The sequence below is a fragment of the Brachyhypopomus gauderio genome, chromosome 18 (assembly GCF_052324685.1).
Source record: "Brachyhypopomus gauderio isolate BG-103 chromosome 18, BGAUD_0.2, whole genome shotgun sequence".
NCBI classification, from domain to species: domain Eukaryota; kingdom Metazoa; phylum Chordata; class Actinopteri; order Gymnotiformes; family Hypopomidae; genus Brachyhypopomus; species Brachyhypopomus gauderio.
This window is the reverse complement of record NC_135228.1, coordinates 11491472-11634116: the sequence shown is the minus strand read 5'-3', so window position 1 is coordinate 11634116 and position 142645 is coordinate 11491472. Positions and strand designations below refer to the sequence as shown.

The following is a 142645-nucleotide window of genomic DNA, read 5'->3' as shown; positions in this document are numbered from 1 at the left end:
AGATGAATCAGGTGAGGTGAATTATTGATGGAACTAAACTTTTGCATTGTGGCATGTTTCCAGAAACCATTGATGACCACTGTTCTACCCTTGAGAAAGAAAACCCAACAGAAAATTGATTCTTTGAAACCTGAAGTACATTATATGTGTTATTGACCACTTGGTTTTACAATACTTCAGTAGATTTCTGAAAATAATTTCTGTATTTTTAAGGTTAAAGTATCTTCACAACAGCTTACAGATTCCCGTTTCAGTCATAGATTGTGGTGGGAGGAGTGCATCAGGAGGCCAGGGGGGTAGTGGCACTTCTTTAATATCCATAATGCCAAACCAAAATAAACAACGAAACAAAAAAGTGGCCTGGCGCTGGTGTGTCTGGGTGTGGGCGTCTCCTCCAAGGACTGAGCCCGGCCCAACATAAATCTCATTTTACTGATTGTTTTCTGAGTTTTCACTTATTTCTGAGCATTCACTCCTTTATGTATGGCCCTGAATGTGCAGGGAATACTTTTGCAGGTAACTGAAGATTTTGCTTAAACCTTTAACGCAATTGCCCCCTCTTTTCAGGTATGAAATGCTTTAGTATTTGCACAGGTTTTTGCTTTGCTAATTTAAAATTGAAAAAAAAAAAAACCTAGCACATATATATTCACATTTCCCGGAACAAGAAAGCACTGACTTCACCCCAGACAAAACACTCACAGCCATGATGTAACTCAAATCAAATGATTTGCTTAATGAATAACAGAGATGCAAATCAACAGTGTTTTGGTAGTCAGAAGACACTCTGCCTCCTCACATCCAAGAGTGAGTGCCTACAGTCATCAGCGCATGAAGGAGCGAAAATCACTGCACCCAAAGGCTTCATGTCTCCCTTTGTCATTGTCAGAGGTAATTCCAGTATCAGGAAGACTGTAATATAATTTCCATTTATCATCAAATACATTATCTGATGTTCTTTGCACCCTTAAGTTCCATAATTAGCATTGAAACTATGTGATGTGAATGCAATTGTTATGTCCCAGTGAAAATGCAGTTTGGTCATTTAATGTTTAGTTTACATTTAACAAAAATATAATGGTTTTGATCCAGTGTAGATAATCAAGAATTCCAGAAACCACAATGCAAACATGTGACTGTTAGCCATATATATACAAAAAAATAGAAACAATACAGATCATACACACTGAAGTGCACTAAGGGACATACTGTATGATAAAGTATCAATGACTCATTAATACATTATTATTTTAGTGCCTTTTAGAGCACCTTATTCAAGTCAGTTCTTCACTGAAGCAGTTTGCACAGAAGTAATTACTTCACACAAAGTCACGATGGGTTATTGAAGTGTTGAAGTTGGGGACTGAGGGCTTTGGCAGTCTGACAAGATTATTACCAAGTTACAGTCATAGTCATTGCTAAGTGTTCTCCAGTGCCGCCCATAATGTCGAGCATTTAATGAATACAAGGGAAGGCAGAGAGGTGAGTCTGTCATCTGAGGAGGGGGAGAATGTCTAATAACATGTTATGGATAAGATAAATAGTGTAGGAGTTAGGAATTGCACTGGACAACAGAGAACTAACGTGGTACTCACTTCACGGCGGTCATAAACCCTTTTGGGCGTCTGTCTTCCCGCAGGTTTCCAGGACAGCTGGAAGTTGGTGCCACATGCTGGTGCCAGAAAGTGACTTTTCATGGAAACTTTCCCATGGAAACATTTATGCCCCAATATTGTAATTTTTTCCAAATAATGCAAAAAAAAAAACTAGAAATGTAATGACATAGTGTACTTAACTTGGTCAAAAATGTAATAATAGAGCAACTTGCCTAAGAAGCTAAGATTTCGGCCGTTACTGTGAAACTATTTCATGAATATTGTAATGCCGTATTACATTATTGGAGGTTTATTACATTTTCAGGTTGCAGTACAATAACATTAATGGGAATGTGCTGTTTTCATCAGTAATTATATTCATGTTTATTTATTCATGTATTTTATTAACTCTATTTTTAGTAGATAATGTAGATGATTAACACACTCTCAACAGACTGATCTGTTCAGACAGATCTGTAATATTGTCACAAGTTAATCAGAAGAGCATTTGCATGTAGTCACACTGAAATATAGTCAATACAAGAAATCAGTGATGGGAAATATGGAAACTGTCAAAAACACCAGGAACACAAGGGATATGTGATTAGGAAAGCAAGGCTTTAACGCGTGAACACAAGCAAATCAGCTACACCGTTAAGCACAGCCTTAATGACTTCCAGGTGAGCTGAACAGGTGATGGCCATAATTAGTGAGGACAAATCAGAACCAGGGGCTGCCTTGATATGTTGCTATGTTACATGAAGTAGACTTTAAGGGACACATAATGTAAATTTTCAGCATTCGTAATTTTGGAGAGGGGATTGTATTAGAATAGACTGATATGTTCCTCTGTCACTGCTCCTCCTCCTCAGTCTGCTCTTATTGGTCAGCTCACCCACTGATGATTCTGATTGATCAACCACCAGGGAGGGTTCATGTTACGCCCCTCCCTTGCAGACCTGTCTCCTGAGCAGTTGTAAACACCAGCATGTTTTTTATCGTTATAGTGTCCACTGGTTTCCATACTGTTCATAGTCCCTCAGATGGACATGCAGTTTTCTGCAATGTGGCAGAATTTAGCATAATACATGTGTACAAATACCAAGGACACAAGAGACTTAGCTAACAGGTTAGTAAGGAGATTGGCACCATGTAGCTAAAGTGGCTGCACTCAATTAAAGCTTGTAATAATAAATCCACTTCCACATTTTCCATTTAGTAATAATAATAAAAAAATGCTGCTAAATTTCCGCACAATTTGGAGTAAAAATTCGCCTGCAGCTGGTTAGCAAAACCATTATAACACAATAAGGTGCACAATTAGTTGGCAAGTTAGCTTCATTAGCAAAGATGCCTACAGCTGAACACTGGATGTGTGGTTTAGCTTCAACCAACAACTCCAAACTTGTAATACCTTCGTTATTTGTATCACAAATGCACAAATAATAAGGTACACTGGCTCACATAACTTGAATCTGCCCCGTACTTCGGGAGTCAGAAATGTCAAAATCCAGGATGGGACTGCATGCAGGTGGTTGGGAGGTTAGCTGACTTCTTCCATGAAGTGCCATGCACATAGTAAAATAATTGGAACAGTGGAAGAGATAGTGCTAAAAATGAATTTCAGCCACTGACATCTTTGTGGTTTTGCCCTAAACCCTAACTCTGTTCTTGTGTTTTGGATCATTGTCACGTTGCATGACCCAACCACTTCATGAGTTTTTTTTTTTCAGACAAACATGGACATCCAGATGTAGAATTTTAACAAAACTCGTAGTCCATAACAAGCTAGCCCAAGCCCTGAGGCAGCAAAGCAGACCCACATTATACCCCCCTCCCCCCCACCACCACCACCACCACCACCATGCTTCACAGCAGGATGCAATGAGGTTTTGTGTTGGCATGCAGCATTTTGTTGTCTACAAACATAATGCAAGTCTCTTTACCCCACCCCAACCCCACTCTAGTATATTTTATCTCCACTTTTCACTGAGCATCGTTCCAGTATAGTGGTGAACCATCCATGGCATGCAACAAATTTGAGGCAGGCATGAAAGCCATCTTTTTTTTCCTTCCTTTTTTTAGCGAGACAGCAGTGGTTTTTCCTCGGCGGGAACCTCCCGCGAGCACCGCTCCTTGGTGTGAACCTCCCATGAAGTTTTTTTCTGTTATTGTAAACTCATCAATGCAAACTTAATTGCAAGCGTTGCCAGCGTCCCGCGGATCTTTGTCGCTCCTTTGGTGGTTCTGCGGCATGTCCTTGAACTGGTCTCCGTGACAACTCCCACTCCCGGATGAAGAAGCACTGATGATGCTCATCCACATCAGCCTTCCTGCCTTTGCACTGGCCAATCAGATCTTTCGAAACTTGCATGCGACTTTCTCCGACCTTACGAACTGAAAATTATAAGGTCATCTGAACTTTTCTTTTTTTTTTCCTTTCAATATTTCACTAGTATGCGCTACACTTGTTCTCACGCCTAACCGCGGAGCTGCTTGTCCTCTGTATGATCTAATTGCTATTATGCCGTCGTGAGCTTAATAGCACACCATCCCGTGTCACTCAGAGAAGGTTCGGATCTTGCTTTGAACCTGCCGTGTATTGGGGTTTCTTTGACCTGCTTCCTCATGGGGGGTTTCCGTGCCACTGTTGCCTTTGGCTTGCTCATTAGGAGTCTAGACTTGGATTCTTGTGAAACTGCTGAGTGACAGCGTCTGTTGTTAAAGGCACTATGCAAATAACATCTGATTGAAATGAACTTGTCAGTTTTTACAACAGAATCCAGCTGTAATGAGCAGATCATCAAAAATGTGAGGTTTATGTGTATTAGTTTGTAATGTTGTGAAGTCATACAGAAACTCCCAGATCTGAAATGATTGGAATGCCTCTCTACACTTTATTCTACTCTTTTTTACCAGCAATGACCTCCACTGCTTAACCTACTCATGTAATAAAGATACTGTATGTCAATGCAAAATATCATGTGTTAGCAGTTAAATAATATATTGTTTATTCTCAACATTTACTAATATGAATTAACTGAAGATTTAAGAGACATTTATAAAAAAATCTTTAAATTATGTAATTAACTTCCAATTAGAACTTAGTGAAGTAAGTGAACTTCACTAGATTGAGTTGATCTCTGGCCAAAGGCAGGTTGTGTTATTATGGATATAGTGATGATATAGGTTATACACTGACACTTAAAGTCTGGGGTTTAAATGCTCATCTGTCAAGATTGGGAAAGTCATGGTGGTGTGTGTGGGGGGGGGGGGGGGGGGGGTGTATTGTGGTGCTTGACTGTAACCCAGCCCGACTGCAGTCTCCGGTTGGACTGGGAGATTACCGTGTACTGCCTTTCTTTGGCTAATGAAGTGGTCCTACCAGTGCCAGCACCAACGCTTCCCCTGCTGTACCACCGAATAACAGTCATATGTAGTGGAGAAGATTCAGGGCATGCACGAGTGTGTGTGTGTGTGTGTGTGTGTGTGTGTGTGTGTGTGTGTGTGTGTGTGTGTGTGTGTGTGTGTGTGTGTGTGTGTGTGTTGGGGGGGGGGGGGGTGTTCCCTGTTGTCTGTATTAATTAGCGTCTCGTTTAACGAATGGCAGAATCAAATGCTCCACCGAGGAGGTGGGCGAAGATCCGAGGAGCTGCTGTGACAAACAAACAAGACGAGAGAGGGGTGGGGGGGGAGGGGGGTGGTGTAGGGGTGGGGTGGGTGAATGGTGTGGGCTGGTGTAGTTGGGGAGGGGGAGAAAAAAGGGACCGAGTGTAGGAGACACAAAGACATCAGGATGCGTGTGAGTCCAAAAATAGACCTCTCCTTTTTGTTTCGCGTGGAGGGAGAGGTGTAGCTAATTAGAGCGGAGACGCTAGCTGGGACGACAGGCACAGGTACGGAGCGGCGGTTTTCTCCGGTGCGCCTGCCAGCGCATGCTAAGAGTGGCGCGCAAAGCGGGGGTAATGGCTGTCAGCTGCTGACAGCTGTAAAATGGCCTTTTAGTTCGCCGTGCCGAAGCTGTCACCGAGACACGCGTTAGCATGGTGTATGTGGATAGTCGCCGCGGCAAGGCACATCATTATTAACAAACGCTATAGCGCTTACCTTCACAGCCCGCGTGGCGATGTGGGTAGCAGATCTCACCCACCACTCCCAACCCAACCACACACACACAGACACACATGCAGTTGTCAGAGGTAACAAGCCTTGGCCTGCCAGAGCAGTAGGTTCAAGGTGCCAATCATCACGGGGGAACACTGCGTTGGTGCCAATCCCCTGCAAGCGCGGTGTGAACATGAAAGAACTGCTGGCTAGGTTAATTTACCACTCTCTTGTTCTGCGTCTGTGATACTGCCACCAGTGCGCTTGGCTTCGCCCTCTGCCCCATGTGTGTGTTGGTACGTTGCTATGATGTGCGTGTTGCTACTGTTTGTTGTTGTTTTGTAGCGTATTTTCATGATAGCTCGAGGCGAAAGAATGGCGAATGTACGCCGGCGCGTTAAAAAACATACACACACTGCACGTGGATAGGAACTGGTAACCTTCAAAATAAAATAAACAGTGTAGGCCTAGGCCTCAGAACAGCTATAGACATCAGGCTACAGGTACAGGACAGAAAAACATGATAGGTAATCAACAGCTGGAAAGTGGACCAAACCATCTCAGTTGCCCTCACTGGTAGTCAGCGGTACATGCAAATGAAACCCCAGCAAGCACAAACACTCCAGGTGTTCCTGTTTTGCATTACAATGGCACGGCTGTTTCTGTAGCTGCCGCCTAGAGTTGGCTTTTTGCTTCCTCCTTCCGGCCCCCGGGGGGAGAGCTCGGTGCGTTTGTGGAGCAGTCAGCCTGCACTATTGCGAAGACGCCAAGCAAGCGGACATCGGAGAACAAAGGGCCTTAATTCCAGCGAGAAAACCTCGGGTTTCGACGCGCCGACGGTTCACAGACTGGTCACGCGAATAGCGCCGTCGTTGCCTCTGTTTTTGTTTTCTGACTCAGTGCATGTTTGATTAGCTTTGTAATAGTGCTAGATCCGGTACAGACTGTGCGCTCGGGGTCAGCTTTGGGTTAAGTTGCCTCTGGGGTCGTAGCATTCCGGTCCGGTCAGCCATGAGAATCAATTGCTTGCCTCTAATTGGTCATAAGTGCAGCACAATTAACAGCACTTGGTGTTTTGCGTTACTTCAAATTACGCAGACTGCAGCGGCCCTGCTCCCTCCCCTCAATATGGTAACCTTTTGAAACTCCGTGGGGATCCAAATGCGGCCATTGGGATGGTACCACTTAGGTGTCTGTGCACAGATCTGACACCTGTCCATAATTCCCTGATTGGAGAATGAGCTCAGCTCTGGGACGTTCGGCTGCTCCAGTAATGTTCGGAATTCACTGAGCCACATATTTGGGCTCCCTAATATTCCAGGTGGAGCTGAACTATGTGCATCTGATGGTTAGAAGCGAGGCTCAGAGATATGGCACTTCCCCTGTGTTCTTTCAACGGATGTCTGCTTTGACAGCATGTATTTTATTTCAGCAAAGTTCAGGCCCCGGTAACTGAGACTATGTTTAGACATCTGCTCAAGCCCAAATAAAGACTTGTTTTTTAGCTCTAAATTATCAAATTCGCTTGCTATGCCTGATGGCATTAACCTCGGAGGACTTGCTCATCATGATAGGACCGCCAGGATCTCACGTTAGGTCCAGATTAGGTCTCAATACTTGATCAAGCTAATCGGGTTATTCAGGAACAACTAAATACAAGAATAACGTGTTAGGTCAGGGTTGGGACTAATACTTGAGCAAGAGTAGATGTTTGGGATCCTATTATCCGTACAATGTACAATGGGCTTTTTTTAGAGCAATCAGGAACACAAATAATTCAACCAATGAAATCTTTTTTGGTTAATGATTATTATATCTTGAGGGTTACTCTCTGGTAGAGAACATCAGACTTCACTTTGTATCAAGATCAAGCTTCACTCAGAGCCTTCATCATAGCATATTCCACTTTCCACCATCTGACCATTTCATAGATGACCATTCAATCCACTCTGGAAAGTCCAGAAGTGTGATTTCCCATTTGCTACGTATTTCTTTTTTAATCTACTCCTGAAGGCCATTTTCAACACATAGCCCTGATACACTCATCAGCCACTTATTCACTAGGATTCCCTCTCCTGAAGACTTCATTGTTCCTCTGCTAATGATGCTTAGAATTTTTCATACATTTATGCTCCTTCAGTGGAAGCTGTTAGACTCGGCCCTCGTTTAAGTACTGGGGCACACTTAAACTTGACATACACAGCAACCAAACTTGCCGCCTGCCTGTTACTGGCAAAAATGGAGGCATTGATCCTGGAGGTCCAGTCGAGGCAGTGAGCTCTCTGCTTTCACAGGAAGTGTTTGGCGGGACGTTATAAAACCGTGGTCCTCTGGCCTGTCACCACACCATAACTCAGGCATTCCCCTATGACAAAAACGGACTGTTGCCGGGGCCACCGTGCCGTCCAAACTTGCTCCCGGCTAAAATTACCTTGCTAGCTCATTATCGCCCAAGACAGAGTGTGTGTGTGTCTGTGTGTGTGTGTGTGTGTGAGAGAGAGAGAAAGGGGGGGGGGGGGGGGGGGGCATGTGTGGATGGAGGATTGTTAGTTCAGCAGAATAATATTTCTGGCAACTCTATGTACATTACTTATATCCCTTTATAAGAGTCTTGAAAAGTGCAGTGAAACTAATAAGCTCACAGTGAATCTGAGGCTCATCACATGATGAAACTCTGCTAGCTGGGCAACGTATAGTTCTCAGCACAGGTTTGTGGGGCTTCTTTAAAAAGTGACTCCAATTTGGTGAGGTGAAAAATTCTTGTTAAAATGGTCAACATGTTTGACTCATACAATTTTGTGGCACTAAATTGTATATGATTAATCTTAAGTGTAGTTGATTATTGTAAATTATGTAAATATGTAATACCAGCACCCAGTTTATTCATTTCGTTTAAACAGTTTATTCGTAAATTAATTGGTTTCTTGCAGGTGTAACTTACTCTCCTATACTCAAAATATGTATAATTGGCACAGGTCTGTTAAAACAGTATGCATTAAAGTAATGTATGCATAAAATTTCTTACCTTGACACCTGGAATAAATAATAAAAGATGTATTTATACACATTTGTTTGTTTTATAAAATCTGCCAGGTGAAAGCTGCTTTTAGATAAAGAGTTATGACCAGCACGATCTATTCAGGCTAAAAGAAGATAGCTCATCAGCTTGTCACATTATAATTAGTTGTCAAAGGTTTGCTTTACTACAAGGTTGGTATGTTCCAGATCAGAGTCTCCACATACCCCTGACGATCTTGTGGATTAGCGGTGCTGCACCGTGCTTCAGAGTGTGGAGCTGTCTGCCACAGCCTTGTCTCCCAACAGCTGCTTCTAATAAGCCATGGCCACTGTGTGTGTGTGTGTGTGTGTGTGTGTGTGTGTGTGTGTGTGTGTGTGTGTGTGTGTGTGTTTGAAATGTGTGACTCAGACTGGGTTGACAGACTTATTGGTAGCCACGGGTGTCCGTCATCACATGCTCAGAGATCGTCAATAAGCAAGTGGGCACATGTGCCATGACTATGCGCCCCCACCCCTCCCACATCCCATCCTGATGTGGGCATTCACCCAAGGGGCCGGAGGCGTGGACGTGACAGGTGCCGATGACGGGCGGACACCGTTAAATACACAGCTGACAGGTGAGCGGGACGCCATGACGGAGTGGAATCCGGCAAAGCTCAGCATCTGCCCCAGCAGCTGGGTGTAGAAGGAGAGATCTCCATTAGGCCTGATAGAGCCGTCTAACCTGCCAACGTCACGCCTCGAGCCGGGCACAGGGTCGCTGCTGGCAGATCAGGTGAGGGGGGCGGGGGGGAGATGGGGGGGGAGCCAATGAAGAGACATGGGGTTCACAGCAGATGGGAGGAAGAGCTGAATCCTGCTTGTACGTCATGGCTGCAAACATGATAGATGCTCGGTCATTGATGCAGTGTCATAGCCGAAAGAAAAACGAGGTTCGCAAAAGGTGCTAACTGACATCGACTCAAAGTGGTTCCCTCCTGTAGGCTCTGGTGAGAGGCAGACGTAACAAAACGTTGAAGACTGTGTGTTATACATAGGCTTTAGCTTAATATCTGACCTTAATCTGTAAACGTCTGCACAATCTTAGATCAGGCTCACATTATTACAACCTCCACAGACACATACGATGTGCTAAAAACAGCACGTCATCACCATATTAGTACACACTGTTAGTGCATGAGCAAATATGATAGGCACATTTTGGACACTCTGCCTTGAGAGTCCAAGTAACCCAAGTTGGCAGAAAGTTGGTGGCAATCGTACTATTTTGACATACTATTTAGTACAGTAGTGTGCAGTTTCGGGACACAGTCTGTGCTTTATGCAAAAGGGAATGGTGCAATGTGCAGCTTTATTGCAAAATACTTGGGCCAAGAAGACAAGAAGAAGCTTTTATTTGAGGAACTAGATTTTTAAAATCTTAATTTCATTAATATTTAATGTTCAGTCTTGCCTCACTGGTTCTATAACATGTAATACATGCATATACACACACATATATTTAGAGTGTATATATATATATATATATATATATATATATATATATATATATATATATATATATATATATATATATATATATATATATATATATATATATAGAGAGAGAGAGAGAGAGAGAGAGAGAGAGAGAGAGATTCAAAATTGAAAAACTACACAATGCTCCCATTTTTTTTTTACAAAAGAATCATCTTTCGATTATATATATGAAAAAATGAAAATATATAAATGAAAAATTTGATCGTGGAGAGAGAGAGCAGCCATTGCCGTGCACTGAAAGCCCATGGGGCCAATTAACTATGGTATCACCTGGAAATGAAATATGTCTTTAACAGGTTCAGAGAGGCACTTCATCATCACAACAGAGTCAAAGCGTGAATTTCAACCCCCCACCACCCCACCAGATGTCTGAGATGGTGAAAGTATAGCACTCGGAGGTCATGCACATTATGTCATTACTGCTATACTGTATTCTTTTTTTAAATTATGAATACGGCATTATATAAGATCCACATTGTATAATCCTCATCTAAGCTAAGCTCATTTTCCAGTAAGGGGCCTTGAGGACTACACCACAAAAAAAAGATGGCTCTGAGCATCGGTGGTTGGTAGAATGTACTTTTGGAAAGAAACCCAGAAGATCAAGGCTTTAATCCTCACTACACACATATAGCGACATGTCATTTAGGCTAAAGTAATGCTTACTTTGTACGTTCCTTTGGTTCAAACAGTTGTTAAAGTTTTTTGCTGGCGTCAGGGGCAGTGGAAATGAATTTGTAATCTGTGCTTTAAGTGTGAGACAGCAGGAGATGAGGCTTAAGGGCTCCCCTTGCTTGTGAGGAACACACAGACAGCGTGTGCTCAATAAACGCTGTTCTGGGCATAATGATTAACAGGTTGGCTATAATCAGCAAGGGCTACCCTTAATAGATGCGATCTGTATCTGGGTTTCCATGTCAGGTCCTGGGGCAGAGCGCTTATCTGAGATCACTTTATAATAATGAGCCTTGTAATAAGAGAGCATTTTCAATCAGCCCGTTTTTTTCCCCTGCTGCTAAACTTACCAAATTACCCCATTGCTGCGTATTTACATGCTGGAGGGTGAAATGAGTGTTTTGTCTGAGTGTGTGTGTGTGCGTGTATACATGTGTGCTTGTGTGTGTGCACGTGCATGTATATTATCAGTTGCTTCCAAGCTCCCCATGTTGAATCGCAAGCTATTTTCACCCGCTCCCCCAGCTGAGCGTGCTCTCTCCAACGAGCGCAGCTAATTTCGGCCTAACGATCCCTCGCTACCTATCAAAATACCCCACAGTGCCGCTGCACAGCTCCAGGGAACAGCAGGCATGCGCCGACATTGTCCGGGGGCAACAATAAAGAGATCTCGCCCCGCAACCCCGCACCCCGCCGCCTCCCCAGGCCGGCAGCCGCGACCTTGTTCCGCCGTGTCGTTCAGTATGTGCGAACATGTGGCACGGTACCAGCCAGCCACAACCGCCGCTAATTATTTCCAACAACCGGCCCCTTATGTGCCTGAGAACTTGCTCCTCGAGCCCAATTGGGAACAATTTGGTAACCCATACCCCTGCATATTAGTAATGGGAGCTGACCAAGTGGGACTGGGCCTGCATTAACCTTCAGGGTGCTTCTCCGCACTGGGAGGGGGTGATGTGGAGGGGTGTCTTGAAGGCTGCAGGCCAGGCAGCCCACCCAAGACCTGGTCCTTGATGGAGGGGTTAGTGAGTGAGGACGGCCAGCAGCTGTTCTTGGGCCGGAAAGTGGACCAGGGAGGGTGCTCATTTTGAAGAGTGATGCTTGGGTGGGTCGGCGAGGGGGTTGTGTTTCGGTTTCCGTCAGTTGACGTCCCGAACTTGTTTCAAGTGCCGATCAAGGACAGCGAGTTGGGGGGGAGGGGGGGGGGGGGGAGCAGGAATGAGACAGTGGCTGGAAGTCGTCGAGTACAGCGAATGAAAATCTTGTTCGACGCATGTACAAAGTGTTGCAGTTCGTTACGCGGACTCCCTAATGCCTCTGCCGAGGTTTTCCTTGTCCGACAGCTTGCAATTAGCAGTTGCTTGTCGTTGCATCAGGACTTAACCTTCTCTGATCTGACATCGGCTGACGATGTGCCTAAATAATGCATTTGGGCCAAGAACATGGGAACTCATCATTTTAGGCGGACCCTTTCGTCTCTCGTCACCGATGCACCAGCAGTTGGTGCAGTTACACCACATGATGTCCCGTGGCCTCATTAGGGTCTGTGCATTCTTCACACAGGGCGTGGAGGGTCAACAGGTCAAACAGGTCACACGTTCCGTGGCTTGATCGATGATGACTGATATATATATATCTTGGTGTATACGTTTGGCTGAGACTCTGAGAAGTTCCTGTGTGAAACGTTGTCGTCTCATCACTATCGGTCACAAGGAGCGTGCGACGGACATTTAATTACATCACCGAGCCTTTGTAGTCCCGCGGTGCGATGCCAAGCATGAAATAGTAGTGGTTGACACTTTTATTAGCTTCAGCGCACAAATAATCATGCAAAGGCACTTATCATTTGTAAGGACTTGAAGGAGGTTGGAAAGTGACAAAACTAACTTTCTCCCTGAGACAGAGGAATGGAGTGAGACAAAAAAGAGATAAGAAGTAACACACCCCACCAACTGGAAGATAGAGTGGCAAACAAAGCAGCTTTTTGCCCCTCCCCCCTCCCGTTAGTATCCGTGGTAATTACTGCTGTGGCGACAACCTCGCCTTTCATCTCTTCCGTCACGTCACATGGTGAGCGGCAGTCGGCGTCGTGGAGACGCCGCTGTGCCACATCTGCCACACCGTCGCCGTGGTGCCGGAGCCGTGCTGACGCGCGTGCGCCCCCCGGCGCTCACGCGGGCGAAACAGGACCCGACGATGCCGTGAGAGTCACACGTGCCTGGCCCAACAAGCTTCGGAACACTGACGAGACTTAGCAGTGTTTTGTTTGACACTTCAACGAAGCGCCGTGAGCACGTGACCCGCGTATGACAGACATTCAACAGCATATAGGCCTTCCTATAAGAGACGTACCCGCATGACACACTGTCGCAAGCACCACTCTATTAGAAATAACTTGTAGGTATACAGTTGGAGTCTACTGTCTCTATATCTGTTGTTGGGCTGAGATTATGTTAGTTGTCCCCTAGCCATTGGTCAGGGTGGCCATATCCCGGTTACCTTAGTGTTTTCAGGTGGTCAGGTCACATGACTCCAACAACACTTGTGATCACCCCCTATCATGCCACTACCGTGGTACCATCACAGCTGTGCTGAGGTCTGCCAGTCGTGATGATGCCCGGCCAGCACTTTAACTGTGGTGAGGAACTGACCAGTGATTAACAGGGCTGAGGGTGAACAAAACAACAGAATGAGGTACTCTGGGTAACTGTACACTATTAAACATATTAAAGTGGATGTGTATGTACAAGTTAGGTATTCCTCATTAAGTTGTTGGTGAGGATAAATGAAATGAGCTGAATTTACACATGTTGTGCTCTAAACGTGATCTATGTATATTATTAGCTTTAAATAGCAGAGCGCTAATATTTATTATTTGATGGTTGACAGACTCAAAATACACAGGAAAGAAACACGTGTAACTCTGATGGAACACACAGATCGTCATGGTGATTTTTCAGCTATCACCTGACATGTCCTCCAGTAAACATTTCTTTCTGATGCTTGTATAGGCCACAAGCAAGCAAAACAAACATCCTTTTTGTTTTATTAAACCCAGCCTCAACCATAAACACTAATACATGTTTGGGTGGAATAGCATTAACATCAGTCCAGCCCCTTGGGAGACAAACTGCATTCTTTGAAGATAAAAAAAGAAAAGCTTTATGGAAAATTGCCATCATTTTATGCACGAATATGCAGTAAATAGTCACTAAAAGAACAGTCTTATGTCCTGCTTTACCACTAAATTAGGACCACATCCTATTAATATAATTTCTGGACAAGGCTAATATGTATTTTGCTCAGCAACATTTACAGAAATAGTAATTGTGTTATGGCATTAGTTGTAATATGCTTATAATGTAAATTATAATCCCTCCCCCCACCCCCCAGAAAGTAAAGCGATGTAAACACTGATTAGTTGTAGGTCACTGATAAAACTGAGCACAGGGAATGAACCTTGTGCTGCTAAACAGATCAGACTTCAGAATGCTGTTGACAGAACTATACTGCCCTCTTTTGGTCTAAAGCAATCACACCCACAAGAGGTCAAAAGTCACAGCTAAAGAAAACCAAGTAGCCTACCCCCCATAGGTCCTCGAGGGAGACCATCACCAATTTAGCAGAAGGACACTAGAGACTGTGAATTTTGGTGTAACAGTCTCATAAAGAAGCAAAACATGTAACAAAATAGGAATGTAGGCCCAGTTACAATAGCGAACTGCGATCGCCGAACTCGCTAGTAGGCAGAACGCAACGTAACCTTTTTGAGTGACGGAAACGCTTCTCCAAGTCCATCAGTCTGTTGCCATTCTCCTTTAAGCCCGCCTGGATCATTAGCATTCAGCACCAGCTAGCCAGGCAGTGATACAAATGGTAATCTGTTAAGCTTTGCTTCTAGTGGGGCAATCTTTTGACCCCTGCGATGCTCCGGCTATGGAGGCCGGCAGACTGGGGGTGGCGGGTGTGTATATGGAGGGGGCGATGGTGCTCGGGCACCATATCCCCACCTGTACCCAGATGTCCCGAACAGCTGCTGCACATTACAGAGCCGAACCAATGCCGGCGAGTCGCGACGGTCACCCAGGAGGCCGGCCCGAGCGGCTAGCGGCTAATCCTGCTTTGCACTTGTATACTGGTGGCAGTATTTAGCGAGGGCCAAACGTCTGCTAATAAGGGAAGACAAAGGGAGAATTAGCCGCAGACACAAAGAATACCAACCGTTCGGCCCGACAATTATTCTTCCAAGTGCCACCGAGCGCAAGGAGGCGGTCGGTGAGTTCATTTGTAAAACGCGATCGCGCAGGTGTCTCGCGTCAGCGCGAACGCAAGCGCGGCCTAACGGAGGTCGCTGCGGCGGCGGACCCGAGGAGCCTCCCACGTGGCGCCTCCCACGTGGACGTGCTAAAGCGTGACTTTGTCCGTGCACATGTGACATTGCCTTTCAGAGAGACTGAGCCAGTAGACAGCGAGGCCCTGCCCCTGAGCATATGGGTTCGGCGGATTAATTATGGAAATGAACAGCGGCCAAGCTGGAGCCTGTCTATGAGAGCAGCGGTAGCAGTAGTGTCTCCATGTCCTACAGCAGTGAACTCACCCCAAGCGTGCATGGAAACACTATAACTTTGGGCCAAGTTTGGGCCAAATTCCATGACTTGAGTCATATTGCGGTTTTGGTCGTCCACACATGACCTTATTACTTTATTCCTATTTGCGATGCTGTTGATATAGCAGGTTTGAGATATTTTTTTGTACAAGCTTTAAAATTCTCACAAGGGCTTCGACCATAGTCGTGAGTACAGTGCTCAGTGCAACACAGCTGCTGCCATGCACATCAACCTGAAGGCCCCTTGCACCATCTGGTTCCAATTGAAGGTCATTGTACACAGAGTTTTGTAACCGGTGTTGAATTTGTACGTGACTGGTGACAAATTGAAAGTTTTCTGCAGGAAGTCTGGCCACTCTAGAAAAAGGGAAGTGAAACAGATCAGATACAGTAAGGCGGGTAACCTCCTTTGGCAGACATTAATAATAAAAGTTGAGGTCTGGGGCTCCAGACCCTGTTTTAGAATTGAGGGTTGCCTAATATTGATTTACTCATTTCAGCCCAAAGCAGGTTTCGTTGAATTAACTGTAGCTCCCCAGCCCACCCTCCCCCCATATATATATATGGAGCTGCAGCCCCAGACCTCAATGTGTGTGTCTATATATATATATATATATATATATATATATATATATATATACATATATATAAAACACAGCTGCACATATATATATATATATATATATATATATATATATATATATATATATGAAATATGAAAAGTAAACGTTTGAAAACTATACACATGGTCGACATTGCACATAAAGTCTCTGAAACAAATCCAGCCTTGTGCACACGTGAACTGAACGCCACGTGAATATGCCTCTGCTCCCCAAAGAAATTAAAATGAGAAGCGTCAGACTATTGCCGTCATTAAGCCCTCATTTCAGTGGTCAGTCAAGCAGAGATGCCAATCACCGCTTCTTTCAAACACTCCGTGTTAGCAAACTCCCTAAAGAATGCTAACTTGATTGAGTTTCTCATGGAGGGGCGGGGCGGTTGCGTAAGGGGGGGGGGAAGTATAGGTGGGGTTTTTGGGGCGGAGGACCATAATGGCAATCCTGTGGAGGTGGGACGTGGCGGTTGGTGTAATTGTTCGTGACACCTGCCCTTCTAATTATGAAAGGTAATCTCCAAAGATTATGGCAGATGTCGGGGGGTAAGGCTGTGACTCTCTGCTTTGTCTTTTCCTCTTGTTCCCTAATGAAGCTTTTTTCCTCTCCCTTTGGGAAAGATGAAGGAAGTCTCTCCTGCTTTCCTCCTGGAAGGGGAATGGCAGCTCCACTGAATTCCTCATTCCATTTCAACACTGCTGTCCCTCAAAGACAGACAGGCTGAATTAGCCCTGGTTGCTCTCCTCTGCCTTAACCCCTAGTCCGGATTGCGGATGCTCGGGAACTGATGTAGCTCTACGTCGGCAAGCGTCGCCGGGCTTCTTCTGCGCAGGCGCCGGGTGTGTGTTTGAGGGGCTGATGAGAGAGGTTTTCGGTTCGCTGATCCTCAGAGGACGTGTTATTCAGAGAAGCACCGTCGGTGGTCCCGCCGGGCACGAACCGTGCCAGTCAGGAGTGGTGACGAACACGGGGGGCAGGTCGGCAGGCAGGTGCCCTCAGGAGGAGAAAGAAAGAGGGAGAATGTGCAGAAACAAATTAATTTTCCGGCTCATCGTGTCAGAAGCCAGGAACAAGCGTTTCCCGCCGAGATTTACCACAGGGTCTGTGGGTCTCTTAGCCCGCTTGTATTATCCACCCCACATGTGTGAAATGTAAGCACTTATCAAAATGTAATTACTGCTATCATTTTCCAGGCCGTTTTCAACTCAGCCTGGAACAGATGGACGAAAATCATGGTCCCCCAAAACGAACGGTCTTTGAGAGACCTCGACTCTCTCTTCATTTGCTGGTGCTATGATTAAGAAATGCTGCACTTGGCTGTGTTCCTCAGAGGTACAACTGCATTGTCTTCAACGTTTTGATGCCTCAACACCAGCTTCTAGCAAATGATCTCTCATCATTTGTTCTCTTTGTCTGCTAATGTTTAAATTGAGGGGTGAGAGCCTGAAGAACAGTTTAAAAAAAAATCTAAGTGAGCGCTGTGGAGTCTGTTGGCTCGTATTCAGTCATCCCATTTATTACTGCTCATATTGGGGTGTTTTGCCATTTATGAAGTACATTTCAGACTGTATTAACCTTAGACCTTTGACTTAAAGCATTCATCCTTGCAAATATCCATCCATCAAATGCAAGTAGTCCCAGTAATCGTGGCCTTTAGACCGCGTCTAGTTTTTGCTCCTGAAAACAAGTGCGGGGCATCCAGATTCTCAAGCTAATGAGGTATTGACTTCAACCCAAGCTCAGTACATTGTTTGGTCTGTTTATTTATTTATGATTATTTGATGTATGGCGTTTCACTCATGATTAATTCCTTAACGGCGACCTTGATCAATATGCAAGATTAATGGCGGATTTACTTTAATGTTATTTTTATTGGAAACACAGATGCGGTGCGTTCCGCCCTCTTTCTCCGACGCTCGCCGAGCTCGATTGAAGTTGGCACCGGCATCAACCCCAGCTTTTCTTTTAATTCCCGCATAATAATTCTCCTCTTTTTTCTCTTCCTCTCGTTCTCTCTTCTTCTTCTCCCGGGTTCTGTCAGTCTCGGGGATTCGGGCTTTGTGGCTCGTTCAGAATGTCTTGTTAAAAATTAAAGTGATTGTATTCCCCTTTCTAATGCAAATGGCGTCCCGCGCGGCCCTCCCGAATGCTTATGAGGGCCAGAGACGGCGAGGGAGCGCTCGCGACTCGGCGCGCAGACACGCGCGCAGACACGCGCGCAGGTTCTGCATAGTGATGAGGCCTCTGTTGTCATACCCGCGCAACGACCTGCAGTTTACCTACCTGCCTCGCTGTCAATCAAACGCAGCCGGGAGAGATCAGCTTCGGGGTGACGTCTGTATGTTCGCTAGATCTCAAGTTTTGTCAGTCGATATGTCGGACCTTATGTCGGAATCTTTAAGTGCCTGCGTGCACGCGCTTAAAGACACATATTCTGTCGGAGTTATCCAAATACTTTACGGCATAATTCACAACGATCAGTAGAACAAACGAATACGGATGGTTGATGTACATGAAGAAATGCATATGGTTGATTCAAAGCAGCGCTGAGGCTTATGGTGCCGTAAATCGTCATGTTTTCCTTGCATTTGTCAGCCTAGCCGGGAAAACCGTTGTACACCATTTCTTGGCATTCACCAGTCCCTAAGTCCAAAGATCTTCTGGAAACCAGTATTTGTGGCTAATAGAGTGGTACTCGGCATCTTAAAGTCCCAAGTATGCAAACGCATCTGAGCTTAGCTGCTTTCTGGCCGACGGCCAGATTGGGTTGCTTCATTATTTGACAGCAGTAAACTAACCAATCAGATGTAACACAGACAGTATATGGCACAGTTGTGACTTGAACCTCTGCGATCTGAACCTTGTGCAGGTGCAGATTTCAGGGGACCGCGGATCAGGCTGAGGACTATACATTTCGTATCCCACAACTCTTCCTGATATAGTTTGAAGGTCCAACTTAAGCAACACCATGCAAAGAGCCAGCGCAATAAAAGTAGAGTGACAGGTTTTTTCTTCCTTAACCCAGAAACTGACATTGAATTTAATGAAGGGAGAGTCTCCTCTGTGATAAAAGCAATTAAGAAGAGTCCAATTATGAGGAGGGCTTAATTCATTTGAGCTTCCTTTGACCTGCTGGAGTGGCAGGTGTTCATCTCTCTCTCTCTCTCTCTCTCTCTCTCTCTCTCTCTCTCTCTCTCTCTCTCTCTCTCTCTCTCTCTCTCTCTCTCTCTCTCACTCCCTTTTCATTCTCTTTTTAGGTGGTCCACTCAGTTCACTTGCTCATGAATTATTTCATCTTTAAAACTTTTCCACAGGGGAAACCGGCCTTCTCTGTCCTCTCTGCAGGTGCTCTCGATTAAACTGCTTCTTCACTTACCTTTCACCCATCTCTCTCTCTCTCTCTCTCCTCTCTTTATCTCTCCCTCTCTCTTTATCTTTCTCTCTCTCCTCTATCTCTCTCTCCTTCTCTTTTTCTCTCTTCAATGACTGGCAGTGGAGTTTACATATTATTACAGATAATGCTTCTGTGTTGATTTTGTGGCAACACAGGCAGATTCACTCAGCTTTTTAAGATAAGTAATTATAGTGTTTACTATCCATATTTATACACTGGATTTTCCCTATAAAAAGAAGAAAAAATGATTAATTGTGTTTTAGGACAAGCCAAATCGCCTGTTTGTTATAGTAAAAACCAGATGCTGGAGAAAATGTCAAACTGCAATGTGCTATTTGTAAAGGACTGGTGAGAGGGATTATGGAGGAGTGCTTCTCAGTTTTAATAATAGTGAAATAATCATTGCCAACAGCAAACGCAATGCATGATAACGTTCTCACTTGTCCATGCAACTGATTGTTTCTAATAAATGAAATGTAAAACTCAAACTCTCCTCTCTCTTACACACACACATCGTACTCTCTCACACTTGAAACACAGTTTTAAAAATATTTTCATACTTTCTGTTTGTTACATCCACACCGCACTAACATACAGTACATTTGAATGGGGCATAGCCAGTGCATTGTCATTCAGTGTTTCCTAGCCAAACACCCCTGAGAGAGCCTCTTTCATGCTATGTGCATATGTCTCTCATCCACACCTGAACAAAGACTAAAAAGATTCTCGCCTTTCTCTCTGTTTTCCAACCTTGCTTGGCCATTGCTCACAAAATCTCTCTTTATCGAACCACAAAACCCTTTTACTGCTTTGCAGTGTTATGGATAGAATTGTATAACAAGTTTACTGGCATACATTATAATGCCTGGTTCCCGAGAGAGTTGAATTTGGGGACATGCCAGACTTTTAATGCTAAGATAGATGATAAAACCCTAATAGTGACAGATCAGAAGCAGAAATCACATTCACTTTCAAGACATCTGTGTAAACAAAGTAAAAAGGGAATCTCTGACAGAATGTGTCAAAACTTGTTAATATTTTCTCTCTCCTTGGTCTTTCTCTTTCCTTCTTACAATTCGGTAATTCTAATCCATTAATGCTATAACTTGAGCGAAGGTGGATTCAGCCCAAAAGTGACTTTTTGCCTTATCTAGAGATTCGCTTTTAGATGGACAAAAAAAATCCTGTTTCTGCTCTGTCTCACATTCATTCTTCAATCAAACGGCACGATTTATCCTTTGCGCGTCTACTTTCCTAAATGCTATGTTTAAGCGTTTAGCCGTGGACACATTTTAATTGCAAAACCCAACCGTCAGCCATCAACCCAAAATGTTATGCAAGCGAAGAAAGGGTTTTTTTTTAAAGGATACGACACTGACTCTGAGTCTGCGATGAACACTCTCTGTATGTCAGAGTTGGATCATGACGACTTGGTATCAGCACATGCGGCTGCCAAAGCAAAGCCTTAGTTCCGCCGTTTTGAACCACGTACGCACGTGGAGATGCAGCGTGTTTAGATGGACGATAAGCAGCGAGGTGGCGGGGATTTTGGAGAGAAGCCCAACGTCCACTGCACAACTCGACCAATGATGTTTTACATCTGCGAATCCAGAGACCGTGGACCACGTGCACGGATTAAGCAGTTACCTGCCAGCGTTGGTGATGTTTTTGGTTGAAGGGCGCCATCTAGTCTATAAAAACAGCTTTTTCCCTCTTGGAGGTACTTGCTCTTTGCAGGTGTTATTAGTAACCAGTTATTTAATCTGAAGATTAACGGAGTCTAAGACAAAATGCGTTTAAAGATCCGCTTCTAAATGATTTTTCTTCTTTTGTTAGATCGTTGCATTAGGCTATTAAGTGTAAAACATGAAAAATGTGCAGTCTTATTTTTTATAGCCTATTTATTTCACATGTATCTCATTTAAAATATGGGATCACATTAACAAGCCATGTGAGGAAAACAGCAGGATTTAGAATACAATAAATTCCAAAGGAAGAGAATGTACTATTTTAATAATCTACAAAGCTGTTTCCTGTCCGCGACCGGTCCCAAACCCAGCCTCTCATCATACCCTTACATGACGGCAACATCTGCACAGACATTTCCTGCCTGACCTTGGGACTGGGCCTTGCACTTCACACACACACACACACACACACACACACACACACACACACACACACACACACACACAGTCCAAGGACACCACAGATGAAATCAATCTGATGTCAAAGATGCATTGGCTAACACAGTATGGCTTTTCCCGCCTTTTTTGTGGCAATATAACAATCGGCAAGGAAACCTTTGTGGGCAGTTGTTTCTGGCTAGAGTGCTGTTTGCACAGCTGAACAATACTTCTCTGTATAGATTGTTCTTCTGTTTTTATTGCTCAATATAGATTTTACTAATTTCTTCTAGGCACAGTGAGATTTTTATAGCCTCTACTGTAGATTTATATATACATATTTATGTGTTTGTATGCATGCGTGCGTGTGATTGTGTGCGTGGGTGACTGTGGTGTGTATGTGTGTGACTGTATGCATGTGTGTGACTGTATGCGTGTGTGTGTGACCGTGGGCGTGCATGTGACTGTATGCACGTGTCCCTATTAGTCAAAAACATTTACTGGTTTGAGTTTTTGTATCCCTGCAACTACTGATTTGACTCAACTGAGGTCGCTCAACAACCTAGACAAGCAAATGAGTGAACTGACTTCAAACTAAGCATGAGTTGACTGGTAGAATTTATTTATCACAGCAAATATCATTACAAAACATGTAACAGTTTCTGTTGCAAAATGTACTACCAGTCTCAAAAGAAAATAGTTTCACCACAATAAACAATAAGTGTTCTTTTGGGGAATCTGTCAAAGATATCCCTAGCACATTAAGAATTGAAAACATGTGAATTAGCATCAAATAAACCTGTCAAATAAGACACACAGTCTATTTTGTGGTAAATATAAAAACACATAAAAAATATCAACCACAGTGTTTATGTTCAACAGACTAATGTCATGAAATATTCCGGACAAAGAAGTTTCCAGTTTGGTTTTGATTATAGAAAATAGAGAAAAAACACAATGCATATATGTTTATGATTTCTATCATAATTAAAGTCTTGAGAATATACATGTATATATTCTGCATGTACTTTAGTTAATTTAGAAGAGTGCTAGTAGAATTCCACAAGAACACTTCATGCGAAATTGAATATTGGTTGAGATGCTTTTAATAGAAGAAGAAAGTGAAGATATTTACTGTAATAGATCTCCTAACTGTGCCGGACATTAAGGGATCAATCTGTTTATCTCATTCAAATTCATTCAACCAACACACAAAAACAAAATCCCCACAGTGATTTCATGTAAACTTGCAGATTTCCAAATAAGGAGTAAACCTAGGAAAAGTTTTCATTTACCAAGTGGGTTATTGTAAAAGCTTTATCTACCAGGCATCACCCACCCTGTGGTTGAGTTACGACCAAGTAGCTGTGCACTGGGGAACGATTTACCAAACGACATCAATTCCTGATCGAGTTCCCATCCTTTCTGTTTAGTTTTTTCATATTCATCTCTATGGCTGTGGACATGCTTGCAAATTAGAGGCCATTATCTGTAGTGTGTAGTGTAGTATTAATATATACTGCATTCCTTTATTAGACCATTGATAGCTGGTGAATGTTACATCTGTTGAAGCGTATGGCCAAAAATTATACTTGCACATGCATATACACACAAGCATACACACGCACACATACACACACACCTACCTAATCTCCTCCTCTGCCACACCCAGCCAATGGCTGATGGTATTCCCATGGGTTGTAGTCATATTTTCCAGTCTTTAAGTGTTGCTGTAATGCGGTGAGGTCAGAGTGCTGGAGCAGGAAGTATCTTTTTTCTCGACACTCCCGTGGGAGAATACAGGGACAGGATGTGTTATGTTAAATGTTACTGGTTGAGAATTTGGGGAGATCTGAGAATATCGTCTCATTTCCATTTAGATCAATAGTAATAAGAAACAGAATGCGCTGTAATTAGACCTGAAATTAGATCTTCTTTTCAGTATGGGGTATATTGTGCAATTCAAGTGAGGAAATTGCCAATCAAGTAAATTGGTTTGATTGGCTTATCGGTGCAATTAGTACAGCTGTACAGAGCACACGAAGCTAAGGCCATGCACACACATGCAATCAGATGCATGCATGCTTCACCTGCAACTTTCACGCCATCTACTCCATATTAGCCCCAGTTTTCCTTTTTCTCTCTTAGGGCAGCTAACTGGGTGCGTGGGACAGACAGCATGCACTATAATGCATGTTCTCTGTATGAACAGATGCACATCTTCACACTGTCCTGCTTCATCTGTCAAAGGGAGAGAGAGAGACAGAGGAAGGGAGGAGGTAGCTACTGTCACAGAGTAACATAGGGCGGATGCCCACTGACCCACTGGAGTCACGGGGCCCTTATAGCTGGTACGCATTCCCCAGGTGGCCCCATGGATCCCAAGTGCTCCCGGAGATGACAGCTGGTCTCCCCCCCCCGGGCAAGAGTGAGAAAGCTCTATGTGAATGCCCTTTCAGCTTCTCCAGTACACTCATGAACTGACAGGGCGATCAGACCAAAAGGCAAAGAGCTGGAAGCCTTTGACCATAAGACAAAGAGAGGGAAGAAGAGAAAGTGGAATAGGGACCGTAGGTGGGTACAGGACCTGCAGAGACATTTATTTTCTCACATCCCACCAGCTCAAACACCAGCCCATCCTGTTAGATGAGAAAAGGCTTTCCATGCTCTTGTCTTTTGGCAGAACACAGTGTTCTCTTCAATACACCACACCGTGTTCTCTGTTTGTCCCACATGTGAAATGCATGCTAGGCTAAAGCGCAAACAGACATTCCATTTCTGGTGGACAAGCTAATCAGGACAAGCAAATTATCTATTTGTCTTACTTCCATATTCAGTATGCTATTGCTGATGTATTATCTATTGACCCAGTCAATTTAAAACATGCCCGATTACAAAAAGAGAGAGGCAGACAATGATGCATATTCGCCCCTGAACCTTGAACCCCAGCGATCCATTAGCAATTCCGCCCCAGTGTGAATGTAAAAATGATGGGCCTCTCCAATCGCTATCTGGAGACTACCTTATGACATGCCATCAAATTTGTCCTTTGGCAGAGCAAAGTGCCTCCTTGGCACCTTGGGGTTAGCGAGAGGCTCTGAGATGCCAAAACCACGGCACTCCCTCAGTATCACGATGCTGTTAACTCCTAACCCAGGGCTTTTTTGGTACCAAGTGATTTGAATAATGCATAGGAAAATCATTGCTTTGAGTTATTAATAAGGCTTCCATATTCCAGGCCCATTGACTGATAGGCTTTGTTGGCTATGAGACAAATGGGAACATTTAGGCCCATGGATAATGCGGTGGAGTCTAAATGGACTGCCATACTGAAGTGTGGAGGATTTGGACAAACTGAACGATTGGATCCATCCAATGGTTTGCCAAGACTCTGTGATGTACAGTTGATTTGATTTCACTGCAAGATGCCTGCTAGAGAAATCGGCTTTCATAAGTGTTCCCTTTGGACATTTCCACCTACATTTAATGTTCTTTGTCAACAACAAAATCTTTCTTAGAGACAAGTTTGGAGGTGAGGTGGATTGGTCACCACATCACAGAATCCAGTTTTATAGTTTTTTTAATGGAATTTGTTTCACCTGTCAGTGCAGTTGAAACTTGTCCTTTAATCTTATTTTGCTATTTCAGATGTTACTGAAGTAACTATGGTGGTTCACTTTCAATTCTTCTTGCCTTACACGGAGCTTCAGAAAGATTTATTAATCAGTGTCATATCAGGAAGTTATTGACTACATATATACTCTGTCAAGACTGCAATACTTTTATTTGAATTACCTGAGTATGTCTTACCTCAAATTCTGGGTCATTGTCATCTTATTAAACCAACATGCCATATATGTCTTTACACAGAGGAATATCACATAAACAGTGCAACTTCTATTTCATCCTTTCAGAGGCCACTTTTTTTGTTTTAAGTGCACTGCTCCCATCATTGTCAAGGTCTCATCACAAATATGGACTGCGTTAGAAAACCTGAGAGCTTCGGGATTTCACAGCCGTCACAGACGCGACGCCATTGTCAATATCAGACTCCGCTGATGCCGGTGAGCTATTCAGGACTTCACAGCCCGTCCTCACAGAAACACATCAGTGGAGACGATTGCATCACAGGAGTCTGGAAGATAAGAAACAGGGGAGGAGCACCAGCTGCCTGTCTTTGTCAGTTGACAGCGCTAATCTGCCGAGGAGAACTCTCTCAGGACTCCGTAGAGCTAGGAGGAGAAAGAGCACGGAGCCATCTGTGCAGATACAACTTTCCCCCAGCATTAGCGGTAATAGTTTTCCTTCTCGCAATTGCTGATAATTACTGTTGATGGAGCATGGAGCTGGTTCCTCCCCCGCAAGAGAAAGCCATGCTTGTCGCCATGGCAAAGAGTGGGCGGCGGATAACGAACGAGGTGCTTGATTGGTTGAGACAGACCCATGCAAATGTGAAATGAAATATTCATGTCGTGCGGTTCGGGGTTGCTGAAGTTTCACTGATCAGATGCACTTCGTAAGTCAGGCCCTGGATTATTTCACCTAAATACACAGTAAACAAAAGCAGAGTAGCAGTTGACGTAGTTACCTTTAAAAGGTAAGCCTAGTCTTAAAAGGAAACATCAGTTTGTTATATTGAAGAGTAGTCGGAATTACCAGGGCTGACACAAAAAGTCAGAATTAACAATCTATTCATCCAACTTCATATCTTTTTTCATTTCTGACCTTCGTTCTAGTATCTGATGTTGATGCAATCCAGCAAGGTTCAAGGGTGGGGCTTACTGCTCGAGCAGAGCTTGGCCAAGTCTGAGTTTATGTCACCCTCACCCTCAGTCTCCAAACCACAGCTGTCATTACACCATGCATAGATGCATGATGGCTGGTGACTTCAAGTTTTTTACATCCATGTTTTTACCCTCAGAGACTCGAGTACTATGTCGTTAGCACTTTAGTGTTTGTTATTATTTGAGAAGATTTATATAAGACCATCTCACAAATTAATTATATACCCTGAAGGTTGCCAAACAACCCAAATGTGGAGAAATGAATGGGCACGGGGATAATGTCAGCCAGATAAGCTTTGAAAGAAACCATATTTGAACTATTTGAGTCTATTATTCTTTTGTGGGGTAATAACACATCTATGTGGGGGGACTACACTTGTGGTTATGTGTAGGTTTGTAAAATCACAATAACTGTCAGATGTGTGCAGACAGAGAGAACACTGTTGTGACTGGTTCTTCGTATGTGAAAACCAGGGGAGCAAATTAGCCCCCTTTTCATCGTGAAGTGTGTTAATGGCTACAAACACTAATTCTTGATGTGTGGATGCTGTTGGCGTTTTGACAGCAGAACGCTTGGATCAGATGGGTGTTGACGGAGGACCGGCTGTCTGCACATATCGTGTTGGAGTTCTACACTTCCTCCGCTGCTACACAACCATGTGTTTGGTATCTTCTCCAGCTCAGGATGACTTCACCTTGGAATATCCATCATGTTTTGTTTGTTTGTTTGTTGTTTATCTCTGCTCCATGGATCTGGTGCTGGATCATGCATTGGTAAGCTGGTGTTAGGCGAGCCCATTCTTATTACACAATGTTCCCTCAGCGTTCACTTTATCTGGGCAGCTTGTAGTGAGGAGCATCCTTTTCAGGAAACACTCCTGATTGTTGCCACATGTTCCAGACGGATCTGGTCGGATCCAGATGTAACAGTTGAGAGGTGCGTCTTGTGAGTTCAATGTGAAACTTTTTTAATAGTTCTTGCATATGCGTGACATAGTCCCACCTTGGTCAACCAGCCACTATGGCAGTCTTGGTGAGAGAGATGATGTGTGCTGGTATGAGGGTTATTTTCTGTTAGCCAATAGAAATAGCTAGAAGTCAAAAGTAGCTAGTTACTGGTTACATAAGGTGAGCAAGCAGTCTGCATGTCTGCCACTCCAACATTAGGTACCTCAGTGCACCATCACAGGTGAAATTATTTTAATAAGCGTGATGCATCACCCACCCACTCACACTAACTCTATTACCCTAACATCAAATCTATTAAATATATCAGCACTTAAGAAAACATTTAGAGCATTGTTTCTTCTGCAATGTATTTTCAGCTAGCTGCCACGCAGACGCTTAAACTCGACATTTATCGACTCTGGCAGGTTAGCAACTCACAGAGTTGGCTGCACTCTCAGGGTTTGAGCCATTTACCCAATTTTCCACTTTACTATTGTCTTTGTCAAAGTACCTCTGCCATCACCAGCACTCTATTCATGCCTGGATTCCCCCTGCCAATCAGTGGGTGTCCTCAGGGGCTTGAGTTCAGGGACTGACCAACTCTGCCCAGAAAACCGAAAGGGTCTGGAGTAGGAATCTCAGATGCCGCAGCCTGGAAGCTGGTGCCATCGAGGCTAAGCAAAACGTCTCACCCTGTCTGCTCACCCGTGTCGCTGTTGTGCGCTCGAAAAGCAGTTCTCTTTCTTTAAATGCAGGTAGGCTCTCTTGTGTTAACAGGTTTTCCCATATTCAGTCACACAGAATGTGAATTTTCTAGTGTGGCTTGGTTTAATAAAGTTTGTTTACTTTCTCTCTCATACGCAAACACAAATACACACACTTTAACGATAAATGGATCTGAAATAAGTGAAAAATATAATCGGTAAGTTGATGGTGAACAAATCACTTTTTATATTAGAGGCTCGCTCTTAATCATCCCAGCAGAGCCGGACAAATTTCAGTAAGCCGTTACTCTCCGTCCTCACTGAGTGAACGGGGGCTGCATTCTTGGTTTAAGTGCTTTCTCACTGTCGGCTTTCACACGATTACTCTATGTCAGCTCCCTGCATTCCGTAAACGATATACAGGCTGGATTTCCTTTCCGCGAGTGCCCTTTGATTTAAGCGCACAGACTAGCGATGACTTTAATTGATCTCAGCAGCTTTTAAACACGACAGCCTGAAAACAATTAACACCTTTTCTCCGACGCCGCGGGCTGTCCCGCTGGCCGGCCGAAGAATAATATTTGTTTTCGCCGGCAGTGTCATGGATCACGTCAGCTCGTTGGGTTTTTACTGTGTTTGCAAATGGAGATTTCAGCACCCACTATGACTGGTGACAGCAGCTTTGACAAGGCGGTGTTGTTTTAAGAATGTATACTCCATGGTCTGGGTTGTTGCTTTGCTTCATTCGATCTAGCTCTCTCTCTCTCTCTCTCTCTCTCTCTCTCTCTCTCTCTCTCTCTCTCTCTCTCTGTTCTCTTTTAGGTCAAGGCTAGTCTCACATATACACACAAACACTGAAACACTGCACTTAACTTCTCTCTCTTGATTCCCAGGGTGTAATGCCCTTGATGTAATTCATGGCCCGGAAAAAAATGACAGGCTCTCTGAACTAACAAGCAAATGACTGACACACACACACACGACATTCAGGAATACTTTTCCTGTGACTTCACCATCGTTTTGAAGCCTGGTTAATGCTCATTGCCTTTGAATTGGTCAGTGTGAAGTAAATGTCCAAGTGTCAATATTTAAGGAGTAATCGATCCATTTTACAACTGGAAAATGTCACGTGTAAGTTTTCGGATTGTCTGAGCTTATACGAGTCCGCTGGTGAAGAGCTTTAGCTGGCGCCCGTTTATTTTGAGCTGGGATACTCTACCAATGGGACTTGGACCACTGCAGTGTATCCAAAGTGTTTTCAGCAGTGTCATATATATAGCCTACTGGTCTCCTGCTTCAGAGCTGAGTTACACTTGAACTGTAACCCAGTGTGAGTACATTCCCACACACAATAAATGACAGAATTTCTGTTTAAAATGTGTCATAAAGTAACACTTGCCAGCAACTATTCACAAGGTAGGCCTATATAAATTAGCAGCTGCAACTGGCTAGTGATAATCATTTTACACACATAGTGTCCACGCTTATATATTACTGATTTAAAAAATCATTATTATGTAAAACATTGCATTTCTAAAAGTGGAAAAGTGTGAGTATCTATCTTTGTGCAGATTTCTATATAAGCTATGGTTGGTTAGGGTTAGCTAGGGTTGGGGTTAGCTAGGGTTAGAATTTCAACTGTCAAATTGCAAAAATGTTGCTGCCTAGACTCCGATTTTCACAGGTTGTTGTGTGCCATTTTAGAAAAATGGTAAATTAGAATGGAACGAGGACTGTGAATCCAAAGTTAGAAAAAGAACAAGTAGAATTTCATTAGGTCCTTCTCGCTTCTAAATTTGATGAAGTGATACTCCAAGTGAGCTTCAAAATATTGCACAACATGTCAATATTTTTCTTTTTCTTTATTTATTATAGTCTCTCCAAAAAGAACCTTCTGAGCAAGTATTCCAAGATAAACATCTTGGGCCAGTTTCTTGGCTGCTAGTAACCGTACTTGGCAACACTTGACTACAGTTGGACTTAAAGAAAATCTTTTGAGAATGATTTCGAGGCCAGACTTGGGCTTAATACGAGAAACATGTTGAGTATCTGAGGCCTGTCTTATACTGTCTTCGTTTCTGTGGTTTGATCGACAGGTCCTTACTTTAAGTTGCTCTGCATGCCTCTGTGTTTGAAAGTCACTTACCTTCCGTTTCATTCTGCACATTAACTGTTAATGACTCCAGATGTTTCTTCCCCCTCCCACTTCTAACTAAATTGTTAATTGAATCAGGCCATAAAAGAGCAGATGCTTACGGACACTGGTGGGTCTTCAGACTGAGGGGCCAGAGAAGGGTAAGGAAGGTCATTCACCAACTCCAGAAACAGTCCACTTTGCTTTTATGTGTGGAGGTTCAAGACGTCGTTCCTTCTCACTTGCATGGGTTAGGGCCTTCTGTTCTCACGTTTGGAGATATTACAGAGGCTGGAAGCGCGTGTTGGGCCTTCCCCTGGTTTCATGAGCCTGTTAGATGACGGATTGAAGTTGTGTGTGGAGAGAAGAGAAGAAAAGAAATCTCTGACTCACCAGGTTTATGCTCACATGTGAAGTCTGTGTTTCATAGACAAAGGGTCTTTTTCCCCCTTTTGCCCTAGCTCCTAACACATAAACACACTCACACAAAGACATATACAGTATATAGATGAACAAACCAACCACACACACGGCTCCTTTTAAATCTGCGATAAGAAGGGAAATACAAAGCAGTAAACGCACAGGAGTTCTCTTCTCCCATGGGCATAGGTCCCAGTGCACCCCAGATTAGTACCGCGACTCTGAAACAGCTCTTGTTATTCATGGCTCGCCAGTTTATTTTGGTAGATCTGGAACGCATTTCCCTCCCCCTTTTGCCTGCGCCCGAAATAAATACGTTTGTTTCTCGGTAAACGCCGCCGCAGTCAACAAAGAACAAGGCACTGCCCTTGTGTGCCTGACTGAATGGTATGGGGGGACATTTTGGGCAGGCACTGCAGCAAGACAGCACTTTAAGTCGGCAGGGGGTCCTGGGTGGTCACGGCGATTCTTGTGGCGCTTCCCTCTGCCTCGGTCGAAGACGGACCGCTCCTCCGGTCCCCTCCCGCCGCCACGTCTTAGCTCATCTTTGTCGCCACATGAAAACCACCAGCTCCACCCACAGATTGAGAGAGACGGAGGAGAACAGCCCAGATCTTCAGAACAGGCCCCTGTCTCACATGTGGTGACCCCAAACTGCAGACAGCACTTTAGACAGAAGTATCCAAGTGTGCCAAAGCAGTTCTGCGCAAACAGTCCATATCTGCCTATTGTTTCCAGCTTCAAGGTACAGTAACGAGGTCCACTGCCCCCACCCCCATAAACCCCTTCAGCAAGGTCTCTGGAGGAACTAGTGGGCAAGGCCCCCAACCAATGCCACAATCTGTATGTTGAAGAAGGGTCCTATAGCTCAACCACTGACCCCAGATCTTCGGTTTTGTCCCATCGTTTGCCAGATCATTCACTATTTGGTGGGGCAAAGCTGATCGAGAAGCAGGTCGGCTCTTTCAGGCTGCCGCCTGTCCCTAGCGAAGATCAGAATGAACTGTACATTGCCGTGCACAAACATGCTGTTGCCATGTTTCCAACTCATGAGAAACTGTGCTGATTCACTGGAAAGAGACGAAGGAATGGGGGGGGGGGGGGGGGGGGGGGGGGGGGGGTTATATGATGATGGTGGTGGTGGTGGTGGGGGTGATATTTACAAACCTGAAGACAGGACAAGATGGTGGTCAAAAGCCATTTGTCAAGTTCCATGAACGCTAATGGACCGGACCTGTTTACTCAGCTGAGTTTCCCATGGCAGATGCGGTCAAAATCGTCGTCCATGGTCATGGACTCTCTCCAGCTCCCCTCCCCCCTCCTCTCCTTTATCAAAACAAAACTGGGTAAAAAACAACTGACATAAATAAAACAATCCACATTTCCCATTATTCTTTGTGTGTGTTTAGTGTGTGTCAGTGTCATATGGATGCAATTAGCCTAAGCACTGTGAAATAGTGCGTGGGGGGAATTTTCTGTTGTTGTTATTTCTGTTATTTTTTTAAGCCCCCCCATTAGGCATACAATACTTTTTGTCTCTGACATAAATTCTGCCCTATTAGACATTCGTGCCCACAGCCTGGTTCTCAGGTTGTAGACTCTGCATCTCATCTCCGTTTCTTTCTATGCCCCGTCATTTGGAAATGTTATTCCTGGACACTTGTCAGACTGTGTGTGGACCTTAAGCCCTTTTCCCAAAACAGTATATGTATCGTAGCAGGAACATGACATGTATGGTGTGCTGCTGGCCGGCATGGTGCCTCACCTGCCATTTGTCTTCCTTTGGTTTATTTGTTTGTACAAAACACGACCAACAACAAAAGAGACCGAAGGAACGACCACCGATAATTACTTCATCCCATGAATTAACAAGGCTGGTGTATTTTAGCAACAACGCTTGGCTGATGTGATTTTTGAGTCAATGATATTGTGCAGCTTATTTGTTAAGGTGTCATTCAAATAAATGTTTTATGTGTATTTCTAATGTATTTTGATATGGTATTTCACTGACAGTTGATATTGACATTGTTTAAAGTGAACACAAATTCCAGTTTTACAAGTAGTTTGTTGCACTCAAATTGATATAATAAGAGTCACAGTGCCCTCTGTTGGAGGAAGCATTTTCTTCTCTCTTCTCTACAACATGAACTGAGAGATGGGTTACACATACCACAAATGAACATGTAAATATATACCACTGCCAATACATAGATATACAGTGGTTAATAATAAATAATTGCCATTGGGTGTAAAGCAAAAAAACAAGACAACTGATATGTCTCATAATATGCATTCTAAAGGTAAATAATTTTCATTTAAATTCAAAGAAATAAAGCAAACAAACTAGTAAATGACAGCAATGCTATGGCATGGCTGCAAATAAGAAACATAAAAGAAATATCAATAAAATATGAAATTACCTAAAATACATCCTTTTAATTATTCCCACTGCACGGTCATTGCAACCTCTCTACATCATTTAATTAAGCCAAATCCAACAAAATAACATTTAGTTTCTTATGTCGTCGACTGCAGTGAAATTTAATAGACTTCATTACTCATGAATCTCTTTGGTAATTAACACTTGAGGGATTTTAAATCCAATTTCAATTAAATTACTGAAGTATCTCAATGGAACCAGAAAATTGATCCCAACAATAATTACCTATGAATACAGTTGTGTGAGTCAGTGGTAGGATTCATGAGTAACGAGCATATTTCACTTCAGTTATATGAGTACTTAAGGTATATGAGTACAATTCATGAGTATTTCAGTTATATGAGTACTATTCATGAGTACTTCAGGTATATAAGTACTATTCATGAGTACTTCAGGTATATGAGTACTATTCATAAGTACTTCAGATATATGAGCACTATTCATGAGTACTTCAGTTATATGAGTACTGTTCATGAGTACTTCGGTTATATGAATACTATTCATGAGTACTTCAGTTATATGAGTACTGTTCATGAATACTTCGGTTATATGACTACTATTCATGAGTACTTCAAACACATGAGTACATGGAAGGTTCAAAAGCAATACAAATACACAGCAGCAAATGTTACACACCGTGAACATTTGCTGTTGTGGAGCACAGCCACAGATAAACATGGGATAATCCTAGTCCCACGCTAACCACCACAGGAAGTATAGTTTACTAATGAATGACAGTTGGCTAATTATCCTGAAATACGTGGTCAGGCCTAGACCTGAAGAGGTGGGTCTTAATAGAAGGGTGACGGAGGTGCTGTGTCAGGCGGTGTGACCATCTCCAGCCTGGATGCACTGGCCTCTAACATGCCTCAGCCGTCCCTCCCGCAGGCCAGTGGTGCTCAGCCTAAGTGCTTCAGAGGGACATCGTTTACCACTTAACCCCTCTCCCAATGGCTGCACCACTCTGGAATACTTTATCAGCAGGTCTTGGAAAGAAAAAAGGAGGGATGGAGGGGAGGGACACTCAGCTGTCAATCGCTGATGGTCCTGGACGTCAGACGGATCGGATGGCTCCTGAGTGGTCTCTTCAATCAGGCTCAGGAATCTGCTGACTCCCGCGGGCACGGCGACACCGTGGACATTAAGCACGGACTCTTGTTGCCTTTTTGTCTTCGCTCAAGGCTCTCCTTGCCTTTCTTTGTCGTTTGCTCCGTCGTTGCCCAGCTCCTGATTTATTCATTATACATGTTTATGCGGGAGGATGCCTGTATCTTCCCCCGGCTGATCCTGTCCGGAAAATCTCAGCGTTTCATTGGGTTCACACGTGGCGGTAACATGACACGGGACTCTTGAGAAATGGGCCTCGAATCGGAGCTGACATCAGGAAGCCATCACCACATCCTGTGCTGATGCGCTCTGTCCGTCACCGAGGCAAGTGTGATGGAATCAAGATGCCAGAGTGCTGTAAGAAATGCACGCTCGCAAAGTGGAGAGAGAGTTCCTCGTCTGCCATTTTGTATTTAGGCTGTCAGGGATCACAGTGGTATTGTGGGGGTTTTTGTGTTGTTGTTGACTGCAGTAGTAAGGTTTTTGTGTTCTTGTTGAAAGGTGAACTGGAAATATGCATTATCTTTTGATGGGAACTTTTTATAGTACAGACACTGACTAGAGGTAAAGGGTCAACATTTATGGAATGATGTTGTTAGCTTTTAAGAAGTTTTGAAAAGTGCTTATTATAACTTTTCAATATGATCATGTAATACAAAGCAGTTAAAATGTTTTTGTTTTTTCTGTCACTTCGTCAACCAGTTGAAGTTAGAGTGTTAATGTGAGTGCATTACTAAACATTCAATAAATAACTTGCAGTCCCTGCAAGTCCTCTCCACTTTTTTCAAAAGCCGGTTTTGGTAAACCCCGCGCCCCAGTTATCAAGACATTTGTGTGTCCCCCCACCTATGAAATCAAAATTTTGTTCATGTTTTGTACAGTGTCCTGCGGGGTTCAACTGCAGTTATACAGCATTACTGATGTCATGGCTTCACTCTGAGTGATGAGGTAGTCTGTTTATCAATAATAGTTCATTTCAGTTAGCAAAAGGGAACCGCGTGGTAGTAATTATCTCAGGGAGGGAGTGCTTGTATGCAGAAGCCTAGATAAATGCTAAGCATCAGAAGAGGTCTACAACACTTCTCTCCCCCTCAAAGATGAATTTATTTATTCTACTTGGCAAATCAAGATGGCATACCATTGCATTCTTTCTATCACTCTCTCTCTCTCTCTCTCTCTCTCTCTCTCTCTCTCTCTCTGAGACGGCTGCTGATGGTGTTAGCATTTGGCCCTGATATGTGGTGTTGAGCAGGAGGAAATTCAGCCTCTTCATATTGAAATTGTAAACCTATAAACACTTAAAATACTTCTCTTGTAGACAAAGTGCTGCTTTAGTTCACATTGTGAATTTGACATGAGCCAGTATGCAACTTTGTTAGCTGACATGAGCTTACAATTCACCATCGGTGTTAGCTAGTTGGTGTCATTAGTTTGATGCAGCTAAATATTAGGTTAAATATTTCTCTGAAGGTGGTTCACGCATAATATTACTTACTGGTCCTCTTAACTGGTTATGTAAAGTTCAAGCTGTTCAAGGCATTATACAGATCATGTTTACATAAACATATTTCAAATTTTCTTAAAATGTTGTGCTAATTCTACATTTACTATGTTTTTGTAATGTTTTTGGCAGCACAGTGGTTTCTATTTATGTATTTTACTTTCCCATGTTTTCTTAGCCAAATAGAGTTGAGGTGTAATAATGGGATGTCTTCAAACAATTCTTTTTACTTTTTTCTTTTAAATTTTACTTTGCATTGTACCTATTTTATTAATTGTTTAATATATTTTATTACGATTTTGCACAGTATTGTTGCAGTCCATTTTAGTCTTGTAATTTATGTACATTGCTGTTGCAACACAAAATTTTAAAGTATAAACAAAGTACTCTGTCGCTCTTCCTGCCTGCTTATATTCACGGTGATTTCATCAGCTTTCGTGTATTCATAATGATTTAATCGACTAATGTATCTTGAAGTCAACCGCTAGCCTTGGAGTGAGAACTACATTTCCCAGGTTGCCAAGGCAAACATGCACCGCACTTCCGCACCCTCGTGACGCACGGTGTGCGTCTCCGAGGCAACTCGCTTAGCCGTGTGTGGGGCTACGCTTAGCACCGTGGAAAGGCAGAAGGGGTCGGGGGGATTCTGTTTTTGTTAACAGATATCCTAGTCCATCTGTGCTTTTCTGACGGATTGGACCGAGCGTCATTGAGGCGAAGAGCCCCCTCTAGAGCGCCAAGATGCTGAATATGTGGAAAGTCAGGGAGTTGGTGGATAAAGCGTGAGTATGCTGGTCCTATTTCAAGGCCCGTTTTACTTCTGCAGACGAGGGAGCCGCTACGCTAGCTCGTGACGTCACGTCCCCAGCTGACAAGCTTGCCATCGTTTCTTTAGTATATATTCAATATAATCAGTGTATAATTTATAGTTCATTGCTTTACATCTCTTTGTTCTGGGATGCTATTTAAAAGTAAGCATTAGCAATTAAATGTGAGAGTGGAACTATGGCGATATTGTAATTAGTGCTAATGCTATCAGCTAGTATAACGTTAGTTGGCTAACCCAACTAGCCAGCTAAGCTAACCTAGCTACACTCGTCGGCGTAGCCGTGCCGCCCAAAAATGCCACATATTTACAGTTTCATTTAAACTTAGCTTTTATTTTGATATCGACACCCTTCCGTCTAAAGACACGTACTAGTAGGTATGAGAGGAATGGTGGAGGTCCAGTGTGTCCTGGCCGGATAAGGCCCGTGTTGTTTTGACCCGTTACATTGACTGGGCTGCCACCCGGCTGTTGTGAACATCATGTGTAGCACTGATTGATCTCATTGTTCAGTTAAACGCAAATGTTTGCAGCAGTTTCTACACAAAGCATACAAATGAAGACACGTTTCATGACAGAAGTCATGTAAAGACCTCTTTACTCATTGTACTTTAAAATGTTTTGGCTTCTCCTGAAAGAACACACAAAGTCAACAATAAACAACACGAAGGGTGCATGGTATTTCAGTATTCTGTTTGACCAGAAGTATTTCACGAATCTAACCTTTCTTCCAGCTTAAAAGAATTAAAAGAAACATATAGAAGAGGAATTTTAACTGACATAAGTTTTTTGGTGTCATCTACAGGGTGAGTGAACACTGGAGCTTATATAAATATAGTAGAATAAAACTTTTGAGACATTCCTGTAGCTAGAGTGGAGGGATTAAAACAATGTTAGGAGTCTATTGGTATAATAGCATAGTATTCAAGTTGTGGATGATGCTGTGCTTTGCACAGTGGTCTGATTAATCTCTACAAACATACTACCCAATACACAGAAGCCTGTCATTTGACAGAATCATTTGTAAGTACGCTATTCAGCTGTGAAGACAACACCCAAAGACAGCTATGAGCACAGACGTTTGGGGCAGTATGTGTGATGACCAGTGATTCGCTGTAGTAAGGAAAGCTGTGGGTGTTGTAGGCTGCTCTTGCCTTTTAAACAAATTTAATTCAAGAAAAAAACGCATTAGTTACGTTTTAAAGTGAGCCATGGAAGAATCGTTCATTCAGTCGTACACTTTAAGGTAAGCCGTAACCTACTGTGAGTCTGGGGTACCAGTTACTGGTGTTCCCAGGTATATTCACTTTCCTCCACTGAAAGGTTCATTCATGCCTTTGTCTGACTTAAAGAACGTTCTTGGAAAACAAAAAGATCATTCTGAATAGAACAATAATGTCCCTTTCCAGAATGGTCCTTTGTTTATTTTTAAGGATAGAGAACCACTTGAATTTAGTTAAGTGTCTGTGTAAGGTGATTGATAAAGTTATCTGTCTGGACTATGAACCTAAAGTGAACCTCTAATTCGCCATCATACTTTTTCTCTCGACTTATTCAGCTACAATGCTGTGTTTGTTGCAAGTTGGGTCGAGCTTCATAGTTGGGCATAAAAAAAAAAAAGTAATGTAATGGTGTAATGAATGATGATATTTAGGGCCATTCACACTAACATAAATGAAAGCCTTTGCTAAGGAAAATGTACAGACTGGCTGAGATTCCCATTCTTACAAATGAATCCATGTCTAGAGGCATAGAGTACACTTTTAGTCAACATAAACGCTTACGGTGCAGTTGCTCGACGTTGCCATTACCCCTGAATTTATACTCATGTTTCCTCTTCATTGGCCATGTTCTGATGGAAGCCTCTTGCACAGAACAAGTCCTACAGTCAGGTTACTGTAATGGATGCCGTGGCTGACGACACCCGTGCTCCTCTTAGATATGCATGAATCCACCTGAATACTGGGCGTTATTGATACGGCTGGCTCGGACTGATCTAGGAGGCTTTAAGGGAAGAGGTCTTTTCTTCCATTCCTTTACACCATTCATAGTCCAGTCACAATCTGATGACACTGGGATGGAAACTCTTTGACTTGTCAGGTTGAGTCAAGAGGCTTTTTATTGTCATTTTGGCTGTATACGAATAATGGAACAGAATAACATTATTCCAGGACCTTTATGCAACGCAAAAGAAGAACATGCGTGTAAACAATACATATGAAATTCAGAAAACATGTAGGGCAACACCAACCAGTGACACGACACCAAGTGGGTGGATCTGCAAGAGGTGCACCATAGTGTGATATTTTAATAGAGGTTTATAGAATATAGAAGTCACTGAGATAACAGCCAGTACTCCAATTTATGAACACAGTATTGTTAAGTGGAATGCAGAGTTTGTTATTTGTTGTCGGTCTCTGGGGGTTGAGGAGTCTGATTGCATTGGTGACAGTGTGGCACTGTCTGGCTGTAAGGTGCCCAGAATACTGTGCTACCTCTTCCCAGACGGTAGGGAAGAGAAGTTGGTGTGACTGCCATTGTCGGGACTCTAAACTCAGGCTCAGGAAGATTTGTCTTTATATATTTCCTGCATACAGCAGGAAGGAATTATGCTAACTGGCACACATAGATGGGAGATATGGTCAGTATTAAGGGTGCATAGGGTTTTGGTTTTCTGTGTTGAGGTGACATTTCTGTGATTGGTTATTTACAGTGTGTTATACTATAGCCTTGCATAAAAGGATGCCTGAAATTACATCACCTGTAGTTAATTACTGCATCCTTGTCTCTCTGCAAGACTAAAGTCTCTTGTATCAATATGAAAGGATTTGTTTTAATTTTAATTTCATTTTCATTTGAAATGTTCTTTGATCTACAAACACAATAGCGTGATTAAAGTATATTTTAGAATGAGGCCCTTGTACATTTTTGAACTTTCTAGCAATCATTGCTGAAACTAAACTAAATGGTTTATTGTTAAGCCATACATTTGTCTTTCTTTTTCTTCTGGCATTTTTGTAGCTCCTTCTTTGGCCTAAACTAACTAGTTACTTTCACTTAAATAAATTGGTGTACCTTATGAACGTACACTGATCATCTGTATCATTCTTGGACCTTGTCGATAAACATGTATTTTGTAGCATTCTATAAAACACCAGATCTAATGGCACAAATATATGTTTGTATTAAAACTAGAGTAATGCAGAGCTCTTTTATCTGAAAATGTAGAAATATAGGGATGTGTTAAAGTAACTTTCATGTTCAATCATTCCTAGGGTCGATTTGGCCCTGCATATAGTTAAATGTCAAATTAATTCGTCATGGCAGTTTCAGGATGCAATATTCCTGAAAATAAATGTTGGTTTATGGAATCACATCTTTGTCTCATGCCTTTGCTGTATCGAGTTCCTGATAAAATTACAGAATGTTGCAGAATGCACAGTCCTTCGTTCATTTTCATCACGCACCAGACTTGGATATACAATCCATTTTCAGATGTATTCAGAAGTGCTCAAACTTTTAAAGGAGACCATCTCCCTTCCCCTTTGGGAGTTATCCACCCCCACCCACCCACCCAAAACGCGTCCGTGCTGTTTGATCTTCGTCTCTCCGTCTGTGTTAGCGAGCGCTCTCTTTCCGTCTCCATCGGACTGATCACCATCTTCACCGGCCACGTCCTCGCCTCGTCTGGAGGCTTCACACGAGCCCATACTTTCCTCAAACACTCCAGGTAGTCTCTGTCTTTTTTTTTTTTTTTTTTTTTTTTTTAACCTTTATTTTTTATATTAATGTTAATATTTCTTTCATTCAGTGGTGGTGGAGCAGAGAGCCTGGCGCCACTCCCGATGCTTTTAAGTGTGCCATATAGAGGCCTCTTTGTAGGCCTCTGGTCTATAGTGAATGCCTGAGCAAGCTTACCCACCTCTGCTGGTGGGGAGGCAAAAAAATAATCCAGAAGACCCATGGAACAAAGAAACAGGAGAGCGTACAGGGTGGCGAGCTGGCCCTACACCTGTCTGTGTCCCTTTGCCAGAAAGAAAGCTCCCTCTCTGCCTTTTGTCTCTCCAGCACATTGAATATTCTAGTGGAACCTGCTGCACAGTACACAGTTATCTCTCTCTCTCTGTCTGTCTGTTTGTGTGAGAGGGAGTATGTGGAACGTGTTTCCACGTGGCTGCTGTTCAGGCCGCCCGTTTTCATAAACCACCATCATTCATTATTCAGTTGCCTGAGATTTCCCTTGTAATCTTGGGCCTGCTTTGCCACACTCCCCTCTCTCGCTCTCACACACTTCTGAGCAGCGTTGTGTGCCACCCCTTCGTGCGCTAGCTTTTTGTTTTTTTGTTTTTTTTTTTTTACTGTAAAACCTCACTGTTATGGTAATCTGCTGCTGGTGGATAGCCTAGCCCCACTGCACCACAAAGGGTTTGTTTGTGTTGAGGCAGAGTCCAGCAGGCTTTTAACCAGCTTGTTTACGTTGTGACTAGCTGAAAAATCTTTGGAATATTTAGCAGACTTGGAATTTAGGACTGAAACTTTTGTACGAACGCTAGAAAATGTTCCGTGTCAGTAAACCATTTGGTAATGGTTGTAAAATTGTTAAAGGCGGGAAAAGCTCCAAAAAAGATGTAAGCAATCGCTGTAGTGATATTGCTGCATTTCTGGAGCAAAATGCTGGGATATTTCCCAGCCAAGCAATCTAGCAGTCGCGTGAAATCACATGAAACTGTGTCAGCAGTGTCACTGTTACAGCGATGTTGAAAGAACAGCAAGGGCCCTTCACATTTCTCTGCGGAGCCTCCAATATGCTACATAGCTTCTCCTTCCGCTTCTTTGCCATCCATAACCTCCATGCTGTCTACAGAAAAAAACCCAGCTGCCCACGGCTTTATTAATGGACACACTGAGCCTTACATCATCTTGAAGTAGGGCTGTATAGGCCTCCGTTCTTTTGTGAACTTGTTGTCTGTCCATGAAGATGCCCTGGTTGAGCTTGTTCTCCTTCTGTGGACTGTTAAAAGCTGAGGTTTCTGAGGTTCACAGACTGAACCTCTGAACCTATGTCCATGAAAGTCTTCCATATTGAAAATTGTGGTGAAACTGCAGGGATTGCTTGGTGTTGGGTTTCATGACACTAGGGGGGGAAAAGAATAAGAATGGCAAAGAAGTTTGCATCTAGTTTATGCAGTAAATAGACTTACTGGAACAGTCTTGTTCAATCTAGCCAGTGTTCTTTGCCAGCTGCCACAGAATTGGATTAAACATTCAGACATGAAGGCTATGTACGCAACTTTGTCTTCCAGCAGATTTGCCCTCCAATTTTGTGGTTTTGCCTTTGAAAACTTGAACATGTTGTATTTGCTCATCCCTTAAGTGAAGAATTTCCTTGGGTGAGTCCCGTCCAAGCCCAGAGTTGCTGGGGGTTGCTTGAATGGTGCATGAACCTCCTTTTCTCACTACTTTGTTCCAAGTCCTCAGCTCCCCTCGCCAGCGTAGTAAACGACGGCTTGTTTTCATTTTTTAATGTTTGGATTCTCCTATATCACCCCTACATGCCAAATCGGACCACCTCGCTCCATTCTCTGACTGGTGATGAGGGGCCAACCAATCAAAACCAAGCTGCACGCTTCCAGCTGAGCCACCTGCTACGGTGGTCATTTTATACCAAACTCTTGCTTTCCATTTGATGGTTGTTGTTCACACACTATCCAACACCACAAGGTCACGTAATGACTTCCAGAAGTTTGATTTCCCGTTCCACCCCTTCTTTTTTTTTTTTACCCATGGGATGGCGAAAGTGGAGGAAGAATTCATGTTTTCGATCTAAATGACATTAGTGATGATTAACGCAAAGTGCTAGCAGCTGCTGAGCAAGCTAGCATTCTTTAACGCTCATCTCAGCTCCAAGGGTGGTGGCAGACAGCTGTGTGCCGTGGTGTCGTTTTAACTTGGACATTTGCCCATTTTTACCATGTGATTTTATTTATATGTGTGTATATATATATATATATATATATATATTGTGAGATGTGATATGTAGCATTTTTGGCCACATCATCCAGCCATATTCTGATCACAGTACTGTCATGTTGATTCCTATTATTAAACATCTTTGCTAAGACTCAACCTCAGAGTGTGTGTGTGTGTGTGTGTGTGTGTGTGTGTGTATACACACTGAGATAATTCTATTCCTGGCCTTGCCTAGCAGAGGTTCTGTTCTGCTGTTCTGGATCTGTCTGACAAAGGTATTTATTGTTGGCTTTTATAGGTTGTGGGCTTCTCTTTTTGTAGATCTATTAAATATGTCTAGACTTTCTGGACAATTCATGTCTTTCTTTAGTGTAAGGCTATAAACTAGAAATATATGTACATGACATGCAAGAATGTTGATCTTGGTGTCTAATGTTTTAATAGTGTTTGAGTACTTTAGGAGTACTTTTATTGTGCTTGAGAATTCAAAAAGAACTGAATTGATGGTTTGGGCCAGTTACTTTGACATAATTCACTTAGCATTCTTATAGGTTTGGCATTATCCCCTTGTCTTTTCAGTCATACTTCTATTTACAATATTTGTTTTCAGTATTCTCCTAACCTGGAAGACTCGTAATCAGGTCTATCACAAACTACTCATAGACTTAAGATTTGTTTTAAGTATTAATTTCATTTTTGCTTTACTTTTATCTAAATGTTCACTAGTTTTACAGTCTGCCACCCACCCCACCCCCTCCCACCACCTCCATTTCTAGGTAACCTCAAGCAAGGGGCATGTAAAGGCTGACTTGAGCTTTTTACTTTGCTCATCTGTTTATGGGGTTTGACGACTTGATTTTATGTGTTTTTGAATCTATAATCTTGGCTTCGCTTCCCAGCTGTTTCCTGCCATTTTGTCTTTGACTGACAGGTTGAGTCTGGGAAGGAGCTCATCCTTCCACAGAAATTGGTTGAATGTCTTATGATTGCTTGGTATGTGCTACACCGAACAAGATCATCAGAGGTTTTCATTTGGGAATTCATCTGAACATGATTAAACCTTGGCAGACCATTGACGCTCCTCAATTCCAAAATCGTGAGGCAAATTGAGAGTGACCTGTTCACGAGAGTCCCAACACCCCCCATAGATCACCATGTGCCAAGTGAAACATTCATGCATCTAATTGTGAGCTTAATTGAAGTGATTTTTTTCATTAGTTTTCGTCTGTGGTTTTGATTGAATTAAGACATGATGCTCGTGTGGTTTTTCTATTCTGCCCCTCCCCCCAGCACCAACGTGGTGATGAACTACTCGGAGATAGAGTCCAAGGTTCGGGAAGCCACCAACGATGACCCTTGGGGCCCCTCTGGTCAGCTCATGGGCGAAATTGCCAAGTAAGCTCTCTGTTCCAGAACACATCCCATAGAGCTGTCAGACATTTGGTGACTTGTCTACGAATTCCATCCCTGATTTTGTGCAAAGGATTTCACCAGAAAGGATGTTGGTTTAAGGTTGCATATCATATCGTTTGTTAATCGTTAGTGCAATATTGGTCCCAGAAGGCTGAAATATTATTACTAAAATTTACAAAAGTCTGAGACATTCCAAAAGAATGTATGGGTGTTTTAGATTATTTCCATGTTCATATCACTGCCATGTTTCAAGAAACATAAATACTCTTGGTAAAAGTAATGCTGATCAGTTTTCTTAACTCCGTCACATCATGACCCCACTAGAGTGTGAGATGTATTATTTATATTTATTGTTTGTTATATATTGTGAGATGTGCTATGTAGAATTCCATCATCCATCCACGTTTTTAAACGTATTTGCGTAGACTCAACTTCTGCCCTAGTCTGATACTTATTGCTTCATGTTTGTTGTAGGATTTTTTTATATGTAGGCTGTTTCACATTTGCATGGCCTCACACAAATTTAGAAAGTAGATAAACTTGTTCAAAGTTTAATAAGGCACCAAAGCTAGGGCAGTTTTTTCAGTTACGCTCTGCTCATTGGAAATCTAGCAGTAAAACTAGTTAATTCATCAGTATTTCCTTCTATCATACAGATCCACATTCATGTATGAGCAGTTCCCTGAGGTAATGAACATGCTCTGGACCAGAATGCTAAAAGACAACAAGAAGAACTGGAGGAGAGTTTATAAGGTAATGCTGCCCAGTGTGATTTGGATTCAGTCTGGATGTAGAGTGGTGCTGTAAATGTATTATGAAATGGAATAATATATTTTTTTACTTGTCTCATAGTTCAAAGGGGGTTAATTCAGATGCAGGTATTTTACTGACCTTTCACAATTCCTGTTTTGCATACTTTGGCCAGGCCTTACTACTTCTAGCATACCTCATAAGAAACGGATCAGAGCGGGTGGTCACGAGTGCCAGAGAACACATCTATGACCTCCGTTCACTGGAAAATTATCATTTCGTAGGTGAGTCTGGTTTTGACATGAGCTACAGGGCTAGGCAAAGTTCAAAATGGCTAGATTTTGCCATAGCAAGAAAGGCAGTCATTCTTAGGAATACCCAAGAGACTGAATTTGTTGGTGAGTCCCAGCTGTTTGAGAGGGGTCCAGCTGGTCAGCTCTGGTCAAACAGGAATATATGTTTTCTACATTTAACACTTTTTATATGTACACATTTTTATATTTTAATATATCCTTCTGAAAATGATCTGCTCTATGCAGCATATATAAATGTAAAAATACTTACAGGAACTATTATTGAAAAAGGAAATGTATACACATTAAATGTGTACCAGCATGAGATATTTTCGGCATGAATTATATTATATATGAAGTTTTATTTTTTCCAAATAAGACTTGAACTTCTCTGTAGATGGGGAGTGCAGTATAACTAGTTGCAGTCATTTTGTTATAGCCTGGAGCGTTGGCCAAATGTTTTCACACTGAAACACATGAAAAATGCATCTGGAAAATGCAAAAATCTCTAAAAATGTGCATTGGAGAGGTTGGAGAAATGTGTAGTAGGATAGTATAACGATCTCCATTTCGTTTCATCCACTCCATTAATTTAAGATACCAAGCCTTATAAGATTGCTTTCATACATCCATGTGCACTGTTCATTAAGGTTGCTAAGGTCATAGCAGTGTCATTTTGGAACTTAGAGGTCTGTCCTTTTTTTCGTTTTAACAGTGTTATTTGATTTCCAATTTGATGTCCATGCAATGCTCTGTCCTCTAACCAGAAAACAAACATGCAGCGCAATGTGATTTAATACCCTTTTCCATCCTAGATGAGAATGGGAAAGACCAGGGCATTAATGTGCGGCAGAAGGTCAAAGAAATGGTGGAGTTTGTCCAGGACGACGACAAGTTACGGGAGGAGCGGAAAAAAGCCAAGAAGAACAAGGACAAATACATTGGCGTGTCATCGGACAGCATGGGAGGCTTTAGACAGAGTAACTGTAAGTGAGGGTGAAGAGCAGATGTCAACTGTCATGTCGGCTTCTGCGTAGACTTTTGAGACTTACCTGGAATCAAGTATTATTGGTTCCTATGCTGCAGGAGTCCCCCAGGGATCAGTATTGCGTCCTCTGAAGGGCTGCCTTCCCACGTATTCCCATCAGACTTCCCCCTGCATGTTTGATCCTTTTTTGTTTTTTGGGAGTTTTTTTTGTTTTTTTTTTTTTTTGTTTTTTTTTAAGAAATGTTTGATTTCAGAGGAATCTTATTTTATCTTGTCTCAACTGGATCTTTTGTCAGGCTTGTAATTATGTTTCTGTAGAAAATAATCATCACTCCACTTTTTTATAGAATTTGTCTTCTCTTAGATCTGTCTAATCAAGTGAGCGTGCTGTCTCGTCATGTCATTAGCATCGGAAGTTGCACTACGAGTTTGTGCTTTTGTTTTCTTGCCCAATTTTCTTCTCTTTCTGTCACCTGTGATTTTCCGCATTGATTTCTCACTTGATTAGTCAAACCAGAGTTGCAATTTGTCAGTTAGTGATGCCACATTCAGAATTGATTTAGGTCTCCTAGGACGTCAACTACTACAGAGTAGATGTTTTGACTAGTTTTTCACCTATAATTTAATGGAATTCATTTCCATGACAATTTTGCTCAAATTTGAAGCGTTATGTACTTTGGGTTATTTTACGATTTTTTTCTCTCCAAAGGTCACTTATTTTGACCTTTAAAAGTGCATAAATGGGGCTCCTAAGTGGCAGGGTCAGCCATGGCTGGGAGTCCCACTGGGGATTGGTTCTCTTGTCCCTGTCAATCAAGCAGTGTTAGCCAATCATGTTTTTCCGTTAGGCCATGTAGGCAGTTCAAGGCAGCTGGTTATCTTCTCCAGATGCATTCAGCTGTCCTTAGCCATGTGAGAAGCTCCACATGTGGTGGCTCCACTTATTGTGGAGAACTTTCATGAGGGAAATTAAATAAAAAATGCACAATGTAATGAACAAAAAGGCCTTTTAACATATTTGCCCTAACAATGTTCATAGAGGACTTTTATTCTGCTTCTGGTTGTTGATATTCCAAAACTAGAACCCTTCATGCTTAGCACTTGGTATTTGCTCTGTTTGTTTCTGAGTAAGCTTTGACCAGTTTTGAGCTGCTGTTTCTTTTGCCCTCTGTGTCGTTAGCGGGAGAGCGCTTTGACTCCGAGTCTAAAAGCAAGTGGGAAGAGGACTGGGAGAAGAGCAAAGGTGGATTCCCTTTCAGCGAGAAGCTCGGCGAGATCAGTGATAAGATCGGTAGCACCATTGACGACACCATTAACAAGTTCCGCAAGAAGGAAAGGGAGGATTCGCCTGACCAGATCAGGTGTGTGTTTTTGGGGGGTTTTTTGTGTAACGTAAAGCTCTGATGGTCTTAATTATTTCATCAAGGTAAGGTTTTTAAATGAGTGGTCAGAAAAACAGTCAGAATAGTACCAACGCATATAAAAAAAAAAAGCAAAAATATCGCCGTTTTGACATTTGTTACATGTCACTTAGAAAGAGTATCTCGACGAAGGTTCTAGACATTTAACGAAAGGAACAGGTGCGTTTTTGTCCCAGAGCGAGCGCAACGTTTTAATGGCCTCCTGTCTGCAGCGACAACGAGGAGGGCGGAGCGTCGCAGAACGGCCGACCGGCCAAATCGGAGTTCAAGGACGAGGACGAGTCGCTGTCGGTCAAGAGCGTGCAGCTCTCTCAGGCCTCCGAGAGCACCGCCACTGGCAGCAGCGCCACCCGCAAGCGGGGCGGGGTTCCCTCCAAAACGGTGGACTTGGGCGCAGCCGCACATTACACGGGCGACAAGGGCAGTCCGGACGAAGACAGCGCAAAGGTAGCCTCAGTCTGTTCGCCACTGCCCACGACTGCGGGGCCAACCAGTTACTAATGCTCGCTACAGACTCCTGAGACCAGTTATGTTGTTTTGTCTCTTTTTATTTATTTATTTCTTTCTTGCACCCACAAGTGTTGCTGTGGAAATCGAGGCCAGCATGTTTTTGTGGCGGTGATGGGTTCTCTTCATAAATATGTGCCAATTGTTGCAAAACAACTCCAATGCATGTGACATGCATGCAACGAGATGAATAATTTTGTATAATGTTACACGGCACAGGACTTATTCAAATGCCAAACGAGGTATAAGACAACAAGAAATGGCTGACCTACTGTCTGTGTAAAATGTAGAACCAATCAGAGAATCCCTACGTGTTTACCATCATACCCAAATGATTCTGTGACTTTGGGTGCAGTTGGTTAACAATGCTGAGGACAGTTTTATAAGCGTACTGTGCTGAACCTTGTTTTTGTGGAAGTGTAACCAGAACACTTACTATCTGTACACATTCAACTCTGCAGTGCAGAAGGGGCTGTTATAAGTGAAAAATAAGACTTGTATTGTCTGCTGGTCTATTGTGCACATGTATCATGACTTTAGCATTAGTGGATACTGAGTTCTCATCAGGTGTATGTGGATGGCTATGGCAAAGTTAGGTCTGTGCTGCCCTCTTGTGGAAGTGAGGGATAAGTTACCTAAACATTACTCTTTCTGACATTTTTTTTTCCGTCTCACTCTCTCTCTCTCCAGACATCAGGCAGTCAGTCATCTAGCACAGGACTTTCGGATCTGTTCATGGTGGATCCTGGAGCGAATCAGCCAGCGCCTGCAGGTAAAGCCATCCGCCTGTCCTTCCGTCCATGGTGTGTTGTGCTCATTTAACTGCTCTGCTGCAAAAGCCTCACCTAAAGGCCTCCATGTGTTGCCCTTGGTCTGTCTGTACAAGCATGAGAACAGAACTGGGTGGTAGTCTGTGATCAAACTTCATTGGAACGGAATTAATTTCATTGTGGTCACAATGAACTCTGAAATTGATATAAGTTGATTTTGTCTCTCACTCATGACTACTGGGTGAATACGACTTTCTGTTCAAGATATACCCCTTGACTTTATTCTCAGAGCTAAACTTTATTCTAAAGGTTGGTGCAGCTCTTGTAGAGCTGGTACAATGATTAAGACCTTTCGGAGAAAGTTATTTAAAGATGTCGACGAAGCGTGGTCCAAGCAGCCCAGATGGGGGGTGACTGGGTGTGTGTGTGTGTGTGTGCTGCACAGATGCTGCTGTCCCTCTCTATCTTGTCAGCAGTCCAACAGCTGTGCCTTGTCCACCAGCATCCCTCAAAAAGACACTGGCTTTTAATAATGTGTGTGTGTGTGTGTGTGTCCGTGTGTCCGTGTGTGTTTTGTGTGCGTCTCTCCTCATGCATCCTCAGACAGACACTTGTTTATTGGATGCCCAGTAGTCCTTAAAAATATCTGCGCCCTATTCTGTGTTCCACTTCTTTGCACTACACCTGGGTGAATGTAACCTACAGTTTGCAGGTGGCAGTCTAACGTTGTCTCTCCGTAGGCGGGAGCTCCGACCTCATCGCTGGCTTCGCCGACTTCTCCTCCCAGGCTGCCTCCGCTAGTCTCCCTTCAGCTGCTGGTGCGTGCGAACCTTCGGCCGCTCTCGCGTAGAATTCCCCTCACCCGTAAGAACACGTGTCTCCGAACGTGCGTGTGGGGCAAGGCTGCGAACGGGGCCCTCCGCTGCGGGCCTCGACTAGATGCGGAGCGGGTCTCTCCGCCCAGACAGACGGCGGCACACAGGTCGGGGTGAAATATTGATGAGGGACGGAGGTTCCAGATGGAGCTGCTACCTGCTGAGCATTATGGGGACAGACAGCTGTCGGCTCCCATCACGCGTGCCTCGTCTCCCACGCCAGAGGGAAGGCGGAGGGGGCAGGTGTCGCCTCGTCACGTGGAGGGAGCCACACAAACAACCACCACTGTAAACATTTTGGTCTTTTAACTGAGCTAAGCAGCTGAACTGGCACGCGGTTTGGTGTCGGTGGCCTGCTCTGACCCCATGCCTAGAGCCCAAAGTTTTCAGGATTTTATTTAAAGTAGTCCTGTCACAGACTCCTTTTTACCACTGTTTGAATGTCTGCCATTCACGAAAGTGGGGGAAGTGTGTGCTTGCATCAAGGCTTTCTTCAGGGGGGGCAGGATGTTCTGGTAGAAAAGAAACTTGTGGTTTCAGAATCTTGGGGTCTTGTGGTTTCAGGATCAGCGTCGACTGGGAACGGAGAGTTCGGGGACTGGAACGCTTTCTCATCGGTCAGCCCGCCCACCTCTGCAACGCCCGTGGCCGTCCCGGACCTCTTCAGTGACTCAGCGGCCGCGCCCGTACCTCCGGCCACCCAGCCCCCATCAGCCGACCTCCTGGACCTGATGGGCCCCAACCACAGCGGCCTCAGTACCTCCCAGAGCATGACGTTCAGCATGGGCCCCCAAAGTGCAGGGATGCCCATGTCTAGATCACAGGTAGCTTTTAGCTTGCTTGGAAAGCAACACCAGAGCTCCATTTTCCCCCCTCTCTCTTTCTCTAGCTATTCACCCAGCTATAAAAGCAGTGCAAAAATATTGTTTTACTTGAAAGTAGAATAATTAATATAAATTTCAACAAACGTCTCTTTCCCCGCCCAGACTCTGGGAGGACCCATGCACAGTTTAGGAGGTCCTTTGTTGCCCCCGCAAATGGGAGCTCCGAAGGCAGGAGGAACGATGCCCTCCACGTGGTCTGAGCCCAGCGTCAACATCAGCCTGGACTTTCTGGCTATGGGCATGAACCCTCCCAAACCGGCTCAGCCTACCCTTAACACCATGATGCAGCAAGGTGAGGCACCCCGGCACCAGTTCGGACCACCATTCGAGCGCACGTGTAAACTAAAGCTCACTTGGTTATCCAGTTCAGTCCCTCCCATCAGGTTCATGTTTCTCATGTCCTGTCACACTCAAGTGACCTCATGAAAGGGCTTGATAATTAGATACAACGCTTCTAATATGGACTTCTAAAGAGTCTGTTCTTTAAAGTGCTATATAACATTTAATTGAACATTTTAAGCTTCTACGAGAATCTTCCATCTACTAACTACGCGTCATTGCTCTTTCAGGCGTCCAACCACCTGTCAATTTGGTCGCCCAGAACTTTGCAGGAATGGCCATCAACGCTCAGCCCGCAGGCGTGCCCTCCAAACCGCCCATGAACCCCATGATGGCAAGCGGGAACATGGGCATGGCAATGCCCCCCGCAATGGCAACAGGCACCATGGGATTGGGCTCCATGGGTATAGGAGGAATGCCTGCCAGTCAGGGACTGATGGGAGTGAACATGGGACCCATTGGATTAGGCCTCCCTGGTGGCATTAGCATGCCGGGTGTGGGCGTGGCCCAGGGCATGGGTCATGCCATGATGCAGCCTAAACAAGATGCCTTTGCAAACTTTGGCAACTTTGGGAAATGAAAACAAGCGAGGACGCAGAATATTTAAAAAAAGAAAAAAAGAAAAAAAAAAGCAACTGGTCCAAATACACCATCTTAAAAGAAGGAAAACCATCTGGTCAAAATGGGCAAATCGGACAAAACAAGCCACTGTCTGGGCCCTTCAATCATTTGTCGTTAATTTAACAGATAAACGGGAATACAATGCAGTTTGTTTTCCTTCACTGCTGATTGCTGTCGGGGAGGGGGGGTGATCGAATTGTAGGTGTTTTAGTAATAATTAAAGGTGCAAGTTCTAGGCGACAAAAGGTGTCTGCCAATGGCTATTTAAACATAAACGTCTGTCCCCACACAACAAGCGTCACAGACGAACGGCTCTTTTTCTTCTCTGCTTCTCACCGTGTTCAAATCAGGAATTACCTCACCATTTATTGTTCATGCTGTGACTAAAACACTGCAAGTGGTTGATTTTGTAAATATGTTTTTTTTTTTTTTTTTTTTGTGAAGAAAAATATAAATTATTGTTTTACTGAGTTCTCAGAAGGTATGAGGGGAACAATAAGCACTGAAAGTCAAAGGAGTACAACAGGCAGGTCCTTTATTTCATTTAATTTATGTTTCCTGTTTGGGTTCTCGCCCAAGCTCATCTGCTGTACACCCGCACTGCCGTATGGCGCTAACCCACCTAAACCACTCCGTTCACTACTGTCTTTGGATTAAGAAGTCTGATACAATGGCCGTAATCCTTTGACTTGCACCTGTTTTAGATGTAGTAGCAGTCTGTTTTGAGCATCTACGCCACCTAACGGCGAAGAGGATGCATTTGCACTTCATCAACCCGAAAGCGAGAAAACGGATTGTGAATATCAACAGGTGTGTCTTCCTCAAATGGCTCTTTCAGACACGGGGGGGTGACATGCGCAACACGTAACGCGCAAACTACCGAGGGGTTGTCCATGGATCGGAGATCGATGGAAGCAGGAACTGCTCAAGTGCTTTGAGGAGAGTAAAGGAAGCTGTTACGTTTGTGACCTCTTTCTCTCACACAGTTATGAATTTCAAGTGAACAAGTCGCACAAGTACAAAGCGGAAGTGATGAAGATGATTAGTCCCTACTTGAATCAGTGTGTTAGTAGCCTCACATTTGTTACCATGCATGAAATGAGCTGAAAGGCCTTTTTCAAATGCATCACCTCAGTGTTACACTTACAGAGTCTGTCATGGGATGCTACGGTCAGTCAAGGAATTGTGAATTCTCAATTATGTTTCTCATATTCTATGTTGTTATTCTTTACCTTTTTGTTCCATATGCTGCTGTACACAAATTCAAACAGACAGCCCTACAGTCTACATCAAGACATTGTGTTCAGAATGACCAAATCTTTATTTTATTACTCTTGAGATTATTCTATAGGGGTTTAGTTTCCTATTTTAATACTTGCATTATACAGAACTTGTGCAGATAATGGTGTAGGCATGGGCCAGTTGTTGAGAAATCTGATGGGCTTGTAATGAGAGAGGAAAGAAATATCAAGCGCCTCTTTCACGAAATAGTTTCTTTTCAAATGTAATTTTTTTGACTTGATTGTATTCAATAAAAATTTTATGTATGACTGAAATCATTTCCCCCCATTCATTTTCAGATAGTCATGTGGTATCTTAATAAGAAAGCCATAGTCAACCGGCAAGTATCAGGAACCAGGTTATACCGTGAAAGCACTGCTCCCTATCCCATATCCCACTATAGAGACCTATGAATAAATAGAATGTACTTTTAATGCGTTTGCTTTTCACGATTTTATGTTCTGGTTTGTTTCGAGGCGCGACATAGTTAACTTATTCTGCCGGTAACCACCAGTCCTTTGGCACACCCTCGTGGATGTGTACAGTAGTGCACTGAAACGGTGAAGTGAAGCTACAAACCCTAAGTAGCTAGTTAACTGTTAGCTGAGTAACTTAACGTTAGCTAGTTTACCCAATCTATGACAAACAGCAATGCAATTTTTTATCTCAAATTAATAAATGATATAAAATGCCAACGAGAAACATTCAATAAACGATTAACCATTACTACTAGTATATCCAAATGTATTTACATTAATTGAACGAAAATTGTTTTACGTTATTTCAGTGTTCCATTGTTTCAGAGACCGTATCCACGTGACGGTTTGAATACAAATTCTCGTGTACATGAAGTTCCGTAACGGTTAACGGTCATCAGGAGCATCACGACGCTCTGGTCGCCACAATGGAGAAGAGCCCCACACGGAGGCCTCGGGTGACCTTCAGGACAGCCGAACGAAGTCAATCTGGGGAATCCCGATCAAACTTTGTAAAGAAAGATATCAAAGGCATACTGAAAAAGTACAAACGTCCTGTGAGGTCGAGATTTGATCAATCGCGAAAGACTGTAAGTCAAGATAATGGGAACATTTCCCTTACTAAACCCTTGCCTGAAAACAGTGCGTGTAAAGGGGAAAAATCACCGTATAACAAGGCAATTTTATCAGCAAATGGCGATGTCGACCCAGTGCCGTTAATCAAAGAAGAGAGTAGTTCCGCGATAAAAATAAGCAATGTCTTCTCACTGGAAGACGTTGAAGACTTTCCACTTCAGGGTCAAGAGGCCTGTGTCCTCTTCAAACCAGGCCGCATGTCTCCTGATCTCAAGTTGCTGTTTAACACAATGGATGGTGAGCCTGTCAAACTCAGTGAAGTACCACTTCCACCGCTCCCTACACAACAAGGAACCCCTGTCTCCGTCCAAGTGAGCACCAAAGGACTTGACCTCACTCAGCCTCCATTAGCTGCAGGTAGTTAGCTAAAGACGTTTGGATTTATACTGTGTATGGCTCGCTGCACATATTTAAAATATGGATGTTTCATCATCAGTGGTGTAACTAAACATGTCTAAGTTGGTGTGAAATGTCTTGATATAAAGGTCTTTTTACTCTTATTCAACTTGCCTCTCAAGGTAATATGAAGACAATGCGGTACATGGACAAGAATGGCTATGTCAAAAGACCTATGAATGCCTTCATGGTGTGGGCAAGGATCCACCGTCCTGCCTTGTGTAGGGCCAACCCCAGAGCCAACAATGCAGATATCAGTGTCCAGCTCGGGCTAGAGTGGAGCAAGCTGACCGATGAACAGAAGATGCCCTACTACGAGGAGGCCCACAGGCTTAAAATAATCCACAGGCAGGAATTTCCTGGTGAGCACTGATGGGGCTTTCGAACTAGGCTAAGAAATAGAAAGACGAGTCTGTGTTGAAGTATTCCTTTAAACCTTCTTTTTCTTACTAATGGAGGTTGGGTCTATCAGCCACGGCCTGGGAAAAAGAAGAGCTCAGACCCAGGAAGGGCAGATGTAGGCGTGAGTGATGAGAGTGTCCAGACCTCATCATCCTCAGCTATGACAGGAGGTCAGAGGTCTGCCCCTCATTACATCTCTCCTCCATCCACCAGGAGCAAGGCCACAGAGCTGCAGACTATGCCAGCATTCCCTGGTATGCAGCACTGTCATCCTATTCCTCCTGCATACAATGCGTCTATTTATTCCTTGCTTCAGCAGATGTTTACCCACATCAATTTACAAAACACAGCAGACAACACAAAGACAGGCCTTGCACTGTAGCCAGATTTAAAAACAAAACCAGAACTTAAACGTTGAGGTTTCACTTTATTTCCCCTGTGTATTCAGGCTGGCACTAATAGCAAGACGTGTCTTCAGACCATTTTTTAAAACTAGACCCATTAGCACGCTAAGATTAACTACATGGGTGGTTCAGCTAAGGACAGTGTTTGAAACGGAGGGCATGGAAACTGAAGGTGAAATCACAATTGCCGAGATACAGGAGTGACACAACACAGTAATACAATGTTTGCATACTAGAGTAGTTGCCAGAGTGATGCAAGGTACAGAGAGATCCTGCAAGAACCCACAATGTAAAACATGAGCATTTTTCTAGATATATAATAATATATTTATAGCAGCATGGAGAGATCAACCACAGTTTGTGTGCTGCATGGTGAGGCTCATGTTAACCTTTTTGTTATTATTTATTCCAAATGGCACGTATATTTGTTCTACTAAAATGAGCTTTTCAAATGAAGTGTTACACATAACATTTATGAAGTTTAGCTGCATTGGCAGCAAAGTAAAAAGCAGCATTTTCCATATACACTTAGCATACATCATTATAAACAGCTTTTTATTGGAAATATCATTTATCCATGCATTTGGAGATGGGACCCCATCTGTAGCTATGCACAGTTATGTTTCATCCTGCAAGTCTTGATCTGTGGTCACTAGTGGCTAGATGTTTTTACATAGCAGACCGTGGCTGTCAACACAGCGGTGACTGACACATGAAAAAACTCCAGCTGTGCCCGACACACGTACCACCACCACACTCACGTTATCACTGAAATGTTATTAGCAGTGTTTTGAGAAGGGTATGCTACCCAAATAACATCTGGTTAGCAGCAGCGTTATGGTCAAAAACTGACTAGCGATGGTGGCTGACAAACTGGAGGCTGAATAGTGATATATGGGTTACAGTCTTTAACCTATAAGAATGTACCTTTTAGGATGTCATACAGTTTTTATTTTAGTATCTATAAAGATGTCAGTAAGCATATGTGCAAGGTAGATGGTTCAAGTAAAGTTTCTCAGTAATCTGAAAAGAATCAATGACTAATTCTTATTTTCTCTCTTAAAGACATAGAATATAGAGATATAGTTTTGACATTTGGGGTTACAAAAATGTCCACAACTTGTCTTGCAGGACAAAATCCGCCCATCTCTAGTGTGACTGGGATAACAGCACCTAACATGTCCCAAGCAGCCAGTTTAGCCCCGGTATTCAAGCAAACCTCTCACTCTGTTGGATCATCCTCTTGCGGTAAGAGCTTGAGCAATATCCAGTGTTAGGCTTAAGATTTAGCTTTGTCTTGTTTTGGCTACCTCAAGGCTATGAAAACAACCGATATTGCCATTTACATTGGACTCTGGCTTAGATTTACTACAATTCGGTAGGATTCAGAAGGTGCACTTTTGAAATTAGTTCACTTCCTGAATACTTTTTTAATTGAATGCATTTTTACATTCGTGCAAATCCAAAACATCTGCTAAGTGATTTTTTTAAATGCAAAATGCAATGACATCTGTATTTATCTGTGCTGAACTTACTGTTACTGTCCAACCATATGCTCAGTTCCTCTATAGACCAGTGCCGTTAGTTACTTGCCTTGATTTAATTACAGTTCTGTGCTCTTTTCCATGAAAACAACAATGGACAAAAGTCAGTTAGGTCTGTTAAGGGCTTGCCTTCTGATTTTTATATGATGTGTGCCACTTTTAGGTGATGTGCTGTCTAGAACTGCATACAAGACACCTGGCCCACAGCCAAACTACAATACAGCCATTGATATGCCAAGACAGGCACCAGAGTCCAGTTCTACGCTCTTCCAGTTGCCTACCATTGCACATTTGTACCCATCAGCTCAACTGTATCCCAGTAACACCCTCTTTGTTCCGCCTAATTTCTCCTTTCCCACATCCTTCTTCGTGCCTGGGCCACAGTTGTACTCAGCGGGGTGAGTTTGGAAGTTTGTCTGGTTTATTTAGTTTGAACCGTTTTTAACAACGTATTACACATTTGCCATTGAAGTGTGTCTCATGACGCGTCTGCCAATATTGTCAATGGGAAAGTCATTGACTGTCTCTTATTTCTAGGTGTAATGGTTAGAGACTGATAAGGATTTCTGTATCATTCCCCTCACAGGACCTACCCTTATCCAAACAGGACCTACCCTTATCCAAACTCCACTGGTCACATAGCTGATTTTATGAACACCTCTGATCTGATCATCTGTACAGAGTCTGGGAGACAAATTAACAGTGAAGGCCCTTCCACCAGCTCAGAGTTCCTGGAATCTGCCCCATCTCAGGACCAGTTCAACAATCCTGCTCCAGAGAATTATGTTCAAGTGCAGAGATGCAGCATTTCAGATATGGAAGAGGGTGGTGAATTTCGATTGCTGAGGTTGCTTTAGTTACTGCTGCCATGTTTACATTTATTTGTACTTCCAGTCAAAGAAGTTTGAATGTCAATTTAAATAAAGATTTTAAAGCTAACGAAGGCCTCATTTGTAATTTAACTTATTGAATTTGCAAGCACTGAGATGATTTTTCTAGTTTCTTTTGTACACTTAAATCTTATTTAGAACTGCAATAAAATAATACAGTTGTAATGTATTTCACATCCTGATTTTTAAAAGAACGGTTTCTGAGAGAACGTCTATTTTTTGAATGACGGGTTATTAGTCCAATCGGTGGTCAAAACGCGTGATCGGGACGCGGACGGAGCCAATGATGTGAGAGAAACTGTCAAAGGGGGCTTGACCACAGGAAGTTAGCCCGCTTTTTACTGTTTGGATTCTTGGAGTAATGGCGGAGCACTTAGATGGCGAAAGCACTGCGTCTAGCGACAACAGGTGAGACTCACGAAATTATTTAACCGACAATTGAACAATTATATTAAGCGCCCGATCGTTACCTTCTAAAATATGCCACGACGTCGTGAACTACATAACGCTACACCGGAAAAAGCAGCCAGCTAGCTAGCTAGCTAGCTAACGAGCTCGCGAGGAATGTCTTGCTGGTCTATGGTCACGCTAACGTTTGCTAGCTACCCTAGCTAGCCTCTCTGGGTGTCTGAGGGGTTTTTTCTGTGATTTTTTTCTAAAAATTGTTTAGTTTGCGAGACAGTACGATGTCTTAAGCTAGCTATCCAGCTTATATGCGTTCTTGTGGCTATAAAAGTGGTAGTGGAGCCGTGTGTGCCGCCTGTGGCAGGCCGAGGCACTCGTAAACCCGTCACGTCTGCTGCGAGCTAGCTGGGCGAGCTAACTAGAGAGATGTGAGACGTGAGAAAAAGCCCGTGTGTTAACATGTAAAGAGTAGAGGGTAACGGATAACCATGAAGGGGTATGTTTCATACTACTGCATGAAGTTGGTTCACTAGCCAAGCCAAAGAGTCCCTGTCGTTTGTAGATTTTAGATCCATTTAAACTCGAGGCCAAACAATATGGAAGTAGCGAACCCAACTAACTCAAGACTCGGTACCTGGTCCACAGAGGTCGGTAGTGTTGTGTGACTGACCTACATGTGCACCTATACAGACACCACATAGCTTCTCTAACTGATGGGTTAACTAGGGGAAATACTGCCTGAGAAGTATTTTCTAAAAGAGAAATCAATTGTCCAGCACAGCAACAATATACACGAAGGTGTGAAGTTTTGGCTAATAACCATGCTAGATAGCGGAAGCTGTTCCTTTAAATGGCCTGTCTGAGCTATGGGGAAATGGATTAGTAGATAGTAGTGTGTAGTTATGGTAGAAGAGGGCCTGGTGAAGCAACACTGTTTTGGTTTCGCATGTGTGTAAAATCTGTGATTAAGGTTATTAGGATTTTGGGGACATTGCCAGGCTGATATTGTGCCTGAGCTTGTGTGATCCGGGTGTAGTACTGACTGGGCTCCTCTCTCTTTCAGAATGGCGATGCAGCAAGCCTTGCGTTTCCGTAGCCCCGCTCCTCCCCCCAGCACAGTGATGCGAGGTCCTCCTCCACTTCTACGACCCCCACCCCCTCCATTTGGCATAATGAGGGGACCTCCGCCACCCCCCAGGCCTCCTTACGGACGGCCACCTTTCGATCCTAACATGCCGCCTCTGCCACCTCCTGGTGCCATGCCTCCACCCATGGCGCCCCCACACCTCCAGGTACGTACGTTTCTCTGGCAGAGCTCCCCAAACTGGCTTTTTGACAGGACTGTTTAACCATAATTCTCATTACCAGTTTAAACAAATATTTTAGTTGGAAGTGCACACACGTACAATGCCAGCTGGCTTTCTCTGTGGTCCAAGAAAACATTTGAGTAATTAGAAATTCTATTAAACAATTGCTCTAGGTTATGTGGTGTACCTTGTGTGCTATATCTGCATGTTAATAATTGCGTTGTCAGAGCTGGTCCAGATGTCTTGATTTTTCTGTTTCTTTCCCCCCCTTTTTTCTTCAGAGGCCACCCTTCATGCCACCCCCCATGAGTAACATGCCCCCTCCTCCTGGGATGATCTTCCCCCCTGGCATGCCCCCAGTCCCTGCAGCGGGAGGTCCTGGAAGTCTGGCCACTGAAGAGATCTGGGTGGAGAACACCACCCCAGAGGGCAAGGTACAGAGCATGGCTTGATGTTGCGCACAGGACGTTCACAGGATACTAGCACTCAAACTGCATTTGAGTTCATTGTGACTTAGTTTTATCCCAAAAGTTTGCCTTTGAATGGTAGATGTTTCACCTGTGCTAATTAGCTATGGTGTCTGCACACAGTGTTAGTTAAACCAGACTAAGTTGCTAGTTAGAGGAGTAGTTTGACCAGATTATTAACTTGCCTACAAAACATAACTGTGGTAAAAGGCAAGGCAGTCATACAGGTTCAGTAGGAGGAGACATTTAATAACACAGAAACAAAATGTTTCTAATTTGCATGTTATATGCATATGATGCACCCCAGTTTACCTCCATGTACACATTGGCCCACATGCTGAACGAGTAAAAGGAAAACATTCAGCCAGCTGCAGTGACCATAGATGGACACAGAAGTGAATTCAGAGGAAAGAAACGATCATTTAAGAGGAAATGGAAGTGCTGTTGATGTCCTTGCTAAATTTGCAACCTTCAGTTTGGCAGCACGCATAATGAAAATATGGAATAAAGTAATGTGAGCTGTCAACACAGCAAAGGCTCTCAAGTGCTTTAAATGAAGGTTTATTACATTTATAATACTGTCAGGATTACAGGTTTTTTTTGATAACCTTTCCAAGTGTTCCTTCCATGATGAAGTTTAACTGCACACTGTTGATGAGTAAGAGCAGTTGAATAACTTGTAACCTCCTATCAAGTGAGAACTGAGAACATGGCGGTCATTATCGACGTTGCCCTAGTCCGTGTTCGGCTGTGTGACCCGCGCCTCTGCGTCCTTCCTAGGTGTACTACTACAATGCCAGAACCCGCGAGTCGGCCTGGACCAAACCCGAAGGGGTGAAGGTGGTCCAGCAGTCGGAGCTCGGCCCGATGATGAGCGTGGTGGGCGGACCCGCGCCGTCCGCCGCCGGCTCCGCCTCCCCCGCAGGAGGCGGTGGGGGGGCGGCGTCCGCCTCCGCGCAGAGCACCTCCCCCACCCGCGCACTCAGCGCCAGCCCTGAACCCTGCACCAGTCCGGCCCCCACGCCCACCCAGCCCATGGCCTGTGAGTGCTGTCTGGTGAATAATACAAGTCGAGTAGCCACTCTTATGTCCTTCCATTGGTCAGAAATGAACTAAAATGCTCACTTCCTTGCTTCTTGTGTCCGTTCCAGCCCCTGTCGTGAGCGAGATGCCGCCAGTGGTATCCGCCCCTGCTGTGAGCGTGGGCGTGGCCCCCGTCGCCATGGTCAGCGTTCCCACGGTGACGGCAGTGCAGACGGTGCCGCTGCTTCCCCAGAGCCTCCCGCCGGGTCTGCCACACGCCGTGGCCCAGCCGCCCACCCCCATTCCTGCCTTCCCCCCCGTGATGGTTCCCCCGTTCAGAGTGCCTCTGCCTGGCATGCATATCCCTCTACCGGGTACGCCAGAGACCTTTTTGAGATGTTGCTGAGAAACTGTGTTTTGTAAATAATTATATCCTTGAGTTTCAGACATGTTTTTAAAACTGGCATGTTACTTGCAGTATTCCTGTTGAACAGTAGGGGGCAGGAATAGCCATGTTATTGGTTTTTGATTATCCAATTCCCCCATGCTAAAATGTACCTCTTGGCAATGAGGGCAGCTTGGATTACTTTGATGCGTGATGTAACATCATGTGGTTTGTAGGTATGTTACCAGGGATGGCACCTCCTTTAGTACCCATGATGCATCACCAGCTGGCCATCGCCACGGCGCCTGCAGGTCTGGCCGGTGCACTCTCCATCCCAGAGTGGTCAGAGTACAAAACTGTGGACGGCAAGATCTATTACTACAACAGCCGCACTCAGGAATCCACCTGGGACAGACCTGTGGAACTAAAGGAGAAAGGTCAGTTACATGAACGTCTTTATTGTGCAGCAACTTGTCTGTTGGTATAACAACTAAATAATACAATAATACAAAACTCATCAGAAAAGTGAAATCTAAAATCTTGAATAATGAGGAATTAGCTTTTTGCCGTGCAGATAAAGATGGAGACAAGACTAAAGATGGCCAATCTTCTGACGAATGTGAAGCTATGGAACTTGGTGATATTGAGCTCAAAGCAGAGGCCTCTATTCTGGCCAAAGAGGTACATGAAAATCTTATTTTAATACTTTATTTCCAACCTGGCAGCCAACACACCTTGCCCAGAATTCTTCATAATATTGTACTGGCAGGGAAGTGGATTTATTTGTGCTTTAGTGTATTTTGTTCATGTTAGGCTTGTGTAAATTAAGTATGTTGTTTGCATTCTTGTTTTGCCATTTTAGGCACCAAAGGAAGAAGAAATGACCGAAGAGGAAAAAGCAGCACAGAAGGCTAAACCAGTGGCCACCAACCCCATTGCTGGAACTCCTTGGTAAGCTCTACAAAGTCCATAAACATCCATATACTTTACTAGCTATTTAGAAATACTTCTAACTAAACACTTGGAATCTGTAGGTGTGTGGTGTGGACAGGTGATGAGCGCGTGTTTTTCTACAATCCTACCACGCGGCTCTCGATGTGGGATCGGCCGGATGAGTTGGTGGGTCGGGCGGATGTGGATAAATTAATCCAGGAACCTCCGCACAAAAGGGGACTGGATGACGTCAAGAAAACGGGTACAAACCTTAGTCCAGCACGATGGTGGTGTATGCAAAAACCTTTAGTTGTATCAAAGCAAATGAAGTTGTTTTTATTAACACATTTCAGTCCTGAGCTTCATCAAAGAGGAGCCGGACACAGCCATGGATGAAGCACAAGATGACGAGCCTTCCAAAGCTAAGAAGAGGAAGTAAGTGCCCTTCCCATTCCTAACACACACGGCAGGGGACCACTTACCCAACCCTGCAGAACTCCTGCTCTCTGCTATTGGCTGAGAAGACTAAGAGCATGAACAAGAAACTTTGGTTACATTTCATAAAAAAAAAAAACGGGAAGAAAACCCCCAATCATACCTATATTTAATAGAGTTCTGAAATGGGGGCGGGGGGGACATTTATTTTATTCTTTTCCTCTTTCCGGATTTCACCCATTGCTGATCTGTCTTAGCTGTGGTAATCTGTAGTCAGGTCTGTGATGAGTGGTGACTCCATATTATCCAGGTTTGCCAAGTCAAATCAGTCACTGTTTCCCATCAGTGCCCTTCAAGCCTGCTTCTCCCTTACCCCAAACAGTGGTCGTGTTGCACTGGGGACTATTTTTCAGGGAACGCTTCTAAGCTCTGGCGATGCCAACATGGCCCTCCAAGGTAACCCACCTTGCTTGACCTCTCTCTAGCCTGCATTAGGAAAACCCCCCCAGTGAAACAATCGAAAAACGCTCCGATTTGAGCCCTCGTTTTCTCCTTGTTTGGTCTGAATATTTAAAAAGTCAGAAGTAAGAATAACGGGAGGAGATTAGGGTTAGTTTGTGTGTTTGGCCATGACCGTGCACCCTTTACCAGTTCTGGATCAATCCATAACAAAGGAGTGTTTTCAAGTGGTGCCAGTTAGAATCAGGGATTAGTGTAGTCATTGCGTACTCTGATCCTTCCCTCCAAAGAAAATGTAATTTGATCTTTTTATTTCCTTTTAATTCATTTGTTTTTTGGATTATTACAAGAAGTCACCACTCCCAACCCCCCCCCCCCCCCCCCCCCCCCAAACCACCTCCTCCCCACACCACCCCCAACTGCTTTTCACATCACCTTTCCCCCCCCTCACAGGAAGGAGGAGACGAAGGAGACCGACGCCGAGAAAGAGGCGGCCGTGGAGGCCGAGCTGAAGGCGGCCCGGGACCGGGCGGTGGTCCCCCTGGAGGCCCGCCTCAATCAGTTCAGAGACATGCTGCTGGAGAGAGGGGTAAAAATCTTCAACGCACTACTCTAACCAGCTCTGTAATGTTACACACATAGATCTGAATGGAAGCCCACCAAGGTACAATCTTCACTTTGTTCTCCTTTCTCTCCTCTCTGTATCTCTCTTGATGATGTTTTCCTCACTGCTGCCGTTGCTCCGTGTTCTGCTGGCTGGCCCTGTCTTACTTTGAGCGAATGTGTGTTAGACCAGCTATTCTGGACAGGCCTTAAGCCTGAATTTGTAGATGAGTCGTCGTCGCTCGTTACCTTAACTATTGGGGGGGGGACGCACTAATGACACTTCTCATCTGATATTTCTGAGTAAGAGCTGCAAATTCTAGTGTCAATACAAGTAATATAGCAATGGTGCTATGACATTGTACATGTGAAATTTAAGATTTAAGTATTACTAATTATGTGAAATGTCTTGAAAAATAATTTACTTGTTTAAAGGCGTCATGCTCAAAGTTTTCATTGTGTACCATTGATTGCAGGATTTTGGTCGTTTTCATTCAAATGATTTTAAAATTCGGATGCGTTCAAGCACAGCAGAACATGCTGTTCACTTGTCTGCTTCTCTACAACAAACATCTTGTATTCATCTTCTGATCTTGTGCAATAATAACTTGTTAACCATTGCAAATGTGTTGTTAAATGTGTGAAGTAGCCTCAGAAGTTTTTGTCCAACAAAGCAGGTTGATTGTAGCTCCAAGTCAATGTGTCATACTTTAAAAAGTCAGCATGAAGTTGGGCCAAAGAATATGAACAATCTTGCTTATTCCCTCTAGCTGGGAAACGTGCTCCCGATGTCCTTTTACATTTAAATCCACAATAAGAGCTGGTTTCCATTTAAAAAAGTTCAGCTTGTGCCCTGTTGGACAAAAAGACGATGGACAGATGCAGACGGCTTTAATATCTGACCGGCTTGAGTGTTTCTGACCCTGACGTTGCTCTTCTGCAGCTGACTTGGTTCGAGAAGCCGGCCGGCGCTAACCCGCGATTGCCCTCTGTCCCCTCAGGTCTCTGCCTTTTCCACGTGGGAAAAAGAGCTGCACAAGATCGTGTTTGACCCCCGATACCTGCTGCTCAACCCCAAAGAGAGGAAGCAGGTAAGAAAGTACTTCCACTTATGCACGAAGGACAAAGTCGAAACAAGGGTAGTCTTAAAGGCAGCCAGATATCCACACCTGGGTCAGGAACGACTGCCTGTGTGTTCACGCAGGTGTTTGACCAGTATGTGAAGACGCGTGCTGAAGAGGAGAGGAAAGAGAAGAAGAACAAGCTCATGCAGGCTAAAGACGACTTCAAGAAGATGATGGAGGACGCCAGGCTTAACGTCCGGTTGGCAGCCATTTTCATCTCGTTCTTTGTGTGCCTCGTGTGTGTGCGCCTTACGCCACTTTTTGGAATTCGAGGAGTTTCAGCTAAATCAAGGAAAATGAGCAGGTTCATCATCTAGTGTCAGCTATGGATAGAATGAATCGCCAATTCTGAAACTATAGTCAAATTCAGACATTCAAGTGATTTTGTTGCTTACCTGAATTTAGCATAACACTTATTAGTCTCTTGCTGCTGTTTTGGTAACAAGGTTTGATCAATAATTGAACACTATATGACATTTGAATTTAATTTGGGATCTATTCTCATAGATACAATTTGGCAGACAGATGTGATTACTAGTTACTTGTTTTTGCAAAAATATTTTTAAAACAAGACCTCCAAGATGGTCATGGTTACACTGGTATGTGTGTGTCTGTGTGTGTCCTCCACACATGCCATATTTTTGGGAATACTGTAATCTTGGCAACAATCTGGTTTAAATGAACACTCTTCTCCTCCAGGACCACATTCAGTGAGTTCGCCTCTAAGCATGCAAGGGACCCTCGCTTCAAGAACATTGAGAAGATGAAGGACAGAGAGGCTTTGTTCACAGAGTTCATGACTGCTTTCAGGAAGAAAGAGAAGGAGGACTCCAAAAACAAAGGAGAAAAGGTGAACGCTAACCCGCCGTTTCAGAACAGGAGCCGAAGCTTGAAGTCGGCATGCTGCGGTCAGACCTTCAGTCTGAAGCTACTGCTTTAGAACCTCGACACCGTACTTTCAACCATGGTGTCGACTTTGATTCCTGACCCTCCACTCTCCCTCTCTGGTCAGGTGAAGCAAGATTTCTTTGACCTGCTGTCTGACCACCACGTAGACGTCCAGCAGCGCTGGAGCAAAGTGAAGGACAAGCTGGAGACGGACCAGCGCTACAAGGCCGTGGAGAGCTCGGCCGCCAGAGAGGAGCTCTACAGGCAGTACGCGGAGAAGCAGGCCAAAGTAAGAGCACGTGGCCCGATCGTTGTTTCAACCCACCACCGTCCCCTCCCCCCCAGCTATGTCATAACCATATCTGTGCAGAGTGTGGACGCGGAGAAGGAGAAGGAGCTGGAGAGGCAGGCCCGTATAGAGGCCAGCCTGCGGGAGAGGGAGCGCGAGGTGCAGAGGGCCCGCTCCGAGCAGACCAAGGAGATCGACCGGGAGAGGGAGCAGCACAAGCGTGAGGAGGCCATCCAGCACTTCAAGGCTCTCATGTCTGATATGGTGAGTGGGGGATCCCGTTGGCACCGCCGGCGTCTTCCGCCTTCCTTCACGTGTTGGTTGTTTAGAAGTTTTAGGGTGTGTAGTTCCCTTTCCTCTGCAGTGTGGAGGGAGGGCGGTTTTGACCGTTTTGAGGACTCCCTCGTACGCTTGCAGGTGAGATCCACCGACGCCTCCTGGGCAGACACGAGACGCAACCTGCGGAAGGACCACCGCTGGGAGTCGTCGTCGTTGCTGGAGCGCCACGAGAAGGAGAAACTGTTCGAGGAGCACGTGGAGGCGCTCACCAAAAGGAAAAAGGAGCAATTCAGACAACTGCTGGACGAGACCACCATGGTGAGGAGAATCGTGCCTCACGTTCCAGCACTTGCGTTATGAGGCTTTTTGGAAGGACGTAATCGAACTGACGTAATTTAACTTTTATCGATCCACGACTTGGTTTATTTCCTCTTCCTTGAGCATTCCTCACTTCAGATACTGTTTGCATGGTTATTTCTCTACCTAAAGTTGTGCTCACGTTCTGCCAGATGAATTGAGAGTGTGGAGATTGGATATTGATCAGTCCTTATTCCCTGACAGATCACACTCACCACTACATGGAAGGAGGTGAAGAAGATCATTAAAGATGACCCTCGCTGCATCAAGTTCTCCAGTAGTGATCGAGTGAGTGCACATCATGTATCTGTAACGGGAGCAGTCTTCCCCTTTACAGAGAAGTCATTCTAACCATTCATTTTTCTTCATAGAAAAGACAGAGGGAATTTGAGGATTATATAAAGGACAAATACATCACAGCCAAAGCTGATTTTAGAACTCTTTTAAAAGAGACAAAGTTCATCACGTACAGGTGAGACAATGAATGTTTAGACTATAAATGGTGCATTTGTACCACTGTCTATTGTATAATGAGCATGTTTTTATTTTGAGGTATTTGGGATGCATCTGTTGAAAAATGCATCAGTTCTTATACATTACACAAGAGTCTTTCTGAAATGAATTAACTATAGTTTAATAGTTCATTAACTATAAATGCAACTCCATAAATAGGACTCCAGTGTATCTTGGTGATGGAAAAAACACACAGCCAATATAAACCTTTTCAATTACTCAATTCTTCTGGATTAGATCCCGAAAGCTGATCCAAGAGTCGGACCAACACTTGAGGGATATTGAGAAGATTCTACAGAATGACAAACGTTACCTGGTTCTTGAATGTGTTCCTGAAGAACGCCGAAAGCTCACCATGTTCTACATAGAGGATCTGGACCGCCGAGGACCCCCACCTCCCCCCACGGCGTCAGAGCCCACGCGGCGCTCCACCAAATGAACCCCACCCCCTCCCATGCCCCCACGGACCGAGTCAGAGTCTGCCCCGGACTCCGCCTTTTGAGCGCAGTATTCGCCACGATTCTCGGCCCCCCCGGAACACCTTCATATTTATTCGAAACCGCGTAAAGCCGAATGCCGAAGCTTCGCGGGCCAGCGCGAGTACGTGTGAACATCGGTCTGTGAACTGTGGCTGCAAGGCCGGGTCAAGCGAGCGCGCCTGTAGACGTGGGCGGAGCGTGGACGCGGTCCTCTCCGCTCGCGACCCAGAATATGTATTTTTAGTAGGCTGCCGTCACGGCAGCTGCGACAGTACTGTGCAGGCCAACGCGCCAATCGTTTTAGGAAGACGTGTACCGACGCGTACATGCTGCAGAGGTTGAATGTTTCATAAAGTGGATTGCTATTGACATGTTTCTGTACACATTGACTGGAAATAAATGCAACCTCAGGTCCTCCACCTGTCCCTTTCTTTTTCTTTTCAGCTTCGTGGATCAGACAGGGTGGTGGTGGGGTTGTTTAAACAGAAGCACTCTTGAAGCCACGACACAGAAAAGAAAAAAATGGTTCCTCGTGATTTTTATTACACTTTTTAGAATTTCCTTAGAAAATTAGAACAAAAGCAGTACAGTGCTACATTGTTTTTCATCCGTCTTAAAACAGTTCCATGGCACACCTTCCAACCCAGAGAGTGGTGTTGAAATGATGCACGCACCTTCATGAACGGAAAATGGGGAATAAATAAAATAAATAAAGTTGAACAGGGTGTAGTTGACATACATAAAAGGCCAAGTCAATCTGTCATCCAGCCTTCCATCTGACATCCTTAGTCCCGCTAACGAGAACTGCTTGGAGAACTTGGGCTGAGACTTCTGTTGCGATTAAAAAAGAATAATCTACTTTGCAATGAAATGCAAAAGAATCTCCACTGTATTGCTGTGCATACCAAATTAAAAACTACAGCAAAGGGGAGATTTGGAAAAGGAGAACTAAAAGGAAAACGAACAGGCAACAGCCACGGTGGCGTTCTTCAGGGTTTTGTAGCAACCTGAAATGTACAGTACGTGGGACTCGTTAGCAGTGGTTACAGTCTGCTGTGTGAGGCTGGAAATGCTCATCCAGCTGTTGCTCCCCTAAAGCAAGAGTGGCAACCCCGTGAGGGCTGCCCTCAACCCGCCAGTTCCCTTTGACGATTGGCGCCAACCTGTGACGACAAAGCACTTCACAGCTACATGCTAGTTGACTTTGTCCTGGAATATGTAGAGGTTGTTGGTGGCGGCCACCGCGATGATGTTCTCGGACGGGTGCCAGGCCGTGTGGAGGATCTTCTTGCTGAAGTCCAGACTGTCCACGCTGATCTCGTCTTTGCGACGCTTGCCACCCACGCACACCTTGCGCGGCTTGAGGATGGCTCGAGGTTTGCTGTTTTCCCGCGACGCCTCCAGTGTTACGTCACGTTTAGTGTTACGATCGAACATGCGGAAGAAGTTGTTGTAGGAGCCCGTCATGAGGACACTATTGGGTGGGGGGTTGGGGGGAAAAACCAAGTTGTATGGTAAAATGTTACAAAAAGATGTGTAAACTAAAGATCCAGCAATTCCTCCAAAGGTTCCGAAATAACTCAATGCATGAATGATTTGTAAAATGAACTGTTTAAGGACGAGATTGACATGCTACACGTTCACTTGTTTAAGAATCAATACATAACAATTGAACATTTAACATTAGAGTAAGCCCAGAGTATCGGTGTATCTATTGTTGTGGCAAGTCTTATTTTTATAGCTTTATGATATCCCCTACCTATTTCACAATATGTAAAAGAAATACCTGTCAGTCCCATTCCAGACACATTCAAACTTGTCAAAGATGCAGTCGTTCTCGTAGAGGGAGCACAGCTTGCTTCTCAGGTAGTCATGGACCTGGGGCAGGTAAACAAGATTATTGCTATTCCTGTATCTGCTCTTACTCATTTCACTGTTGGGATTTTAATGAAACTGACATTACTATTGACAAAAAAATGTGGCCAATCTGACCATCAAATATCCAGATTCTATGGCTATATACTTGATACATGCAACTTTTGATCTGAAAGATCTGAACTTTTGTAAACATAGAAATGTGATTTTTTTTTTTCCAAATCAGATCTTGGTTTTTTTCTAGGGCTCCACCTTTGGTTTTTTTTCCCATGTCTTCCATTTTGTTGTTTCATTGATGGAGCATCTCCCAAGTATTACTGCTGTAAATGTGGACATGCAACTTGCACATGGTTGATGTGTTCACACTGATAACACATATTGGATGCTTATTAATATGAACAGTCATGATCAGAACATAGCGTAGATTTTATAAAAATAACCTACATTAAAAAACAGAGCATACACCTGTTTTATTCAGCGAGCTCACCAGCACCCCACCTGGCAAAGGAACGCATGCTGCCTGGTTCCTCCCAATCAGATGGAGAATGTCTAACACCTGTTAGCAAGTGGGACCGGAATCTTAATAGGGATGTAGTGTGTGAGTGATAGTGATACAAACGTATTCTTTAATGGTCTTGACTGGTTGTGTGCCCCACTATGAGGTCCATGTTGGTGTTTCCTGTTGTGCTTAATTGTCTCAGCTTGACGTTTTGTACTAAGTGGACCACTTTGCAAAGATGGCAGGAGTGGAAACAGCAAAACAAAGAAGACTTTGGGGTGAGAGTTCACAAGCAACGACGGGCTCAAATTTAGTAGCTTACAAGTGGGTTTCTCACCTGGTCTCTAAAGTTCTGCATTGTATCCTAATCTAATTTCCCCTACAGTTATCCAGTGATGACAAGAGAAGAGCAATTTGGACCGAAAACTTCAATGCCATTGCCGATCACAACAGACGCTTCCTATTGGGACTCAGCAACTTCACAATGGCCATGAATAAATTTGGTGCCGCGGTAGTGGCTCGTTCCTGTCTTAACTGCTACTTTGGACCAATGTAGATTGACTTTCTCTAACTTGGGGAGTTGTTTCCTCCCCGTAGATGTTCAACGAATACGTTGGAATCCTGAATGCAAAGGTGAGGTGGACTCCTTTGATGGTACCCCAGCTTGGCTCCTCTCCGGACAGCCTGGACTATAGAGACCTTGGCCTCGTCACTCCTGTGAAGGACCAGGTACAGCTGGCTATGTGCTTTTGTGAAGGCACCTCTTGACCACTGGTTTCAAAGCCTTTGTTCTCCTTGGAGCTTTAAATAGACTTTTTTTTACCTTTTTTCTAAGGGTGCTTGCATCTCAAGTTGGGCTTTTAGTGTTGCTGGAGCCATTGAGGCTCAAGTGGCCAAGACCACTGGTGTACTGGTGCCCCTGAGTGCGCAGAACCTCGTAGACTGCTCTGCTAATGCCACCTATGGTTGTGATGGAGGATGGCTAGGAAGTGCTTATAACTACATCCAGCAACATGGAATAAATTCGGAGGCCAGCTACCCTTATCAGGCGAAGGTGAGCTCATGGACTCAGAGAATCTGATACTTGGGTCTTGGAAACCAACTGCCCTGTAACTTGTGTAAGGTTAACATGGCTGCAATTTTAATTTATTAAAAATGGCTCCTTGCTTATTTTCCAAGGATGACCAGGGCTGCATGCATGACCCAGATGAGAATGTAATAATGATACATGGACATGGCAGACTGCCTCCTGGACATGAAGAAATCTTGAAAAAGGCTTTAGCCTCCTTTGGCCCAGTCACAGTGTCTGTTGATGCTAACAGTTTCAGCTTCATGTTCTACAAAATGGGTAATGCGTTGACTTCTCTGTTACATCAATGTTCTGACTGGACTGGCATCCTGAAATTGTATTTCATGAGCAATTTTATACTCCGTACTCCGGATAGCTGTGAGCTGAAAAGCATGCTTTCAACCTTCCGTTTAAAGCAGTATTCCTCTTGGAGTCACTAAATTCAGTCTGAAGGAATTCAAGAGGCATTACTGAAGCCCTTAGAAGTTGCAAAATGAGCCAATATGTTGTTCAGACAAGAATGCATGTTCATATTCTTGTATTTCTGTAAAACATGTATTCAAAAGTGGCATGGCATGTTGACCATATCAAGCTATATAGCCTAACTACTGTACAACAAATGTTTCCCCCTCTTGATTCAGTAATGCGTCTATACTTTCTACAACTGGACATTTTTGGTAAGGTCCAAGTCCACTAAAACGTACCTAACAAACTAATGTGGTTCTCCCAGAATCCAACCACCTTTTAAAGGGGGGAGAGGTACTAATTGCGTAGTTGGATTGAACACCTGTAGATAATGGCCTTCCGGTAACTAACCTGAGCAAGCTTAAAGATCAAGTAAGATTCATGTTGTAATGCACTAGTACTCTTGTTCACTAGGAATCTATGACGATCCACCGTGTGACGCCTTCAAATTGACCCTTGATGTGCTGCTTGTGGGGTATGGGTCAGAGAACGGTGTGGACTACTGGATCATAAAGAACAGGTATGGTTGTCTTTTAAACGATAACCTAGCAGTGCTGTATAATCATGTGGGTTATGTTTTGATTTTTCCCCTTTTAGCTGGGGTATTGGATGGGGGGAGAAGGGTTACATGAGGCTGCTAAGAAATGGCTCCAACTTCCGTGATATAGCGAGCAATGCCTTGTACCCTTTTCTGTAAAATGCCTTGTGTACCTCTGTAAAGTTTGACCTAATAAACTGTGTGCAAAGTGCCCTTTTTTTAAACTCTTGTGTTTTTTAGTGGACATTTTTGGAAACGATTTTTATATGTAGCTCTTGTGCTAGTCTAGTGACAGCAAGTCGATTCCTCTGCATTTAGGCCCAGTGCCCCGGTATCTGTGTCTCCATCACGGTACCTGGTAGGTTTCCAGAGGCTTGCTCTCCATATTGAGATCCCACACCTTAACGGTGAGGTAGTCACGGGTCATTAGGTAGCGACCACTGTGGCTGAACTTGACATCAGAGATGGAGGAGATGATCTCTGAGAAGAACGATCGATTGTTTGGGTCCTCCGGTTCTTCAAAAACTGCAAGTGTTGGAACAAACCACAGCAGAACGTTAGAACGGACAGCAACCTTTTGGTTCACAGCACGTTCTGCTACTCAAATGCCGTTTACAGTTACTTAAGCTGCCGGGTGCTGGATGAACTTACATTTGGAGTGGTTGTCGCAGAGTGCAGCCGCACGCATGTCACACAGCCGTATGGAGCCCTTGCTACTGCTGTACACGAACGTGTTGCATTGGTTGGGGTGAAATTCTGCTGCTGTGATTACTTCAGTTAGCTCCTCCATATTGGCTGGCTTAATGTCTACAATGTCTGAGATGTTCTGGTAAAGGAACCACCACACATTCTACTTGAAGGTCAAAGTGTGCTGAGAATTAACAATAATTTACCAAATTGTGTATTTGAGAGGATAATTAATACTCCAAGTACAGCATTCAGCTGAGATACTGCACCCCTTTTATAATGAGGCTAAGCACAACATTTTCTTTGTACTGCTGTTCTTGAGTACGTTACACCTGCCATAATTAAAAACCTCTTGGGTTAATTTATCATAATAGGGGCCATACACAATACACATGTCGTTCTGTGGAGGTGCAGACATTACATTCTCACATTACATTACCTCGAATGGCTCTCTATAAAAGGAGCAAGTTTTTGTCCTTTTTTTTTAAATGAACATTTCAGGTACATTTGAAGCAGCATTCTAAAAACGGCTGACGACTAGCCCGCTGCCCTTATATTTCCCTTGAGTCTTGATTAAAAGTCGTACACTGAGCTAAATCCTCAGCGAGGAACTCATTCCATATCAACTATCCCCCTAGAGACGTTGTGGTACACTTCCACTATAGGCTTGAAGAGAAAAGGCCTATCTCCATCTTCAGCACGCACTGGCTTTCCATCATGGTGGGGCATGGGCTCAAAAGATTACTGCTTGCTTTTTGACTGATATTGCAAGCCCAGCCATGGTAAACAGGAGGCTTAGGGTGGTCTCCATGCACCTTGAGCGTTCCACCCCTCATCGCTCTGTAAAGGTCTTTAGACTAGTGATCAATATGGGATCAATGGGTAGACGTGTCTGAGACGTGCCTGTCACGACTGAACCACGCTGACCTCTGTGAAGGGTGCACATTAGTGATGAATGCTTGATAAAGGGCAACGCCTTGATGTGCATCAGTGTGAGGTTCACCACTGGAGATGAGCTTGGGAATTCTAAGGCAATATGGATTTAAACAACAATGTTTGGGGTTTTCTTGAGAGCAAATCTGGCTTTAACATTGTAAATTCCTGGATTCAATGGGATTGACCTCTAATTAAGCACATGCTCACGCTTGTTTAAATCTATAGATTAGTACAAGGATACTGAAACTTCTGTTGGTGATCTCCAGGTTCCACAGATTAATCCTCAAGTCATCTGTGGACATGTATGTCTCGAAGTCGCTGTTGACGGAGATGGAGTTGATGTGGTAGGTGTGCGCGTTGGAGAATACTCGCCGTGGCGTGGCCTCCACCATCAGGTCCATGGGCCTCAACACTGGCACCTTGTGGAGTCAACAGTTACAGTGGATCAAGGATTAAAAAGTGATGGTTCTTAAAAATGCTAATGAAAGATGTCAGCAGGAAAAAATGACTTGAATGTGGGAAGTATATCTTACATAAAATCATTTCTGAGTGTATGAGTCATAATCAACTGGTGTCCAAACATTTTAAGCATCTTGCCAAGTAAAATTGTTATTTACTTCTTGAAATAAGCAAAAGGATATTGAAGATGAAGATAACATTGTTTGATGAGATTATTTAAATGTCTAGAAATATGGGAATAAGCCCAGTTTATAAATAGAGAAATTTTATGTTTATTTGCTACATTCTAGATGTTTTTGCCTGCTAAAATAGCATTTGCATATTAATAGTGAAGGCACAGGTATATAGTGGATCAACTTGTTCTGCCACTGATTAATATTAAGAGAGCTGATTACACAGAGAGATCATAATAGGGGCTTTTCAGGGCACTCTGCCCCAATTACTAGTCAATCCAGCCAGTGAGCAGAGCGCTGCCATAGAAGCCTGGAGTCCTTCAGAGCTGCACAACCTTACTGCTCATCATTGTGTGCTGAGGACCCCCACAGTGAGGGTCTCTAATAGGCATCACGGTTCCTTTGTGAGAAGGCCGGCCCTTTAATGACAACTAATCTAAAGAGTGCGGCTCCTCCGTGCGTCGCACCACAGGGGTGCGCCACTGCGATTGGGGCTGGGCCGCGTGAGGTCCCCTCCCCAAACCACCCGGTTTAGAGGGAGAAGCCCCACTCTAATGATGAGCCCCGGCTCCCTGGCTGTGCCTGGCTTTTTAGATTGATTGGGGAAGAGGAAGGGGGGTTTCTGGTACTGAGGCAGGTCATTATCACTGCACACATGGGGACTTTTATTTGTGGGGGGGGATTTTTGGAGGGGGATTGAGAACCATTTCGGTTTATGCTGGAAAAAATCGCCTATGTTCATCACGCTTTGTGAAATAATGTATGTGAAAGACTAAATACGTAGAAACAACCCTGTGTTTGTATTAGTTCATTTTCATTTTAATGAGGTATTAATGGATTTAAAACGTAAGGTGATCACTCAAGACAGGAGGCGTTTCAGTAAACAAGATATTTTAGACAGCAGTAATATTTTCTTGATGACAGCATATTGTTTAGTATATTAAGAGGGTTGATTGACAAAATCAGTACATGAATCAAGTTGACGACCAGCTTGTGCTGACTGGGGCCATTATCTGTGAATCAAGCTTTAATTAATTTCAATTGCTGTGATATTCAACCACTAATGAGGAGGGGGGGGGGGGGGGGGGGGGGGGGGGGCTGGGGTTAGTTACACGAGCATAGTAGACACCATGCATTTTTTATATCTCTGCTATCTCTGCTAATGTTTAAATATTAGAGCTGTAGGCCTTATAAAACTGCCAAAATGTATTAGTCAATGGTAGTACAACATAGTGGAATTACTCAAATTAAGTTTTGTAATCATATCTAGTGTCTATGAAAAATCTCAGATGATTTAATTGTGTGTGTGTGTGTAGGCATACATTCACATTCATTACCCTGTTTGTTTTTTATTTATTTATTTTTAAACCAAACACACGCCACACTACATTGTGTCTACGAAAACAACAAACCCGCATTGTTCTTGCTCTTCTTCCTAACGGTACCTATAATCCGTTGTTCCGTCGAGAGGATTCTCTCCCCTCCCCCTGCAAAAACATTCTTCGCGGCGAATACCTCTTTTGTTTGGTGAGTTATAACAGGAAGAGAGCTAGTAAATGCCAGCTCGCACCTTGCAGAGGCGCTGTATGGTCGGTCAGCAACAGATGTAGCGTGCGGCCACCCACTCACAATCCCCTGTTATGTGTCCGTGCCCCCCCCCCCTCTCCCCGCCCCTCTCTCGGCTTGTGCTGTGATAAATGCTCTTGGTCCCCTAACGCACACACACTTGCACAGCCGCCTAGTGCTCTGGGATGAGTTACCAGTTCCTCCAGTATAATCTGCCCTGTCTCCAGTGGACTGCGGTGCAGGGGCGTGAAGGGAGGGAGGGAGGGCACTATGTAGGGAGGGAGGGAACTATGTAGGGAGGGAGGTAAGGAGCCTGTGGCTGTGACAGTGCGTGTGTTTGTAAAAAAAAAAAAAAAAGGTGTAAATTCGTGCCTGCTGGAGGGAGAGTATGTCTGACTATTGTCTGATGCTAAAGACCAGCCAGCTGTTCGCACCATGCCACAGTACCGTGATACAAATACCCTCCAGCACACAAGTGTAACACAGTGGAGGCACAGGCCCATACAATCACTTCCACACATTGTCATAGGACAACACAAAGAAATTGTGTAAGGAAATTATTACATTTCCCTCAAATCATATTTCTAGGGCTGGAACTGAGGTTGATTTTCCTGCATTTATATATTTGCCCATCACTAGGGTAACCGTAAGAGTTGGTTATGTCTGAGTTGCTCATAAAGCCACGAGACTCATAAAACGGCACCACTGATCTGATGCATAGATCTGTTTAGTAAATCCCCAGTTGATCCTTTAGGCCATTCATAATCCAGGACTTTGTAATTTCTAGATTAAGACTTAGTCCCACGGTAAATGAGTAGTCTTTGGAGCGCTATTGTCAAATTCTACCCCATCAGACTTTGAAACTGTTCCAAAAAACATCACTAGGTCTATTCACAAAGGTCTTAATCAGGTCCTATGTACCATTAAAAAGACATTAATCTGGACACTAACAAGAAATGAAGAAAAAAACCCTCTACCATCACTACTACACAACAAACGATGCTGATCACCCTGCTCCCAGAGACCCTATTTGTCACGGCCTTTCACTGTGCATGTCTTTGAAAGGGCAGACAACACCTTCATCAGGCTCACAGAGACGAGACTAGACGAGACTAGATGAGACAAGAGGAGACAAGAAGAGGGGCACCAGGCATTGTGTTGTTTGTCCCTGCTTCAACCTGTCTCAGGCACCTCCGAATTCTGACACTGAATTTTCACTCTCAGCATTACTTGGGAGTCCAAGGTATCATAAGAACAAAGCCAAAGCTAGTTGCAAGTTGGTGTTTGCCACATTTGAATAGATTCATTGAACTGTCCCTTTAATTAGTATTAATGCAGCATTACTGAAGATCTGACAATGGCATTAACATATGACATTTATCAGCTTCCCTCAGACCGAACATCAGGTCTCTCCTGGACACATTCCACATTCCCAGTGTGGTTGTGTATGTGGGGGTAGGGGTGGGTATGTAGGTTTTGGCATTTAGAGACGACCCTATTTTGACCCTCCTCCTCTGGGTCCGCTCTGACAGATGGCCTATTTCTGCTCTGGTCTTCAGCAAACCCAAAACATCAGCAAGGGTCTTTCTCCGCTTTCCTCTGAAGACCCTCTGAGACCTCGACAATCTCCTCCCACCCCCACAATCCTCTACCCCCCACCTGTGATTGGCAAGCCATCAAACCGCTCTAGTTCCGTAATCCTCCCCCACTCGCCCCGGGGAGCCCCCAGAAGCTGCCTTGGCTTACTGTGAGTATGAGTCTTAGCTGCCAGGCTAGCAGTGAGGCTTGGACCCCATCTCATGACAAAGATTCAAGCAAAAGATTTTTTGAGCCCGGGTGCCCCGCCCACCCACTCAGCTCCACCCCCAGTCCCAGGTGTCACCACTGCACCAATCGAGCTTACCCTCAGTGCCGTGATGGTGGTGGGGTCCCTCACCCTGCCGTCCTCGTCCTTCAGGTTGTAGCCCTCTGGCCTCTTGTCCCTCTCGCTGATCTTCCACAGCTTGACGGTTTTGTCTGTGGGCGAAAGAGGGAGTGTGAACCACAGCCACAACATGACAAACCTAAGACCCCCCCGAGTGACCCGGAGGGCCGAGAACTACAACAGGCGAACTCGGTAGTGAAGGGCAGACGGAGGAGAGCAAGAACGAAGGAGACGTGAGACAAACAAACAGGAGACACGTCAGCAAAGATCAGCATCTCTCAATTAACCTGATTAAACCCTCCTGTTGCCTGGCCTTCATCACTGCTGTGATGTGGCCAAAGACAGACCTGTGCATTCATGCTGGCCTCTTGGCACCCTTCCCGGTCTAATTAACCTGCAGAGCAAGCCAATGCCGATCACAACTCAGCAGGTCAGTGGACTGATGAACGTAAATGTCGCTGACTCAAAGGCACCAATTTCATTTCGTTTTTGAGTTCCGCTTTGTCTTGCAAAACTCAAGTGTTTTTCAGAGGGTCTGTGGCAGTTGTTCCAAATGTGCTACATGTTGAACACAGGGAGGTTGTGGCTGTAAAGGTGTGCCAGTTGGGTCTCCGAGGGGCACAGGAGTATAGCAATCAACAATTCAAATGAGTCACGGGCCAGGGGACACGACAGGCTGCAAAATTATGTAAATTATGCAAACATTTGCTGCTCCATTGCAAATGACCCAAATTATGAAGGTTATAAAGATTGATTGGTTGTACACAATTTTCCATTTACCCCAAAAGTTGCAGATTGGCCAATACATGTTTGGTGTTTACCATGCATTATAATCCATGTTCATAAATTTAAGTTCAAAGAACATATACAGAAGTTACTATATGACTGTGCTTGGAAATCTAGTAGATTTCCAGACACTTGAAATCCTTTTGTTACCTCTAGATGGCATAGACACAACAATTAGTGTCTGAAGCGTAGGTGGGTATTAAGCACATATATATTCATATAAATGTGTGATGGACTTTTTGTGAGAGGAGTGGGTACTGGGTAAGTTCACTGTCACTGTTTATCTTTTCATTATGCTGTAAAAATACAAAAATAATATTAGAGTTTAAGTTCAAAGTGATCCACATGGTGCAATTTAATCTTTGTGATTTGATTGTCCAAGCTTCCAAATCATTGTAATGGTCAGCTATACATATATAGTTTTGTTATTCTTTTTGTAGATGTCATTAGGTTATACTGTGTCTTAAACAAAACATAATGTATTTATGAAAATGTGGGAATTAATAAAATAAACACCACCAAACGTCTTTGTAGAGTGACTACATTTTTGACACCTGTTTTAGGTTTTGGCAGGACCTTTAGCACTTGGATGATGAGCTGAATCAGACATGTTGGAATGGACCAATTTGAAAATTGTCTAATAGGAATGTCTCCCATTTCTTCTACTATGAGACTGTCTTGACTTATCTAGCTATGAAAAAATGAAAAAATCCTGCTTTGTAAAATATTCCCCTAAGACACTGAATTACTCTGCTCTGTTCTATTGTCCTTGCCAGGGAGACACCTTGAGGAATTATTTTTTACCCTTTATAAATGATGGGTATTTTTCTGGATTTTCATAAAAGACAAGTGTGGGTGTAGGCTTTATCCAGCATTGGCGGACAGTAAAAGTATCTGTCTTGCAATTAGCGGAGAATAAAAGTATCTGTTTTGCCATTGGTGGAGAATAAAAGTATCTGTCTTGCCATTGGTGGAGAGGAGGAAGTAGGCTGCATTCTGTTGAGGCAGCCAGCGGATCTTGTTGATCTTCTCCTCGATTTCCAGGCTTTTCAGGTAGTCAAACTCAGGCTCGTGGCTCTGAAAGGTGCTGTAAACATTGTACTCCCCCCTCCGGTGGGGCTGGTTCTTACTCTGAACAAAAGAAGAATCAAGAGTTAATGAATCACGTCTATGGTCTATGGTAAAGGTAAACAAAAAGATGAGAATAAATAAGAATGGAGTTTGTATAGCATAAAATAATATGAGATTATGCTCTGCATATGAGAAGTATGTCTGGATTATGGAGAATTGAAACAAATAGCTTTCTCATATCAGGTCATTTCTTATACACTTTCTCATAAAACTCAAATGTGCCAGTCGTCAGAATTTCCCACCACTACGGCGGTGGCATATCGTTACTTTTGAGTGCATGGATAAACACCCTGCCCGCTTGTTTCTGGAGACAGGGTATGATCCTAAGACATGAAGGTTATCCACGGGCCAAAAGTATCTCAATACGGATCAAACCACGGAAACCCTGAGGGTCCGATCTCTCGTCAGGAAGCATCTGAGTCAATAGGATGAGATCAGATGAGCTGGACACCTTAATGTGAACAGATTTAACCTCGGTTGGGAGGTGGGGGTGGAGGGGGATGTGCGCCCAGCATGTGGGTTGGGGGGGGGGGGGGGGGTGCTGTCTGCAGCAAGAGATTAGCAGATACGCTGAAAACAGATTTAAAGAAGATGACAGTTGGGGGGAAAACGGGTGGGGTAGAGGGGGGTGTTGCCCCTTTCAGACTTTGACTGAGCCAGAAAGAACCCTGAGGTATTGTTCATGTGCTTTCCAATCAATCAAGAAAGTTGCAAAAATGTGTGTGATTAAATTAGCTCCCAAGATTATGCAAGGTTTGAGGTCTGTCCTGAGGTAATTTACCTTTATTATGTAGTGAAAATCACAATCTGATACAGTGTATGGTCGAAGAAATTGAACTTGTTCAATGGTGGTAAAGCCAGCAAAAAATACCATGAGTGGTGAGCAAAACTGAAATAGGCACATAATAATGAGTTCAGCAGGGAGTCCCACCTCCCCTGTCCATTTAATGGCGCCCCAGCTACTGTTACCATATGGGCTGTATACTTACCTCCTGTTCTCTCTGAAACACCACAACACGACCCCCTTTGTCCCCCGTGGCCAGGAGCTCTCCGGTGGAGTTGAACTCGACCGTGGATATGATGTCAGCTGGTGGTGGAGGGGGAGAAAGAGTGTAAAATTCAATACATGAGCAGCAGGAATGTCGAGTTTCGGCACAGCCTCTGGTAAAAAAAAAATTGAAAGAAAATGAAAACGACAGGGTGGGGGGGGGGGGGGGGGGGTGTCTGCCTGTCAAGCTTGTATCCCAGTATAGACTCAGCTGCCTGCATTTCAAATGATCCTGAGCAGACTGCAGTGACAGCATGGCTGAAAAGTAACTCATACCACCTGATTAACCCCCTCCGTCTAGGAGTTCACCAGGGTCGCCATGGCACCCGTCTTGTGTCATACGCGATGAAAGGCGACGCTGTGACATGGCCCCCTCCACCACCACCACCACCCCTCCCCGTTCAGAACCACGTCACTGTTTGCCCCCACACCGTTGATATGCAAATCCCTTCTCCAAATATCACCTACTTCCATAATTCCAGACAAAACAGAGCCAAGACGAACTCCTTTATAGGTGCCGGACTGACACCATCTAGCACTGAACCAAACCGAGATCACACACGCCTCAGTAGGTCTTTTTTTCCTAAGATGAGATGAGTCTACAGTCAATGAAATGGAAGTTGTTCCTGTCTTCATGATGGCAGCTTCACTTGCTTGTCAGATTAGCCCGTGTGTATACGTCCACACGTGGTGAACCACGGCCGGACCTCAGCAGTAAACACACATGCAAGCACTTTGGAGGGATCGCTCCTTCCTGTCTGAGACAGAATGGACTGTGTGAATATGGAAGACGGCGACGATTCTGTCGTCATTAGAAACAGCTGTATTTGATAGGAATAGGAAATGTTCTCGAATTAACATCTGACAGTGACGCCAGTGAAATGCCCACACGCTGTAAACAGCAGCATTCTTTCAAAGGTTTAGAAATACAATAAAAGGTTGCAAGGTTTCCTCATGACACAAACAGATATAATTAACACCTGATGCTAGCTGTGTTTTAGGAGACTTAGATATAGTTCGGTATAATGACCCTAAAGCAACACTGTCTGTTTTCCTAAAGAGAGACGATGATACCGGTCACTACAGACGCTTTGTCTGCAGGGCTGCAAGCATCTTCCCAGATGGCTCTCCTCGTTTTTTGGCTTTCTCACCCGCATTTGGAGAGCAGCTCCCTCTGAGTAGCTCACACGCACTTCACCGCGAATGACCCACATCCCACAAAAGACTCTGGGCTGCTTCCGAGAGCCCTCATACTGGACGTGTTCCATAGAAGGAAGTGTCTAATGGCTCTCCCACAATCGACGGGTAAGGGGAAAGGAAAGGGGGGGTATTAGGTTGAGACCCAGAGGAATAGCGACTCGGGGATAACCAGCAGCAAGCTCCCACACCCTGAATGCTTGGTTATGTAAATAAGAGCCTGTTTAGATCCCTTGAGCTCCTTTGCTGGTTGGAACTGACGTGGGCAGAAGAGGAGCTTTCAGACGTGAGCTCTTCGACAGGAATCGATCACCCAAAGAACAAATTGTATCGAGAAGGTCTGGAGCTGGAAGGAAAGATGAGTCCTCTCCACCCCCTGTCCTCAGCTAACCCACAGCTCCTCCACCTCGCGCCACTGCTTCAAAATAAGAGTACTGGCCATAGATCGTGTTCTCTCCAGCAGCATCTGACGCCATAGCCGAGACTATGGGCGGGTATCCATGCGAGGGGGCGCATCAGCTGTGGGTCAGATGGGCTTGTGGACCCATGGTTGCCTGCTCGGAAAAGCCCTGATTCCAACCCTACCACGCGCGATCGAGTCCTACCTTTGACACATCTTCCTTGGTCCTCTTCAAGCAGATGCATCTGTTTCTCCGGCTTTGAGATTCACTGTTGCTATGCAATCCTTCCCGAGAAAAGAAAGAACACTATCTTTGCTTGCGCTAACTGCAGTTGTCTCTCTCTCTCTCTCTCTCTCTCTCTCTCCCACTCTATCACAGGCAACTATATTCACAACCTGTGCTGTATCGGCTCGATTCTGAGCGGCTGCGTCCTCGTAAACCCCGCGGTGTGCCGAGCACTCGAAACGGCTCCCGACGGCGTGTGCGGTGGCCGCCGATCGCGCGCGCGGACGCGGCCAACGATGGAGCCGAGCACTTCCAAATAAAGCCCTTTGTTCCTTCAGGAGCTCATCACAAACGCAGCGAGCGTGGAGGGAGGGAGCGGAGAGACGGAGAGATGGAGTGAGAGAATCGGACAGCGAAAACGTTAGCTTGTTTTGGTTTTTTTCTGTCTCTCTCTCTCTCTCTCTCGCTCCTTCCCGACACACCTCCATGGGCTTTTATATGTGTGGAGAATTTAAGGGCATGGTTTCCATGACAACCCTTTCCGAGAACCGGGTGGGGGGGGGGGGGGGGGGGGGCGAACATGCTATTCCTGCACTGAAATGACAGTATACGTAGTAAATGTAAATGCGTTTGCACTTCCATAACTCTTTAACAGCTGCCGCGAGTGTAGCTCTCCGCATGTTCGACACAAAGCCGCGCCTAACCTGCGTTTTTTGCCGCAGACCTTTAACCAGACGCTCTCGTTTAATCAATCGCGCTGAATCTGGTGAACGGAGCCAGTAGGGGTTGCTGGCTGCCGAACGCTGGGAACCCGGACAGCTTGTTGGCCCTGAAGGCTCTGCACTGGTCTTCCACTCACGGGGACCCTGCCTGGCAAACACTGGTCCACAGTGACAGATGGGGGTGTCGTGTTCTGGGTTAAAGGCAGTTCTTTCAGACTTGGAATGTTTATGTAAGGGCTCTTGCACTAGCACAGATACTGTTTTCTTACGGACAGGCTGAGACCTCTCTGTTTCTCTCTCTCTTTCTTATACAAGTACTGACGTATCATATCCTGTAACAGTTGAACATATGATGGGGTCTGACCCAGATTTTCCCAAATTTGTGCTCCTTGTGAATCATTCTCCAGGATGCTTTGTACACCCACTTAGAAGGGCTACACACAGTGACACGAATATTCTCACAGCCTTCACTCAGTGTTCAGGTCCAGGGTGTAGTGCATGCGAAAGGCAGAGCCAGGGGCGTAAATAATTATAGGCTATCTAAATCATATTCCAATTCCTCACACAGAAGCAGAATTCCGAATGAGTTCACAAAACATGCTGACCTAATTAGGCCTCAGGAGGATCCAATTTTCTGATTCCTTTTCCTGGTGCTTTTCATCGTAATCTTGAGAGGGTAGCGTGGGGGGTGGAGGGGGCATAACATTCTGTCGGGAATGCAACCCGAACACAATTAAAACATCGAAAGAGACGTGCAAATGCTTCGGGGGCGAGCGGGAGGCTACCTTGTTATCGGCTGAAACAAACTGCCGCGTTTCGTTCCACGATCTGTGGACTCGTTTGGCGAGCACCACTTTGATGACGACGGCGAGCTTGTTGAGGTTCTGCACAACGGCGGGAGGCGCCGGCGCACAGAGGCCGCTGCCCTGAACGACGAAGAGGCTCACAAGCTCAGTAGCCCAAGAGCTATTAGCGAGTCACTTCCCCGGCCATTATTAACACATTAAACACGGGTGGGTCGCGGGGATGAAGCTCATTAATGTGGATGGCGTGGCGAGTGAAGAGGCACTGCACAAGCTCCGTCCTGTGATCATAGCCAGCCTGACACAGACATTATCTCACATGCACACTGTTGAAACAGGCACTCACATCGCAAGGTCCTCTTACTCATTTTTTGTTGGCAAATGCATTCTGGCAAATGCTTAGGGCAGTGTAGTCTTTCAATACCAATAGCAGAATTTCACCACTGATATTTAATCTCCCGTCTTGGTTACTGAAAGTAGGCCTTATAGCTACGTGCTGAACAGGAGTGTCCATATGTTTGAATGGCTGTGTCCATGCAGTCATATGAGAATGCCTTAGCCACCGTCCACCAGTAGCGAACCGTGACCATTATACCTGGGCCTGCTCCCACCCCCCGAAAAAAATTTGTTTCCTCTCCTAATTAACTGCAATTTAAAAAATAAAAATTAGAAACGCAATAAACAATAATATCTGTACTAGATAACTTCTTAAGCAAAATAAGGTTCCAACAAAATAAGGTTCACAGCTCCGTGTTCCTCGGAAGCGGAATATGTAAACAACGCGCACGAGGACATCAAAGGACTGAATCAAAACTAGCTAGCGGTGGTACGCTAACGCCAGTTAGCGTCGCCACAGCGGGCGGAAATTACCATACAGTTAAGCCCGCCCACTAAGAGGGAAGATATGATTGGTCAATTTTACAGTCATTTGAAACTGGTATTACACTGAATTATAACTGCCTGGCCCTCTGTAAACGAACAGCGGGCATCACAGTCCTGATAGGGGGAGACACAGGCACACAGGTGAGACTTAACCCCTCACCTTCCAACACAGATAGAATAGACACGGGTGAATAATTTTTTGCTTATATTTTTGCAATTGTTTAGATGTCCATTGTCAAACTGTAAGTAGATAAAATAAAATTGGATAAATTATATTATATATATATTTATGTTTTAAGAATATTTTAGGCCCTCTGAGAGGGCGTAGAGGGCCCTGGCGGTTCCCCACTGCCGTCCACCACACATATCCGAACCCTGGGCCACTCAGGAAGGTGATGTTCTTTATCCATTCGCTCCCTGTGTCCTCTTCTCCTTCAGTCACGTCCAGCCATGCTGTAGGTTACGAGCCTACACCAGCCCGGACGCTGGAACTCCGCTGCTGCCAGACGATAAATCAGGAAGCCGATGAAGCTGGCGAGGTCAAGGGTCGGCGTGCTGCACGAAGGTGTGTCCCCCGATAACAGAAATCCACCCCGAATAATAACGCTGGCTGGGGAGGGGGGAGGGGTGCGGTTGGGTGGTGGGGCGCATTTATCACAGAGCCCAAGCGCTTCTTGGTCTTATTATTACATGTGCAGATCAAAGATTGCAGATTCAGGGTGCCCTTCCACTTGGTGATTGTGGTGGAGATTGAATCTCTCTGTGGTCTCCACAGTGCGTAGCATCAACAGGAGATGAAAAGCCTAAAATTAGAGCCCAGCGGATACAGTTGCTGCCGAATCGTAGGCTGGCCCGTAATCAAGGTGCAGAGGGCATTGGGGGGGGGGGGGGGGTGATTATTAAACAAGGCAAGATACAGTTTCATCACTGCATGCTTGAAAGGCAGCAGGAATGTGCCAGGAAATTAAAAAACCAACCATAAAAAGACAAAGGATCCAGGAACATAGCTGTTTTCCAACATGGATCCTTCACATGGATCAAAACAAAAAAAGAAATGTATGTATATATGTATATATATATCTCACACGCACACTGTTGAAAGAGAGACACTTCTTTCGTCCTCTTACTCATTTTATACACACACACACACACACACACACACACACACACACACTAGAAGAACTGGGTGACCATGGGAGGCCAGGTGGGGAGGGTAGCCAGCAGTAATCTGATGGTATATTGAAGACACATATGTGCGCTGAGGTTTGAAAAGGATTTTTTCATATGACATATTGAAGAATCCTCAAAATTAAGGTCATAGGATCCTCTTCTACTAAGGCTGCGTAAACGCAAGCAGATTGTACATGGATGAAAGAGACGGTTAAGTTACAGTACTGGGAGAGATACATTAACAATAGCGCAAGAGATGTCATAAATATGGGTATCCAGTGAACAACATTTGCAGTGAACAATACAGCAAAACACTACAGTCGCATAAGACCCAAACTGTACAGTCGCATAAGACCCAAACACTACAGTCGCATAAGACCCAAACAACTAAACGATGCAATTCCGGAAACACCAAGACTGTGGGATGCAGCTGACGCAAGCTTGTCCCATGTCATCAGTTGCTCAACACCTGCATGACCGTAATGTTTAAGCACAGGCATCAGACAGATTGGCTCTGGGAGAATCACGCAGGTCGGGCCCTCTCTGTTCAGTGGACACACAGACGGTCATCTGTTCACGCTTGGCTCAATGGAAATCCCAAATCTCAATGGAAACCATCCCAATGTCTCAATACGCAGGTCTGCACTGGAGCTAAGCCAGTTTGATGGTATCAGATTGGTTCAGTCTTATGCTCGGACCAGTTCGTGCTCAGCCACGAGCCACGAGTTTCATGCCATTTTTTGCTCCACTAAATGGCTTTTTCATTTCTGCTAATCAAACATGTGACCGATAACACTGCCAACCATGTAATTCTCTCCTGGGGTTATAAACAGCTATCCCATGTCACACACCTCCACGGGCATGACTACCAATGGATTAATTTGTTTGGTCTGAAATTGCGTTCGCTTGGCAAGCCCTGATAGAACGTCAGCACAGAAGTGTCGACACACGCTGTAATTCTTCAAAGGTCTTTGTTTCACACGAGCACTCGAAGCTAGACATAGTAAAACTGTTAGTGACATTAAGTCTGTAATGAATAACACCGTCAGGGGAGCGTCATTAAAAAAAGTCGAAGCAACATTACCATTACTATGTTAATGGGTCATTTAGATACCATTTTGTTTTCTCCGGTGAGAAACCAACCGTTGATAAGTACATGCCTCCGGTGAAAGGGAGGATCGCTAGGTTATGGATAAGCATCTCCTAACTCCTGGAGCTGTGCCAGATCGTGCAATCTGATTTTCATTATCATTGTAACCGAGCAACCGGACATTAAAACGTAAGAGGGGTCTCTTAGCATGTCCCTGAAGGACTGGGTACGGCTTGATCCGTACAGGCACGGCCGGCCAAAGCCCAAACCCAGTGTACGCTTACTGACCCTGCACTAAAGTCAATATCCCTAAATTTCACACAGATGGAAGAAATTGCACTGAGGAGCGCAACATTCCACGAAGCATATCGGCAAATCTGAGCCTGAGAATTCGGAATGCCGTTTTGTTCAGGAAGGGGCGCGCTGAACGCTAACGTGCACAATAAAATCTGTGAATACATAAATTAATCTGACTGGGTTTTTGGGTTAAACTCTGCATCCCAACCCTTCCCCCCAGTTCCCCCTCAACTCCTCGCCAAATAACCTGCCCCCCACCCCCCACCCCACTGTGCTGAGAGCATCAAACGGGAGGATTTTCTTTGGGAATAATGAATGTGCCTCCCGGGGTCGCGGATGAAACGCTTCTTATCATGGATAAATGCGGAGTGGCCGGGGGCTGCTTGGGTTGGGAGGGGCGCACCGCCAGACCGCCTCCGTAACATCCCGGGCCTGACTTCCTGTCTAATGGTCTGGAAAGAATCCGGATCTGCTGTGTGATAGCCAAAGTGGTGGAAGCTTTGCTCGGAGTTCGTTGCTCGGCCCTGCTGTCTTTCTGACAGGGAAGCCAATGGCATCCGGCCTGGACCAGGGACGGATGGGTCGCCATGGTTGCTGGATAGCTCTTCCTTGCCACTGTCACCTTGGCTTGCTCATTAGTGACCTGAGCCCAGACTGTCTGTATAAATGATTTTGTGACAACACGTCTTATAAAAAGTGGCAAAAATGTAAACTTGGATTGAATTTTAAAATTCTGAGCTGACAAAAATAGAGATGTCACTTGATGATGTCAGCAGGATCCTGCTGTGTTTTTTGGGACAGAGCCAATATTAGGGAACATTTCTCATATTATAATTTATATATTATATTATAATCTTGGCTCCATGTTTACTCATTTTGTATAGGCTTATGATTTTATAACAATTGACATATATATATAAATATACATGTATAAGCGTTCACTATCATTAACTGGAACAGAAATGCAATTCTCACTTCTGATCAAAGAAATACTACCACAATGTCACATAAAGCTTCATTTATTCAAAGAGAATTCAAACTCTGTTTTAAATGTTTACCCTGAGATACCGGGTGTCATCTCTTCTAAAAGAGACTTCAAAGTGGGTGAAAAAAAAACTGTAATTGCCTTCACTGCCAAGAAGAGACATGTGAGAGCCATTGTAGAGACACTGCTTTCTGCCTCACGAGACACGCGAGCCATCTGAGTGTGTTCCCGTATTCCGTCAGTTCCGTCACACACACACACACACACACACACACGTGTGTGTGGAGATGCATGGTAGCTCTGCCACCTCGCAAAGCAGCCTCGGCTATCGAGCCTCATCTGCGACAGGCCTGCGCAAAATGGCGGCGTGAGAGACAAACTGTAGGGCCGAGAGCACAGATCCAGGATCTGTCCCTGGTGTCCCGTATTACAGTCAGTGACCCACGCCGCCCCAGCTCACTCCACGCCGCCCTTGAGGGCAGTGAATTCTCTGTGATGCTGGACAGCCATTGTTCCCTGCCAAAGACACATCATTCTGGTGTGTGTGTGTGTGTGTGTGTGTGTGTGTATGTGTATGCATGAGTGTGTGTATGGTTGTGTGTGTGTGTGTGTGTGTATGGTTGTGTGTGTGTGTGTGTGTGTGTGTGTGTGTGTGTGCGTGTGTGAGTGTGTATGGTTGAGTGTGTGCGTGTGTGTGCACGCGCGAGCCTGTGTGTGTTAGTGGGCAGATGTATGTGCATATTAAAGCGAGGATGGCTAGATGCTGACTGCAGGGATTGCGGTAAATAGAGAGGTGAGGGGAAGTGATGGGAGTGGGGGGAGAGGGGAGTGGGGAGGTGTGGGGAGTGGGGAGGTGATGGGAGGTGAGGGGAGGTGAGGGGAGGTGATGGGAGGTGAGGGGAGGTGAGGGGAGGTGTGGGGAGGTGAGGGGAGGTGTGGGGAGGTGTGGGGAGTGGGGAGGTGATGGGAGGTGAGGGGAGGTGATGGGAGGTGAGGGGAGGTGAGGGGAGGTGATGGGAGGTGAGGGGAGGTGTGGGGAGTGGGGAGGTGATGGGAGGTGATGGGAGGTGTGGGGAGGTGATGGGAGGTGATGGGAGTGGGGAGGTGTGGGGAGGTGATGGGAGGTGAGGGGAGGTGTGGGGAGGTGATGGGAGTGGGGAGGTGTGGGGAGGTGATGGGAGGTGATGGGAGGTGTGGGGAGGTGATGGGAGGTGTGGGGAGGTGATGGGAGTGGGGAGGTGTGGGGAGGTGATGGGAGGTGATGGGAGGTGATGGGAGTGGGGAGGTGAGGGGAGGTGTGGGGAGGTGATGGGAGGTGTGGGGAGGTGATGGGAGTGGGGAGGTGTGGGGAGGTGATGGGAGTGGGGAGGTGATGGGAGGTGAGGGGAGGTGTGGGGAGGTGATGGGAGGTGAGGGGAGGTGTGGGGAGGTGATGGGAGGTGAGGGGAGGTGTGGGGAGGTTTTGGGAGGTGAGGGGAGGTGTGGGGAGGTGATGGGAGGTGTGGGGAGGTGATGGGAGTGGGGAGGTGATGGGAGGTGAGGGGAGGTGTGGGGAGGTGATGGGAGGTGATGGGAGGTGATGGGAGGTGTGGGGAGGTGATGGGAGGTGATGGGAGGTGATGGGAGGTGATGGGAGGTGAGGGGAGGTGATGGGAGGTGAGGGGAGGTGTGGGGAGGTGATGGGAGGTGAGGGGAGGTGTGGGGAGGTGATGGGAGGTGATGGGAGGTGATGGGAGGTGATGGGAGGTGATGGGAGGTGAGGGGAGGTGATGGGAGGTGAGGGGAGGTGTGGGGAGGTGATGGGAGGTGATGGGAGTGGGGAGGTGATGGGAGTGGGGAGGTGATGGGAGTGGGGAGGTGATGGGAGGTGAGGGGAGGTGATGGGAGGTGATGGGAGTGGGGAGGTGATGGGAGGTGAGGGGAGGTGATGGGAGGTGAGGGGAGGTGTGGGGAGGTGATGGGAGGTGAGGGGAGGTGTGGGGAGGTGTGGGGAGGTGATGGGAGTGGGGAGGTGTGGGGAGAGGGGAGTAGGGAGGTTGCTGAGCTCAGGTGCTGCAGCCACTCTCTGGGTTTCACTGCAGCTGTAAACGCCCGGCACACAGCCACTCACTATCAATAACCCTGCGCACTGGTGGTGGTGGTGGGGGGGGGGCAGATCAATGCCAGCCACCACAGTGCAGCACAAGCCGCCCCACGTATCGCCCTCTTACAGGCCCACGCTACGCAGATGGAGATGGAGGAGAAAGGCTTCAGTTAATTGTGCACTGCAGTGATTCGCAACGGCATTCATTGATTGGCTGTTGTTTGTGAACGCTGGCAAATGTTTCTCTGTAACTGTACTAATAGAAACTGTTCAGTATATATTATACTGATACACATGCATTAAAAAGAGTGTTTTTGTGTATATAAATTGTATTGTATATAAATATATATGTATATAGTACTTATATATATGTGTGTGTGTGTATATATATATATATATATATATATATATATATATATATATATATATATATATATAGTAATGTGCACAATGTTTCCAGAGAAACAGGATGTTTTGGACTGAGGTCCTTCATCAGCTGTGCAAGCAAAGTGCTGGAACCTCCTCCTGATTCAGAAGAGCTTTGCTGACGCAGCAGTTGATGGACCTCTGTCCAAAACGTCCTGTTTCTCTGGAAACGTCACTTCGCTACAATTTTGAATACATCTCTGTATTTTGAACATCTCACTGTAATGCAATTTGAATCTCTCTCTCTCTCTCACACACTCTCTCACTTTCCTTCTCTCTCTTACTTCTGTGTATTCATGGAGTCATATATTAATGTATCCCTTCAAGAATTTAATTTGCAGTTTCTACTAATGGCAAGATATAGGGTAAATCACTACAGCACTGCATTCTAAATGCTACATACTCAACACACTACACCACCTTACACACTACAGCACACTACACACCTACACACTACAGCACACTACACACTCGACACACTACAGCACACTACACACCCTACACACTACAGCATACTACACACTCTACACACTACAGCACCCTACACACTCTGCACAATAAACACTACATACTACAGCACACTACCGCAGCGCTACACCCTACACACTCTACAATACAAACTATAGAGTCCTAACTACTACAGCACACACACTACACATTACAGAGTCCTAACTACTACAGCACACTATACACTACACATTACAGAGTCCTAACTACTACAGCACACTATACACTACACATTACAGAGTCCTAACTACTACAGCACAGTGTGCACTACAGTGCTGGCACTATTCACCTGACTCTTCACTACAGCACCCTGTGTGTTGGCACTAGCCTCCTCCATCACGTCAACATCTGGCCACTCGCATGCGCGGAGGAGAGGTCAGAGGGCACCGAGTATGGCTGGTGCTCAGCAGGCGCACACGCACACCTGCCAAACTCGGAGGCTTCCCCGACGCGACTCCGCCCATTTCCATGCCAGCGCCACGACGCCAGCCAATTACGGACGATGCCAGCCTGGCGCCGGTGGTTGGCCGGGGGTCTGTGCCACGGGACCTGCAGGTTTAAGAGCGCCAGTGTCAGAACTTGATAGGAGACAGAGTGGCTGGGTCAGGCCTCCTCAACTCCAGTCGTCCACATTGACATGTGTAGCTGTCGGATGCTTTATGAGCTTAAGCGTGTGTGTGTGTGTGTGTGTGTGTGTGTGTGTGTGTGTGTGTGTGTGTAAGCGAAAACGACCTATTTCGTCTAGCTTCCTCAGTGTTTTCATTTTGCAGTCCCCAGCATTGGTGGGCTGAAGGTGCTGCATTAGCATCGGAAATGAAATAAGCAAACACAGACGGGCGGGCTGGGAGGCAGCGTGGGTGCCGCTACACTTAACCGTCGATGCGAAACCTCTTTGGACATCGAGCACGCTAACATGCCTGCTTAATTATGAACAGAATGAGGCTTTTGCACGCGCTAAGTATGCAATAGATAATTATATCTGTTAAACTAATAAACAACAATTTGGGACTGTGATATTAACCTCTTCTTCATGTCATATGCAACATTACTTTGATGTTTTTTCTTGTTTTTTTTTTGTTGTAAATGGCCTAGTAAATACTGTTCTGGTTTGGCCTGGACAGTCTATTACGAGTATCAATCAATCAACAGGAGCAGCTGATGGATCAGAGTGAACGCGACTAGCCAGCCGACTCATGTTAGGGGATGTGTGCGGGATAATGGGAGAATACATAAGGACTCTCATTAAAACAAATCTCTTTTACATTAATGGCGCAGAACTGGCTCTTTCAGCGTCCCCTCTCCAACTGAGTCGTAAAGGGCCCTGGTATTAATGAGCTCGTAATAACAACTCGGGCGCATAATAGACACAAAGCGCAAAGCGGCGTTTGAAGACGCCGGCCCGCTGTCGTTCAGACCGGCGTCGGGAGGAAGAGTCCGCAGACGCGGCGGCATCTGGAGCGGTCCACGCTTCGCCGGCGCCGGCTTTATGTCTCCACCCGGGAGTTTCTGCCTGCGTGGGAGTCGGGCCGTATACGGTGGATCTTCGAGGTAAACAGTTAAGCGCTGGGCTGAAGGAGCGTTCGCACACTCACAGGGCATGTGGTGGGCGATCCCCGTGGGTTTGTGTTAGGAGTGGGTGTGCATTCGCATTGTAGCGGTGAGATGTGTGTGTGTGGGGGGGGGATTAGGCAGCCTATATATATCCACAGAAATCGTAGCCTGAATCTACAGCCTTGAGACTTCCCTTTCCAGGGAAACATCTCAGATGGTTCATTGTGCTTGCTGGGATTTCTAGAGGCAGTTCCGGAAAAAGAACAGGTCAGACCTTCATGGAGAAGGCGTATGGGATGGATGACTGCATTAATCATAACCGGCAGCAAAGATCAAAACCGTGCAATTGCAGTAAAGGACTCGCGGAACTCCAGAAACAGGGTTTGGTTTCCGCCTTTAAGGGTGCAGTAGGTATTAAAAACACTGGCTAGCTGTTTTGTGTAGTGTATGTGCGGGGGAAGTGGGTGGGGGGTGGGGTGGGGGTGGTTACAGTGCCTCAGGGTAATGCAGAAGTGAGTCAGGAGGGGGGCAGCCAGAATAACACCAGCAATCCAAATTTAATGAGCCCACACAAGAGGGCCACAAGCATGCAGGGGTGGAAGCTTGCCCTTTGCTGCCCCCCCCCAACCCCCGGGATCTTGCCCTCTGCTGCACCCCTCCCCCTCCACTCCCCTCTCAGGATCTTGCCCTCTCCAGTATCCCCCAGCAGAGCGGCGCTACTGTAACGCTCTGAAGGCGTTGTCATTTCTGTGCACCAATGAGTAGTAAATTGACAGTGCCTCCCCAAGCATGGGAAACGGGTAATTACAAACCCCCCGCATCAAGAGAGGGTGACTGTAGCACCAGGGGCCCACGGAGTGTGGAGAGCTACAGCTGGTGAGTCCATGCACCACTATCAGATCATCACCACTCACCAAGTCCTACTTCAACTGATGACAGCTAACCAAAGGGGGGTCTTGCACACACTGTGCAGACACATGTGTCGTAACGTCTGCTTGTCGTTGTTCATGGTGAGCAAACCAAGTTTGCACGAAATCCCACACGTGCATTTGCCTTTGTGTAGTCACGAAAGGTACTGGGAGATGTGGTATCTCTACATTTTAATGTTCATCTGATATTTTTTATAATTTATTTGATTTATATTGATACAGCCCACTAGATCTTGGCCATCAAACTAAAGCTCCAAACCAGTACCTCCCAACTGATAGCATCTGGAAAGGCAAGGCAAATGTGTTTGTGTAACACTTTTACTACACATCGTCAATTCAATGTGCTTTACAGGGACTTAGATCTCAAGATATAAGCTTGATTATTCTTCTATCACAGCAGGAAGGGTTTTGCCAAAGAAACAAAACATTACAAAAACAGTTTATTACAGTAAAGGTTAGCTATGGTTGATTTAAATAGGAAAAGTTGAAATTAAAATATAAAAATTTAAATAAAATAAAATCTAAATAAAAACAAAAGGAATAGATGAAGAATTCAAATAAATGAGAGTACACAGCAATGCTTCACCCTCAACCACGTAAGGGACCTGCTCAGTCACATGACCCATTTACTTCCTCCTGCTGATTCTCCAGTACAATATTTCTAGTGTCCAAATTTAGCTGTTTTCTGTGTTTGCTTTGTGGGTGGGGTGGGTGGGGAGATTTGGCTGACTGTATTCTTCCATTAACTGTTGTTCTTAGATTGTTAGACTCTGTGTGTTTTGGATCAAAGCACTGACTAAATGGTTTGGTGCTAAATACAATGATGACATCATGTGTGGAAATCTGAGCCCAAAGATACAAATATTTTTAAAATATATATATATATTTTTTTAAAAATTCCTGAGGAAAATGACGCCACAGATGATAAAGTCTCCATTGTTAACCTACAATCATTACATTAACATTAGTACAGAAGTCATATTTTTGACTTCTGAAGAACTAACACCACCCCTGAGGGCTGAAATAAGTAAATCACCCAGTGAGAAGTGACGTGGTGCTGTGTAAGCTCAGGTGTTTCAAACATGCACGTTCTGTGGACGACTAACTGAATTCCCACGATTCAACAGGCAACTCCTGACTAGTTCTGACCAGTTTAGGACGCCACAAATCAGAATATGTATGGAAAATATGTGCAATACAGTATCACCCTCGAGATAATTGCACTCTTATCATAGTCTCATAAAAGCCATTATATGTAATACACCGTGTAATGGTGGACTGATGTATACGGTGGATAATGTCATTAACACAGACGCTTCCCTTTCCCACAGTACTGTGTTGAGTCTTGAAGAACAAATCCTGGCAAAACACCGATATAACAGACTGCTGTAGACGCTCTGAAACAATGGAGGACCTCCGCCTCCCCAGTGTCCTGTCTCTGCCCTCCTGACTGTGCCCTGCGCTGGGTTCGCACACGCTCAGTTTCCTCCTCCTCCGCGTCTTTTAGACAAAGAGAGCCGGAGGAGAGGCGAGCTGCTCGGGAACCTTCCGAAGGGCCCGGACCAACGACCTTTCCGTAGTTTGCCGTTGACCTTCACCCTGCTTTCTAACGCTATTGTTTACATGAAATGCCCATCGTTGCTCCTGCGCGACCGGTTGAGCAACGCTGCCCGGGCGCTTCTCAAAAAGCGGGCGGCTAAAAGAGAAAAACACATGTGGTTTCCGTAAAGGGCCTCACAGAACAACAACGTCTTTCAAGGAAGTATGAGACTTGGCCGCAAGTCAAACTGAAAGCGCGCAGCTGTTCCATAACAATGAACGGGGCTCCAAAATCCTTCGGACTACACTGAGATTGAAGCTAAACAGAACCGATTTCACTTCTGTTTGTACACACCAGCGTAATGGACCTTGCGGGCGTTTTACGTGCTCCTTGCAACGGCAGGGCGGGTGTTTGAATGACCACTGCGGCCGTGCCACATGTAGAATGGAATAGGCGGTTAGCCGACGTGTTGACTGATGTCTTAACGCGCTGAAATTGCTCCATCTGAACGAATGATCACCTCATGTTGCACTATTAATGGTTTGAAAGCCCGACAGTCCTGTCACTGAGATAAAATGATGGCAATTAAAAGACACGCTGCCTTCTCCAAATAGTAATTTGGCTACAAGGCCAACGCGCCTTTCTTAAACTAACGACACGTCGCTAATGCAGTTTCACCATGATGAATTTTATGCCTGGACAGTGACTGGTCGTCACAGCCCTGTTTGAAGTCTTCGCCAGCACTCATGCCCGATTAAATCTCAATACCTCATCGTATTAACTTATTATTGCATCAAGTGTGATTAATATACAAAGCACATGCCTTAGAATTCCTTTGAGATCCTTTAAAAATGACAACGACAAGGACCTGAAGCAAATGCCAGAACGGGCAACAGCTGGAGCCAATGAGCTTACAGACCAATCAGATTTCGAAAAAAAGCTGGCATGTCATTGGACAGTACCTGTCACGTTACCTGTAACTTACAGATAACAATGGTATTTGGCAAAAACTGTAGAACAGAATTAGGATTAGGCTTTATTGTCCAAGTATATTCACACATAAAAAACTGGTTTTAGGTTACACAATCGCTCATGATACACAACAGAATTTGCTCACACCAGGCTCAGATATGCTCACAACTCAACATGCACACTAGTTCATATTAGCGCACTAATTATGCAAACCCCTGCTCACTCTGTATTGTAAACGTATGCACACTCCACAGGGATTTACCCTGCAAGCAGTAGCACAAAGGAGCATCTCCCCACAAACCTGGTATAGAGCTGCAAATAACCATGTACAGTACAAACACATCAATATTCACCCTCACCTCCCAATTATAAAGAACTGGTGCCAATCAAAGTCCAACATTACACACAACAGCATATGTTAGCTTAATCCTGTGCAGTCTGACACATGGCATGTGCGCGCGCACGCACACACACACACACACACACACACACACACACACACACACACACACACACACACACACACACAGAGACTTATTTGAGGTAAGCTGCTTTTGCACCTACTGAAAATGTTCCCTCTTCACAAATGAAGTAAAGATTTTTTATGGAGCATTTCTCTGTGTGACACATTCATACCCAAGCAGAAAAGGGCTGTGTTTTTAGGTCAGCCAGATCCCTGGTTAATAACGGATTTCGGAGAGCTTTATTTATCCTCTTCAGCAGCCCCCGTGTCTGTTTTCAACCATCTTCCTCTTCCCTTTGAACTTCTGCGCTGTCCCAGAAGACTCAGCCTTATTTTAGGCTTCCTCTGCTGAAGAGGTGGGGTGGGGTGGAGGTGTGTGTGTGTGGGGCGGGGGAGGGGGGGGGGGGGTTCTCCTAAGATAGCCCCACCCAAACACTATACTTACTCAACCTCAGCCTTCGACAGTGGACATGCCACTTAGTGTGCTGTCAGCGCAAAAAAATATCTGGTAATTACAGAAAAAGCCTGTTTTGGAACCTAATGCTTGTCTTCCACAAGCCCACATGTGAGATCACTTTCCACATTTGAGTGCATTTGAGTGCATCTGCTTTACTTGTGAAATGTTTGCTGTAACACTACTCTTTGAGCGTCTGTCAACCACTTATTCCTTGATAGAATTTCTTACTGGACCAAAAATACTTTATTTATACCTTCATAAAATCTCTAAAATTGAACAACAATCTGACAAAAACACTAAAGACTAAATTTATTCCCATTTTCAACATTCCCACCTCCTATCCTCCTCTACCTTCTGCACCAATCAGGTCCACTTCGCTTCCCGGAGAACCTCCAGGATTGGTCTGGATGGCGGGAGGGGGGGGGGGGGGGGTTTCTCTGATCGGATTAGGATGAGAGTTCAAGCTCGCATCCCATTCGCTCGCCACTAATCCACTAAAACACTTACTTGGGTCTCATGTGTCATCTGTCTTTTTAACATGGAATCACACGTTTTTGCTGTTGTCTAGACACATCAGAAGGTGATGATACCATATAATGATGTATGAAAACAACAGCAAAGAAGCTTTTCCTGTTTCTCTTTGATGTCAACTGCAATACAAGAACACAGAGCCACTCAAATACTCGTAAAAGGGCAAGACATCTTTTGGTATTCATGCTGTACTTTCCCTCCATTCTATTGTCTGCAAGTGGTGTCTTCAACACCACTACCATTAATGTCTATGTGTCTTTACGTGCTTATGTGATGCACGTGGCTTTCATTTTAAGGTTTATGTTTAGATTGTTGCCGCTACCCCAATATTCTGACTGTGATTCGAGTATCAGTGCAGTGGAAATCACTGACAAACACTGAAGTAGTGTTAAAAATGTATGTCATAATTTATTGATCAGATTGCCCCTATGTAAGAACAGCTATGATCCCTTGCAATTTTTTTCTGGGGAAAAAATGGGGGGGGGGGGGGGGGGGGGGCAACAGAAAAATGAATGCCAAGTGTGCCACAGGGGGGCGGGGTCAAGGCCAGAGCTTCTAAAGATCTGAGCTGTTTTTTTCTCATTGAAGAATTCTGGCTACATTATGACAACCAGGGAGACAACAAACCAACAAATGAGCACATAGCCCCTCCCCCCGGCCCCGCCCCCTTCAGTCCAGTCTCGTTCAAAGCACAGTGGTCGTGTGACAGCTCGTGCTGTGGCATCCAGTGATAATGCCATATTACAAATGGTGTCCTCATTTAACTTGTCGTCTCTCTTTTATTGACCGAGACTAAATTTGGCGCGGCCTGCTTCGGCGGGAGGCGGTTCCAGCGGCGAAAGATGAACGAGTACGGCACCTGCATAATTCAGCAAGTGTGGTCTGAGGGGAGGCGGGGCTTGGAGGAGCACTGACGTTAGGCAAGGGGGCGTGGCTTCTGGATGATTTGAAGACTTCTGGGCGGATCTGGTCTCCAGGTCATTGGGCAAAATTTGGGTGGTGCGCATGACGGGCATGGATAGATGATGTCGTGTAATTCTGAGTCACCCTTAAAGTTGAGTCCTCCAGAAAGCTGGTTATGTGAGATAGAGGGTTTAGCCATGTGCTTATGATCTAGTTTTGAGCAGAAATTCTCAAAAGTCTAATGCAGCGGTACTCAAATCTGGACCTTGAAACTAAATTCGGTCCTGGGTTTCATAATCCCCTGTAGTTGATTAAATGATTAAAGTTGGCCTCTGTTGTCACACCTGACTTCCAGATAACGGACAGGTGTAAACTCTACAGGGCCTGGACGTTGAGGACTGTGTGTGGATGCCTCTGGTCGAATGCATCTTCACGCAGGAGGGAGGAGCTCACATGATCTGGTTGTGAAAGGATGAGCGACTCATTTTAAATGAGTTGATACTAGTATTGATACTACTGTTCGATACCATTGATGTTTTTTAAACACTTGGAGTTGTCTGATGCTAAAACATTGAACTTTAAATTTATGTTGGAGTTTCTGTGTGTTTACCAGACTGCAGCCTTCTTCTTAAAATAAAAAAATCTGCTTTAAAAATCACCACTCTCACAATTCATTTTTTCATCCATCACTCAAATATCTTTCTAATAACACAGCAGTATACTCAAATATCTTTCTAATAACACAGCAGTATACTCAAATATCTGACTAATAACACAGCAGTATTCTGAGGTAGGCCGTCACCACCATTGCACAACATCCATAAATACCTACGAGCAACCTGGCAGAAATATGGTGAAACTGGCTGAACTGGAACATGGCAAATGGACCTTCGTAGATAGCAGACATGAAGCATTAGGTGTTGGAGTGCAAGGGATTTGGCATCTGGAGTCCCATCACATCTGTCTGCCTCCCTCCCTAGCATTAATCCTTCATTTCTCTCTCTCTCTCTCTCTCTCTCTCACTTGTTCCAGTCACATTTACCATTCCTGGAGGCCCTTGTCATAAGAGCAAGACCAGAGAGCTTTGAGACTGACATTTATCAGGGCTTAAAAACAGAGATTGTACAGTATATACAGTAGTGTCTATATAAGTATAAGGTTTGACGTAAAATAGCTAGCCACAGAAGGAAAAAAACAATTGAATTTTGGCACAAATCATAAAGTTATATTTCTTCCTTGTAAACTGACGTATCCCAGCACGTATCCTTCTACATAAGAATCATTTGACAAATATGACAACATCCTGCGTCTTTACAGCAAAGTTAGTTTGAGAAATTGCTCACAGGCGGAGTAAAATCTTTCACTTCCATCCATGACACCTCTACCGTATTGCGTTACATTCATAACGCGCAAACCCAAATTGTCATCCTAACCTCTTCTTCTCCAGTGATAATCATGCGATCCAGGTGACGAACAGGGACTTGAGAACCTAAATCCTCTTATGGTCTTAGGCTGGTTCTATTTTGGGTCAAATATTGCAAAGCAACATTTTGGAGATGATAAATGATCACCGTGGTGGAACCACATTATAAAATGCCCGCTCATTGCGCATTATTTATATATTATAAGCATTGCTACTGTCAAGCATTTTTTTACACTGCAGTAAACGGGCACGTGAGAGAATCACAACGCAGCAAGATGCCAAGCTCGAAATCAGATTCATTCAGAATACCTTCAGTTGCATAGTTGTGGTCGCGAAGGAAGCTGTTGTTGATTTTGCGGGTATCTATTTCCTCATCCATTTAGAAGGCGTTTACGTTGGAAGCATAAAGTGAAGAAACCGGTATCCATGGTCCGCTGTGATCCATTCAGACAAGGGTCCGCACACCTAGCGGGCACGTCGTCATGGTTCGGACAACTCCGCAGCAGGGAACGGACGATGACACCTAACTGAGTGGAGACAAGTGGTTGATAATAATTTCACCGACCGATCCTCGCCAAAGCACACGCCAGCGGTAGTGTCAACGAGATCCAGGAGAACGCAGAGGCCGGTTGGCAGTGTCCAAAGTCTGGGTGTGTCACTAAAGCGCTGTGGTTGAGGTTTAGTGGTCAACGGACGACGCAGGTACGCAGTAACGAGACAGTCAAGGAGCCGCGCCAGTAAGTTCCATGGTTTTGACTGAGCTGTCAAGCAGTTGAATTAGAGCTTGGGGACATCGAGATCATCGTTTCCTCCAAAGAAAATAATGCTCGTTTTCTTATAGTCCTTATGTATTACATGTAACGCACACATCAGTCGCCACGCTGCACCGGCGCTACACGGAGACTGGCGCTGCAGCAGTCCGATTCGCGCAATGCGTTATTAGCTCCTCCCCGACAGCTTGCCTCTGTCTACCTGCGTCAGCATCACTTGTGCATGTGCGGGGGCTCGAGACTGCGCTGTGCATGTGCGGGGGCTCGAGACTGCGCTGTGCCATGCAACTTTTTTTTTTAGATACAACTGCAACTGTAAGCAGCCACAGCACTGCGCTTAATCGCGTGGGTATGTGTATCAGTCTCTCTCTCTCTCTCTCTCTCTCTCTCTCTCTCTCTCTCTCTCTCTCTCTCTCTCTCTCTCTCTCTCTCTCTCTCTGGACAATAACAGTGACTCATTCAGCACTTCTTGTTTGATGATGGTCATCTGCACACAGAACTGAGTTGTGTGTTTATCTGGGCAAGCCCACCTGACTTCCCAGAGTGTGCAAGACTTTGTGTACACACTGTTACACTGTTAAACACACATTCATTCATCTCCATAAATTCTCCTGTCCCTCCTGGAGTCTCGAACACTGTGGGCACAGACCACTCACCCCCTGCCAGTTCTTTATGCTGATCCAGCCATGCAGCATGCAGGTTATTTAACACAACACTAATGAAATGGGTTATAATGCAAGCCATTGAATCACTCCATGAAGAATGAAATACTCTTTAGTTCAGATGCCTTCCATTAGGATGCAAGACTTGATTCCAAACCCCTGGAACGATGTTCATACCAATTTCTTTACAAAATATTCAGTAAACGTTTGGGCAAGACATACTGAGAAAAGGTATTAACTTTACCTCTAGATGATCCATAGTAAGAGCACAATAATGGTGTATTAGACCTGGGCGTGTTAGACCTGGGTGTGTTAGACCTGGATGTCTTAGACCTGGGTGTGTTAGACCTGGGTGTGTTAAGATTAATGTTGCATTTCACAGAAAGGACACTGATCTCAAGATTTCAAGAGTTGAGAATCATAAAAAAATAATAAGAATTTATACAGCACCCTTTTTAAACCTAGGACTACAAAGTGCTTTAGAGAGTAGAAAGCACTGCAGGGTTGAATTAACCAGTGAATAAACTAACACCCTGCCCTACCCCCTTCTACACACACACACACACACACACACACACACACACACACACACACACACACACACACACACACACACACACACACACACACACACACCACACACCACACACTTTCCCTTGCATACCTCTCCCTCCGTCTGTCTCTTTCTCTCTCTCTCTCTCTCCCTCTCTCTCTCTCTCTTTCTCTCTCCCTCACACACACACATGCACACGCACACACTTTCCCTCTCATACCTCTCCCTCCGTCTCTGTCTCTGTCTGTCTGTCTGTCTGTCTCTCTCTCTCTCTCTCTCACACACACACACACACACACACACACACACACTGGTGCCCCAGAGAGCGAGTGTTTTCGGGGTAATGGGAGCAAGCAGAGAGATCGGTGAGGAGGCCTGTGTGGAGATCAATAGCGTGCCTGCTTTAATTAACACCCCTCCACACCGGACGCACGTCCAGGCCAGCAGCAGGCCTGCCAGCTTTGGGGGGCACGTCGGGGGTGTCTGTGCATCTGCGCCTGTGCGTGTGTGTGTGTGTGTGTGTGTGTGTGTGTGTGTGTGTGAGAGAGAGAGAGAGAGAGAGAGAGAGAGAGAGAGAGAGAGAGAGAGAGGTGAGACAGGCAGACAGGCAGACAAGCCAGACAGAAATGCCTCACTATTCACCTCGTATGCACAGCGCAAAGACAATAGTCTGCATGTCACTCCTTTTCTTTGCTTATCTCCTTCAAAATGCAGCTCTGACTAAGGGGGGAAACGGCAAAGAAGCGATTCTTCACACATTCTCTGGTGTCTCAAAGTGGCTGTACTGTGCTCCGAACCCAGGCCACATTGAGCCAAGCCAAACAGAACGATCAGTGGGAACTGCTTGAGATACAACACAGATTAAAGCCCATTAGGAAGACTCTACTGAGAAACCTACCCTCATCTGACTGACACCACGTAATTGCTGAATAGATTTATTTACAAAGTAGCCAATAAGCCTTAGACAGGGAATCACTGTAGAGTTAAGCTGTAAGGATTGATCATGGAGTAGTAACACATATAACATCTAGACATAATGCTTTATAGAGGCCGTATTATATTGATATGTACATACTGTTAATGGACAGGATGACTAAACGATGACTAAATGACGAGCGACCTGTGAGATGGGCACATGATACCCCTGGGTCATAGGTCACAGGGCATCGGCACTGGATCATTGGGCACATCTTAGCCAGAGGGAGGACACCCCCGACCGACCCTCGACACGTGGGAACGATCATAGCTACAGTTACTCTGCTTTTCTCTTACAGACTCTTCAAGCGTTTGTTATATGTGTACTTTTTGAGTTTTGAGCAAGTATGCTCATATGAACCCTAGACATATAATACTCTCGTTTGGTTTTACAGCACAGTGACCACCAGAGGAAGGCTGTTGATACTGTAGTGGTTTCCACACTGCCTACTAGATTCATTTGGAAAATGTTGAACTGTGGATGCACAATTTTTTTTACACCACTCATATCATGTAGCTGCTAAACATCATGCAGCTGTCCTTCCCTATTGATAATCGTCCATATTCACCTACAGTACATTTAGCTATGTAGTGTAACGTTAACTACATATCTTGTGAGCCAATTAGCTTTGAATATCACTTAGCATGCATTTGTCAGTGATTAAGGACTGACATGCTAACATGGCCAAGAACAATGAGGCTTTGCTGGAAAATGACTGTGGCATGTAGCCTGTGTTGTGGGCTGTGTTATGGGCTGTGTTGGGAACGTTACTTTAAAAAAGTAATTAGTTATAGTTACTCATTACTTGTTCAAAAAAGTAGTTAGTAACTGAATTACTCTATAATAAAAGTAACTCATTACCAGGGAAAGTAACTATTTGCATTACAGTAAAAAAAAAGGTTATATGCCAATGAATAAGGATTTTTTGAAAAAGCAGTTTTCACAGTCAGTTGAAATGAGTAGATCAGAGGTGTTTAACTTTTGATATTTATTGCACATCAGCAGACCAGTGCAGGATAAAATCCTTTAAAATCCCAAATCTTTGTAAAAAAAAAAGCAAAAGTAACCGGTACCTAACACTGTTTTAACTGCGTTATTCTCAACACTGGTTATGGGCTGTATTGTGGGCTTTGTTGTGGGCCTGTGTTATGGGCTGTGTTGTGTGCTGTGTTGTGTGCTGTGTTGTGTGTTGTGTGCTGTGTTATGGGCTGTGGTGTGTGCTGTGTTGTGTGTTGTGTGCTGTGTTGTGTGCTGTGTTGTGGGCCTGTGTTGTGGGCCTGTGTTGTGGGCCTGTGTTATGGGCTGTGTTGTGTGCTGTGTTGTGGGCCTGTGTTGTGGGCCTGTGTTATGGGCTGTATTATGGGCTGTGTTGTGTGCTGTGTTGTGTGCTTTGTTATGGGATGTGGTGTGTGCTGTGTGCTGTGTTGTGTGCTGTGTTATGGGCTGTGCTACAGGGTTGTTGTAAATACTACATGGCCAACACAGCAACACTGTCAGGTTAGGTTAGGTCTTGATTAGTCAGTCACGCCTTAGCACCCCCTGACATTTTCCAGGTTAAGTGTTTAGTGGTATCCACCAGTGAACAGCATCAAGTTGCCTAACCTTATAGGGGGCTTGTTTGTTATATAGGTTATATAGTTAATAAGGTAAGTCCCTGCATATTCATTAAGCATTAAATTAAGTTGATTCTATTGTTTCATTTGGACCATAAAGGGGTTCCAGAGATATAAGAACACATTTTAGTCAAACACCTTCTCCAGGTATAAGGGTCGTGTCCTGCCTGTATTCAGATCCTCTTTTGATATGAAGATGTGTTTGTGGAACAACCCCTGGAGGAACGAAGACGTGATCTTTTGTCTTTGTGCATGAAACATGAAGACATGACATAGCGTCTACAGCACTGTACAGTTTATCCAAGCTCCTCGGTCCATTTCTTTGGAAATGATAGATGTTCCCTATGAATATTTGCAAAATTTCAATCTAGGATTAGGACAATATTTGCTAGTTTCCTTCTAGAGTTGATGCATGAAAGTAACATTTTAATTTCACATTTTAATTGTTTTATGCTCCCAGCATCATAAAAAAATCTGATAAAATATATTTTATTATTGATTTTGGCCAAAAGTCAAGGTTGGGCTGAATACCTTGAAAAAGTATTCATGGCTGAATGCATGCTGACCTAAATGTGTTAAGTATTCTGTTAATATACATAAAACAGTAATCTGAAAATGTTTAGAAAACACATTTAGAAAGAGACTTTTCTGAATAATTGTTCAATAGTGTTACTGAAGACACACCATTCCTCTGTTGCTGGTTAGTAGTTAAATGTATGTAATGCTGCTGGGCAGTGAATTGGTTAACCACTTTTTCTAGAATGGCCATTCATCAACACAAATGGCCTGGTGACTGCCAGATTACAGGTCTCTGCTCAACAGAATGAATTGTACTGGATTGCTTCTGATCCTGTCTGATCCAGTCTGATCCTGGACATTTTCTACAGTGAAATGCTGTGATTTGACTTATGTTATCATAGATATTTATAGTCTTTTGTCTTCTGATTAATTTTGGCAGCAGTGACCTTACCTTGCCACCAAAACCAATGGAGTGTAAAGGGGTCCTAACTGATAAAAAGCATCTCGGTTCCAAGCAGGGGCTAGACCAGAAGACTGCTTCTATCAAGCAGTGTGTGTGTGTGTGTGTGTGTGTATGTGTGTGTGTGTGTGTTATGGGCTGTGTTGTGTGCTGTGTTATGGACTGTGTTGTGGGTTGTGTTGTGGGCCTGTGTTATGGGCTGTGTTGTGTGCTGTGTTGTGTGTTGTGTGCTGTGTTGTGTGCTGTGTTATGGGCTGTGGTGTGTGCTGTGTTGTGTGTTGTGTGCTGTGTTATGGGCTGTGCTGTGTGTTGTGTTATGGGCTGTGTTATGGGCTGTGTTGTGTGCTGTGTTATGGGCTGTGCTGTGTGCTGTGTTGTGGGCCTGTGTTATAGGCTGTGTTATGGGCTGTGTTGTGGGCTGTGTTGTGGGTCTGTGTTATAGGCTGTGTTATGGGCTGTGTTGTGTGCTGTGTTGTGTGTTGTGTTATGGGCTGAGCTGTGTGCTGTGTTGTGGGCCTGTGTTATAGGCTGTGTTATGGGCTGTGTTGTGTGCTGTGTTGTGTTATGGGCTGTGCTGTGTGCTGTGTTGTGGGCCTGTGTTATGGGCTGTGTTGTGGGCTGTGTTGTGTGTTGTGTTATGGGCTGTGCTGTGTGCTGTGTTGTGGGCCTGTGTTATGGGCTGTGCTGTGTGCTGTGTTATGGGCTGTGCTGTGTGCTGTGTTGTGGGCCTGTGTTGTGGGCTGTGCTGTGTGCTGTGTTATGGGCTGTGTTGTGGGCTGTGTTATGGGCTGTGTTGTGTGCTGTGTTATGGGCTGTGCTGTGTGCTGTGTTGTGGGCCTGTGTTATGGGCTGTGCTGTGTGCTGTGTTATGGGCTGTGCTGTGTGCTGTGTTGTGGGCCTGTGTTATGGGCTGTGCTGTGTGCTGTGTTATGGGCTGTGTTGTGGGCTGTGTTATGGGCTGTGTTGTGGGCTGTGTTATGGGCTGTGTTGTGGGCTGTGTTATGGGCTGTGTTATGGGCTGTGTTGTGGGCTGTGTTGTGGGCTGTGTTGGGGGCTGTGTTGTGGGCTGTGTTGTGGGCTGTGTTATGGGCTGTGTTGTGTGCTGTGTGAAGATGGATTCCCAAATGTATCATAAAAAGGCGTAAAACATTGTTCTGATCTGTTACGTCCACCTGTCAGTTGTCATGTTCTTCTCAGCTCCTCCTCCATCAGTCTGGTTTGGTGCTCCACGTGCTCCATGTTTAGGTGTTCCCCATATGTTCTCCTGCCACGCCCCTGTCATTTATAACTCCGCCCTCTTGTCATTGTGTCCAGCTAGGGTTAGGGTTAGGGTTGTGTCAAGACTTTTTTTAGTCCTGTATTTTAATCCAGTGTTTGTTCCTCCATTTGTTGGTCATTGTTTGTACATAGTCCCTCCCATTCCAAGTCTCTGTGTTTCTACTGCCTGGTGTGTATCTTTAGCCTGTTAGTTTGTTTAAGCATGCTTTATTCTTGTTTTTCCTCGCATCTGGTTGTCCTAGTTTCTATCGTGTGTTTTGCTTAAGTTCAGAATGTCTCTTTGTGTTGGTTACTTAAGTGGATTGAACTGCCCGTGTGTTGTGACCCCGGACTGTATGAAGGACTCTGATTATGGATTTGCCCCAAATAAATCTTGCTTCTCTCAGGACTTGCATCTGTCTCTGTATTGCTCAGCGCCTAGAGCGTTACACGATCTGAAATGCCGCAATCAAATTATTAAGTGCTGATAAATACATTGAAAGATATCAGTTCCAACGTATGATGGAAACTTCATTGAAAAAACTTTTGAGTCACTTGAAAGGTGTAATGTGCAAACAATAACTCTACTTTTTCATCTGGGGCTTTAATGTTTAGATTTGAATAGGTCAGGTGGCCAACATTGCAGGTATTTATGTACGCACAATGACTCATCAGTGTCATTGTGTGTACATGAACGATCACTCTCCCATGACCTCATCACCAAGAGCTGCAGCGATAAATGCACCTTTCCCTCGGATCAATGGACTCAACCCAAGTGCAGTGAGCATCAAGTCCCAGGCGAACTGTGTAGCATATGCAAGGTGCACTTGCATATCAGATGGCCTCATTTGATATTTAGAGCAAATGGGATTGTGCGGCAGTAGCAGTGACCAGTGTGCTGTGTGCACCTGTAAGTCTACTGAGGTTGAGAGCATGTGAGCTATGTCAATATGTAGGTCTGTGGAGGTGGAGAGCAAGCATGTTTTGTGGACACTGCATGTGAGCTCGTGAACTGTAGGACTTGTAGGACTGCTGAAGCTGAGAACATCATTTTGAGCATAAAGCAGGATGGCTGATGTCTTAGGACAACAAAGGCTTGAAAGTAAGTTGTAAATAATTTAGTGAAAAATGGTAAAACAGAATATTGACTCCTTCTCAAATACAGAGAATAATATTGGATTATGTTAATTAGCACACATTACAATGAAAGACAGAGGACTGTGCTATGAAACATGAATAGATGTTAAATATCTACCAGCTTGAAATAATAGTGAGACCACGAGCCCCCACTACACTTTTAGCAAAGCCATACTACACACACACACATACCACACACAGACACACAAACACACACACTTACACACATCTCAGACACCTCTCCATGCCTCACAAAGTCTTATTAGGACGAGAGCCAACTCATCTATTTCGGAAAAGGGGAGGAAGGAGAGGGGGGGTTAGGATGGGGGTGCACAGCGCCGTCCCGGAGAAGCAGCGGTGACAGACGGGCCAACACGGGACGAGCTGCACAGGCACGGGAGGCAAGACGAGACAGGACAAGTGAGAAAACCGCCAGTACAAAGACTGTGTGGGGGGGGATCAAAACAGCAATCACACAATAGCCTTAGAGGAGAGAAACACCGAGCTGAGGACTGTGTAGTGTCACTGAGTGTGCGGGGGGAGGGGTGTTTGTGAGTGTGTGTGGGGGGGAGGGGTGTTTGTGCGTGTGGGGGAGGGGTGTTTGTGTGTGTGTGTGTGGGGGGGGGGGGGACTAACGAGATAAATGCAGTGCTCTGGGGGAGCGGATTTAAACTGCTCTGGTACAACCTAATAGGTCTTTTAAAGTCATGATGACCACTGCAATTTTATCTCACAAGCCAGAAAAGTGCTGCAAGCCATAAATAGCTCAACTAAACATAAATAGCTATAGTGGGTTCAGATGGGATAGATGGCAATTTGTTGTTAATAGCGACTATATTTCAATAAGCCATCAATTGTGCTATCATGGATGCCAGGTGAATCCAGTTTTATGGGTGATTATCTGGCAGAACACACATTCCACAACTTATATAAAAAATAAAAGCATTTATCTTTAATTTGTCAAATCAAATTAAACTGAATTGTAGCTATTGGTTCCAAATTAATTGTTTGCTTTAACAATGCCCTAAAAAAAGTGTTGGTTCAACAACTCCAAGTTTAAATACTAAGCTATCAAATCAAACACAAATGATTTGGTCTGGTATATCCAATAGTGCCTACTCTCGTTTCAGTCAGTAATCTAACAACTGTGTACTAAACCTAATGACTATCTCTGATAGAACAGTGATTATAATATTGAATAACGGTATAGGGAAAAGGGAGGATGGCATGGTTGATGTGGTCCTCCACAGAAGGGGAAACGGGTGCTCCCTTTTTCAGCACCATGGACAGTGCCACCAAAGCCCAAAGGCGGTTTGTCTGACAAGCCTGGGCTACGATTTTTAATTTTCTATACATAGATGACAGACATCAACGCTGGGCTTGAGGGGACAGCCGTGAAGTCAATCTAACTGAAAAAAAGCCAGCTACTACATCGGAGCCCTTGTTGGCAGACAGACACAAGGTGGGCATGCACTCAGAGCACGCCGGGCCGACAGATGCAATAGCTCTCAGAGTTCCTCCGAGGCGCTTTTCTATATTAATAGAGCCATTTTCTCATGTGTTATGCAATGCAATATGCAATTTATAGCCAGGTATTTTACAGAATTGAAGGACGGGTTTGCTCATATGAGCAAAGGTTACATCTAATGGAGAGCATAAAGTGTGATTAATTATTACGCTGTGATATGACATATCTGTAGCTGGTCTAATAAAACAAGAATTCGAAAGAGTGCCTGTGGCCCTAACCGTGCAAGAGGAGGCAGGCTTGTGCTACACTGACTTGTGTCATTGGAACTGGTTTTATGTGCAGGGCTTACGTAGTCTCGACCTTTCTAGCCATAATGCCTGTAAGAATGATGTCTGAATCAAGTACTGCTTCACTGTGGAATTAAGTGCAGCGAGGTTGATGGATCAGGAAATCAAGAACATGCCAATCACAGCAGCTATTATTCGATTCGCTAGCAGAAGCTGAATGGGTTTGTGTTCGAAACGTGACTCCTCCCACCTTCTGTAAAACAAAAGAGCAGAATCTATTGTAGTGTTGCAGTGGTGGAGACTGTGGACTACTTATGGAATATATGGATTCAATATTCTGGACCCAATCAGAGTTGTGGGAGTAAGTTTGCCGCTGTCCAAGGTGCTGTGACCGCAGGCAGCACGGGTCTTATGAATGAGGCTGGAATGACCCTCCTTGCATCCAGCAGTGTGGGCCTGCTTGCTCTGCCCACAGTACCATATGGCCCCTCTCTCAGTAGACCCATCAGTCTTAAACGGTGACCTGTTGTTGCGCCCGGCAGCGTGGGGAGGGGTAGGAGCCCCCCCACCGCCCCCCCACCGCCCCACAGGGCATGTGAGCAGGGGCTTTATGGGGTTCAGGCAGACGGCTCGTGGTGGGAGCTTCCGTGGTCCTGCCGGTCCTGCTGAGGGCCAGCCACTGTCACCATGGTGACGGTCACACACATCGCGTTCCGTTCCAGCATCAGCCACCGGTGTTTTCGGTGTTGAGCGTCTTTGATGTGCATCGATGTGAACAGAGAACACAATGTTGGGGTCACTCCGTTAGTCCCGTGTGTGTGTATTAGTTAGAACAACTCCGGCTTAGTGATTATTGAACTGTTTACAGGTCATCGATTCAATCAATGTTGAAGCATTGTCACAAACTCCTTACAGACTAATACTATTGAAGTGACCCTAACAACCGCATCTCATTGTAGGAATAGCGGCTGTCATTTGGTGTGTCGGCAGTCATTTGGTGTGACCGTGCAAGAGAAAGGAGAAGTGAGGAGCAAAGGTTCTATGTTTAGTCATGTGTGAAGATGTTACCAAATAAGCCAAGTAACTAATGAAATGTGAAAGTTGAGTTCATGATCCTACAAATTAAACCCGTAAGGGTTCTGGGGGATGTCTTCTCTAAACTTGTTGTGATTTTTATATTTTTCTGCAAAAGGTAATGTGTATTCCTAAATTTCTTGCTCTAAATTCAATATTATTTGAGTTCAATAGTATTTATGTATCCTTATCAAGTGTTAATTCAATATGGTTTTGGTATTATTCTGATTTCAATGTTGATGTATAATGCGTGATCTGTTCCTAACTATAATGATTTCAATAATGGTTTGATTTTACATAATTCTACAGTATTTAGTATTATTTTCCATCGTTTAATGTTTATTAAAGTAATAATGTTTGTTCTGGGAAGTACAGAAGGGGAGAATTGAGGTGGAAAATGTCATGTCAGCGTATTTCCCATACAGACGTTATTTTTGAACATTGTGTGCGATCAAATAAGGAAGTCGTAGGTCACCCTGAGGTCAAGGGACCAGATGAGAGGGGGAAGAAAACCGCAATGAAGACACGTTTCAGACAGAAGTAAAAGTTTCCCTGTCTGGAACTTCTATGCTGTGATTAGGACTAGCATTAGCAATATGAACATATGCCTTATTTGTGTTATTGTGTGGCCAGTCCATGACCAGAACATGTATAATGACTGACAAAATGTGAAGTAAACTAGAGTACTTCAGTGAAGTAACCAATTTGCGTGCGTGCAGCTCAGTGTCTCTCTCTGCCTTCAACAGTGTGTGTGTGTGTGTCTCTTTCTGCCTTCATCATCAGTGTGTGTCTCTCTCCGCCTTCATCAGTGTGTGTCTCTCTCTGCCTTCATCAGTGTGTGCGTGTCTCTCTCTGCCTTCACCAGTGAGTGTGTGTCTCTTTCCTCCTTCATCAGTGTATGTGTGTCTCTCTCTGCCTTCATCAATGTGTGTCTCTCTCTGCCTTCATCATCAGTGTGTGCCTCTATCTTCATCAGTGTGTGTGTCTCTGCCTTCATCATCATTGTGTGGGGGTCTCTCTGCCTTCATCATCAGTGTGTGGGGGTCTCTCTGCCTTTATTACCAGTGTGTGGGGGTCTCTCTGCCTTTATCATCAGTGTGTGGGGGTCTCTCTGCCTTCATCATCAGTGTGTGGGGGTCTCTCTGCCTTTATTATCAGTGTGTGGGGGTCTCTGCCTTTATCATCAGTGTGTGGGGGTCTCTCTGCCTTCATCATCAGTGTGTGGGGGTCTCTCTGCCTTTATTATCAGTGTGTGGGGGTCTCTCTGCCTTCATCATCAGTGTGTGGGGGTCTCTCTGCCTTTATTATCAGTGTGTGGGGGTCTCTCTGCCTTTATTATCGGTGTTCGGGGGTCTCTCTGCCTTCATCATCAGTGTGTGGGGGTCTCTCTGCCTTTATTATCAGTGTGTGTGGGTCTCTCTGCCTTTATTATCAGTGTGTGGGGGTCTCTCTGCCTTCATCATCAGTGTGTGGGGGTCTCTCTGCCTTCATCATCAGTGTGTGGGGGTCTCTCTGCCTTCATCATCAGTGTGTGGGGGTCTCTCTGCCTTTATTATCAGTGTGTGTGGGTCTCTCTGCCTTTATTATCAGTGTGTGGGGGTCTCTCTGCCTTCATCATCAGTATGTGGTGGTCTCTCTGCCTTCATCATCAGTGTGTGTGGGTCTCTCTGCCTTTATTATCAGTGTGTGGGGGTCTCTCTGCCTTCATCATCAGTGTGTGGGGGTCTCTCTGCCTTCATCATCAGTGTGTGGGGGTCTCTCTGCCTTTATTATCAGTGTGTGGGGGTCTCTCTGCCTTCATCATCAGTGTGTGAGGGTCTCTGCCTTCATCATCAGTGTGTGTGTCTCTATCTTCATCAGTGTGTGTGTCTCTATCTTCATCAGTGTGTGTGTCTCTTTCTGCCTTTATCATTGGCAGGCAGCTTTGGGATGAACAACAGCCATGCCACTCACATTGTGAGACACGGGAAAGAGGAACACTTCACATGCAGGCAACCAATTATACACAGACACACACACACACACACACACACACACGCACACACGCACACACACAGATATCTGGCATGTCCTAAAGCTGCACTCACACCCGCGGCAAGGCGAAGCCGGGGCATTGAGGCAGAAATAAGACCACCTGGCTTTACCCACAGCTGTCTGTCACTTCAGTGCAATGCTGGCCTCAAGCCTCTCTAAATCTGGAAAATACAACTATTACCACACAGTGCCACCTCCTGGCCATCTCCAGACATTACACCATTGTCCTGCACCACAGATTATGCATATTACACAACTAAGAAGGCAATAGCACTACTGAAATGCAAAAAGATTATTTTGTAAAGCTTACTTTAACTATAAGCTTAACTATGCACTAAACTAATGGCTATACTTACTTTTAGAGATTGAACAGAGTTCAAGTTTCAAATAACCACCTAGTGATGTATTCAGGCTGAGGTTTAATGTCCTCACTAAATCTAAGACTCATTTTGTTTTCATGGGCCATGGCGACATGATGCAGTGATTCACCTTTGGGCAAACAGCAGAAAATAACCACACCAATAAAACTGGATTTTTTTTTGTCTGCAAATACATCTTTTCTCACTTTGCCTTTCAGTCTCTTTGCCTGATGGAAGTCACACTTTCTGTGCTAAAACGGCAGTACAACTGATCCAAAATCACGACACGACACTTTGTTTTCCCCTAACATTAATGAGCTGCTACTTCATCTTCTGGCACCAGTGTCCATAAAAGCCATTTTGCACTTAATGTGCCTCATGCACTATTACCATAATCTCACACTGTCAGTCTTCACGCTGGGCCTTAGATGAGTATCTAACATGTGCCTGCAGGGCTACCTACTGTTGTGCTGAGCTGCATTATTAAAATATATTGCCTGACCTAGAAGCAGCTTTACTGTGTAACTATGAGTTGGTCCAAAGGGACTGCCGGTAGGGGAAAACTGAACTGGGATCAGTAGATGAAAGGCTGTCGTGCCACAGTGAGCGGTGCCGTTGGGCACTAAACAGCGATAAGCATTGGTGCTCATGCCCTTTCCAGGAAACAGAGATGGAAATGAGTCGTGAGACTCTACAGCTGTGCCCCAGTGCCGCTATAATAAGAAACACCGGCCACTTCTCGCTGCTCTCTGCTATGTGATGCTGAAGATAGAAGAGGCAGAATATATGGTCACGCCATCAAAGGAAGAACTCTGTCGCCAATCGAACCCAAAGCTGCGACACGACAGACTTGGTTGCTGTCAGACGGCCAACTACAGAAGTCTGTTCTTCTAATCATGTGTCATATGGTTTCTGAACGGCTCAAAGGGCTTGACCATTACCCGGGGACCGTGCTGTGGATTACAGCAACCTTGATTTCTGCAGTTCGGTCCAACATTGAAGGCAAATGTATGCACTGGCACAGCTGAAGTCAATGCCAGGGAGACGTTTAATTAGGCTGCGTGTCATCAGCCGGGGATACTGATCTAACACTCCAGATGAGCGACACTTTCAAGAGGCTCTAAGCAGCTCGCAGAACCCAGTGCAAGGCGCCCGGAAAAGCTGGCAGGGCTGGGTCAAAAGCTGGGTCACAAACGGACCAATTGGATTGCTTTAACCAAACATACACCCCTCCCACCAACCGCCAATCAGGCTCTGGACGTGCATCTATATACACTCAAAATCCCAGCATCCCCCTCCCTCTCCTCTCGAACCACTTTTGCAATCACATGGCATAGAGATGCCCCGCCCACTTTTGGGGGGTTAAGTGCACACGATGCAGCTGAGCATTGTGGGCAATATGGGTGTAATGGCACACGCCTTGTAATGTAAATGTAAATGTAAATGTAAATTGTGTAAAATGTAAAATTTAAATGTAAATGTAAATTGTGGGCAATATGGGTGTAATGGCACACGCCTTTCCAAGATTTCTTCATTCTTATCTTGAGATCAGCGCACTACTAACACACGACTTGATTCTAGAAATCGAATTAGGCACCACATTGGTTCTGTTCAAAATAAATATTTTATTGATTCCAAGGAACCAGCCCTTGTATAAAAAAATTCAAACAATGTAAGTGAGGTGTAAACAATACCTATGTTTTTTTGTTTTAGGATGAAACTTTCCATTACACCACTAGCTGGCAATGGACAGCAGAACTTAACTTGGAAGTGTTCAGCCACTAACACAGAATAATGTCAAAACCTTGACTGATAAATCTACCCATAACAATTAAGGTTGAGAAGGCTTTGATGTGGAGGTAGGGGCCCAGTGACTTTGTCTCTACGTAGCTCAGAGAATAAGTGATCACAGAGCATAAGTGATCACAGGGACACTGACCTAAAGAAACATACTCAAAAGTCTGATGGAGGTCCTTTCTTCCATCTCTCAAAGAAAAAAGAGAATCACACATTGAAATGCTACCCATGTAGAAATACATTTTAACTACCAAAAAGAACATTTCTGAATGTTAGTGGTGAAATGTAAAATGTAACGTTGCCTAAAGAGGAGTTTTACCTAGGATGGCTAAAATACTTGCTCCTAGTTTCTTAGCGAGCTAGCTAACAGCTCATTACCACGGTAGCCTGTGTGAGTGAGTACGCAGACAGCCACACGGCGTCTGCTGCAGGAGACACCATCAAAGCAGGCTCCACTTGGACAGCACTGTGCCTTTTTTCCAAATGTTTCGTGACGTAATAGCTGCCGAAAATACAAGTCCTCAAGTATAGCACGGAAACTGTGAAAAAACCCAACAAAAACTGATAAGTAGTGGGAGTGGGAATCGATATTTCTGCTCATAGATCTCTCCCTGATCTCTTTGTGGGGGAATGACAAGACGTGTGATGGAACGTGGAGTGGGCAGATGTCGTGTTGAATTGCATTGAACGCTGGAGAGGTTCTACTGTCCTGCCTCCCATTGTCGCAGCCAGCGCTTGCCAGAATAGCTTGGGCAGCGGCTAGTGAGAAACACAGAGGGAGCCCCTTCCAGGCACTGCGGCTCCAGATTGACCCCATTCAACTCCCCCCCCCACCGCCTGAGTGCGGGCAGGGGGAATACAGGCTCGGGTCTGGGGGGGGGGAACGGGGAGGAGGGCCCCTGTCTCCAGTTAGTCAGACGGTGGATGGGGGACGTCTCAATCTGGGGTGGGGACGTCTCAGTCTGGGGCGGGGGACGTCTCAATCTGGGGTGGGGACGTCTCAGTCTGGGGTGGGGACGTCTCAGTCTGGGGTGGGGACGTCTCAGTCTGGGGCGGGGGACGTCTTAGTCTGTGGCTTCAGTTGACTACAGATGCACCAGTAAAGCCGACTGACGAGCTCATGACTTGAAGATCAGCATCTCATCATCTGAACTAGAACCAGAATGTGGTTAATGGACGTGTGTTGTGAATGAAGGTGTCGTACAGGTGGCTCTAACTGCTGTAAGTCACATACTGATGGGTTCCTGGCCTGGTTTTTGTTCATCTCCTACTCTGCACCCCCTCAATCCTGAACTCACTTCTCATCCTTAATCCCAAGACAGAAGTGCACACAAGAACATTGGAGAAAATCGAGGTTATGACAGCAGGGGATATTGTATGAGGTGGAAATGTTTGGGAACAACCATATAGACACAGTATAGACACAGCTGGGTTAGACACAGTACAGTTAGACACAGTAGGGTTAGACATAGCTGGGTTAGACACAGTACAGTTAGACACAAGGTTGGACAGAGTAAGTTTAGACAGAGTAGGAAGAAGCTTTTCTTAAGGACAATAAAAATGCAATTTCCTTCCCTAATGTGACAGATTTCTGAGTGAAAGAGTGACAGGTTATTCTGGCAGTGGCAGGATTTGCAGTTAATTATTTGGGATTTGATTGGATTGTGAATACATGGCGCAGTATTATTGGTTAGTATAATTTCCCCCTGCTGCTTGAAGATATAGCCAAAAATAGACCTGATATGGTTTTTATTTATTGGGTCTGGGTGTGCATGCAGTGAATGCATATGAGTGTGTGTGTGTGTGTGTGTGTGTGTGTGTGTGTGTGTGTGTGTGTGTGTGTGTGTGTGTGTGTGTGTGTGTGTGTGTGTGTGTGTGTGTGTGCAGAAATAACCTCAGCATTTCCCTTCATACTCTTGACTATGACTCACTCTTCAATTGGCTTGTAAAACAAGAAGGAGAAAGGGACAGGAATGGGACAGAGAATAGCAGACATGTCTGAAGTGGACACTCACACACACACACACACACACACACACACACACACACACACACACACCAGAAATGCCTCACACATACATACACAGACCCAAAGATGCAAGTAGATAAGATTATACTGGGAAGCGATTTGAGCAATTTTCACAGTGAAAAGCTTTACACAATTAGATGTGAAAATGCTTGTGCACATAGCAGGTTTGAAACACACCTGAGCACGGCTCAGCAGACAGAGCTGGAAGAGAGTCTGCCCCAAGAATCTGGTCGGCCATGGCAACAAGCACCACCTCATTATTAGGGACTTTCCACACCACAAAAACCTGAAATGTACAGCGTGTGCAATGTCAGGGGTCTGTGGGTCAAAGTCAGAAACATTACTTACCATTACTACAATTACTACAAACATTACACTACTAAATATATGAAAACTCTTCTCATGGTAAACGTTTTCTAAACATTGTTCTTTCTATTTTAAAGAACAAACTCTATGTGTCTTTCAGCTTCTGCTGAATCATACCTCAGCGCTAAGATCAGCCGGAAGGCACATCTACATTAGCATGATTAGCGCTAGGGAGCGTAGGCTTAAGACACATGACAGGAGCACCCACGCACTCTTTGGGCCCCCTCCCTCCCCTTCCCACACACGTAAACACGTCCCCCACAGCTGGTTTGGGGGGTGGGGGGCCACTCAGCTCGCTGGACCACCTGGTAGACTGGCTCACGGTAGACGGGTCGTTTGCGCAGCTAAACAGGACGCTTTGGCTGCCGGCCCTTTATGGCACAGGCCAACACAGCTGGCCGGCTGGAGACTGCTAAACTGAGTGTGAGCAGCGGTGATTTTAAGTACATACGTATAGGCCATGAGCCAAGACCCACAGGTGAGGTTGAGATGTCCGCTCTCTTTCAGCAGTAAGTCAGGCCATGGAGGTCAGGATGTGGATGGGCTTAATGAGCAGAAGAACATCAGCTCTGCTGCTTCTGAGCAACCTAAAACAACCAAGGAACTACCTGCCCGTTTTGTATTGAATTATATTCTCAGGAAACTGGCACATTTCTGGTCTCCTACTTCAGGAGGTAAGTCGGTAGGTCCCAGAAGCCAAACACTAATGGGGGGGGGCTGGTGTTTGTAGTGACGCTTTCTCTATCTTAAATGTGTCATGTGCTTGCATATGATGGGCTCAGCTAAGATGTTCTCTGAAACATCTGTTGTGTGCGGCATCTCCCACCAGGAAAAAAATGAGACTTCCTTCTAATCCTTAGGATGCCTGATATCTCTAGCAGCCAAAACACTGGTATAACTGACTCATAATCCAGCAAATTCAGTATTTCTGTCTCTGCTCACCCCCCAACCTCCCATTTCTGAGCCAATCCCATGTTTTGGCATCAGAAGAGAGAACAAAAATAAACACACATATCTTTCACACTTGAATCACCTTTTAAAAATCTCTGCCCCAAACCACCCATGGCCTCTCATATCAGATTTCCGGTAGAGCACAAAAGCACACAGTGACTTCACCACTGTTTTTCATTCCATCCAAACCACCACTGAAACGGTTTCGAAAAATAACAAAATATCAAAGGGGAGGCACGTCCCATGCGTAGCGGGATCCTAAATGTTCCTGCGCCATCACCTGAGGGGAACGTCGTTCTTTATTAAACGATTCAACCGACCCATTTCCTGCTGGGACCTTGAGCTGAGCTCACCATACACATCCACTAATTGCCGGACCATCCGCAGACCGTGTAATTACAGCTCACGCTGATCTCCTCTGGTTTCTCGCTGGGCATTATCGAGTATGGACCAAATGGATGCTGAACGACATTAAGAAAAAACAAAGCCCCGGGTTTAGTCTTTTGGCGATATAACACGTATGACACAAATGTCGTTATCGTGTTGCAGACTTAATGTCATCAGATTTTTTAATGGAATAAAAGTCTAGCTAACACCCACTATGAGTTCATAAAAGAGGAGCCAATGGAAATATTTCACAGTCAAAACCATTTTATAATGTAATATAATAATTAATATAATTAATCTTACAATCTTATATTGGAGATATTGGTTCATATTGATGTAAATCACAGGCACTTACAGAACATGGTCTTTAAAGATGCACAGTCATTTTTCTCCTGTGATCATGCCGCCTTGTCTTTAATCATGGAAACATCATGTGCTCATTCTCGTGTTCTGTAATTATAATGCCCTGATTTGAGCAAGGTCTTTTCTACAGGGAGTCTAAACTAAACTCAATCTGTCTGGCTGACAGCCCTTACAAAGGAAAAGCCCCTCTTTATTCAGCAACTGAATTTTCATGAGTCTAACTCAGACACTAAGAAGCCCACTGAATCAATAGGGATTTCATCTGAGAGCACCTTCTGTTCTTGCTCTAGATGAGTAATGGCACTACCCCAGTACATTTACATAACTCCATATATGGCTGGAGGCACTGACATATGCTCCAAGTGTCATCGTGTAACAGCCAGTTAGGATTAGGACATGTTGGGCTCAGCCGAAGGGGCGGAGCTTATAGAATGGACAGCCAATCACGATTGGACAGCCAGAACTCCCAGCAAGTTACTATAGTGAAGGTGACTCTGCTCTGTCCATTTCTTAGAATTGCACCTTTGGGACCTTACATACTTACAAACTGTTCCATGGTCCAAAGCAAACAAAATAATCTTATTCTCAGAGACTAGTGACTAGTTTACAGCAGCTCTCATCTTTCTAGGTTAAAGAGAGCCTGGTGGTGGGGTTCTTGGCAGTGGTGTCCTAGAGGAATCATTTTTGTATCTTTATCCTGCACTTCATGAATGCTGATTTCAAACATGGCCCAGAGGACACGAAATTATTGCACCAGAAGAGCTCAAAACCCATGACGCCTTTGTCCGCTTGCAATAACAGATCATGTTTCATTAAAGGTAAATCAATATCTGTGAGCTTTATTGTTTTATCAGTTAATTCAGAGCTTGTGGAACCAAATCCAATCATACTGCTATTGACCAACACCCACTGCCATGTGTCATAATATAACACCAACTCTTCCATTGATCAGTTGACATCTCACAACATGGCAGGATTTAGAAAAAAGCCCCGAGCAAAGGTGACGTGGCATATAAACATGCTTTCACAAACTGAACAAAGGGCCTCGCATAACTCATATCAAACTCTCAAAGCTGTCCTGTTGGAGCTGCCAGTTAATAACATGAGCCATGTGGGATTTAACTGGCAATGCAGCGCATATCTCCTGTAGCACTTCCCGCTCATGCCAGAGTTCTGAGCGTAGACGCCTCCACCTCGGCACTGCGAGCCGAGCAGAACCGTCCCAGACTGCGACTCAGCCAGAGAGGATCTCCGGCACGCACACACACACACACACACACACACACAGACCCCTGCATCCTCTCACACCCACTGGGACAGCGGCTGGGTCTTTTCTGGCGTAGAATGGTCTGGTATCCAGCTTCTATCCCTCTGGAGGTTTGAGTGACAAGTTTCTAGTTTGTTTAAATGCTTTCTAGTTTGCTTTCTAGTTTGTTTAAAAACATTTTCCTTACTTTCACTTGTTCTGTACAATCAGTATATGTTCTTTCACTCGATGCTTTCTTATCCATCTACAATATCCATTTGTCTTTCAGTTAAATTTCGCTTTGTCAAATATTGCTTTGACAGGTACTCTATCCATGTCACACCCTCTTCAACAACTTTTTCTCTTTCACTCTCTCTTTTCTCCATCTAACTCCTCTACCCTTCACAACTTTACCTCTTCTAGCTCCCTCATTACCTCCCTGTGCAACCTCGTGCCTTTGCCCCAAGAACTCATCGTTGCTGACACTACTCCAGCATCTCCGAGCGAGAGGACAGCCGTAAACATGAATCCATGGACTCTGAATACTTAACACTGATGTGCCACACCGTTCCCTGATATTAACATCTAAGCGCAATGCTGGGAAGACCCTGCCATGCCTTGGTTACATATGCAATTTCAGCATCTTCAATCGTGTGATAAACATCTTAATCTGCTCAAGATTAACGTAAAGAAGACAAACGAGCTGCTAGATTGTGTCTGCAATAGTTGCGAGCCAGCCGAGCCAAAACGATGTGCTCCTTTAACTGCGGAAGTACGGCTGTGTCCTTTGAAGACCTTTGTGTTACCTTCTCTGCACCATTTCTCTCCGCTGCCCATGGGATTCCATGATGGACAACGTGCTTCTTTTATCGTGTTCTCCTATACAAGCTTATCTACCTGAACCCATCAAGAGCAAAGCAGAGCTCTGCTCCTCCGCCCATCCCGTCCTTCCTCTCCATTTATCTCACCCTCCACTCTCACTCACGCTTTCTCCTCCTCCCCAGATCCATCCAGCAGCGAAATCAATGGCCGACTGTTTACGCCGCTTTAACATCTCCAGTGTGTTTTAGCAGCTTCTGCTGGTGATCTCAGGGGGTTTTGAGGAGAGCCTGGCCACCCCGTCTCAGTCAACCTTGTTGCATCCAGGCTCGCGTCCAAGCCAAAGTAGAGCAGAAAGAGGGATTCAAAGCCTTTTAAGGGACGATCGATCCTGACTGGATGGGAGACAGACGAGGGGAGAGAGAGAGGAGCATCACCAGAGGGCTCTGGAGAAATGAGCATTTCTAATGGACAAATCACGAGCCTGGGGGGGGGGGGGGGGGGGGGGGGGGTTATGAAGAGAGCTGTCAGCTACAGTTTTAAAGTATTAAATTATTTGTTTGGGTTTCTGCAAAGGGAGTCAGACAGGGAGCAAAATAAGCGGAAACAAAGGTGTTTGCAGGAGGTCGTGTGGATGGGACCACTAAGAAACTAGGAGCAAGACCAAGGCATTTTACTGGGAGGGTTCCATTATTGTACAACTCCTGTGTGCATGCCAGAGGGGGTTGTGGGGGTTGGATATTGGAGCTGTCTGGCTGGCAGAGGCCTTTTCTTGGCACAGACCCAGGTTTTATTGATGTGAAGACCTAGAGCACTACCTGTGTCCATTATTATCCCTAACTGGAACCTGAGTGAACTGAAAAAGAACAACCGAGCTAGAGACGTTTCTAACTGGATCTGCTGAAGAATTATGAGGAGCAAAGGTGATTTCATTGGGTTTCAGATAAAAAGCTACAGTGTTCTCTGGTTGTACCATTCCGGACTGTTCCAAAGCAGCTGTGGCTTTGACCTAGTGCCTCATATTCTCTTACAGCTATGCAGTGAATCAATTGATAGAGACTTTTGAAGTTCTATATTAACAGACTGTACTATTAATATTTTTATTAGAATCAGAAAAAAACAATTTTCTGACTGAGCTTTCTGCTGTGTAAACATGTTTCAGTCTATGAATTTATAGATAGGCTTCTATAAATTTGCCTATTTCAAAATAAATAAATGAAAATTCTATTGACTCTTGGCACTTTAATATCAACCAAACAAGTGCCGGACTCGCATTTAATCAGTCTGTCAAACACGAATATTAAATAATAATCTTATTGCCAAGAAGTAGCTTACACAGAATATTTACTATATTTGGACATGTGCCTGAAAGAGTAGTGTGTCTTCTGTATATGATAGGTATATTGAAAATGATATTAGCGTCTACACACACACACACACACACACACACACACACACACACACACACACACACACACACACACACACACACACACACACACACACGACCACTGAACCAACCACAACCACAGTTGACTATCACTATCCATAGCCTGGTGACAAGACCCAAGGTGATACAAGAACATCAGCAGAATGGAGCTGACCATTCCATTATACTTAACAATCGTTCACTTACTCCCCAATACACTAGGGGGAGCTCAAGAAATCTTGTGTTGTTGACATTTGCTGTATTGTGTGTACAGACTCTATACATAGGTCACCTTAATGGGCAAAGACAGGGCATGTATTCAACTTCAGACATGAGTTGAATGAGGCATCAGGCAAATCTTTCTAGTTCCATGTCAGTATAATACATGTAATAATTAAAACTGAAGCATTTATCATCGGTCTACTGTCCTACAATATAGCATATTGGCAATCTGTTAAACTGGTATGGAATACTGGTGTACACACCAGTTTAACTGTATTCAAACTGAATCACGATATAGCCTGTGGATATTTACTTTACTGAGATGCAAATACATGAGATGTCAAGGGATCTGGCATTAGAAGTGTGTTGAAATATCCCAGTGATACCTGCAGCACATTTGGCTATAGGCAATCAAGCATATGAGAGAGAGGGAGAGAGAGAGAGAGAGAGAGAGAGAGAGAGTGCAAAAAAGAGCATAAGGAAATACATAAGCAAACATGCCAGTCATCTTACTTTAAGTCTGCCAAAGTATCTGGTCCTCAATGCTCCACAGGATATGTCTCTAGAGGACATTTGCCAACTTGTCTATTCAAAACCCCCACTTGTCTATTAAGATGAAATAACTCGATCTTTAATAAACGTTCGTCTGGCCATCCTTACTTCGCTCTACATTGTTACATGTACACGTAGCCTGGATCTTTACTGCTGTACGTTTATCTGTAGCCTACCTATTAGGCCTACGCATGGGTTTCCTAGGGTGTCCGTTAAATTTATGGCACCGAGCTTCCCCCGTGTGTCAGTCTACCACAACACGCCGGTTCTGACTCGGATCCGTGCCTCACACGGAACGAAGAATTGCTACGTTTGGTTTACCACAACACTGAGTACACCGACGGCGGTCCACTTTTCCCACAAAACAGGGCTAACTGTAGATCAAATGTTAATATGATAAAGTGAAAGTGATCTTTATAGTGGGCACAAAACAAAATGTTCAGAATTGTTATCCAGGATAGACAACGAAAGCGTTTTACATACACTTGCAAGAGTGATTTAACAGAGAGGAGACGATGAGAGTTATACCCGTTATGTCACTGAGCGCACAACACAGTTCAACACCAGATGACGGAACATTAATAATGTAATGAGGAGGTGGAAAAAAAAACAGATCTTCCGTGACCCTCGACATCATGTTGTAGTTTCAAATGTCAATGCAACTATCTCAATGCCAGTAAAGAAAGAGGTTCGTCTGTAATAGGGAAATACTGTAACGAAAGACTACGCGGGCTAGAACAAAGTATATTTTTGTTTTGTTTTTTTTAATTTGCAAATACTTCACACACAGTGACTGGCTCTTGGTCACAGAAAATATGACACCCGCACACCCAGCTACGCACACACACACCCGTTAAGTCCTTACCTTCCGTGTGACAGCTGGAGGAAAGGATGGTGCTCGGAGGTCTGAAAAGGTAAGGCAAGTACCGGGAGAAGCATTTCATCTTCTTGCTGGATCTAGTCTGCACATCACTCTGTGGTCCACATAAGCACCTCCGTTCGCATAGACGGAGCTGCGAAGAGAAGTGAGCTGTGCAGATCTGTGCAGTTAAATCTCAAGGCAGCATCACTTCAGCCTCGGCTTACATAAGCGCGGACCGTCCGCTCAAAGCTCTCCCTGTCGAGGTGCAGTGAGGATACGCCGCTGAGGTTAACCATGCTTGTCCCTTCGTCGCCAGCAGGACGGGAGGATGTGTTATTTTGCTGAAGTGTGGTGGGAGGGTTTTACGGGCGACGGGAGGGTGGGAGGCGGTAGAGGGGTATTTATCAAGGTAGCACCTGCTTCGTCGCTCTTCTCCTACTGGTCGAGATACCGGCTTCTTGTGTCTGCTGTAGAAAGTTACGCTGCCAGAGAACCTTTCTGTACTGTAAGCACATACCACGTTAACACATTAAAAGGACATGCAATTCTCCTTACATGTACGTATACGTATATTAGGGTACACCAAAGCCTCTAAAATCTAAATAATTTCACGTTTCAGTCCCATGCAAACCATGGCTTTTATGTACTATTTGTGGAGAACTAAAATATCTTAATTCATTTTTTTTTATTTATCCAGATACATACTGTGCCATAAAAGAGTTTGGCCACGAATAAATAAGGTGATTCCTATGTCTAATCAGAGATGTGAATATACATATATAGATTTAAAGTTGATGTTCTGCACCTCAACCTAATTGCATTTTCTCCCCCTCAGATCCAGTGATTTGGGCTATATTAAACACATATGGACCTCATAGTATATGTTGAAAGACCCCTCCTAACTTGTATGTTCTATGTTCATAGCAAATACCACTCATTGTTTCACAAAACAAGAATGATGTTAAATGTGTCAGTTCTTGAAAAAGTTATTGCTTTAACTTTCCTATGGAGCCCAAAGTGAGACGTCCATCTATGGTGTAGGGATCTCCCCTCAAGCGTAAAACACAGTATGCAGCTGTAATGCGGATTAATGGTGACTCTGCTGGAAACGTTCATACTTGCAATAATGGAGATAAATGGGAGAGTGCATGATAAGGGGCAGCTGGTCTTGGGCCCTCGTGCCTGGTTTCTTTGGTGGTGCTATAATAAGTCCCTTAAGCAATTATGTTTTATAATGGAAAGAGTGGCGTTGGTAGCAGGAACCAGGGGTGGGGCGGTGAGGACAGGCGTCTGCATGTCAAGTGTCCTGTACGTCCTGAGATGACTTGAACACAGGCCGGTCGGTGTGTGGCCCACTCATCATCCAAGTCTGGTGCAGGTGTGCACTCGGGAACATTTGGAGAGGACAGGAACGACGCTGGGCGCGCTCACGAATACGTGACGTGACAGCGCAGTAGCATTTCGTATTTTGTGAAAGTGCACACTGCACAGTGTTGATCACGCAATCAAAAATAATGGTGTCTTAGGGTCGCAGTATTGCGATGACCACCTGGTTGCCTTGCTGGTCTTTGTATGCATGCGAGGTGGTGTGCATATGTAGGTCGTGGTTCCAACATCTGGCCATGGTGCAACCATTATGCTGACAGTGTCTTTAGGAGCACACTGTCACCTCTCTGCTGTTTGCATTTCTACCATTGTTAATACAGATGGAGGTGAGTCTGAGAAATATAGGCAAATACTACAACTACAAATATGTGTGTGTATATATATATATATATATATATATATATATATATATGTAATATATATATGTAATATATATTTGTAGTTGTAGTATTTGCCTATATTTCTCACTCACCTAATATTTAAGCCTAATACTAAAATAAAAATAAGATTTATTGTTTGTTCTGTTTAATTAATCTGAAACTATTTAAAATAAATATTCAACTGTGAGTTAATAGGAGGATGAACCAGTATATATATATATATATATATATATATATATATATATATATATATATATATGAAAATGTAGATGTTTAAATAATCACATTCATTGCATCATGGGGTTCTAATGTTCCAAGAGTGTAGATCAGTTCTATTATATTTGTATATGTATATGTATGTATGTGTATATCTATATATGTACATGAGTTATACATATATAATCTATTAACAATACTTTACCATGCATAATCTCAGTTTATTACCACATCATTTAAAATAGTGCTTGGTTGTTCTAAATACCAGTATAGCTGTGCACTAAATTATACTTTTATGTTTAATTATTAAAGTTTTACTCTTATTCAACCTGGAGTCACTAGGTTAGGTGAATCATGATGTAATTTACCATCTTTTACCTTATTCTTTTTTTTTTCAGTTCAGTGTGTGTGTGTGTGTGTGTGTGTGTGTGCGTGTGTGCGTGTGTGTTGGTGAAACACCCATGCATTTACAGATTAAAACATATATTAAAATATGCATAGTAGTGATTGGACAATGCCAATCTTAATGAGATCAAAGTCACTCATCACAGAATCATTTTGCTGAAATAATAGTTACACCAGTTACTATGAGGTTTCACCAGTATTCCAAGATTTGGATTGTATAATTACTCTGAGGTTTAAAAAAACATATTCTAATGTAAGATGTAACAATTAAAGGGGTTGGTGTATTGCCATCATCTATCCATAGCAAACATTTTTCTAGAAAACCTTAATTACTATTAACAAGTTCAATAGAATTTAACTTGAATTCCAGCCATGATAGGTTCCTATGTAGCCTAAACATCACTTCCTATATGGCTGAAAATGTCGACTTTGCTGTAGAATATCTCCAAATGAGCTGCTGCTCACTGGATTTTGCTTTTGGTTGAAAATAGTACACATCTTTGTTTAAGCTGCTTACACTACGGTCCATTGATGAGCTAGCAGTTTATTCCACTACATTCTAACAGATCCACAATTTAAAGGATTGATAGGATAGGATAGGTACTTTATTAATGCCGAAGGAAATTAAGTAAAGTGCAAAGTACTGAGGTGTTCATATCCACTACAACTGCAGGCCACATTACTGACATCAGAAAACCTAGATACATGTCAGATCTTAACATTTGACATTAACATTAACACTTCTTATTCGTCACATATACAGGCGGAACGCAGGGTCACGAAGATCATATAATCAGTGGAACCAGTACAATCAATGCATTCAGTATACTGTCCTGCTGGTTTCCTCACAATTGGTGTCAACATTGCAGGGGAAACTGGTAGATGTCTGGGAGCATCCAAACTTAAGAACTGAACTCCATGGGCTGAAATCCAATCTAACACCATTGGAATTCAGTTCTCAAAGCCAAGACCTCAGATCATGGCAGACTGAAGCTTAAATGCAGAGTGCCCTACATAAAAAGGGACATTTGGTGTTAAAGCATTTACATGCACACTCTGGTGTCAAAATAACAACGTATGTGCTGTATGAGCATGTTTTTATTTTTATTTATTATTTTTTTATAACAGTTGGCTGCGTAATTTTTATTTTTGGTATTCGGTAAAATGTCATTAAAGCACTAGTCCCTTGGTTTGGGAATTACATTTTCCTTGTTCCTCGTTTAGAACACAATTTATATTTCACTTCCTGTATATTTAAATTTTTAAATCAACAGCAAAAACTAAACAGAATAAATTACTGTGAGGGGAAAGTTTAAGATGAAAAATATCTCCATAGATTATTTTAGCCCAAAAAGATTCTTATGTGTTAATTTTTTTTAGCAAAAACATGTATAAAAAATTGAACTGAACTGAAAATGAGTTACTTTCATATTTTAAGTCAAAATGTTACAAGCTAGAAGACAGTGTAAACATGGTTCTGTAAACAAGGAAACTATCCTAAAATATTTAAATTTAATCACAGAGTCCTTCTTGTTGGCCTCCGTAAGAAACAAATGAGACCAACAAATGGTGAAAAATAGAAAAGGACATACTGTGTGGTACGTTTTCTGAATAATGCCGAGATTTATGATTAAGGATCTATGAGGGAAAATTAAGTTTGATCTACATATACATAAAAGTTTAGATTTTACTAGCATGTGCGAAGACGCGCTCCACGCGCCTCTCGTCTGGAGTCTACTGCCCCTCCACCACAGATAATTCTGAGAAAGTTCAACAAAACGCCTGTAATTTCGGCCGATCCTCACTCCCCTCTTGTACTTACCTCCGATTTTGCTTTTCCTTTCCAAAAAAACAGCCCGCATTAGCATGGTGAGTCATTCTGGTACCAGTACCAGGAGGATGCTGAATCATAACTCGGAGACATCTGCGATGATAAGGCACGAACAGCTCCTCGACCGCCTACTCGATTCAGACTCAACGTGGGACACACGGGCCCGTCCAGCCCGCTATATAACTGGGCCGTGCTCTCATTTGCATAAGGCCTTTTCCACCTTTCAGACGTGTAGCGTGCACACGGGAAAGTCCCCGTTATCCTGTCACTCAAAGAGCGACAATGAAGTTGCGTCATACATCTAGCCCATGATAACAGACGCGCGTCACACACCAGGCCACGATTTAGAAATCTTGTTTATAGCCTAACTGAATACACTGGACGAATAACAACTTTTTTCCATTTTAATGACATTGCACTGCAAGAAAGCGACGCGGTGTCAACCGACTTTGTTGAGAAAACCCCAACCGCTAGAACAGGAGGAAATGTTGGTTAAGTATTCGATACACCATTTCCGCTCTGTAAACTCCGTGGGTTGCGTCGGGGAAATCCTAACCTCCTGTACAGTTTGATGATCTAGTCTTCGGTAACCATCTTTATTGCTGTTTTTCATTTAACTCTTTTGCAACCTTATATGACGAGAAAGAGATTTGTATTTTATCAGGTTTGCGTTTCGGTTAAACAAATATTGTAATTAAAAAGGGTTATACTGTGATGTTAAATGGAATAGTTCAAACAGGCCATATATAAGTAATGAAACAGTACCTTTGCATGTTTGGTTATTTGTAAGCATGACTGTAATCTTTGTAATTAATTTGCACAAGATATTTTACAAAAGATAGAGATAAACGACACGACTAGCCTACATAGCAAAGCTGTCTAAAGTGAGACGGATCCTTTTTCATTTTATGCAGCCCAATACAAATAATAATTGCACGTCTTACACCTTCATAAAACCCAGTCTCCAGCTAGGTTTTATTTACACAGTGGCAACAACCATCAACACCAATTGGTGTTCTTGTACCTGTACTCAGACAATAGACACACACACACACACACACACACACACACACACACACACACACACACACACACACACACACACACACACACACACATCTTTTTTGGTGGCCCCATATTGACCCACATACACACTCTCTCTCTCCTGCACTCACATGATAGAGGAAGTGAGTCAGAACTTTGCGTCAGGCTTCAGATGACCTGAAGTCACAGGCCCCGTATGACAGGAACAGAGATTATAAATAAATGTTGACATTTGAACATACAAATGTATGAACAAGAAAATATTGCTAAATATGATTTGCAGTTGAACACACACAGATATGTAAAATCCTACCTGAGTCACACAAAGGGTAAATAATGATTCATTTTATGAGGTATTAAAGTTCTACAATATTCATTTCACAAAGTTTTAGAGTTGTGATGTTGACCAGTAGATTCTGCCAGTGGAGAAAACAGTGGGTTGGGGATGGGCAGAACTGCCTAGTATTTCCTGATGTGAAATAAATAACCCAGTTGCTCACTAGTGTCACCTACAGGACAAAATCACAATTGGGCAGCCTTAAATGAATGAATTCCGCAAATTTTAAAACGAATTGCTGCATTTTATTTAGACAAACAACATTTTAAGTGCAAACAATAAACCAAACAACACCAAGGCCATGGGTTCTGTCGAACTGTAAACATGCGGGCGACTATTGAAACACTATTGAAACACTTTTGAAAACACTTTCGACGCCTATTGGCCTCCGCTCCGGAAGAGACCCGTTTCCTTTAATCTTACAGGTTCCGAGGGAGCAAGGTTGATCACGCGGACCTGTTGCCGGATGGTGGTGGTTCTCATACAAAACAACGCGTAGCTGTTATTTACCCAAACCGTCTCGGTTCGGTTCTGCAGATTTCCAATGTTCACCGACGGTTCGGTTCCGTCCATTTGAGCAGGCGCGTCGCGCATGAACTCACCTTCCACGGCAGCGGTTCACTGATGGAGACTTCGTCTGTGTATTAGCGAAGGTTTAGCTGGTTATCCGGGTCGTTGGCGCAATGGCACGATATATTGGGTTCTGGTTCTTCTGTTTAATGTCCGCTGGACATGCACTGGGAGATTCGGGCTTTGCGCAGCTGGATGGCGCACCACCCTCTAAAATAGGTAGGCCAGCATCCATGCACCTCCTCTCTGGAGCTATCTAGCTGGGTAATAAGGATATATCCGTTTAAGTCATCATCGCTTGTGCACTTATGTCAGTAAAACGTTTGTTATATAAACGTCATTTGGTGTTACTGTTTATCTGTGTGACGTTTTAGCCGTTATCGGCGCCGGGATCGGTGGTACCGCAACGGCGCATTTCCTGCGGCAGCACTTCGGGCCAGAAGTACGAATCGACGTGTTTGAAAAGGGAACCGTGGGTGGTCGGCTGGCTACCGTGACCGTGAACCACCAGGATTACGAATCCGGTGGATCCATCATTCATTCCCTCAATCTACACATGCAGGACTTTGTGAAGCAGATGGGTCAGTGAAATGTCTCCCTTCTTCTCTAATCCCATTTAGACGTATGTTTTTGGTCGTGCAACAAAAGTACCATATGATTTTGCTAAATATCAAGAGGTCCTCAGAAATTGATGGTGGGGAAGTGACTGATGATGGTTCCGTTCTCTGACGAGGTCATCTTCTACCCCGCGTTATGTGACTTCAGGGCTGAAGTATCGTAAGAGCGTCGCGGGCAAGACGGCTGTGTTCAACGGCGAGGAGTTTATTCTCGAGGAGACCGACTGGTACCTGCTGGACCTCTTCCGCCTGTGGTGGCGCTATGGAATCAGCTTCATCCGCCTGCAGATGTGGGTGGAGGAGATCATGGAGAAGTTCATGAGGTGACGAGAACGCGCAAAAGGACTGCTCACATAGTCGGATCAGTGTACACGACACTTTAAACACACTCAAAACGTTTGACATGATGTATTTAAAATAATGTACACTGCCATGTACTCGTCGAAAATTATACGTAGCAAGATGTTAGCGGTTTCATGAACATTTAATATGCTTACATGAAATTACTGTAATTAAGACAGCTGTCATAGAATCCTGTTTATATCCATAGCTGTTTCTCCATTTTGGAAAGATATCTTTTTCATTAGTCAGCATCAGTCATCAGTGACATGAGCTGTTGGCATGCTAAGGATAGTGCATTTCTCCCATTTCAACAGTTTCAGGAAACAATAATTAATTAGATGTCAAGCTATATGTATTTTAATAGGAACTTCTAATTGATGCACGTTTAATAGAGTTATTCCACCATGCTTTTTGAAATAGTTTTATTCCTGGTAAGATCCTTACTCCGAAACCAAGGAGTTGGATTTCCCATTTCATAACCAAATATATATTACTGCAGCAGTGTTCTGGCCCATTTCTCTTTTTATGCTTGTTCTAAAAAGGTTTGACCTAATACATCTGTAATATGTGCCGTGAAATGTGTTCCTTTCCAGAATCTATAAATACCAGGCCCATGGTTATGCCTTTAGCTCGGTGGAGGAGTTACTGCACTCTCTGGGGGGTTCAGGGTTCCTCAACATGACACGCCGCTCTCTGTCCGAGTCGCTGTTGGAGCTGGGCGTGTCCCAGCGCTTTATCGACGAAGTCATCGCTCCTATCATGCGGGTCAACTACGGTCAGAACATCAGTATCCCAGCGTTTGTTGGTAGGCGTGTTTACGTTTCACCTTGGATCTAACTTGACAAATGACGTGGTTAAGCCTAGAGCCATTTAGAAGTCCATTTTCTGCCATGCTAGTGCAATGTCATGCTGCGTCAGCATCATGCTGAATTTTGAATGGGTTTATTAGCATGTCCTAAGCATATTATAGTCATTTCAGTTGTGATTTTGGTTGCTCTTTGACAGGTGCTGTATCTCTGGCTGGTGCACAGGCCAATCTGTGGGCAGTAGAAGGAGGCAATAAGCTGGTTTGCTCCGGACTGCTCAAACTAGCCAAGGCCAGTGTCATCCAGGCACAAGTCACCCTCATTTCTCTACAGTCAACAGGTATGTGCTGTCATTATGAAACTATGTTTTTTTTTCTGCTAAGTAACTGGTGACTTCAGTTAGTCACATGGCTCATCGAACATCTGGGACTGGCTGAGTTTTTCTCCCTGTAGCATGATTTCTTTATTATGAGAGTGAAAGTGAAATATCACTGGTATCATGGACATGACAAGCCGTGACATTCACTCGCGTTGCAAGAGGAGCTTTGGGAAGTTTGAGCATCACCATCTGCTGTACAGCTGCTGTATGAGATGTGCACACCGGTCTCTCATTCTAGTACACAAGGCAGTCGGAATACTATTCATTTAAATTGGGATCGTGCTGAATACGAGTTGACTTTGTCATGTCTTGTCATCATTGCATTGAATCGGCTGTACATATGTTCCTAGAGCATTATTACAAAGGTCTTCGTGACTTAAGCAACCATTCTTCAGTGTATCCAGCATGTTACAAGGCCACTTCTTATCTTGGTGTTTTTGTAATCAATAAACACCTCATTGTTTGTTCAAATGTAATCTTTCAAATATAAAGTCTTAATATAGTTGTGCTAAAATGTTTGTGAACCTGTAAAAATGTCTGTATTTCTTTTAAGGTTTACCTAGTAAGTCCACAAATAAGGTAGAGAGAACCCATGTGAACAAATAACGTATACAGTATACTTTTTCTTTTACTTGTTGAACAAAATTATGTAAAATGAAAAGCTTTGGTAGGAAAAAGGAGTTATTGAAGACAGGTGATTCAGTCAGGCCAACCCCTGTTGCAAGAACATCACTCTGGGTCTTCACTGTCAAGGTCTGGTGTTCAGCACACTGGTTTACTGACGTGAGCTTTGCCTCAATCAAAGGAAATTCCTGAAGACCACAGAAACTGAACTGTCGATGCTTGTCGGTCTGGGAAAGGTTACAGAACCATTTCTAAAGAGTTTGGTACTCAGTAATCCACCAATCTGTGAGGCAGATGACATTAAAATTAAGGAAATTCAGCACAACTGTTACTGTCCCAAGAAGTGGTCTTCCAAAAATAAATCACTCCAAGGGCACGATGACATCTAAAGATCTACTGGCCTCTTGCATTGGATGATGTCAGTGTCCAACGTCAGGTAAACACTGAATAAGAACAGTGTGCATGTCAGAACAGCACAAAGGAAACTGCTACTTTCCAAGAAGAACATTGCTGCCTGTCTGAAGTTTGATCCAAACCACATGGATAAGATAGAAGCTGATTGGAAGATTGTTCTCTGTACAGATAAATCCAAAATAGAGCTGCTTGGTTTAAATGAGAAAACCAAATGCTGTATTCCAACATAAGGATCTCCTCCCATCCATGGAGAGAGGTTTTGTGCTGCTCCACCACCAGGACAGTTTGACATTGCTGATGGACCTATGAATTTTTGGATTGAACTAACATTCTTCAGGAGAAGAATTTAGGGCATATGTCTGTCAACTGGAGCTTAACCGCAAGTGGGTCATGCAGCAAGACACAACTAAGTCTACAAAACGTTTAAAAAAAAAAAAAAGGAGGAGAAATTTAATATTTTTTTAAAGGTTTAACCCAATAGAAATGCTGTTGAGGACCTAAAATGAGCAGTTAATTCAAGAAAGACTAACCTTTCTTGCAACATCAAGTCATTTTGTAAGTAGAAATGAGCCAAAACGTCTTCAAACCAGTATGCATGACTGATCAACTTCTACTGGAAAAGTTTAGTTAATTATTGCTGCTAATGGGAGTCACACCCGTTACTGAAAGCAAAGGATTCACATGGTTTTTCCGACAAAGGTCATTGTTTTGAGTTATTTGTTTATGTGGGTTCTCTTTATCTAGTTTTTGGACTTGTATGTAAAACTGATCACATTTCAGGTCAAATTTATACAGAAATACGGAAAATTCTAAATTCTTTCTCTGTTAATTGTAGATGAGTCCCACCAGTATGAGCTCGCGTACACTACTCAGACAGAGAAGACATCGGATCTCTATGACATCGTAGTGGTAGCTACCCCTCTCCAGCAAAACGTCAACACAGGCATCTCCTTCCAAGGCTTCGAACCCCAGTTACCAGAGATGGCTGGATCCTACCACCAGACTGTGGCCTCCATTATCCATGGCTACCTCAACTGCAGCTACTTTGGCTTCCCTGACCCAAAGCTCTTCCCTTTTGCAAGCGTATTGACCACAGACACACCGGGACTGTTTTTCAACAGCGCCGCAAGCGCCTGCCCTGTCAACATCAGTGCCGGTTTCCGTCGCAAGCAGCCCCAGGAGGCCGGAGTCTACAAGGTCTTCTCACCCAAGCCCCTGGAAAAGCATGAGCTGAAGACCCTGTTCAAGTCGTACTATTCAGTGCAAGTTACGGAGTGGCAGGCGTACCCACACTACGGGAGTGCTCAGGAGATGCCACCGGTGGTGCTACACGACCACCTCTACTACCTCAACGGCATTGAGTGGGCAGGAAGCGCCATGGAGATGAGCTCCGTGGCAGCGAAGAACATTGCTCTGCTGGCTTACCATCGCTGGAGCAGACAGCTAGAGATGATCGACCAGAAGGACCTCATGCACAAGATTAAGACCGAGCTGTAACACCATCTTGAGCTTTGAGGGAAGAGGAACTATTGGAAGCAGCAGTGGAGGTGTGAAGATATGTCTCTTGAGCTACAATGGTTTTATGTCTCTGACATAAATTGCTTGACAGCACATTTCAATTGCTTGTATGTAACTTTCTTTTCCCTAAAACAGAAAAAATCAAATTCAGCAAGCAAGCTGTAAAGTCAAAATCAAAGATTCATTCTCGTGGACGAAGGAACAAACTATCAAGGACCAGACCTTTTGACCACAATGTAGAGGAAATAAGGAATAGAGTGATCAGTAACTCAACTGTAAAAGCTTTTCAGCAGGTAGAAACTCTTTGAGAGGAATGCTCCATGATAATTTAACCTCAGAAGCTCATCACTTGTTAAGTTGAAAATACACAGTTGGATGACACTTGAGTGAACTCTGGGCGAATGTTTGACTTTTGGAACATGAACAGGAATGTCTTACAAAATTCCAGCCATTCCATGGAGATGCTCACTAGTCAGTTTAGAAATACTGACCTGTGTTTGGGTGATTACTACTATGAATAAAGGTTGGTAACACGTTAGCTTGTCATTTTTTAGATACTTGTATTCTTTCGTATAAATGTATTAACTTGGTACATCATCATTTTCTTGGGATTTTCTAAGTCTGTTATCGAAACAGGACTCTAATTAATTACTTTTTGCAACCATGCCACCACACACCAATTGCATTGTCCATCTGTACAGTAATATAATAATATGAATTTATGTTCTACTTGGTCAAAGTTAAATTCACTTCTGGTGCTCTAGTTTACCGAATTTTGTTTGTGAATTAGCCTTTCATTTTAAGTTATTAGATATCCGGTACAAACTGTGAGAACAGGGCTGAAAGTTCTTTAGCAATATCACTGACTTGCAATTGCACTGTTTTGTTGATTGTTTTTGAAATTGTCCCGTTGTTCATTTCCAAATGCGTCAATGAGAACTTCTTTTGATCTCCGTGTAGTGCATAAAAGTTTATCACAAGTAAATCATAACTGACGCAAAGACTCACGTTACCGATTTCTGCAAAGTCTATTTTAGTTTTTGATGGATTATCAGGACTCATACTGTAGCTAATTGTTAACCATACAGAGTTTATATATTTTTTTCCGGTATTGGTGTCCTGAATAGCTCTGGCAAACTCATTAATCATTAATAACTTTACTTTTTAAAAGTCAATTCTCCTGTCATAACATTTCTGCAACTATTAATTTAACTATCGACACTATCGCTTTTTATGCAGACACAGGACTAAAATGAAGTTGAACTGAACAGGTTTAATAATTTCCGTTTGTAAGACAGCTAAAATGCTGATCTATTCTTTTTGAATCCTGGTGATATGGTGAATGGGATATAACAGTAAATGACTTCCCACCAATAATATTTATCATACAACTCACAAATGTTTTCTTCTTATGTTACAATACCGTACAAAATGTTAATATAAACTCATCTAAACTCTGCCTGGTCCCACCCTCGATGACCGATAGAGGGTGACACTTGCAGATGTGGATATTTCTTCCCCCTCATCCTGCTGTCCCTGCCAAAGCCTGTGGAGAAATATAAAAGCCTTTTGTACTAAACTGCTGTGAGAATCCAGTGTGATCCTCAAGAGGATAAAGTTGGAGACCTTTGTCTTGAGATAAAATATTTTTAAGATGAACACATTGTGAACTAGAGACCAAATGTTCTGGGAATGTCAAAAACTCTTTATACATCTATAGCCAGCATGTACAGCCATTTTTTCTTGGGATGTAAATTGAAGCCTGTTTATAGATGCTTGGTTTTGCTCTAAGATTTGTCAGTTATTGGTAATGTTGTGGACTGTCTTTCTTACTAATGAAATAACGCCATAATGTTGTTGTGTTGTTGTGTCTCTCGCAGTCAGTTAATGCAATCCAATGGTTTTAATTGTTTTAATTATAGATTTATTTTTTATCATATGCTGACATTCTTTCCACCCTGAGGGGGATAGGATTTGGGCTTCACAGACAGAGAAATATTCCACTTGCTTTCTTAGAGAACGGGAGGACTCCAGGAAACGGCAGAAACAAACAGTGCCTCAGTCCCCTCAGATTGTTTGTGGAATCTATTTACATAGCAACCCATTCATAACTATCGAGCCCATTTGGAACGCCATATCTACATGTCACCAGATGAGCAGAGCTGCAAGTTGCACACGTTAACCCAGAACTTAGTGGAGGTCCGTAAAATGTCAGTTCAGATCTTGGCTCATGCTGTGTCTGGGGAAACAGCCTCGTTCTGTGAGGCGGGACTGATAGTCAACCATAGATACAAATCTCATATCTTGGAATATCTTGAAAAGGGTTTATAATTAGAAAAAGACTAAATGGGGTCTCACAATTGATGTTTGACTAATGACTCTTAACTTCCAGTTGATATTGCATGACCATCAAGGGGAGGAAGCCTAAATGAATATTTCTGATGAGGATTTGTATATTTAATAATGCCATATTTAGACACAGATGCATATTTGGGTGAGCCTGAGATTAAAGTATGCAATGTACATAACATTTGATAGAATAATCTATAAAGAGCCTTTCACCTTAATTCTTGTTTGTACTTGCCCTTTTAATTCCAGCATGATTTCATAATGAAGAAATGCATGTTCTCTTTCTAACCTGCCCCTAAAGAGATGCATTATTTGTGCTGTGGTGGCTAATACTGATCACATTTGTGTGTCTGCTCTTTTCATCCGTGTGTTTGTGTGAAACCAGTAACCATGACAAAAGTGGATCATTCGTTCTCTGGAATGCCAAAGAATGTAGCATCTGGCAGAAATCTGAATAAGAGCCTTGAGGCTTATTGTGCCTTTGACATCATTGTTCTTGTCTCTTTACAGCCAGTTGATGGCCCTCCTGGCTTAGCTGAACCCCTTGTCCAGACTGGCATCACACAGCGGTGCCATATGCCACCTCTGGTACTGCTGGCCCTAGCTGGGTTCTTATCTGTGTGCTAGGATCCAGGCCAAACCACCTTTCGCTAGAAACAAACAGTGGTCATAATTAGGAGGACCTACGGGCATATTGAAGTGATTGCATTCAACCAAACAAGTGCTCATTTTCACAGGTGGCGGCCTGCGTCTGTTCGATTGGCCCAGATTGTGTAATTTGACCACACACAGAGCCACATCAGGTCTGAATGAGCTGTCCATCCTTCAACCCCAGATGCAGCGGGTTACCAGTGGGTTACAAGATTTGCAGAACCAGCCCCAGCGAGACAAAGGCTGGTTTAGGCCACTTTTAAGTTGAAGTTTTGTTTCCTCCTTGGGAGTAATAGACGCTATTATTTGGAGAAGGACTTGGCGTGCGGCCCAGGGCCACGGGCAGGTCCAAGCACTCGGTGCATTGCGGAACACTGCTGACTGGACCTTGCACACGGCCCTGAGCTGCCGGTGAGGGCCCTGCCCACTAGTGGAATCCGGCACTTGTTCCTCTTTCAGCACCACAGGCCTTTGTGCAAAATGCATTCAGAATAGGAGGGCAAGGAGAGACTTCTGTGTCTCTTATGGACATTTGGGTGGGTCATAAGCTGGAAGCGTTGCGATTATGATTATTAATTTTTTTGGTTGGTTGGCATCATAAGTAATAGGATGCATGAATCATTGATAATATGCTACACTTTGAATACATGCATCTTTCTCTTTGTGATTATATATATATATATATATATATATATATATATATATATATATATACACATTTATGTAAATAATTTTGAAGTATAAGATATATAGTATAAGATAAAATAAATTAACATGCTATACTTTCCGTATTTAGCCTAGGCTCTTATACTCTTAGTCATGCTCTACTGCAAACATAGAATCTGATAGTCTAATATTATCAATAAAACTTGTTTTATGTTGCTATTCCAAATCTTCGGTAAAACAGAATTATGATCATTACAGTAGCTGTTTCAAGTGTCATTATATATTTTTTTAATCTGACAAGGACGTAAAGGGGATTTCATATTATCGAAATTGAGATGTTTTGGGTCAGTTCTGTATCCACGAGCTGATTGGCGAACGCAAAGCCACGTGACAGGGGAGTCACGCGCTTTCCAGGAACCCGTCAGGAAGAAGATAAACAAAACAAACCAGAGAGGAAGACAGCGTGGATTATGAACAAATGACGTGAAGTTCTCGTAAAGACGACTAAAACCGGACCGCGGAACGTTCTTTCCACAACCGTGAGCACAAACCGAAGGTGGGTCGGTCGTTCGTCCGTCGCCGAGCTGCAGGCATCGTCGAAGTGCTTGTTTAAAGCGGATAAAAACACTGTGGTGCGGTTAGCTGGGGCGCTAAGTGGCGGTAGCCCGCTAGCTGCTGCTCGGAGAGAGAGGGGAGGGACGGAGGCCATAGTTGTGGAGCAGCGCCGCGCTGCAAGTTTTAGTTCCGCATCGCACGCTGGGCTATTTTCACCAGCGATCTTGTGAATAAAAGTGCGATGTTTGCATACGTTGATACTCGTGATGTGTCAGTTTGTCACCAGGATACATGGGGAGGTTATTTAGGAGGAGGCACTAGTAGCTGACACTAACTCACGCTAGCTGGCTCAGTGTCCCTCCACCACTCAACTGTTCTGGAAGGAGCTCGATGTTGGCAGGATCCATGTAGACGTTTTGTGCACAGCACCAGTGTTTTTCATTTGAAACATCCAGGGGGTAAAGTTCTAAAAAATTCCCATATGGATGAAGTAAAACGATTGTAGATGGTTTGCTTCAGCCAGCCTTCCTCTTAACTACATATACACGCGCTTCAGATTGATTTAACAACAATGATCGTCTCATGAGATGAAAAAAAAGGAATCCATGTCGACCAGCCAAACCGTATGTCGTTGTAATGTGTAAAAGTTCTTCAAAATAGATCAAGAAATGGTGGTTGGTGTTATTTTTATATATTTAATAGGCATGTCATTTGAAGATGTCATAAAATAATGGATTACGGAGACGTGCGTGGTTATTGTGCAGGAAAGAAGGAGCGATGAGTGGATTGAGGGTCACCTAAGCGGAGCAGGCAGGGTACACGCCCCCCTGAGCACCGTGCCCAGTGCGCTACTCACACTAACGTTGCCCTTATGCGCCGTTTGTAGCGCTTCACCGGCGAAGCTTTGCAACACAATGTACTGTTTATGTGTATGTTAGGGTATTATTTGCATTATTAATAATTTTGTCGTGTTTTCGCTGCTCAGCTAGCCCGCTGTCCTTATTTAAGCCGCACAAAGCGACGTTTTCGCCTCGGCTCACGTAAATGACTAGGAAATGATTGTGTTTTTATATTCGCGAAAAAGTTCGAGACGATGATGGTGTGTGTTGCACTTATTTACGTAACGTGGGGAGGCCTTCGATATTGTTTGTTGCTCGGTCCTCTCAACCGAACGTGAAGGGGGCGGGACGCATAGGCGAGATTTTTCTGTGATTGACGCGCAGTCGGGCCACTTGGGTGTATGCGGAAGCGGGCTGGAATCTTCTGACGAACCAATGGCGGAGCTGGGAAGCGTGGGCGTTGGCGCAGGGCAGCAGGGTTTGGGTGATGTTTGTTTTCGAAAGGGGCCATGTTGAGTTCAGTGTTGTGGAATGTTAGTAGGTCAGAGTCAAACATGAACCTTCCTCTTGGCTAAAAGTAGCTATAATTGCTATTGTAATAACCATGTGTTTGTAATGTACCACTCGTGAGCTCTTGTTTCATCGGGGGCTTCACAGAAATAGACATAATGGCGTTTGTAGGCCAAACTAGCCCCATGTAAACATTGCGTGGGTGGTTACATACTGTAGGACGCACATAAGTGGAAAAGCCAGTGTTCAGCTGCATATGGTATTTTTAGATTGATCACATTTATAAAAAATTAGATCTGATTAAAGATCTGACCTGTCCACTTTTGGTATTTACACACAAGTCCTATTATGAAGCATGTGTATAAAACATTTTGTACTGTTTAATGTGATTTACATATTGACAGTACACATTTTATGAATAGTATAGATTAGTGGGATATTGTGCACATTCACAAGTACAGTGTATATACACTGTGTTGTGAGAGCTACAGTGACATAACAACATGTTGGATGGTGAATTTAAAACATTCAGATTCACCAACCTGTTGTGGTTACCAATATCAGGATTCTTGGAACAAGCTCCACACATTGGATGTGTGTTGCGATGTAATGATCGAATCACTCACCCATCCATTATGAGAAGTGAATTCAAAAGGTTCAAAAGAGACGATTTGTTTCGAGTGTCTGGGGAGCTGCTTAGTGTGGCTAATGCTTCAGGCAAGTTGCTTTAGAAATGCAGGAGATTAAAAGAGCCTCCGTCTCCGCTCACGCTGGCCAGGCGGGGACGCGGGGACGCGGGGACGCTCGTCCACACTCTGGAGCGTGAGCGCGGAGGCCGTTGGCGCCCGGCACAGGGAGGCAGCTGCAGTGCTGCATCAGCGAGAACGCACCTCTGACATTTGCAGAGCCCCCTGGGCGCTTGATGCCTCCCTGTGCTGCAGAATCACAGGGCTGCTGGAAACCAGCCTCCAGCTGGCCCAGCGGTGCCCCGCCTGTGTGTAGCAGGGCGCCAGCCTCCGCGCGTTCGGGGCGGCCGCACACACACGCGGAAGCATGAAGGGCCGTCTGAACCCCGGCCTCTACGCCCACGTACACATCGGTAAGGCTTCGGGCCCTCAACCTCTGCAAAGCGTTGGAAGTTTATGGGTTCCAATCCATTTTATGGTTAGCCAATCGGTTTCCAGCTAATTTTGTCATTTTAACATGACATATTTTAACATCTCGCCCTGGTTCTTAACCCTTGAGACATGGGTTTGTCATCCTTCTGGTGGGAAGGGAGGAAAGAGAAGAAGCATGTTTTATTGACTGGAATCAAAATGATCTATAGCGATTATCTTTAGCATTTTAAGCTTTACTGCATAATTATTTTGCCCATGTATTTCATGTATTTATTCAGACTTGTTGGCCATTAGAAATAAGCAAAGCAACTACTGTCATAAAGACAGAATTGGTATGAAGTTGCCATGTGTTTGAAACTGTATTAATTGTCATGGGACTTCATAGGCAGTGCTGGACCACCCCAAGTTCAAAAGTACTGCAGCTCTCGTGCTTTGCTAAGATTGTCTAAGATTTTAACCATATGCCACCTGGAAGGAATCACACATGGATGAAACAACCTTCCCTTTTTGTTCAACAGGTTCTTTTTTCTCAGCCAGGGCATTCTTTGCAACAGTCATTTCAAAAGCTGGTTTCAGGTTGCCTGTGAGCTGTGATCGGTTGCCGTAGGATCAGCCAAGGCCTTTTAAATCTACCCAGGATGAACGTAGTATTCGCCCGAACACCACTTGCTGCAGTAGATAACTGACTAGATATACGTTTTGATTGGTTGCGGCCTTGGGCTCAGACGAAGCTAACAGCCTGTTCAGGGGCGAGGGTGTTGTTCAGAGTTTGGATCCAGCCAACTTTTATATAGAATAATACAATAAGCATTATACGGCATGTGTCTCCGTAGCTTAACCTG

General features: G+C 44.3%; 7 protein-coding genes and 1 long non-coding RNA gene across 15 annotated transcripts in view; 6 read left to right on the top strand and 2 right to left on the bottom strand.

Moving 5' to 3' along the window:
• Positions 1 to 36276: 36276 nt before the first annotated feature.
• Positions 36277 to 51428, top strand: clint1b (clathrin interactor 1b). 3 transcript variants are annotated; one of them, XM_076979622.1, is made up of 13 exons: positions 36279 to 36491; positions 43574 to 43691; positions 43796 to 43900; positions 44575 to 44671; positions 44844 to 44952; positions 45777 to 45947; positions 47130 to 47310; positions 47583 to 47817; positions 48568 to 48649; positions 49388 to 49465; positions 50087 to 50346; positions 50509 to 50698; positions 50976 to 51428. In XM_076979622.1, exons 3-13 carry the CDS (start codon positions 43809 to 43811, stop codon positions 51323 to 51325), a joined length of 1845 nt encoding a protein of 614 aa, XP_076835737.1. In that variant the 5' UTR covers positions 36279 to 36491; positions 43574 to 43691; positions 43796 to 43808; the 3' UTR covers positions 51326 to 51428. The 3 variants fall into 3 exon arrangements, with proteins under 3 accessions (XP_076835736.1, XP_076835738.1, XP_076835737.1); XM_076979621.1 differs by lacking the exon at positions 43574 to 43691 and having other exon boundaries at positions 36277 to 36491; XM_076979623.1 differs by lacking the exons at positions 43574 to 43691; positions 49388 to 49465 and having other exon boundaries at positions 36277 to 36491.
• A 2037-nt stretch (positions 51429 to 53465) lies between these two features.
• LOC143481573 (transcription factor SOX-30-like) lies at positions 53466 to 57444 on the top strand. The gene is made up of 6 exons (XM_076979624.1): positions 53466 to 54116; positions 54278 to 54517; positions 54614 to 54811; positions 56093 to 56209; positions 56669 to 56903; positions 57092 to 57444. The coding sequence occupies exons 1-6, from the start codon at positions 53552 to 53554 to the stop codon at positions 57360 to 57362; spliced, it is 1626 nt and encodes a 541-aa protein (XP_076835739.1). The 5' UTR covers positions 53466 to 53551; the 3' UTR covers positions 57363 to 57444.
• Positions 57445 to 57725: 281 nt separating this feature from the next.
• On the top strand, positions 57726 to 67755 carry tcerg1b (transcription elongation regulator 1b (CA150)). Of its 2 annotated transcripts, none has more exons than XM_076979320.1 (20): positions 57726 to 57803; positions 58864 to 59092; positions 59389 to 59541; positions 60355 to 60616; positions 60726 to 60971; positions 61219 to 61419; positions 61557 to 61663; positions 61845 to 61933; positions 62017 to 62177; positions 62269 to 62350; positions 63263 to 63398; positions 64414 to 64503; positions 64617 to 64735; positions 65236 to 65386; positions 65549 to 65713; positions 65795 to 65977; positions 66131 to 66310; positions 66554 to 66637; positions 66721 to 66821; positions 67100 to 67755. In XM_076979320.1, exons 1-20 carry the CDS (start codon positions 57757 to 57759, stop codon positions 67299 to 67301), a joined length of 2988 nt encoding a protein of 995 aa, XP_076835435.1. In that variant the 5' UTR covers positions 57726 to 57756; the 3' UTR covers positions 67302 to 67755. The 2 variants fall into 2 exon arrangements, with proteins under 2 accessions (XP_076835435.1, XP_076835434.1); XM_076979319.1 differs by having other exon boundaries at positions 61542 to 61663.
• A 101-nt stretch (positions 67756 to 67856) lies between these two features.
• On the bottom strand, positions 67857 to 125359 carry ppp2r2bb (protein phosphatase 2, regulatory subunit B, beta b). 3 transcript variants are annotated; one of them, XM_076979321.1, is made up of 9 exons: positions 124250 to 125359; positions 80439 to 80536; positions 79284 to 79449; positions 77512 to 77624; positions 73652 to 73829; positions 72439 to 72603; positions 72143 to 72312; positions 69128 to 69219; positions 67857 to 68815 (listed from the first exon to the last, which is right to left on the bottom strand). In XM_076979321.1, the coding sequence occupies exons 1-9, from the start codon at positions 124326 to 124328 to the stop codon at positions 68536 to 68538; spliced, it is 1341 nt and encodes a 446-aa protein (XP_076835436.1). In that variant the 5' UTR covers positions 124329 to 125359; the 3' UTR covers positions 67857 to 68535. The 3 variants fall into 3 exon arrangements, with proteins under 3 accessions (XP_076835436.1, XP_076835438.1, XP_076835437.1); XM_076979323.1 differs by lacking the exon at positions 124250 to 125359 and adding an exon at positions 82300 to 82732; XM_076979322.1 differs by lacking the exon at positions 124250 to 125359 and adding an exon at positions 100364 to 101118 and having other exon boundaries at positions 67858 to 68815.
• Positions 69701 to 71998, top strand: LOC143481345 (cathepsin K-like). Its single transcript, XM_076979324.1, has 7 exons — positions 69701 to 69993; positions 70101 to 70226; positions 70313 to 70444; positions 70551 to 70769; positions 70895 to 71063; positions 71664 to 71769; positions 71847 to 71998. Exons 1-7 carry the CDS (start codon positions 69874 to 69876, stop codon positions 71944 to 71946), a joined length of 972 nt encoding a protein of 323 aa, XP_076835439.1. The 5' UTR covers positions 69701 to 69873; the 3' UTR covers positions 71947 to 71998.
• A 1271-nt stretch (positions 125360 to 126630) lies between the features above and the next one.
• Positions 126631 to 128587, bottom strand: LOC143481977 (uncharacterized). Its single transcript, XR_013122115.1, has 2 exons — positions 128456 to 128587; positions 126631 to 127643 (listed from the first exon to the last, which is right to left on the bottom strand). It is a non-coding gene; the product is annotated as an uncharacterized LOC143481977 (long non-coding RNA).
• Positions 128588 to 129659: 1072 nt separating this feature from the next.
• On the top strand, positions 129660 to 135653 carry pcyox1l (prenylcysteine oxidase 1 like). 2 transcript variants are annotated; one of them, XR_013122102.1, is made up of 7 exons: positions 129660 to 130634; positions 130790 to 130996; positions 131181 to 131355; positions 131968 to 132179; positions 132380 to 132520; positions 134433 to 135144; positions 135251 to 135653. XR_013122102.1 is itself a non-coding variant. In XM_076980102.1 (6 exons), the coding sequence occupies exons 1-6, from the start codon at positions 130529 to 130531 to the stop codon at positions 135092 to 135094; spliced, it is 1503 nt and encodes a 500-aa protein (XP_076836217.1). In that variant the 5' UTR covers positions 129873 to 130528; the 3' UTR covers positions 135095 to 135653. The 2 variants fall into 2 exon arrangements, 1 of the variants encoding a protein (XP_076836217.1); XM_076980102.1 differs by having other exon boundaries at positions 129873 to 130634; positions 134433 to 135653.
• A 3559-nt stretch (positions 135654 to 139212) lies between these two features.
• crebrf (creb3 regulatory factor) overlaps positions 139213 to 142645 on the top strand; it is a 14285-nt gene continuing 10852 nt past the window's right edge. For both annotated transcript variants that reach the window (XM_076979805.1, XM_076979806.1), the window contains exon 1: positions 139213 to 139337. The gene's annotated coding sequence lies outside the window, so the exon portion shown is untranslated. The remainder of the gene's footprint in view (positions 139338 to 142645) is intronic.

Bases quoted from the DNA above. Each gene is read 5' to 3' on its own strand.
- clint1b (XM_076979621.1), top strand. From the start codon at position 36,451: ATGCTGAATATGTGGAAAGTCAGGGAGTTGGTGGATAAAGC. The intron at 45,948-47,129 runs GTAAGTGAGGGT...CTGTGTCGTTAG, and splicing joins AGGCTTTAGACAGAGTAACT to CGGGAGAGCGCTTTGACTCC. The intron at 47,818-48,567 runs GTAGCCTCAGTC...CTCTCTCTCCAG, and splicing joins CGGACGAAGACAGCGCAAAG to ACATCAGGCAGTCAGTCATC.
- LOC143481573 (XM_076979624.1), top strand. From the start codon at position 53,552: ATGGAGAAGAGCCCCACACGGAGGCCTCGGGTGACCTTCAGGACAGCC. The intron at 54,812-56,092 runs GTATGCAGCACT...CTTGTCTTGCAG, and splicing joins GACTATGCCAGCATTCCCTG to GACAAAATCCGCCCATCTCT. The intron at 56,210-56,668 runs GTAAGAGCTTGA...TGCCACTTTTAG, and splicing joins TGTTGGATCATCCTCTTGCG to GTGATGTGCTGTCTAGAACT.
- tcerg1b (XM_076979319.1), top strand. From the start codon at position 57,757: ATGGCGGAGCACTTAGATGGCGAAAGCACTGCGTCTAGCGACAACAG. The intron at 61,420-61,541 runs GTCAGTTACATG...ATGAGGAATTAG, and splicing joins TGTGGAACTAAAGGAGAAAG to CTTTTTGCCGTGCAGATAAA. The intron at 66,638-66,720 runs GTGAGTGCACAT...TTTTCTTCATAG, and splicing joins AGTTCTCCAGTAGTGATCGA to AAAAGACAGAGGGAATTTGA.
- LOC143481345 (XM_076979324.1), top strand. From the start codon at position 69,874: ATGAGGTCCATGTTGGTGTTTCCTGTTGTGCTTAATTGTCTCAGCTTG. The intron at 70,227-70,312 runs GTAGTGGCTCGT...TCCTCCCCGTAG, and splicing joins TGAATAAATTTGGTGCCGCG to ATGTTCAACGAATACGTTGG. The intron at 70,770-70,894 runs GTGAGCTCATGG...TTATTTTCCAAG, and splicing joins GCTACCCTTATCAGGCGAAG to GATGACCAGGGCTGCATGCA.
- ppp2r2bb (XM_076979321.1), bottom strand. From the start codon at position 124,328: ATGAAATGCTTCTCCCGGTACTTGCCTTACCTTTTCAGACCTCCGAGC. The intron at 80,537-124,249 runs GTAAGGACTTAA...CTCCACCACCAG, and splicing joins CTCCAGCTGTCACACGGAAG to CTGACATCATATCCACGGTC. The intron at 73,830-77,511 runs GTAAGCTCGATT...TGACTCCACAAG, and splicing joins CCACCATCACGGCACTGAGG to GTGCCAGTGTTGAGGCCCAT.
- pcyox1l (XM_076980102.1), top strand. From the start codon at position 130,529: ATGGCACGATATATTGGGTTCTGGTTCTTCTGTTTAATGTCCGCTGGA. The intron at 130,997-131,180 runs GTCAGTGAAATG...ATGTGACTTCAG, and splicing joins GGACTTTGTGAAGCAGATGG to GGCTGAAGTATCGTAAGAGC. The intron at 132,521-134,432 runs GTATGTGCTGTC...TGTTAATTGTAG, and splicing joins CATTTCTCTACAGTCAACAG to ATGAGTCCCACCAGTATGAG.